This window comes from Rhinopithecus roxellana, chromosome 7 (assembly GCF_007565055.1).
Source record: "Rhinopithecus roxellana isolate Shanxi Qingling chromosome 7, ASM756505v1, whole genome shotgun sequence".
NCBI classification, from domain to species: Eukaryota; Metazoa; Chordata; class Mammalia; order Primates; family Cercopithecidae; genus Rhinopithecus; species Rhinopithecus roxellana.
The window spans coordinates 8,826,711-8,970,889 of record NC_044555.1 but is presented as its reverse complement, the minus strand read 5'-3'; the positions used below and the strand labels follow the sequence as shown (position 1 = coordinate 8,970,889).

The 144,179-nt window shown below is 43.3% G+C and overlaps 1 protein-coding gene across 2 annotated transcripts; it reads left to right on the top strand.

Annotated features, from left to right (window-relative positions):
• The first annotated feature begins 27,397 nt into the window (after window positions 1–27,397).
• Window positions 27,398–105,926, top strand: MSN (moesin). Of its 2 annotated transcripts, XM_030934787.1 has the most exons (14): window positions 27,450–27,659; window positions 28,151–28,186; window positions 79,769–79,852; window positions 91,301–91,396; window positions 92,917–93,191; window positions 94,578–94,661; window positions 95,374–95,520; window positions 96,723–96,819; window positions 99,262–99,425; window positions 100,784–100,914; window positions 101,167–101,327; window positions 102,502–102,594; window positions 102,947–103,171; window positions 103,709–103,873. In XM_030934787.1, the coding sequence occupies exons 3-14, from the start codon at window positions 79,790–79,792 to the stop codon at window positions 103,871–103,873; spliced, it is 1,701 nt and encodes a 566-aa protein (XP_030790647.1). In that variant the 5' UTR covers window positions 27,450–27,659; window positions 28,151–28,186; window positions 79,769–79,789. The 2 variants fall into 2 exon arrangements, with proteins under 2 accessions (XP_010377679.1, XP_030790647.1); XM_010379377.1 differs by lacking the exon at window positions 28,151–28,186 and having other exon boundaries at window positions 27,398–27,659; window positions 103,709–105,926.
• Window positions 105,927–144,179: the final 38,253 nt, after the last annotated feature.

Here is a 144,179-nt window from a genome sequence, read left to right as displayed (position 1 = left end):
TAGGTGGTGTGATTCCCAAGGGCACTAGACCTATTCCCTTGTTTCAAGATACCTCCCCAATGTCTGATTTTTCATTAGTGCTTTGTACTTTGAATCTTGAATGCTTTCCAAAATTCCTTTGCAAAAAGGCCAATAATTCCGGGAAGAGGATCACCTTAAGCTGCCAGGAAAGGGGAGGGGTGGGGAAGGGCTTCTGTATTCTGCACAGGACTGCTTCTGAGTGTCTAGAGGAAGTTTTGTATGCTGGGAGACTGGGCAAGGCAAGAGTAGGAGGACACGTTTGGGGAGGGGTTTTTCTATTCAAGGCCCCAAGTACTCTGTGGTTAAAGCTTAGAACCAGCTAGGCTCCATAGTTCCTAGGCCCAGCACACATTCGAATCACCCAGAGAACTTTTAAAAATATTGATGCTAGAAAGTTCTAGCAACTGTACTCAAGCCAGAAATTTCTAATTTAATTGGCCTGGGGTGATGTCCAGACAGTTGTTTTTATAAAACTTCCCAAGTGATTCTAATGTGCAGCCAGGGCTATGAATGACTAAACCAAGAGAAGCCTAGTTAGATGTAATCTAGTTTGAGGAAGAAGAAAAAGGGGCTGGATTAGCTTCTTGGTCCTCTGTCAGGTGGGACCCACTGGGAATGTATGGTACTACTCCATTGCTCCCCGGCTACAACCTATTGTCTCAAGGGTGATTGAGGGCTGGAAAGCTGATTACCTATATATGTGACCCAACTTTCTGGTTTGCCTGGGACTTTCCTGGTTTTGAAACGGAAAGTTCTGCATTCCCAGCAAACTGGAAATGTTTGTCACCCTACACAGGGTGACTGCAAGTATTTAGACCTTAAGTTATTTGAGCACTGATTCGGACAACCACTTTTTTCTCTCCCTCAGTTTTCTCTTCTGTAAAACAAGGCCAGCCTTTAAATGCTTGTTCTGCCTCTCTCACTGGCTGCTGCAAAATGGAATAACATTAGCAAAAGGGCTCAGTGATCTGTATAACACTTCTGGATGGAATGGTATAAATAATAAGCAGTACCTGCCAGGCTGGAAAGGTCGCAGGATGCTCGCCAATTAAATCTGTAACACCCATTGTGGTGGTAGGCTGGCTTTCATATATTCTTTCCTTCTCTCCCATGAGTTCCTTTACCTTTTCCCCTAAATCCTAGGATATCAGAGCTGGAAGGGACCATAGACACTTCTTAGTCCTATTCCACCATCAAACAGATGGAAAGATGGAGGCCTAGAGAGGTAACATAACTGATTCAAGATCATATAGCTCATTAGTGGCAGAGCTGGGTTTCAAACTTAGCACATCATTATGCCCAGCTCCTTCATCTCAGAACTGCATATCACTGCCCAACCACCTCTCTGACCCCCATAATCCCATAAAAAGGACATTGTGTTTTATTTCTCCCACAAATACTTTTTGAGTACAAAGAGAAAAGGAAGGTCAAGGGACTGTGGCAGCTCAGGGCAGGGGGAATCAAATTCAGACTGGGGAAGCAGCTATGGTCAGGGACTTCTTAGATGAGGTGAGCTGAGACTAGAATAAAAGTAATAGTTCTCCAGGTAAGTGGGGGAAGCCATTAGGGGAATGACATTCTAGGCAGTGGAAACATGTCCAGTGACCCAGAGGAGGCAGACAACATGGCTTTTCAGTCCAATCCAGGGCTTGGGATGACGGGAGAGCAGGGTGATGGGACAAGAGATGCCCTGCTAAGGAATTTGGACTTTCCCCTGTAGGTGTCACAACACTATGAAGGGATTTAAATAGCCAATCATAACTCCAGGACAAACAGAGGGGGATTTTAAAAACAATGGAAAAGTTAGAGTTACCCCCAATCTCAGAACAGAGTTAACACTCACTCTTCTAGCACCAACTGCCAAGTACTGGAGCTAACGCCAAGCCCTGAGTCATCCTTGGGCTACTGGGCTGGGAGGAGGCCCAGCCCCACCCTCCCCTGTCTGGGCTTGGTTTAGGCTGAGCCATGTAGACTCCAGGCCTAGGCTGGCCGGCCTTCAGGCCATCCTTCCCCAAGTGTGCTTCCCAGGCTGCTCTGAGCCTGGAGCTATCAGGACCCTCCTGGCTTCTGATAGCTGATAGCTAGCCTCTGAGGATGCATCCCTCAAGGTCTCTGCTTTGATTCTTGGGCTCATTTGTATCAGTAGAGTTTTTCCTACCTCTCTTCTGGGCTTCGTGTAATGACCCCTCCTACTCCAAGGTCTCAGTAGCACAGAGTTTTCTTTCGTTCTGCCCCCATGGATTTTCCCTAAAGCATGTTTGTCAGGGAGTTGAATGTCCAAAGCATTGCGAGGACACAGAGAAGAAAGGGAGTTTCTGTGGGGGGTGGGAGTGAGGGGGACAGCTTTTCACAGAAAATGACATTTGACTTGTATTGTGAAGGGTGAGTATGAGTTGGTCAGGTGAAAAAAGATTATAAAACTGAGGAGCAGAAAGCTCAAAGGCACAGAACTTTGAACCTATGTGGAAATGCTTAGGTGTGGCTCCAACATAGAGGAAATGCTTGGTGAGGTGATGAAGACCTGGGATGGAAGAGGAAACATTGAGATAAAACTGCTCAGCTGCCTCCACCTTGATGGTTCATGGGTACCTCAAATTCACCATGTCCAAAAACTTCATCCTCTTCCTTCTGCTCTGCAAGTTGGTACTGTTATAGGGCTTCTAATCATTAATTCCTATCTGTTCTGTAATACCTCTTTAATCCCTCAAATTTATCCTCTTCTCTCCATTTATAATATAGATCTAGTATCCCTAATCCGAAAAGTTGGCACTCAAAAAGTTTCAGATTTTGGAGCATTTTGAATTCCGGATTTTTGGATTAGAGATGTTCAACTGGAATAATGCAAATATTCCAAAGTTTGGAAAAATCATAGTTTCAAAACACTTCTGGTTCCAAGCATATTGGATAATGGATATTCAACCTCTACTACCATCCAAGTCCATAACTGAAGCATGAGTATGTCTTTTCCTTTTCTGCAATAAAAACTGGGTGTCCCTTTTCACAGCTCAGTTGCATGTGACCTGTGGCTTCCATTCTGTACTCTATTCTTAATAATTTAGAATGCTCAGAACCAAATTCACAGCTCAATTGCATGTAAGCGGTGGCTTCCATGTCTGTACTCTATTGTTAATAATTTCTCCTCTTTCCTTTCCCCACTCAACAGGGTTCCTCAATTTTAACTTCCTGATCTTCACTTCTCTCATTCTGATTTTAAAGTTGTATTTATTTAATTTTATAATTTTATTGCTTTCTTTTGGTGAATTACCTCAAATCATTTGTGGAATGAATTGAGAGATGAATGAGTTGAAAGATGGCTGGCCCACAGGAGATAACATAGCTCACATCCTCTTTACTTTTTGCCTGAACTATTACAATGGCTTCCAAACTGAGTTCTATATCCCCCATCTCATCTCATCCCATCCCCTCAATTCTGTCTTCCTTTGGCATGTGACATTATCTTTTCTAAAAACGAAAACCTGATCAAGTCACTTCCCTGCTTTAAAACTATAAGCAGTTTCTCATTATCCTGAGGATAACATTCAAGACCCCTAGTATGGCCGGGCACGGTGGCTCATGCTTGTAATCCCAGCACTTTGGGAGGCCGAGGCGGGAGGATCACCTGAGGTTGGGAGTTCAAGACCAGCCTGACCAACATGGAGAAATCCCATCTCTACTAAAAATACAAGAAATTAGTTGGGTGTGGTGGTGCATGCCTGTAATCCCAGCTACTCGGGAGTCTGAGGTAGGAGAATCACTTGAACCCAGGAGGCAGAGGTTGCAGTGAGCCAAGATCGCAACACTGCACTCCAACCTGGGCAACAAGAGTGAAGCTTCGTCTCAAAACAAAACAAAACAAAACAAAAACAAAACCCTAGTATGAGGTACAAGGCCCTGTGTGAATTCACCACCTCTCATTCACTCTTATTATAGACACTGGTGTTCAATAGTGATAAAAAGCAAACACTGTTCCTGCCTTCATGGAACTTATGGTTTACTTGGGGAGACAGACATTAATCAACTCAAGACTCAAATAATTGTATATTCGCAAACTGTAGTAAGTTAGTAAGTTCTCTGGACGAAAGGTGGTTAGTTCTCTTTCTCTCTCTCTCTCTTTTTTTTTTTTTTTTTTTTTTTTTTGAGATGGAGTCTTGTACTGTCATCCAGGCTGGAGTGAGGTGGCGTCATCTGGGCTCATTTCAACCTCCGCCTTCCAGGTTCAAGTGATTCTCCTGCCTTAATCTCCCAAGCAGCTGGGATTACAGGTGATTGCCACCACATCTAGCTAATTTTTTTTGGATTTTTAGTAGAGGCGGGGTTTCGCCATGTTGGCCAGGCTGGTCTCGAACTCCTGACCTCATGATCCGCCTGCCTCGGCCTCCCAAAGGGCTGGGATTACAGGCGTGAGCCACTGTGCCCAGCCAGGTGGTTAGTTCTTTAAGGACATATGGTAGGGATCCTGACATATGGTGGGTTTTAGAAAGTTCCACAAGCAGTGATATTTGATCTAAAGGAAGGATTGAGTTGGTGTTAACTAGGTAAATGGTGAAGGTGGGGAAATATGTGCTCCCCTGCAGAATAAATAGTATGCAAAGACCTTCATGGAGGATGGACTGGAGGAAGCATAACACATTTTAGAGATGGAAAAATAGCTAGTGTGGCTGGAATGCAAGCAGTGACAGGGAGAGTTGGTGGAGAGTTGGTAGAGAGAGGCTAGAGAAATAGATAGGAGCCATACCATAAATGCCTTTTAAAGGCCACGACAAAGATTATTTTCATCATAAAAGCACAGGGGAGAAGCCATTGAAGGTTTTTAAGCTGGAGAATGACATGATTTTGCATATTGAAAGTATTTCTCTGACTTCTTCGTGGACAAATGGATGGAGGAGAGCCAAAAAGGATGTGGGGAAATCAGTTAGGAACCTGCTGCAGTTGTCCATTTGACTGGGCTGGGACCAGGGTAGTGGCAGTGGACATAGAGAGAAGCAGACAGATTTGAAAGTTTTTAGAATGGCTCATTGATAGAACTTGGCAATGGGTTGAAATGGTGGGGGTGGGGCGGAGTGAGGAAAAAGAAGATTTTAAAGATGACTCTTAGATCTCTGGAAGGGGACACGTTTGAAGAGAGGAATGATCAGAAGGGTTTTTGAGGCCTGGAGTGGTCGCTCATGCATGTAATTCCAACACTTTGGAAGGCTGAGGCAGGAAGATCTCTTGAGCTCAGGAGTTTGAGACAAGCCTGGGCACCATAGAAAGACCTCCAACTCTACAAAAAATAAAATTAGCCAAGTGTGGTGATACGCACCTGTAGTCCCAGCTATTCTGGAGGCTGAACCCAGGAGTTGAAGGCTGCAGTGAGCTGTGATTGTACCACTATACTCCAGCCTGGGTGAGAGACACCCTGTTTCTATTCCTTTTTTTTTTTCTTTTTGTGGGGCAGCCTCCTGAATCATAGTAGACTCAGAGAGACTCCCCCATTTTTTTTTTTTTTTTTTTGATATAGAGTCGCACTGTGTTGCCCAGATTGAAGTGCAGTGGCGCAATCTCAGCTCGCTGCAACCTCTGCCTCCCAGGTTCAAGCGATTCTTCTGCCTCAGCCTCCCGAGTAGCTGGGACTTTTTGTATTTTTAGTAGAGACAGGATTTCACCATATTGTCCAGGCTGGTCTCAAACTCCTGACCTCATAATTCCCCTGCCTTGGCCTCCCAATGTGCTGGGAGTACAGGTGTGAGCCACCGTGCCTGGCCCCCCATTTCTAAAAGAAAGAAAAAAAAAGAAAAAAGGAAGAAAGAAAGAGAGAGAGAGAAAGAAAAAGAAAGAAAAAGAGAAAAAGGAAGAAAGAAATGAAAGAGAGAGAGAGAAAAAAAGAAAGAAAGAAAGAAACAGAGAGAGAGAAGGAGGGAGGAAGGAAGGAAAGAAGGGAGAGTTTTTGGAAATGTTGAAGTGGAGGCATCTGTGAGTTGATACCTATTTGCCGCAGAAACCTACTGCTCCAGCCTCATCAATCTATTTGCAGATCTCTACATTTCCAGGATCTCTCTTGCTTCCTAGACTTTATAGATCTTGTTCTTTCTGCTTGAGGCACTATCTTCATTACTCTCTCTCCCCCCCAACCTTCCAACTCCACTTTCCAGGAAGAAGATGTCTTAGTCCATTTCTACTGCTATAACAAAATATGTGACACTGAGTAATTTATAAATAATAGAAATTTATCCCCTCACAGTTCTGGAGGCCAGGAAGTTCAAGATCAAGGCTCTGGCAGGTTCTGTGTCTGGTGAGGGGCTGATTTCTGCTTCTAAGATGGCACCTTGAACACTATGTCCTCACATGGCAGAAGAGACAGAAAAGCAAAAAGGGCCTAGTTAGTTCCCTCCAGCCCTTTTATAAAGTTACTAATCTCATTCATGAGGGCAGAGACTTTATGGCCTAATCACAACTTAATACTGTTGTATTGGGGGTTAAGTTTCAACATAAATTTTGGAAGGGACACACACATTCAAACCATAGCAAAAGGAATTGCTAGAGGAAAGTCTCCAAGGTGTGAATGAGTACAGTGCGTGAGTGTGTGTGTTTGTGAAAACAGAATAGCCAAAGGAGCAGAGTGGTTACAAGTGTGAGCCCTGTGTCAGAGCATCTTGGCTCATAGTCTGCCATCCTTAGGTATCAATGACCTTGGGCAAGTTATTCTCTCAGCTTCAGCTTCCTCATCTATAACATGGGGATAATAATCACACCTATGATTTGAGGTTGTTATGAGGATTAAATTACCTAGTAATGCATATCAAGTACTCAGCAAGATGCCTGGCACAAAATAAGCACTCAATAAATACTGATCATAGTTATTGCAGAGCGTTTGGGTGTGTGTGTGTGTGCGTGTGTGTGTGTGGAGTGGAGTGGACATGGGCAATGAAGACACCAGTCTGAGTAGAGAAATCCAGCTGCATTTAAAAGAAAAGACGTGGGCCGGGCGTGGTGGCTCACATGTATAATTCCAGCACTTTGGGAGGCCGAGGTGGGTGGATCACCTGAGGTCAAGAGTTCAAGATCAGCCTGGCCAACAAGGCAAAATCCCGTCTCTACTAAAAATACAAAAATTAGCCAGGCGTGGTGGGGCACACCTGTAGTCCCAGCTACTTAGGATGCTGAGGCAAAAGAATTGCTTAAACCTGGGAGGCAGCAGCTGCAGTGAGCAAAGATCATGCCATTGCACCTCCAGCTTGGGCGACAGAGCGAGACTCCATCTCAAAAAATAAAAATAAAAATAAAAGTAAAAAAAGGCCGGGCGCAGTGGCTCATGCCTGTAATCCCAGCACTTTGGGAGGCCGAGACAGGCAGATCACCTGAGGTCAGGAGTTCAAGACCAGCCTGGCCAATGTGGTGAAACCCCATCTCTACTAAAAATACAAAAGTTAGCCACGCATGGTTGTGGGGGCCTGTTATCTCAGCTACTTGGGAGGCTGAGACAGAAGAATTGCTTGAACCCGGGAGGCAGAGGTTGCACTGAGCCAAGATCACACCACGGCACTCCAGCCTGGGCGACAGAGAGAGACTTCATCTCAAAAATAAAAGTAAAAATAAAAAATAAATAGAAGAATATATGTGGCTGGAAATGAGAAGTGAGGCCTGGGTATGGATGAGAAGAAAATGGGAAAGATCACACTGCCCATAAGTGGCCAAGTGAACACCTGAATCTAGGCTGGGATGCCAAATCCTGTGACCTTTCTACTCAAGTTACTGCTTCTTTTTACTAGGGGGAAAAATGGTTGCCGAAAGGCAGAGTGTATTACTTCAGCAGGGAGAAGGTAGAATGCTCACGATATGGCCTAAGGGAAGAGACAACATAGGCCCAATGTGTACAACCTTGTGTGTAAGGGAGAAGTGTTGGTAGGTGGTAGCTTAAAAAAAAAGAAAAAAAAAAAATATATATATATATATGTGTGTGTGTGTGTGTGTGTGTGTGTGTGTGTGGCCGGGAGAGCCTGTAATCCCAGCACTTTAGGAGGCAGGGGCAGGCGGATCACAAGGTCAGGAGTTTGAGATCAGCCTGCCAATATGATGAAACCCCATCTCTACTTAAAAGGAAAAAGAAATTAGCCAGGAGTGGTGGCGGGTTCCTGTAGTCCCAGCTACTTGGGAGGCTGAGGCAGGAGATTCGCTTGAACCCGGGAGGTGGAGGTTGCAGTGAGCTGAGATCATGCCACTACACTCCAGTCTAGGTGACAGAGCAAAATTCTATCTCAAAAAAAAAAATATATATATATATATATATATGTGTGTGTGTGTGTGTGTGTGTGTGTGTGTGTGTGTGTGTGTGTGTATGTGTATGGATACATATGTGTGTGTGTATATGTGTGTATATATATGTATATAAAATTGGGTATAGTGTGTGTATGTGTGTGTATGTATACATATGTGTGTGTATATGTGTGTATATATATATATGTACATAAAATTGAGTATAGTGTCTGTCTGGAGAGCTGGATTCCAGCTCACTGGCTGTGTGGCCTTGAGCTGGGCTCATACTTTGTCTTTGCCTTTTCATGGTAGGACTAGTAATCCCTACCCCACCAAAGCAAGGAGCAAATGAGATAACAAAAAAATAACATGTGAAACAGACCATTACCACCACCATCCACAAATAACATATGCACAAGCTCCTGGCACTGCATATGACACACACTAGGTGCTCCAGAAAAGGTTCCGGAATGAGAATCATCATTTCTCTCTATATATAGGTATGAAAAAAAGAACATGTGCACATTGTTGTGTGGATAGACAGGTGGTTAATATAGACTCCACAGGCCTCCTTTTTTCTCTTTTTATTTATTTATTTATTTATTTTTGAGGCAGAGTGAGACTCTGTCACCCAGGCTGGAGTGCAGCTGTGCGATCTTGGTCCACTGCAACCTCCCGCTCCTAGGTTCAAGCGATTCTTGCACCTCAGCCTCTCGGATAGCTGAGACCACAGGTGCGTGCCACTATGCCTGGCTAATTTTTGTTATTTTTAGTAGAGACAGGGTTTTGCCATGTTGGCCAGGCTGGTCTTGAACTCTTGTCTTCAAGTGATCCACCCGCCTTGGCCTCCCAAAGTGCTGGGATTACAGGCATGAGCCACTGCTACCAGCCAACAGGGCTCCTTTTCTGAGAAATACAAGATGTAGGTGTTCTCAGGCTTCCAGCTTCTCTCCTACCAGGTTCTGGCTGGGGAGGTGTCAGCCTCCTTTGGACTCAGCCCCTTGGATGAAATGGCACCCCACATTAAGGGGCATTATGGAGGCAGGATCCGTAAGGCATGCCCAGGCTTCATTCATTTATTTAACCTAATATTAATTGAGGTCTTACTCCATGCTGGGTGCTACACTGTATGCTGGGGCTATGATGGTGAGCAGAACAGACCTATTTCCTGCCCTCATCAAAATCATGATCTAATGGGGGAGTGTAATAGTTTTCCATGTGTTCAGTAACAAATTACGAGTGGCTTAAAACAATAATTAATTTTCTTACAGTTCTGGAGGTCAGAAGTTTAAAATGGGTCAGTAGGCCTGAGTTCCTTCTGAAGGCTCTAGAGAAGAATAAATTTCCTTGTCTTTTCCAGCTTATTGAGATTGCCTGCACTCCTTGGCTTGTGGTCCCTTCTCTCTTCAAAGTCAGCAATAGCAGGTCAAATCCGCACACTGCATCACTCTTATATCCTCTCATGCCTCCCTCTTCCACTCTTCCACTTATAAAGACCGTTGTGATTACACTGGGCCCACGTGGGTAATCTAGGATAATCTTCCCATCTCAAGGTCAGCTGATTAGTTACCTTAATTCCATCTGCAACCTTAATTCCTCTTTGCAACGTAGCGTAACATAGTAATAGGTTTTGAAAATTGGAGGCTGGGTGCAGTGGCTCATGCCTATAATTCCAGCACTTTGGGAGGCTGAGGTGGGCAGATCACTTGAGTTCAAGAGTTTGAGACCAGCCTTGCCAACATGGTGAAATCCTGTCTCTACCAAAAATATAAGATCACACCTGCACTCCAGCCTGGGCAACAGAGTGAGACTCTATCTTAAAAAAAAAAAAAAAAAAAAAAAAAAAAAAAAAAAAAAAAGAAGAGGAAGAAGAAGAAAGAAAGAAAAGAAAATTAAGTTGTGGATATGTTCAGGGTGCCATTATTCTGTCTACTACAGGGAGGTAGATATTAAACAAGTAAATACATAGATAAAATACATTATTTCAAACTATAAGTGCTCTGAAGTAAACAAATCTCTGAGATTGAGAATATAGTGTTTTTTTTGGGGGGGATGGATTTTATTTTAGTGAAAATAGATAAGGAAAGAAGAAATATTTTATTATTATTATTATTATTATTATTATTATTATTATTATTACTATTACTATTTTGCGATGGATTTTTGCTCTTGTTGTCCAGGCTGGAGTGCAATGGCACGATCTCAGCTCACTGCAACCTCCACCTCCTGGGTTCAAGCAATTCTCCTGCTTCAGCCTCCTGAGTAGCTGGGATTACAGGCACCAGCCATCACACCCAGCTAATTTTTTGTATTTTCAGTAGAGACGGAGTTTCATCACATTGGCCACGTTGGCCAGGCTGGTCTTGAACTCCTGACCTCAGGTGATCCACCCACCTCAGCCTCCCAAAGTGCTGGGATTACAGGCGTGGGTCACCACACATGGACTTTCAGTTGCTCTTTACTTGCTGTGTTTTCCTTCTATCAGACATCCCTCTAGTCATATTAACACCATTCCAGGCTAGGCGTGGTGGCTCACTTTGAGGAGGCAAAGGTGGGTGGATCACTTGAGGCCAGGAGTTCAAGACCAGCCTCTACTTTCATCCCCTGTGCAGTCTATGAGGTCAGAGCCCTGAGGATGGGAAGCAACCTCCCTACGCCAGCAGGCAAGCCCATGACCCTTGGGATGCGCTGTGCTAATCCAGCCCCCTGGAAGATGGGGGCAACTAGAATGTGGAGCACTGAAAGGCTGGTGTACTTGCAGTTTAGTGATGCAGCCAGTCAGAGGGTTAATCAAGATAGAGACCTTTGCCCACAGAGCCAGGATGATTTCATCTCTATGGCAAGCATCATCAATCAACCAGGAGGCCTGGAGCTCGGCAAGTTTTTGGGAGATGAAAAGAGAATGCAAGCCACAATCCTTGCCTTCAGGAGCTTTTGTTGGAGATCTAGAACCCATGTCACAGGACGAGTAAGACCTCTCCAGTTTCCACGTCAGCTTCTAAACAAGAGAAGCTCTCATTTCTCCTGAGTCTCAGATCTGGCCCCGAGCCATGGTAGGTACTTGGTCCAGGTCTGCTCTCAGCAGAGAGATCCACCAGCAAGCCCCTGTAATTTTTTCTCTCTCCCTAAAAACTTCTCAGCTTCTATTTTCAGATGTCCCCAAAGCAACAGGAGCATGGGATCATTAATCTTTTGTATTAACTTGCTTGATTCTTATTGCTCTTGAGTCTGGAGACCCAGTGGAAATAACCCTAGCCTGGGAGTCAGGAAAACTAGTCTTTTCCCTGACCAAGTCCATTCACTTCCCTTGGACTTAGTTTTCTCACTTGTAAAATTGGGACACGGAGCCTAGATGATGTTAAAGGTGTAATATTTTAAGATTCTGATTTCTGTTTTTGCTCTTTCACAAGGATGTGGGAGAGATGGATTTAGGCAGTGATGAAGGACCATGCTCTAAGATTCAGAGGTTCTATGAGTTCAACATGGGGCTCTCTCTTCTCCCTAACATTCTGATTCTCAGAATAAATGGCTGGATGTCTTTGGAACCAGTCATCTGGCAGTATATTTAGGACTTTGTTGGCCTGCAGAAAGTAGAACCAGACCTCTTGGCCCCCAATCCCAAAGTCTTAGAGAAGTGGAGGCTGGGGAGTTGGGAGTGGTGTGTATGTGACAGGAAACTGGAGAATGGCTTCTCCTCTTCCCCTGTGGCGTTATTTTGCCAACACCACATTCTCTGGAGCCACTGGAGAGGCACATGATGTGGCTGGTTTGAAGGGGCACTTCAAACCCAGGGGAGGGCCCTGTATTTTCCCCACTGAGACACAGCCACATATGGGCTCACATCTTCATGTAAACACATGACTAGGCTGAATATAAACCAATGTCTTTGGTACAGTGTGAAGTAGGGGGAAGTCTCTTAAAAATAGTTAGGAATTTTTGAGGCCTATACTTCTCAGAAAAAAATAATGTTAAAATGTGTTCTGGTCTGAGACTAGGGACTAAAGAATGAGAAAAAGTGTTTTAGGAAGGTAAGTGGTGGGAGGAAGGGGCTACTATATATTAGGCTGACTTGGAAATAGAGATTAGGCCCAACAACACACATACAAGCAAATGGGCACATAAACAGGCAGGCATGGGAGCCTGTTTGCTCCATGTTTATGTTATCCATGTGTATGGATAACATACATATGGCCAAACAAAGGCACATCTGGGCCCAGGAGGACTCTGGAACCTACATTTATATACCACATACACACAGCTATGATCACCCTTTTTCTATGTGCAAGTATTTTTTTGTTTGTTTTTTTTGAGACGGAGTTTTGCTCTTGTTGCCCAGGCTGGAGTGCAGTGGCACGACCTCGGCTGACTGCAACCTCTGCCTCCCAGATTCAAGTGATTCTCCTGCCTCAGCCTGCTGAGTAGCTGGGATTACAGACGCCTGCCACCACATCCAGCTAATTTTTTGTATTTTTTGGTAGAGACGGGGTTTCACAACATTGGCCAGACTGGTCTTGAACTCCTGAACTCAGGTGTTCAAGACACACGTGAGTCACTGCACCTGGCCCTAAGCAATCATTTTATGGTTTGCAAAGACCCTTTTTTTTTTTTTTTTTTTTTTTGAGACAGAGTCTCTCTGTCACCCAGGCTGGAGTGCAGTGCAGTGGTGCGATCTCGGCTCACTGCAAGCTCTGCCTCCCAGGCTCATGCCATTCTCCTGCCCCAGCCTCCCGAGTAGCTGGGACTACAGGCGCCCGCCAGCATGGCTGGCTAATTTTTTTTTTTTTTTTTTTGTATTTTTTAGTAGAGACGGAGTTTCACCGTGTTAGCCAGCATGGTCTTGATCTCCTAACTTCGTGATCCGCCTGCCCTCGGCCTCCCAAAGTGCTGGGATTACAGGTGTAAGACACCGCGCCCGGCCTTGCAAAGACCCTTCTTATAGCCAACCTTACATATCCTCCTGATAAATAATCTTGGGAGATAGCTATTATTATTACCTCAATTTTTATAGGAAACTGAGGCTTGGGTTAATCAATTGATTTACCTAAAGTTGCTGAACTATTTATTGGAAAAGCAGACTAAAACCAGGTCTTCTGTTTCCAAAATTTACTGCTTTCAAGGTGGCACTTTCTCTCTCTCTCTTTCCCTCATACATATACGAAAGAAAAAAAATGTGCCATTATTTTGCTATATATACATAAAGGCATATACGTACGAATAAAGCATATATACCACCAGTGGCCAGCAGGAGTTTTTGGGTTGTGCTCTCATGGAGGCCTTAGTAAGAGGAGAAGGGTCTGCTCAAAGCCCTGAGCCATCCTCCTTTCTGTTCCTTGTCCAGTCACCTACGACTGTTTTTTCAGAGCATTGTAGGTGGGAGCTTTTTATGCTGGGGTAATAGTTTTTATTGGCCCTGCTGAGATGAAGTCTTTGATCCCCCTACCTCAACACTTAGGATGTGGGGAGTGGTGAAAAAATATATTATATTACTGTTTCTTTGTCTGACTCCCTTACTAGGTTGTGAGCCCTGTAAGGGTAGAAACTTTTGTTTTTTTCATGTCTGTATACACAGAGCCTAGCACAGTGCCTTTTGTATAGTAAGCATACACACAAAAAATTGTTGAATGAATGAATGAATGGATGAATAATAAAGTCAGATAGGTTTGTTTCAAGACCTTACTTATAGTGAGATCATGGCCAAGCGACCTTACTTCCTTGAGCCTCAGTTACCTTATCTGTCAAATATGGATTGACACTCTGACTACCTAAGATGTTCTTGGTAGTGAATGACATAATGATTTGAAAATGACTCTGTTTTTATTTAAGGGCCTCTAACATATTGATTTTATAGACCCTTAGGGCATAGAAATTTTCTCTTCAACCTCCCAGAGTATGGGGTCATCTAACCTTTGTTAACAAACTTTCAATTATGAGGACCTCAGTACTTTTTGAATGACTCTCTCCAGTTTTGGACAGCTGTGACTATACAAACCTTCTCCCTCCTGTCCCCCCGTGGCTTTCTCCCACTGGTTCCAGCTCTGTCTCTTGGCATTCAGAAGTCTGATTCAGAAGAAGACATAGACATCTCCCTGAATCTTCTCAAAGTCGAACAAGCTCAGATGCTTCAACTGTTCCTCATGTGTCCTGTGTGCCAGCCCCCTCTCCTGCCAGCTTGCTCCCACATGGAGAGACCCTAGTGTGTATGTGTCCTACTTAAAGTGGGGGCCACAGCAGGATACAGTTCTTCAAATGAGGTGTCACTAGGGAAGAAGAAAGTAGCACTGTTCCCTTCCTCCTGGACACTAGACTTCTGGGTTTGAACGAACTCTTCTGGCAGCCACAACTTCTTGCTAACTTTTATGGGGTTTATTATCAAGTAAAACTTCAGAGATCTTTTTAGCTATGCTGCTACTAAGTCACATCTTTCCTATCTTTTCCTCCACGAGGTTGGCTATTTGGACTCAAGTACAATTCTTCCATTTGTTCTACTTTTAAGCTTTACTATTATTTGGGCTTGTCATAAATTTGGGTCCAGATTCTGTTGCCCAAATGATTTACATTCTCTTTGAGATCCGTCTTATTTTTCTCTTTTCTTCTCTTCTTCTTCCTTTTCTTCCTCTTCTCTTTCCTCCTCCTCCTCTTTCTTTTTTTACTGTTTTATATAATTACAAAAGTAATTCATGCTCATTAAAAAATCAAAGAATACAAAAATACACAAAAATATTTACATTACATAAAAATTATCTCTTTACTCTTTTCTCTGATCCCCATCTTCTCTTCAGAGATAAACACTGTCATCAGTTTGCTGTGCACCTTTCCCCTTTTCTAGGGTCCTATAAAAACATGTGTGTAAAAGTATGGATATTTTAATTCATAAATGGGGTCATACTATACATATTGATATTGTTCTGTGACTCTTAGTAATAGAGCTAATAGATCAAAACTGTTTTTTCATGATAGCTCATGGTTTTTGTTTTGTTTTGTTTTGTTTTTTGAGACAGAGTCTTGCTTTTGTCGTCCAGGCTGGAGTGCAGTGGCATGACCTCGGCTCACTGCAACATCCGCTTCCCAAGTTCAAGTTTTTCTCCTGCCTTAACCTCCCAAGTAGCTGGAACTACAAGTGCCCACCATCATGCCTGGCTAATTTTTGTATTTTTAGTAGAGACAGGGTGTCACTATATTGTCCAGGCTGGTCTCGAACTCCTGACCTCAGGTGATCCACCCGCCTCAGCCTCCCAAAGTGCAGGGATTTACAGTCGTGAGCCACCACGCCTGGTTGATAGCTTGTGTTTTCAAAAGGTTGAATTACTGTATGGATATACCATAATGTATTTAATTAGTGCTCTAATGATGGACATTTATGTTGTTTCCCTTGATTATTATAGCATTGCAGTGAATGTCTTTGTAAATGCCTCTCTGTACACAGTAGAGTGTTTATCTAAGGCAGACTGGGAACAGAGCTGAAACGATCTATACCTGTGTGTGAGTGTGTGTGTTGTTTTTGTTGTTGTGAGTTGGGAGAGAGGAAGTGATGACATAGGATACTCTGTTCCATTAGTCTTGTCTCGTAACAGGATAACTTGAGGCAATGTGAAGGGGAATGTGTGCCCTTAGAGAAACGGAACATAATACAAGTTGATAGGCCTGCAAGGCTGGAAATGAGCAGATCCCTCTCTTCTGTGGCCTAGCTGAGCAACCTGTCATGAGCTCCAAGGATGTGCCTAGAAGTGTTCTGGATTCCTTCTGCGTGGAACACAAACTGTGATCCCTTTATGGGAACAGCTACAGCCCAGCCTGGAATGGAAAATTAAAATAAAAAAAGCAGCGGCTGACAAGACAAAGCAGGATGTGGGAGGGAGACCAGATGAGCTCTGTGAACCTACTGCAGGCACTGTAGGGCTGAGGGAGACAGAGAGCACGAGGAGGGCAGGAAAGACCAAGGGAGGGCTTCGTGTAAGAGGTAGGGCCCAGGAAGCCCAGAGATAAGAGCAAGCACAGGGTGCTGCTGCGTGCAGTGAGTAGCCCAGCTAGAGGGCACGGCCTGTGCTGAGGAGCCGTGGGAGGAAGAGAGGGCTGGGAAGGTAAGTGTGTGCATTGGTGTGTGTGTGAGGGGTCACCTGCCAATTCTGAGTACACATGAAGGCCATGTTTCTGAAGATCACCATGGTGACCATGTGGAAGCTGGCCTGGACAGGCAGCCTGGAGGCAGGGAGACCAGGGAGGAGCCTGTTCCGACAGTTGAGGCCAGAGTCGGGGAGGGCTGACCTGGGGCACTGGCAGTGGAGATGGAATGGAGTGAAGCTGTGAAGGACACACAGACAGACAGAGAGCAGGGCTTGGTGACTGATGGCAGGGATCAGGCAGAGTTAAAGATGATGACACTGTGCACACAAAAGACGGCGCCAACAGCAAAACCACCAACAGATACAGAGCTGCTGGGAAGGGGAGCTTGAGGGGAGAAGAGTGTGAGCACCCCTCACAGAGCCTCTCATAGAACCTGGCACTTAACGGGCACTTGGTCATAGATGGATGCGGATGGTTTGCAGGCGGGCCATGAGCTCAGCAGGTTGTTTTCTCTCTGGGCACATGCAGACTGGTCACATATGCGGAGTGACTGGTCAGTGGGGGCAGGGCTGGGGGGCTGATGACTTGACTGGGAGATCCTGTCTATGGAGCCAATTTCATATTCCAAGAGGATGATGGCTCAAATTAAATTGATATTGGCTGGCTGGGGAAAGTGCTTGAAAAGCTTCCAGCCCTATCAGATGAAAAGCCAGAGAGAAACTTTGTCCTCTCATGGTGGTCCATTAGTGTGATTAATAATAAATATTCCCAGACACTTGATACTGACAAAACGCCTCATCAGACTGCTTATGATTTTCCACCTGCTATCTTGAGCCATTAGTCTGACCACTAAGGTGCAGGAGTGATGCGAATCTTAAAATACACCCCCTTCCTCAAGTATGTCTGGTCATAGCTCAGGACTGAGAAGGTCACAGATTCAGGCTGATAGAATGAAGGTGGACTTTGGGCTGACACTACCTGGGCCCAGATCCCTGTGCCACCATCCAGAAATCAACAAACATGTGACTTTTGGATAAGTCACATCACTCCTCAGATCCTCAATGTCCTCATTTCTACCAATGTAACTGTCATTTCTCGTGAGGGTTACATTGAGGTTAGATATTGAAATGGCCTCCTTAGTGCTCAGCACATAATAAGTGCCTTGTTTAATATTATCTTCTCTCCTTTTACCCAAATAAGCTTTTTTTCTTAAGAAGTAGCTACAGAACTGAGGATGGTTAAAAGCATGATTTTCCTACTACTGGAGTTTGTACTCTCAGCCACATTATGCTGTGAGAGGGTCTTTTTCCTTAGGGGAGACAACAGTATCTAAAGAATAAGCTAAAGAATACTTTAGTTTATTCTCTTTTTTGTGTAAGGGGCACAGTCAAGTGTTTGCACTACTGACCCAGGGGAAGAAAAAGAGAGAGAGAGAGAGTGTGGGGCCCCAAGCTGATATTTTTTCTCATCTGTCTCTAACACATTTTTCTTCTATGAATGAAGCTAGAACAGCAATCTCAGGGGCTTAGTTAATTCTTCCTGCAGGAAAAACCCAAGAGCAAATGTGCTGAGTGAAGCAGAAGGACTTTCCAACAATGATGAAAATGAAAAACAGCCCTCAGAAAGTTTTGAGTGACGGGGAACTTTCAGTTGCTACCATTCAATGAATTGTTCGGGTGGAGGAATTCTTTTTGCAAAGTATCCCTAGGATTCAAGACTGTTCCCCAACCAGTTTGTCTCTGATATTGCCTCTTCTGCACTGCACTGCATCCCCTGAAGGAGGAATGCCACTTGAAATGCAGAAGCTTCTTTATTGCAGTGAACTTAGATCTAGGATGGGAACAATATATGCGCAGATAATTAAAAGTCCAATTTCATTTCTCTGTTGAGCTTGGACATAGACTTTCTTTTTCTTTTTCTTTTTCTTTTTTTTTTTTTTTTGAGACAGAGTCTCGCTCTGTCCCCCAGGCCAGAGTGCAGTGGCGCAATCTGGGCTCACTGCAAGCTCCGCCTCCCGGATTCACGCCATTCTCCTGCCTCAGCCTTCTGAGTAGCTGGGACTACAGGCGCCCGCCACCACACCTGACAAAGGGTTTTTGTATTTTTAGTAGAGACGGGGTTTCACTGTGTTAGCCAGGATGGGCTCCATCTCCTGACCTCATGATCTGCCCACCTTGGTCTCCCAAAATGCTGGGATTACAGGCATGAGCCACCACACCTGGCTGAGCTTGGACATAGACTTTCATATAAATCAGCTTGATTTTTCTTTTTTTCTTTTCTTTCTTTCTTTTTTTTTTTTTTTTTTTTAGATGAAGTCTTGCTCTGTCGCTCAGGCTGGAGTGCAATGGCACAACCTCGGCTCACTGCAACCTACACCTCCCGGGCTCAAGCGATTCTCCTGCCTCAGCCTTCCGAGTAGCCGGGATTACAGGCATGTGCCACTGTGCCTAGCTAATTTTTGTATTTTTAGTAGAGAGATGGTTTCACCATGTTGCGCAGGCTGATCTTGGACTTCTGACCTCAGGTGATCCACCTGCCTCAGCCTCCCAAAGTGTTGGGATTACAGGTGTGAGCCACCGTGTCTGGCCACCTTTTTTCTTTTCTCTTTTCTTTTTTTTTTTTTTTTTTTTTTGAGATGGAGTCTCATTCTGTTGCCAAGGCTGGAGTGCAGTGGCGTGATCTTGGCTTACTGCAACCTCTGCCTCCCGTGTTCAAGTGATCCTCCTACCTCAGCCTCCCAAGTAGCTGGGACCATAGGTACCCACCACCATGTCCGGCTAATTTTTTTGTATTTTTAGTAGAGATAAGGTTCACCATTTTGGCCAGGCTGGTCTCAAACTACTGGCCTCAAGTGATCCACCAGCCTTGGTCTCCCAAAGTGTTGGGATTACAGGCATGTGCCATCACTCCCGGCATCACATAAATCAGCTTCATGCAGTTCTTGCTTGCCGTTCCCTTGACTTTGATGCCCAGACTCGCTGCAGTTCCAGAATCTTCCCAGTCCCCAAGGAATCCTGAGCCTTTCCAACTGGACCCCAACTCTGGCACTAAAGCCCTGATCAAACATTCCTTTGCACCTCCTGCCCACTAACTCAGATGCCCCTAGCTTCCTTGGACTCCAGCTCCAGAGTGTCCCTGTACCACTTCTGCTCATATTGGCCCTCATTAGCTGTACTGCTTGAAAAAGACTTGCCTGTCTCCCTTAGAACTTTCTGAATTTAGCTTGTCTGAAAACGCAAATGTCTTCATACTCCTTACGTTCCTCTCACAGAGTAACCAACCTATGTATAGATGTATGGCTCCTATTTCTATGTCTTCTCTCTAGAAACACTGACAAACCTCATCAGATCTAAATAGTTTTACTCATGGGTATTACTCTGGCCCCAGGATGATTGATCTAACTCTCAGTTCAAATAGGATCACAGTAGGGGGTAAGGTGGGAGGACTATCAGAAGTTTGGGCAATATAGGCATGAAGTGGTTTACAAGGAGGTAGGAAACAAAGCTGTTTCACTGCCATCTTGAAGAACAAGATAGCACCTCAGCTGCCTCTGCTCTGCTCTGGCGTAACTGAGATGAGTACCTCCTAGCCAAAGTGTTTAATGTCTAGCCCCTAAACAATGTCTAGCTATTGACCATAATCACTATAACCAGCTTCTGTTTGGTGAAGTGGGGAGGAAGGCACTACTTCTCTGGTTCTAGCCCTCAAAATGTATTGCTTTATTTATTGACTCTCAGCCTGAACATTATTGGTGTGTAGAAATGTTACTGATTTTTGTACATTGACTTTGTATTTTACAACTTTGCTGAAGCTGTTTATCAAATCTAGGAGCCTTTGGGTAGAGATTATGTGGTTTTCTAGGTATAGAATCATATCATCTGCAAAGAGAGATAGTTTGACTTCTTCTTTTCCTATTTGGACACCTTTTATTTCTTTCACTTGCCTGATTGCTCTGGCCAGGACTTCCAGTATTATGTTGAATAGGAGGGGTGAGAATGGGCATCCTTGTCTTATTCCAGTCCAGTTCTTTTTTTTGAGACGGAGTCTCACTCTTTTGCCAGACTGGAGTGCAGTGGCGCAGTCTCGGCTCACTGCAACCTCCGCCTCCTGGGTTTAAGCAATTCTCCTGCCTAAGCCTCCCAAGTAGCTGGGATTACAGGCACGCACCACCACGCCCGGCTAATTTTTGTATTTTCAGTAGAGATGGGGTTTCACCATGTTGACCAGGCTGATCTTGAACTCCTGACCTTGTGATCTGCCCACCTTGGCCTCCCAAAGGGTTGGGATTACAGGCGTGAGCCACTGTGCCCAACCAAGTCTTGTTCCAGTTCTTTAGGGAAAAGGCTTTCAGCTTTCCCCATTCAGTATGACGTTGGCTGTGGGTTTGTGATAGATGGCTCTTTCATTTGTTTGTTTTGTTTTATTTTTTTGAGATGGAGTCTTCCTCTGTCACCCAGGCTGGAGTGCAGTGGCGTGATCTCAGCTCACTGCAACCTCCACCTCCCGAGTTCAAGTGATTCTCCTGCCTTAACCTTCCAAGTAGCTGGGATTGCAGGTGTCTGCCATAATGCCTGGCTAATTTTTATATTTTTAGTAGAGACAAGGTTTCACCATGTTGACCAGGCTGGTGTCGAACTCCTGACCTCAAGTGATCTGACCACCTCGGTCTCTCAGACTGTTGGGATTACAGGTGTGAACCACCTATAGATGGCTCTTATTATTTTGTGGTATGTTCTTTTGATGCTTAGTTTGTTGAGGGTTTTTTTTTTTTTTTTTTTTTTTTGAGACTGAGTCTTGCTCTGTCACCCAGGCTGGAGAGTGCAGCGGCGCGATCTTGACTCACTGCAAGCTCCGCCTCCCAGGTTCATGCCATTCTCCTGCCTCAGCCTCCCGAGTAGCTGGGACTACAGGTGCCCGCCACCACATCTGGCAATTTTTTATTTTTTATTTTTAGTAGAGATAGGGTTTCACTGTATTAGCCAGGATGGTCTTGATCCCTGACCTCGTGATCCACCCACCTCGGCCTCCCAAAGTGCTGGGATTACAGGCATGACCCACCGTGCCCGGCTGAGTGTTTTTTTTTATCATAAAGGGAAGTTGAATTGTATTGGAACCTTTTTCTGTACTATTGAAATGATCATATGATTTTTGTTTTTAATTGTGTGTATGTGGCAAATCACATTTATTGATTTGTATACGTTGAACCAGGTTTGCACTCCAGGAATGAAGCCTATTGATCGTGGCATATTAACTTTTTGACGTGCTGCTGGATTCATTTGCTAGTATTTTGTTAAGGACTTTTGCATCTATGCTCATTAGGGATATTGGCCTGAAGTTTTCTTTTTTCATTGTGTCTCTGCCAGATTTTGGTATTAGGCTGATGCTGACTTCACAGAATGCGTTAGTGAGGAGCCCCACCTCCTCAATTTATTTTTAGAATAGTTTCAGTAGGACTGGTACCAGTTTTTCTCAAGAACACATCCCCATTTACAATAGCCACAAAGAGACTTGGCGCTGTGGCTCACATCTGTAATCCCAGCACTTTGGAAGGTTGAGGTGGGCAGATCACCTGAGGTCAGGAGTTTGAGGCCAGCCTGGCCAACATGGTGATGCCCTGTCTCTAGTAAAAATACAAAAAGTAGCCAGGCAAGGTGGCATATGCCTGTAGTCCCCATTACTCGGAGGCCAAGGCAGGAGAATTGCTTGAACTCAGGAAGCGGAGGTTGCAATGAGCCGAGATTGTGCCATTGCACTATAGCCTGTGTGACAGAGCAATACTCCGTCTCGAAACCAAACAAAACAATAGCCACAAAGAAAATGAAATATCTAGGAGTATAGTAGCTAACCAAGGAGGTGAAAGATCTCTCCAAGGAGAAGTAAAAATCACTGCTCAAAGAAATCAGAGATGACACAAATAAATGAAAAAATATCCCGTGCTCATGGATCGGAAGAAGCAATATGGTTAAAATGGCCATACTGCCCAAAGCAATTTACAGATTCAATGTTATTCTCATCAAACTACCAATGTCATTCTTTACAGAATTAGAAAAAACTGTTCTAAAATTCACAGGGAACCAAAAAAGAGCCCAAATAGTCAAAACAATCTTAAGCAAAAAGAACAAAGCTGGAGGCATCACACTACCCAACTTCAAACTGTACTATAAGGCCATCATAACCAAAACAGCATGGTACTGGTATAAAAACAGACACATAGACCAATGGAACAGAATATATAGAAAGCTCAGAAATCAGGCCTCACACTTATAACCATCTGATCTTCAATGAGGTCGACAAAAACAAACAATAGGAAAGAACTCCCTATGTAATAAAAGGTGCTGAGATACTTGGCTAGCTATATGCAGAAGCATGAAACTAGACCCTTACCTTTCACCATATACAGAAATTAACTCAATATGGATTAAATATTTAAATTTAAGATCTCAAACTATAAAAATCACAGAAGAAAACCTAGGAAACACCCTTCTTGACATAGGCCTTGGTGAAGAATTTTTGTCTAAGTCTCAAAAAGAATTACAACAAAAGCAAAAATTGGCAAGTGACACCTAATTAAACTAAAGAGCTTCTGCACAGCAAAAGAAACTATCAACAGAGTAAACAGACAACCTACAGAATGAGGAAGACATTTCTAAACTATTCAACTGACAAAGGTTTAACATCTAGAATCTATACGGCACTTAAATCAATAATCTAAAAATAAATAACCCCATTAAAAAATGAACAAAAGGCTGGGTGTGGTGGCTCATGCCTGTAATCCCAGCACTTTGGGAGGCTGAGGTGGGTGGATCGCCTGAGGCCAGGAGTTCGAGACCAGCCTGGACAACATGGGGAAACCCTGTCTCTACTAAAAATACAAAAATTAGCCAGGTGTGGTGGTATGCACCTATAATTCCAGCTACTCGGGAGGCTGAGGCAGGAGAATCACTTGAACCCAGGAGGTGGAGGTTGCAGTGAGCTGAGATCTTGCAATTGCACTCTAGCCTGGGCAACAAGAGTGAAACTTTGTCTCAAAAAACAAAACAAAACAACCCAAAACAAAAAAAACTAATGAGCAAAGGACATGAACAGACCCTTCTCAGAAAAAGACATACAAGTGGCCAACAAATATATGAAAAAAAAAAAAAAAGCCTGTCATCACACATCATCAGAGAAATGCAAATCTAACCCACAATGAAATACCACCTCACATCAGTCAGAATGACTAGTATTAAAAAGTCAAAAAAACAACAAATGCTGGCAAGGCTGTGGAGAAAAGGGAATGCTTATACACTATTGGTGGGAATGTGAATTACTTCAGCCACAGTGGAAAGCAGTTTGAAGATTTGTTAAAGAACTTAAAACACAGCTACATTTGTTCCAGCATTCTTATTGCTAGGTATATACCCAAAGGAAAATAGATCATTATACCAAAAAGACACATGGACTTGCATGTTCATCGCGGCATTATTCACAATAACGAAGACATGGAATCAATGTAGGTGCCCATGATCAGTGGTCAATTGGATAAAGAAAATGGTTGACTGGATAAAGAAATGGTTGACTGGACAAAGAAAATGTGGTACATATACACCATGGAATACTGTGCAGCCATAGAAAAGAATAAAATTTTCCTTAGTAGCAACATGGATGGAACAGGAGGCCGTAATCCTAAGTGAATTAGTGCAGGAACAGAAAGCCAAATACCGCATGTTGTCACTTATAAGTGGGAGCTTAACATTGAGCACCTACAGACGTAAACATGGGCACAACAGACATTGAAAACTACTAGAGGTGGGAGGGAGGAGGACATGGGTTGAAAAGCTTCCTAATGAGTACTATGCTCACTGCCTGAGTGCAATATGTTCATGTAACAAACAAGCACATGTACCCCTTGTATCTAAAATAAAACATGAGAAAATAATATTTAAAAAATTTCTTGCTTGTACTATCGCCAGAACTTCTTAACTGAGCTCTTTGTCTTCTGTACATTAGCTGTCTGGCCTTGAGTAAGTCCTTTCCTCTTTCTGATCCCCAGTTCTCCTGACCTGGAGTGAGACTGGACTAACTAGTCTCTGATAGTTTATGCTCTCCCTCTATTTCCCATCCTCTCCTCTCCAGAGGTCCAACCTCATCTTTCTCCCTCAGCCCCTCTTTCCTCCTATTTCTTAGCTCCCCCAGCCTCTGACACCCCCTGCCCCTGCTTGGACTTCTATGTCCCTTTTCTTTTCTTTTCTTTTTATTAAGACGGAGTCTCACTCTGTCACTCTGGCTAGAGTACAGTGGCGTGATCTTTGCTCACTGCAGCCTCTGCCTCCTGGGTTCAAGCAATTCTCCTGCCTCAGCCTCTCAAGTAGCTGGGATTATAAGCACATGCCACCACACCCAGCTAATTTTTGTATTTTTAGTAGAGATGGAGTTTTGCCATGTTGGCCAGGCTGGTCTTGAACTCTTGACCTCAAGTGATCTGTCTGCCTCAGCCTCCAAAAGTGCTGGGATTACAGGTGTGATCCACCACATCTGGTCCCTGTTTCCCTTTTAGTAGTGTGTTCAGCTGCTTGACACTCTCCACCCAACTCTCCCCTGTGCATGTGTGTTGTGGGGAGTGGTTGGCATGGGAGGTAGGGAATGACACAGAGGAAGTTTCCACTTTCCAGAAAGTTGGAGACTCCAAGTAAATTCTTTGTCTTTAGGCATTTGGCTTCATGCCAGGCCCCTGTGGGTTCTAGGTGAACATGAGTGAAGAAATCAGTTGAGTTCCTTGAACTTCTGGTGAAAAAGGGCCTATGGCAGTATTAAGGAGTGTGATGAGCTGCCATTGCTACTCCTGCTGCTGAGGCTTTCTGGTGAGTGCTGCTCTTCCTTGGGGACGACTGCTCATGAAGACTGTTTGGACTTTCCGATGAGTGCTGCTCTTTGAACAAATGCTTAGCTCAAGGAAATGATCTTGGCAGGGAACTTTGTTTACCCTAGCACACATCAATCTTGTCAGCAGTGAGAGAAACCGAGGCAAATTGAATTGTGGACACTGTTGGACTGGGAAGGCAGAGGAGGATGGAATAAGACTACTGGTTCCTGAATGCAAATGCAAGACCAGCCCATATGCAATCCTCTTAGGCTCATCTATTGTCCTAGGGAGTATATTTCCTTTCTCATCCCTTTATAATGTCAGAGTGGGAAAAGACCTTGGAAGTCCAGGAGTCCAGTCCTTTCTTGCTACAGAAATGGAAACTCAAGCCCAGAGAGGGGAAGGGAATTACCCAAGGCCACATAGTGGTCACAGGATGAGTTAATGGCAGAGCTATGAGTAGAAGCCAGGTGTCCTGACCTCTCAAATATCCTTTCCATTGTCTCAAACCGGCTTACCATCTGTACTGCCTTACCTCACAAAGCATACTCAGACCATGCCTTCACACGGTTGCCAGTGGAGAGGAGGAATAACGGACTATTGCCAGCCACTTTCAAACTAAAACTCAGACTTATTTTATTTTACTTTTTTTGGAAACTGAGTCTCGAGCTATTGCCCAGGCTGGAGTGCAGTGGCCCAGTCTTGGCTCACTGCAGCCTCTGCCTCCCGGAAGTGATTCTCCTGCCTCATCCTCCCGAGTGCCTGGAACTACAGGCGTGTGCCATCACGCCCGGCTAATTTTTTTGTTTTGTTTTGTTTTGTTTTGTTTTGTATTTTTAGTAGAGATGGGGTTTTGCCATGTTGAGCAGGCTGGTCTCGAACTCTTGACCTCAAGCGATCTGCAGACCTCGGCCTCCCAAAGTGGTGGGATTACAGGTGTAAGCCACTATGCATGGTCTCACTTATTTATTATTATTATTATTTTTGAGACAGAGTCTTGCTGTGTCACCCTGGCTGGAGTACACTGGCGCAGCCTTGGCTCACTGTAACCTCCGCCTCCTGGGTTCAAGCGATTCTCCCGCCTCAGCCTCCTGAATAGCTCGGATTACAGGCACATGCCCGGCTAATTTTTGTAATTTTAGTAGAGACGGGGTTTCACCATGTTGGCCAGGCTGGTCTTGAACTCCTGACCTCAGGTGATCCACCTGCCTCAGCCTCCCAAAGTGCTGGGATTACAGGAGTGAGCTACCGTCCCTGGCCCTCACTTATTTTTTTATATAGATATGGGAGGGGGTCTTGATATGTCCCCCAGGCTGGTCTCAAATTCCTGGGCTCAAGCAATCCTCCTGCATCAGCCTCTCAAAGTGTTAAGATTACAGTCATGAGCCACCACACTAAGCCTAAAATTCAGACTTGACCAGACGACTTCAACAGTCTAGAACACTGCCATCCTGGGATTCTGTGACCTTGACAAGAAGCAGAAAGGGAGCTTGCAGACAAACCCCAAGGGTGTGGACTAGGGAGGTCACATCTAACCTGAGGGAATTATAGCCAGCCTCATCAGGGAATCAGAAAGTGAATGTACTGGGGGAGGGGCTAAAGGATCAGGGCACTGATTTGAGGAAGGTGAAGACTGGCATTTAGAGGAAGGAAAGATAAATGAGGACTGAGCAAGGATGGGTAGGAAATATAATGGGGAGAGTCCTACGGAAGAGAATGGATGAAGTGTTGGAAGAGGTGAGGCAGTTTAGTCAAAAGAAGAGAAGTTTCCTGTGGACCTGAGATCTTCAGGCCTTTGAGGAGCTGTTAGGGACAACAGGGGATTTGTGTGGCCTCAGGGAGCAGAACTGAGATCCATGGATGGAAGCCATAGAGAAAAGGAGTTCAGATACGGCAAGAACTTTCTAAGAGCCAGAGTTGTCTAGAGAAGGAAAAGATAGCTGTGATAGGTAGTGAGCTCCCCATCAGTGGAAAGTTGCAGTCAGGGGCTGAGTAAGCATCTGTCAGGGCCCAGGGTCTGGGGCCTGAGTGGGGGTGGGGCTGGAAGGCCAGGACGTGCAAGGCTAGGGGCTGTGATGGGGGTGGGAGAGGAGCGGGGTGGGTCTGGGTCGGGAGTGGTAGCTACCCTAGGTCCGCCTGGGCCCAGCCGGGCCCCCCACGTGGGCGCTGTGGTCTGGCTGCGCCGGGCCGGGCCAGGCGGGGCTGGGCGGGGCAAGGCCAGCGGTCGGCTGGGAGGCGGGCGCGAGGGCGGGGAGCGGCGCGGAAGCCGGGCCACATAAAGGAGCGGGCGGCGCGACAGGGGCGGCTCTTTCCTGGGTGGGGTTTGTGAAGTCGTGGCCCGTTAGCAGGAAGCCTAACAGTCGCCCCGACGCTAGTGAGGGACCCAATCTGAGTCCCCGGCCAACCGAATCCGAGCTGTGTGTACTGCGTGCTCAGCACTGCCCGACAGTCCTAGCTAAACTTCGCCAACTCCGCTGCCTTTGCCGCCACCATGCCCAAAACGGTGAGTGCCGGGGGTGGGCGCTGTCGACCCCAATGGCTCTGGCTGAGCCTCATAGCCCTTTGCTAATGGCTGAGGGCTTGGCCAGCCACCGGCCCGCCTGGGACGCCGCGCCCTCCGCCATAGCCAAGGGTAGGGAGGGGACCGGAGTGGGATCCTGGTCTGGTGCGCCCTCAGGGGTTGAGGGGGTGTCCAGGCTGGAAGTTTGGACAGGGCGAGGCCTGCCACTTTCTCAGGTTCCAGTTCCCTGTGTCTGAGATGCAACAGTGAGGACGGCTTCGTTGGGGCCTGGGGTTTCCCCTTTTCTCTGACGGGCCATGGGCACAGAGGAGAGGATTCTGGTCCAGAAGACTACACTTTCCCCAACTCAGGAATTGATACATTTCTGGGGCAAGGCTGCCAATGTCCAAGAGGGGCCATGGGAACAGAGAAGCAGGGAGGAAGGAGGGAGCCGCTCGGGGCGGATCCGGCACCCCCACTCATCTTTCCCACAGCCTCACCGGGTGGCTCCAGCTGTTTTCCACTAGGAGGTGAGGAGAGAGATGTGAGGAAATCGTCATCGAGGATGCACCCGAGAGCACCAACACTTATTTAGGCACCAGTCTGAGGAGAGGCCTACCTCATCTCCTGGGAGAGAGGACCGATTTCTCCCTCCCCTCCACCCCCAAATCCCTGCCCCTCCTATTGCCTAATGCCTCTCTATCTCCTCCTATCCCCTCCGGACTATTTTGTGTGGTGTGGGTTCTCTCGTGGGGCCACACCTTTCTAGAGTGGTGGTTGATTTGGGGATGCGTCTCCACCCCACTGGCTGTTATGAGAGGAACAGAAGCCTCCTGGGAGTGGGGATAGGGGGGCCGGATGCCCAGGAGGGAGAGGGGAGGAGGGGTGTGCCTGACTAATGAGCTCTGCTTGCTTTTGTGCAAGTCATGCCAAATGGCTGCTGAGGCCCTTCCCTTGCTCAGAAAGGCCTGGTGACCACCCTGACTTGAGTCCCTTAGGCCAAACATGTTGGGCTGGCCTAGGCAATGCAGTGCTCCCAGATATGTCTCCCCAGGACTGCTTGAGACTTGTAGAGGTGAGATAGTGACTAGTAGCCTTCAAAAGGGCTGAAGGCCCCTGGGATGAGAGGAGGCAAGTTGGGGGACCAGCCTTTTGGGTTTGTGATGAGCTTTGGTTGCCACGTTACTGTATACCAGCTTCACTGCCAAGTCGTTCTTGCCTTTCCAGAACGTTGTCCTTCAGAAACACCAAGTTTTCAAAAAGCATGTGCTTTCACTGTCTGTCTCCTTTAAATTGCTTGTGGTTTTAGGACATGAGACTTTTACACACTTTCTTCCCTAACCCCTGCCCCCAAAGAGAGAGAGTAATGGTTTTGGAGAGAGGGGAAAATACCCCATTGTCTGCCAAAACAGGATTATAAAGATCCTGTCAGGAGTGGCTCTTTGGGTCTCTTTCTGCGGTTGAGTCCTGACTCCTCTTAAGGTGCGGCTTTGCCTGAACAGTTGGGTGGATCCCTGGGAATAGACATTGCTCCATGGCCTTTCTTCTGTAGTGGCATATCTCATCCTCAATTCTGAGATAGCCCACTTTGAAACACAACTTCATGGGCCTGGAAGTTGCCTCAAACTTACATTAACATCTCATCTGAGTCAAAGTGGAAAAGAAGACAAGACGGCGTGTTTATTGTTTTCCTGGGAACGGAGAGAGATTGAAGTATAAGCTGTTTGTAGTCAGTCCTGGAGTAATGAAGGTACCTAAATACTGAAGGCATTTTTATGCAGATTGACTGAAACCTGAATCAAATTGGAGGGAGAGGGTTGAGTTTTGATAGACTGGAAGCATTAGATAATTTTCTATGCTTCGACTCAAGGAATGGTCAACTTTTAGGAAAAGCAACTATATTATGTCTGTTAAGACCGTAGAATCTTAACCTGAAAGGGACTTTGGAGACTATCTATTTAATAAAACTCTCTTAAAACAAAAACAAAAACAAAAAACTAATGAGGATATTGAGACCTACAGGGAAAGACCTACCTAAGGGCACATGGTGACTGAGCCAAGATTGGGGTCCAGGCTTTCCGATGCTCCTCTCATTGACCCTCTATTCTGACCCAATGATTGAGTTCTTGACATTTGAGTTCCCTTTCTTGCTCCAAACAAATTGCCCCCTGTTCTCAGAACTTTATGGGCCTCAGATAAAGGGAAATGAGTAATTTGAGCAAAGTGGCCAAGGTTGGCATTTGTGTGTCTCCTGGTAAGGTTCAGTAGTGTCACCACGTGCCTCCTGTTACTTTTCTTATTCCTCATACCAAGGTCGAGGTGTTCAGGGGCACACCCTAGTTCACTGAATACCAACCAGTAATGTTAATTAAAAGGGGAAAAAATTTCCCTTTCTCTGCTCCATTTTCATTTATGTGCTTTAGGCTATTTCTAGCGTATGACAGATAGAGAAAGGTAGTGGAAAATCAAACTCCTTCATTCATATGCAGCATGTCTACAGCCTATCTAGGGTTGGTTTCACTTTTATAGCTAATTGTCCCTCCTAATCAGCCCAACCACCCCTACATCTGTTAAAACATGCCGGCCGAGCGCAGTGGCTCAAGCCTGTAATCCCAGCACTTTGGAAGGGTGAGGCGGGTGGATCACGAGGTCAGGAGTTTGAGACCAGCCTGACCAACATGGTGAAACCCCGTCTCTACTAAAATTACAAAAATTAGCCAGGCGTGGTGGTGTGCACCTGTAATCCCAGCTATTCGGGAGGCTGAGGCAGGAGAATCCCTTGAACCCGGGAGGCGGAGGTTGCAGTGGGCCAAGATAGCATCACTGCACTCCGGCCTGGGCAACAGAGCAAGACTCCGTTTCAAAAGCAAAAAAAGCAAAAAAAAACAAAAAAAAACATGCCTCACTACCCACCGCCACCCTTGCCTTCTTGCCATTCCTTGGACTCTGCTTCTGGTTGCCAGTTTCCTGAGTCTGCTTTAGTAGCCGGAATGGAAAAGCTTATTAATTGCCATCTACATTTTTTGGTGATGATGACAGTCATATATATATATATATATATATATATATATATATATATATATATTTTTTTTTTTTTTTTTTTTTTTTTTTTTTTGAGATGGAGTCTCGCTCTGTCGCCCAGGCTGGAGTGCAGTGGCGCGATCTCGGCTCACTGCAAGCTTCGCCTCCCGGGTTCACGCCATTCTCCTGCCTCAGCCTCCCGAGTAGCTGGGACTACAGGCGCCCACCACCACGCCCGGCTAGTTTTTTTCTTTTTGTATTTTTTCTAGTAGAGATGGGGTTTCACCGTGTTAGCCAGGATGGTCTCAATCTCCTGACCTCGTGATCCGTCCGTCTCGGCCTCCCAAAGTGCTGGGATTACAGGCTTGAGCCACCGCGCCCGGCCCAGTTATATATATATATTTGAAAAGGCCTTTCCCCTTCCCTACCTTCTTTAATTTTTTTCTTTTAAGATCACAAAGGACTTGAGGCTTTCTTGGATTTCCTAAAAAAAGAGTGTTCTGAATTTTTGAGATGTTCTTGAGTTTCTGGTTTCCTTCCTTGGGATTTATTAAATGCTAGTATTGAAAAGGCTCTCCACAACTACAAAGTCCAATTCCTCTCATTGTATAGATGATGAAACTGAAACCATGTTAGGGGGAGACTAACCTAGAGTGATGCAGTATGCCAGTTGCAAAGCTAGGACTTGAATCCAGGTCTTAGTTAGAGGGTCAGTCTTGGTGAAACACCTCTTTGATCTGCTGGGGTTTTAGCCATAGATCAACAGATCAAGGGAAAGGCAATCAAGTGGTCATTTGATGGGACCATCAATGTGAGCAGACATAGAGCCTAGATCCTTGAAGTATTTGAAGGTGTCTGGGTCAGCATTCAGCTAAACTTTAACAGGGGCTATGTGAACTGTTTATTCTCCTGCCATTCCTAGCATTACTTGAGCCACTCGAGTGGCACTAAAGTGGTACTTGGTAAATAGGAGCCAGAATCTCAGTCTTTTAACCCTTGAACCAGCCCTGCCTACAGACTTAAGTGTGGGGAAAAGGATCAGGAAGAGAGGTTGTATGAGAGAGGATCCTGCATCTCTCGACTTTGGTTCTTCAGTTCACTTGGCCCTTTGTGAAAGTGTAGATGATAGAGATAGAGCAGGAACCATCTTGGGAATTTCCTTTACACATTTCTTTTAACAGCCCTCTGGGTAGGGAGGGGGCTGGTGGGGCAGGAAGGCCTTTGTGGGACCCACACTAACTAATCTGTACTCTGGTGTTAGGCTTGGAGAGGGAAAGGTTGCTCTGTGAGTCAGTGATAGAAGTAGTATTGACCACTAATCTTCTAACTTTCCGTTCTCTAGCTGCATGCAACAGTAGCTTGTTTTAGGGTGTTGTTCTTACTTTTCTCTTACCTCCTGCTCCCATGAAACTGCTTTACCGAATGATGGAGCTGGAAAGGACATTTGGAAGTCATCTAGTCTATTCCCCTGCCTCCAAATCTAATTCTCTCTGGATGAGATAATATGACAGCTACAATTATTCTGAACTCTGTTCTAGTGTTGCATGGCAACAGCCTGTCTTAGGTCCCTTTGTATCTTTCTGGGAGTTTCCCCCACTGGAATTTCTAGATTCTGGGTCCCCAGAGGGGAGAAGATCTGGCTACCAACACTACCAGAGTTAGGCCTTTCATAACCATAGCTGCTGGAAATTTGGCATTGTTACAGATTGCGAACAGTCTGTCTCTAATCTTTCAAAGATAGAATTGAATTTATCCTATGCCTCTTTCCTAACTCACAATCTTCTTTCCCTGCCACCTGCTCTATTATTTTGCTTGCAAAGGGGAAAAAACAGGTACAAATGTGGTCTCCTTTGGGGTAGTCTGTTGGTTCAAGTGAAGGGAGTGGTATTTTCACGATTGACTGGCTTTGCTGTCCATCCCTCCTTCCATTTCATGCTTAGAGCTGAAAAACTTTTCAATTCCAGGTTCTAATTTGTGGTATAGAAGTTGTCACTTTGGAGGGTTAGCTCAGGATTCCATGAATTTGGAAGGTGGGTGCTGGGAAATGGAAAGCAACACTGAACTGAGAAATTTTCTTCTCTTTCCATGTAAGAAGAACTTCTCTCCTGTCCTCAGTAAAGTGAGCCAAATGAAGTGGGACTTTAGGCAAGTCCTTTCTTAAGGCCCTCTGTCTCTCCAGCTTGTCATGAGGGAGCTGTACCAGTGATGGGTAAACTCTAGGAATCCCTCCAGTACTGATGCTTTTGAGAATCTTGATGGTATAGCATTGAGTCTCTTATTTGTGTGTTCATTTCTTCAGACATTCTTTCTTCAACGTTTGGGCACCTATGTGCCAGGCAGTATTGGAAATACAAAATTGAGCAGTGCTTATTAAAATGTTTCCTCTTGTCCCATTATACTTCTGGAGTGCTGTTTCTTCTTGAGTGCTGAGTTCAGAAAGGACTGTTTCTCACATGGGAGTTAGTTTGTTTCATTAGTAGATCCAAGAAGAATACTGGCTTGAGTACTCTTGGCCGTTTCTTCCTGAGTCTATGGGAGAGAAAGGGCTGTGTCTTTCCTTACTGTGGAAAGAAATAAAAAGTGAGAGTATATTATGAAGGCTGTGGGTTGACTGAAAAGCTCTGGACAAACACCAGAAGCTTCATAGATTTTCCTGCCATTCTTCCCACATTTTTCAATGACTGCCTGCCTGATAGTAGAATAGTCCCTTTTATTTCTGCTGAAAGGAAGGCCTGGAAGCTACTAGATTATGTTTCAGATTTTCTTCTAACATGGTTAGTGTGGTAGTTAGATATATTGGTAGATATTGAGGCCTTCCTAAGGGCTCTGAAACAAGCCTCCTAAAGTATCTACCACCAGTGAACTGAGGACTGGCTATTGTGGGGTACAGCTTTTTTTTTTTTTTTTTTTTTTTTTTTTTTTTTTTTTTTTTTTTTTTTTTTGATACGGTGTTTTGCTCTTGTTGCTCAGGCTGGAGTGCAATGGCGCGATCTCGGCTCACCACAACCTCTGCCTCCTGGGTTCAAGCGATTCTCCTGCCTCAGGCTCCTGAGTAGCTGGGATTACAGGCATGCGCCTGTAATTTTGTAACCACGCCCGGCTAATTTTGTATGGGGTACAGCATTTCAAAGGCATTTGCATCTAGGGCAACCCAGAGCTTCCCTAGCCTTAAGCTTTCCTTTAGCTGGTTGTTCTGGATGGGCAGGGTTTCTCACAGGAGTGTTTTGAACCACGGAACAACTGAGCTGGCCTTAAATCTTCTGCCTCAGCCTTTATCTTCTTGATGGGGGCACTAAAGTCCAGAAAAGGGAAAGGATTTGAGTGAACTGGTTATAGTACCAGGAATAAAACCTAACTGGCTTGGCTCCAGTGTAGGGTAGGGACGTTGAATGCCTACCTTCTAAATGGCACTACTGCGAGGTGCTCAGTGTCTTCTCCCTCTGTGCTGGTGGTGACATGACTATGGAGTTATGGTCATAGAAAGAGCAAGTTCTTCTGAGAATGTAGAGCTGACCTCATGGGTTTCTTTATTTGGAAATGGTTCAGGCTCTGACCTTATCTCAGGAACTCTTTGTAGCACTTCCCAGGAAGGTAAGTGTTTTGCTTTGGCTTGTGAAGGGTGGTGGAAGGCATATGTATAGGCTGAAGGGAGGTAGAGAGAGGACACTAGTTACATTTTCCTGCTTGAGACTAGGCCTTGCTGTCCTAAGAAACTTTAGGGAGTAATTTCTTCATCGTATTCATAGCCAGAGGGGTTAGGCAGCTTGTTTGAGGTCACAAAGTTGGTAATAGTATTGAAAGGAGAACTTGGATTTCCTAATTCCCAAGTTAGTGGTCTCCCACTGGACTTGGCTGTCTTAGAAGGATGACTCCATCCAGAGAGCACAGACTTCCAGAGAATTGGCTCTGTGGTGATTACATTAACAATATGGCTACAATGGAGTTCCCCTAAAATGCTTTTGCTATAGCAGGTTTTTCTGGGATCTCCGATGACTGTCTTCTCTTCCTGCCCACCCCTCACCCCAGTTCCCTGCTTTCTCTTTGCCCTCTTTAATTCTGAGCTCTGACCTCTTTGAATTCTGAATTCTGACTCAGTGCTCCAGCTTGATCTGTCCCTTGAGTTAGGAGAACAGTATGGCACTTTTTCAATTTAGTGACAATATTTGCTGCTGCAGCAAATTGTTTGAATGCAGACTGGAATCTCCTGGCCTCAAACTTCACCACTCACCTCTAGGTGCTTATAGGCCAAGTCTGGGGCAGGAAGCTAAAAAAAGACCTTTCAAGCCTCCATGGAAAGGAAGCATAGTGTTGCAAAACAGACTCTGAAAGTAGACTGTGCTTGGAGTCACATCTGAGCTCTGCGACAAACTAGTTATATAGCCTTGGACAAGTTATTTAACTTCTACACCTCATTTTCCTCAACCATAAATAATAATAGTACTTACAGGGTTGTTGTGAGGATTACATGAGGTAATTTATGTAAAGGGCTTAGAACTGTGCCTAGAATCTGACAAGTGATATACAGATGTTATGATTATTTGTTGAATTAGTATATGCCTAACTTTGTGCTAGATGGGATGGACAAGAAAGAAGACAGGTAGTTGAATTTTCACCATTTAATGAGTGGTTACTATGTACTATTTACCGTAAGGGATAGAAATAAATGAAGGGATGATGTAATTGCTGCCTTCAAAGATCTCCTATCTCCTATTTAATTGGGGATTTAGGGCTAACTCACTTAAAAACGACTTGAGAAAAATATATACTTTGCATGGCATTTTCTACAAGTTTTTGAGGAGAAAGGGTTTACTGGGACATGAACAGGGCCTTAAAGGGTGTGTGCACTTGGGAGCAGTGGCCGTTCTGGGTGGGAAAGTGATGTGTTTTGGGTATGTGGGTGTAAACCAGGTGCCCCTAGGCTGATGCTCTCTTGACAGTGACTTTCTCTGAAGTGAAGGGAGGCTTGAGGTGCTGACTGATTCAAGGGGAGCCACAGATAAAAGCATAGATGATGCTGCTCTTTCTAGGGTCATATGGATCCAACAGTCCTTTCTTAATTGGCAAACAAGGGTCTGTGGGGGAGACTATACCTTTGGTTTTCCAGAATTGGGCAAATTAATTTTTTTTTTTTGAGATGGAGTCTTGCTCTGTTGCCCAGGCTGGAGTGCAATGGCGTAATCTTGGTTCACTGTAACTTCCGCCTCCTGGGTTCAAGCGATTCTTGTGCCTCAGCCTCCCAAATAACTGGGATTACAGGCATGAGCCACCATGCCCAGCTAATTTTTGTATTTTTGGTAGAGACGGGGTTTCACCATGTTGGCCAGGCTGGTCTTGAACTCCTGACCTCAAGTGATCCACCTGCCTCGGCCTCCCAAAGTGGTGGGATTACAGGTGTGAGCTACCACGCCCCGCCTGGGCAAATTAATTTTTAAAAATGTTGCTTTTGTTGCCTAAGTAGGTATGTGAGAGGGTCTTTTCTTCATGCTTATACATGAACTAAACCAAAGAATAGAGCTTGGCAATAACTTTTTATGTCAGCAGCCTAGAAACAGCTTTTAATTCTCCCATTGACTGTGCTATAAAATCAGGTATTTGGGAAAGGGTGGAGATACAGGGAGGATTTCTCAGTGTGTGGTTGTTAGAGGTGGAGGAATATGACGTTTTCTGGCCAGGGCACAGCTGCAGCATCCGTGTCTTGAATTTGGAGAAAAGGCCTTTTGGGCAACTTTCAAAGCATAGCCCTTTGTGCCTAATGACACAGATATGAGATCTGATGCTTCTTTCAATCGGCTTGTTGTGGCATAAGGTAAGTGTTGATATATCTCCTAGGCCACTAGTATGGCAAATGGCTCTGTGCTTGCTTAATAGAACTTTTTTGCCAGTTATCTTCTGTGATTGGCGACTTCGAAGATTTGAAGTTTCTTCCCATTCCTGGCAACCCTTCTACCTTGTGGGAATTTGACAGATACATTGTACATCTGGGGTGTTGGTCAGGGCCTAATGAGAGAAGAGTTGAGATGTGACAAATTGGTTGTACAAAACAAGATATAATCCTGAACTTTTCCTGGGTATATATTTGGGAAGTGACTGGGGCCAAGGCCTAGGAGGGGGAACAAGGCATAACTATCAGGCTTGATCAGTATTTCTTTCCCTCTCTTTAGCCTTGGCCTCCATTAAATACCTGAGAAGGATCAAGTCTTATTTTTCTCAAGTTGCGTGTTTAGATAAGGTTCCTGATCTCACTTTCTTGATCTAATCTGCCCTCCCTCCACCCATGATCCATTTCTTTTTTTTCTTTTTTTTTTTTCTTGAGACGGAGTCTTGCTCTGTTGGCCAGGTTGGAGTGCAGTGGCACGATTTCAGCTCACTGCAACCTCTGTCTCCTGGGTTCGAGAGATTCTCCTGCCTCAGCCACCCAAGTAGCTGAGACTACAGGCGTGCGCCCCCAAGCCCGGCTAATTTTTGTATTTTTTTAGTAGAGACGAGGTTTCACCATGTTGGCCAGGCTGGTCTTGAACTCCTGACCTCAGATGATCCACCTGCTTCAGCCTCCCAAAGTGCTGGGATTACAGGTGTGCGGCATCGCGCCTGGCCGATCCATTTAGTTTTTCAGAATCTCAACCTGGATGTTTGATGAAGCTCACCAAGAGCCTCTTTTTTATCTGTTGTAATTTTTAACTGAGGTTGACTAATCTATGGTATGGAGTTGGAGGGTGAGGGTCAAGGTAACAGTCAATCTGGGTATCATTAGTTAAGTCGTACAAATCTTTGCTGTTTTCAAGGGTTTTAAGTGAGCTAAACTCCTCTCCAAACATCCTTGTAGATACTTGTGGGAGACTAATTCCTTTACAAAGAAGAAAAGTCACATAACTTCTTTGTCTTTTAATTTTCCTTTTCTCCAACATGAAAATATCAGCAATATTAGAAATAGGCAAATGGAATTTGAGCGTGGTGGCTCACACCTGTAATCCCAGCATTTTGAGAGGCCGAGGCAGGTGGATCATTTGAGGTCAGGAATTTGAGACCAGCCTGGCCAATATGGTGAAACCTTGTCTCTACTAAAAATAGACAAAATAGCCGGGCGTGTTGGTGGGCGCCTGTAATCCCAGCTACTGGTGAGGCTGAGGCAGGAGAATCACTTGAACCTGGGAGATGGAGGTTGGAGTGAGCTGAGATCACGCCATTGCACTCCAGCCTGGGTGACAAAGCAAGACTCTGTCTTAAAAAAAAAGAAAAAAGAAAAAAGAAATATGTAAATGGAAAAGAACAAAACCCCCTCCCAGGTTCCTTATTTCCCTTGGTGCCTGGGCCATTGTAGATCTAGCATATGCCTGGTGGGAACATCTACCATTTGCTTTAGGGTTACACTACATCTTTCTACTTTGAGTGCTTGAAGAGCTGCTCCAGCAGGGCCTGTTGTTGGCCTGGTGAAAATCTAGCCTAGTTGCCTTTCTGTCTGCCATAGCCTGGGCATTTTCCTAAGGTTGGGAGTTTTTTTCCTTCTGGCCTTAGGCCAGTTGCCAGAGGAAACCGATGACTAAAGGCTTCCTCCCTGCGACGTCAACTTCTGGAACCTTTCCTGATGATTCCTACCAGTCAAGTCTGCCTTATTTGGCTATTTTCTCCCCCCTCAAGTTACTCCCTCTCCTTGCCACCCCACCTCAACTAGTCCTCTTTAGTTCCCCTTTAGTACAGGGATTGCCTTCTTCGAGTTTATACAATACCACCTGAAAACTTCTTTTCTTCTTGTTTAGAGTCCTAATATGGGGGAGGAGTGGGGAAGGAGAGAGGAAGATGAGAGAGCTCTGGAATGACTGTGATTTCTCCACCCTGCTTTCTTATCTCCCCTTATCCTCTTGGCACTGCCTGGTCACTCCTCTCCAGCTTCTTACCTAGATCTTTGACAGCCTAGGAGTGGTCTCGATTGGCCTAAAGAGGTTCAGAGTGTGGAGGTGGGATGGGGCTAGGGCTTTCAGCATTTGAAACTATTTCTTTGGAGCAGGTAAAGCCTTCCAGTTGGTAAGTCTAGTTCTTTAAGTATGCCTGCTATATGCCGAGCCTTCTCACTTGGCTTTCCTGGGTGGGCTGAGTCTAAGTTCCCTCTACCTCCCCTTCCCAGTCCTGAGCTATCTAACTTTAGGTTAGAAGAGCTGAGCTTTTGATACTTACAGCTTGGGGCAGTTGTCTAGGTGTCTTTTTAAAAATATCTTTTGAGAAGCTTCCTTTACCCATTTAGAAAGGCATTGAGTGTGTCATTTTCTCCTCCGGCTATCAATATATAAGCAGCCCCCTCTATTTCAGTGAGCTCTGCTTTGGATATACTGGATCTACCTACCAGAGAGCTCACTGTGGAGATCCTGGCTTGGAGACACAACTGTTGACTACATGCCTTGGGTGGGGTCTTGGAGTCCAGCCTCCAGACTACAGTTGCTGGCTATTTTTGGTTATCTGTGACTCAGGAAGAATAGAAGACCCTTGGATTGGTCATTGTTCCATCAGGGAAAGGGAAGACAAAGAAACAAACTAAAACTGAGCGCTTATGAGATTTGACTTCCTTTACTCCCTCCCCCACAACATCCCTCTTTGTAGGGCTATGAAATTGCTTTTGACTGAGTCTTAAATTGCTAAGCTCCCTTTCCCCTTCCTCTATCTGAGTCATTGTTGACTATGTTGCCCTTGGACGGGGAGAGTTGGTGATGTGGGCTTGGGTGGAGCAAAAGGGAGAATTTCTAGTCAGGAAGATTGCCACACACCTAGTGTTGGGCTTTCAACTGATCCTGTATTTTGTAAATATGATTTCCTTTGGTATTAGTCCTGGAGATCAAAGGAGAGGGACTTCTGAATTTTCTGTGAGGGCCTACAAGGCTGATAGAGAATAAGCAAGTTTCTGGGAGAGGTGTACCCTTCACTGGATCTGTTTTTGCCCATCCTCTACTTCTTCCTCCTTTTCTTCCTTCTCACTGACATTATATCCAGTGCTTGCTTGTGAAACAAGGATCCCACATTGGATCTCTAGCCACCTAAGAGTTGGCCATGAACATAAAACTTAACTGCTCTGAGCCCCCTGGAGAAAGCGCAAGAAGAAGTCTTGACATCTGTTTTCCTTCCTTTAGAAATGGCCATGTAAAATTTCTAATGGCCATGTAAAATTCTATTCAATGGCTATGCCATAATTTAAAATCATTCTCCTTTAGGGGAGCATTTAGATTACTCCCAGCATTTGCTAGTATAGATAACATTCCCATGAATGTGAAAAGAGAAAATTGAAACCTCTTAGCATGGCATGTAGGGAGATCCCTTTGGTACCTCACCCCATTCTAGCTTCCTCTCCCAACTCAGCTCCCATTTATTCCCACATGTATGCTATGTGGTAGCTTTGTGGGCCCAAGGTTTCCCAAGTCCAGGTAAGCCATACCCATCCTTTTTCTTTTTATCATCCAGCTTTCTCAGGTTGAATTTTTGTTGTTGTTGTTGTTGTTTTGTTTTTTTGAGACAGAGTCTCACTCTGTTACCCAGGCTGGAGTGCAGTTGTACAAACTTGGCTCACTGCAACCTCCACCTCCTGGGTTCAAGCGATTCTTGTGCCTCAGCCTCCCCAGTAGCTGAAATTACAGGCATGTGTCACCACACCTGGCTAATTTTTGTATTTTTTTAGTAGAGTCAGGGTTTTACCATGTTGGCCAGGCTGGTCTTGAACTCCTGGCCTAAAGTGATCCACCCACCTCAGCCTCCCAAAGTGCTGGGATTACAAGCAAGAGCCACAGTGCCTGGCCATGATTTTTTTTTTTTTTAACTGTGGAAAGCAATGGCATACTTCTTCTTTCTGCTTTAGACTATGTTCTTTCCTTCAGCTCGAAATTTCAGGTGCCTCTTCTTCACCTCCCCCCGCCCCCACTCCATGTCACTTCCACTGGAAATTTTCTTTATTACTCCCAGATAGTATTGTACTATCTTCGGTGTGCCCATTGTACTTTGTAAGAACTTCTATTATGTTATTTACCATGCGGAATTGCAGCCATCTGGGCTCCTAGGGTTGCTCTTTCGTTAAACTTGTGCATTTGGAAATTTCTAGCTCTTCCTGCCTCAAGAAGGGGCCATTCTCCAGGTGGAGGTGGTTAGGAATGGACAAACCTTTGAGGAGCATTTGGTCAGTAATATACATGGTAAGGGAGAAGCAGTAGCAATGAATGCAGGGGATCCAACAGTGTTAGATGAGCACCTGGTAGGGCATACTAACCACTAGTAATAGAAAAAATACACCTTGGAGAAGGGACAGGTGTATTAGCACCTATAGGGAAGAGAGGCCTGAGGGTAAGTACAGAGAAAGCCTAGCTGGCCTTGAGTCACTAGTGCAAATTCTGAAACCATTCCAGATTTTAGTTCCCCATCTGTGGAATGGAGAGAGTAATAGCACCCTACTTTTTAGGGTTATGCTGAGGATTCATTCAGTGCACTAATGCATCTGCAAGTGCTCTGTGAGGTGTGAGGCACAAAGGAAGGAAGGTAGGCCCAGGACATTCCAGTGTTTGTTCCAGTTGGCCTTTTAAAGTTCTGTCCTATGTATGATTCCAATCAGAAGGCTAGATGCTACAGTTTCTCTGAACCCCACATAGGTGCCCCTACAGCCTGTTTTTTTAAGTAGGAGGTATGCAGGAAAGTACCATCTCCTCTCTGATTTGAGCAACATGACTCCAACTACCCTAGCACAACCCTACTCAAGAATGACCACAAGTGCCTGGGGAGGGAGGTGCCACCTTCACCTTAGCTCTTTAGTATAAAATAAGTGGTTTAGAGTAGAGGGTTTCCTAACATCCTTTTAGCTGTAGGTAGAAGTATAGAAGCTGCAGTGCAACTGAGCACCTTTCAGGTCTTCTGGTCTGAAGCCTGCCATGCACTGTGGGAAGAACAGATCTTCATGTCTGTCACTAACTGTATACTCTTCAGAGGCCTGCCCATCTCATCTGTCTTAGGAAAACAGTTCATGAAGAACCATCTAAGCCAAATTCAATGTATTTGAGTGGAGAATCCCAATTAATTGCTTTCTGTTTTCACCACATACTACCCATGGCTTCTTTTGTTGTTTTTGTTGTTGTTGTTGGGACCCTTGGCTTCTTGCTGCTGCCTTGGCCATTTGCATACCCCCAGTCCACCCCAGGATTTTATGTTTTGTAAGGAAGCAAATTACCTGAGCCAGTGGAAGATCTACTCGTATACTATACATCAACACAAAGAAGGGACTTGCTCAAGGTCACGAATTGAGGCAGAAGCAGAAACTGGTATTGAAGGCAAGACTCTCAGGAGTGTGGTCTTTCCATTATATCAGTCTAGCCCACTAGTATGTAAGCTTCATGAGAACAGAGATGGTTTCCCACCACCCATTGTATCCCCAGTACCTAACACAATGATGCCTGGCATAAAGTAGATTCTCAACAAATATATATTGAATAGGTATGTTAATAGCTACTATTTTCATGTTGGAACTGTATTCTTTAGATTCCTTTAGCTAGATCTACCAGACAGCCAAACAACAATTCCATTGATCCACTGGAAGCTACCTAATGTGGACCCAGCTGGGCCCTGGCAGAATGGAGCAGGGTAGCACCAGGGAATGGGAAGGCATTGTCTCTCTTGTGCATCTTGGAGACACTGTTTATCTGTGAGTGGCCAGCATGTTCATAGCCATTTCTGCTCCCCTTTCCCATATCTTCACATAATACTGTAGTGTTCATGTCAAGTGAGAATATTCAAATCAAAGCTTTTTGTGGATTCTAACAGGCAGCCATGCAAACATTTCTGTCCACCTTTGTGAAGTAGCCCAAAGTTTGGCTGTAGAGTACATATTTGAGACATTACTCAATTTTTTATTTTTTGTATTTGTGCTACTCATCATAGCATGGCCAGCAGGCAGGGCTGCATTGTGTAATTTAATCCTGAGAGGTTTGTGTACCTGAGGTTTAGGGATTCCGTTGGCCCCTGTGCTGAGGCCTACGAAGAGACAGGCACAGATCAGGGAGGATAGCAAGGAAGTCCTGGAGATCATAATGTTGGAGCATCCAGTGGATATCCACTCTTGCTATTGCTACTGTTGCCACCACCACCACCACCACCCAGGCTGCTTTAGGGCCCAGAGCTGCATATCTTTGCAGACTGGGTATGCTTTGTCCAAGGTAGGCTAATTTTGGGGGCAATAGGAGGTATTTTCCTACCATCCACTCCTGAGAGAGGGGTAGGGCCAGCATTTGAGAGGTGTAGGTTTATGCTTACTAGGTAAGGTTGGCTGTCCTAAAATAGAGAGAGCTTCTGAAGGTCACTTCGTCTTTAAAGGACTTTTCCCATCTGTTTTTTAAGTCCTGAGCTAGACGGCGTATAAGGAAAGTTAACAGACACAATTTCTGCTGTGTGGCAGGACAGATTTAAATAAAGACAGGCTTTGTTTTACAATTTTGGATTAATTTTTCATTATGAAACTAAACATATTTGTTGTAAGAAGTGAAACAGCATTGAAAAATATAAAACCTCCTGTCTTCTGCCCCGACTGTATTCTCCAGAGACAACCATCATTAACCAGTTAGTTATGTGAACATAGACTCTTTTTATTTATTTATTTATTTATTTATTTATTTATTTATTTATTTATTTTTTATTATACTTTAAGTTCTAGGGTACATGTGCATAACGTGCAGGTTTGTTACATATGTATAGTTATGCCGTGTTGGTGTGCTGCACCCATCAACTCGTCAGCACCCATCAATTCATCATTTATATCATGTATAACTCCCCACTGCAATCCCTCCCTCCTCCCCCCTCCCCATGATAGGCCCCAGTGTGTGATGTTCCCCTTCCCGAGTCCAAGTGATCTCATTGTTCAGTTCCCACCTATGAGTGAGAACATGCGGTGTTTGGTTTTCTCTTCTTGTGATAGTTTGCTAAGAATGATGGTTTCCAGCTGCATCCATGTCCCTACAAAGGACGCAAACTCATCCTTTTTTATGACTGCATAGTATTCCATGGTGTATATGTGCCACATTTTCTTAATCCAGTCTGTCACAGATGGACATTTGGGTTGATTCCAAGTCTTTGCTATTGTGAATAGTGCTGCAATAAACATACGTGTGCATGTGTCTTTGTAGTAGAATAATTTATAATCCTTTGGGTATATACCCAATAGTGGGATGGCTGGGTCATAAGGTACATTTAGTTCTAGATCCTTGAGGAATTGCCATACTGTTTTCCATAATGGTTGAACTAGTTTACAATCCCACCAACAGTGTAAAAGTGTTCCTATTTCTCCACATCCTCTCCAACACCTGTTGTTTCCTGACTTCTTAATGATTGCCATTCTAACTGGTGTGAGATGGTATCTCATTGTGGTTTTGATTTGCATTTCTCTGATGGCGAGTGATGATGAGCATTTTTTCATGTGTCTGTTGGCTGTATGAATGTCTTCTTTTGAGAAATGTCTGTTCATATCCTTTGCCCACTTTTTGATGGGGTTGTTTGTTTTTTTCTTGTATATTTGTTTGAGTTCTTTGCAGATTCTGGATATTAGCCCTTTGTCAGATGAGTAGGTTGCAAAAATTTTCTCCCATTCTGTAGGTTGCCTGTTCACTCTGATGGTAGTTTCTTTTGCTGTGCAGAAGCTCTTTAGTTTAATTAGATCCCATTTGTCAATTTTGGCTTTTGTTGCCATTGCTTTTGGTGTTTTAGACATGAAGTCCTTGCCCATGCCTATGTCCTGAATGGTACTACCTAGATTTTCTTCTAGGGTTTTTATGGTATTAGGTCTAACATTTAAGTCTCTAATCCATCTTGAATTAATCTTCGTATAAGGGGTAAGGAAAGGATCCAGTTTCAGCTTTCTACTTATGGCTAGCCAATTTTCCCAGCACCATTTATTAAATAGGGAATCCTTTCCCCATTTCTTGTTTCTCTCAGGTTTGTCAAAGATCAGATGGCTGTAGATGTGTGGTATTATTTCTGAGGACTCTGTTCTGTTCCATTGGTCTATATCTCTGTTTTGGTACCAGTACCATGCTGTTTTGGTTACTATAGCCTTGTAGTATAGTTTGAAGTCAGGTAGCATGACACCTCCAGCTTTGTCCTTTTGACTTAGGATTGTCTTGGCAATGCGGGCTCTTTTTTGGTTCCATATGAACTTTAAAGCAGTTTTTTCCAATTCTGTGAAGAAACTCATTGGTAGCTTGATGGGGATGGCATTGAATCTATAAATAACCTTGGGCAGTATGGCCATTTTCACGATATTGATTCTTCCTATCCATGAGCATGGTATCTTCTTCCATTTGTTTGTGTTGTCTTTTATTTCACTGAGCAGTGGTTTGTAGTTCTCCTTGAAGAGATCCTTGACATCCCTTGTAAGTTGGATTCCTAGGTATTTTATTCTCTTTGAAGCAATTGTGAATGGAAGCTCATTCCTGATTTGGCTCTCTGCTTGTCTGTTACTGGTGTATAAGAATGCTTGTGATTTTTGCACATTAATTTTGTATCCTGAGACTTTGCTGAAGTTGCTTATCAGCTTAAGGAGATTTTGGGCTGAGACAATGGGGTTTTCTAAATATACAGAAAACTGGCACAAGACAGGGCTGCCCTCTCTCACCACCCCTATTCAACATAGTGTTGGAAGTTCTGGCTAGGGCAATCAGGCAAGAGAAAGAAATCAAGGGTATCCAGTTAGGAAAAGAAGAAGTCAAATTGTCCCTGTTTGCAGATGACTCTTTTTTTCTGTTTTTTTTTTTTTTTTCTTTCTTTCTTTTTTGAGATGGAGTCTTGCTCTGTTGCCCAGCCTGGAGTTCAGTGGTACGATATTGGCTCACTGCAATCTCTGCCTCCCAGGTTCAAGTGATTCTTAGGCCTCAGCTTCCTGAGTAGCTGGGATTACAGGCGCCTGCCACCATGTCTGGCTAATTTTTTCTATTTTTAGTGGAAATGTGGTCTCGTCATGTTGGCCGGCCTGGTCCTGAACTCCTGACCTCAGGTGATCCACCCGCCTTGGCCTCCCAAAGTGCTGGGATTATAGGCATGAGCCACTGTGCCAGCCCATAGACTTTTTTCGTGCATTTGTACATATATGTCTTTAAACGCACAGATAGTACAAATCCATATTGTTTGGCTTTTTTAACTTAGTATGTGCTGGCCGTCTTTTAATGTCAAATCTGACTTCAAAGTCTACAGGGGCTCATTAATAAGCAAATTAACAAATAGGTAGAACACTTTTTAAACATTATTTTTATTTTTGTTTTTTGAGACGGAGTTTTGCTCTTTTTGCCCAGGCTGGAGTGCAATGGTGTGATCTTGGCTCACTGAAACCTCCGCCTCCTGGATTCAAGCTATTTTCCTGCCTCAGCCTCCCGAGTAGCTGGGATTACAGGCGCATGCCACCACAGCAGACTAATTTTGTATTTTTAGTAGAAACGGGGTTTCACCATGTTGGTCAGGCTGGTCTCGAACCCCTGACCTCCACTAATCCATCCACCTCGGTCTCCCAAAGTGCTGGGATTACAAGCGTAAGCCACTGTGCCTGGCCAAAATTTTTTTTGTATAGAGACAGGGTCTCACTCTGTTACCCAGGCTGGAGTGCAGTGGTGTGGTCGTAGCACACTATAACCTCCAACTCCTGGGCTTAAGCAATCCTCCTGTCTCAGCCCCCTGAGTGGCTAAGACTACAGGTGCATTCTTCCATGCCCATTTTTATTTTTTTTTAATTTTTTTGTATGGGCAGGGTGCTAGCCATGTTGCCCAGGCTAGTCTTGAGCTCCTGGGCTCAAGATATCCTGTCACCTCAGCTTCCCAAAGTGTTGGGATTAAAGGTGTGAGCCACCAACGCCCAGATAAATTGGCGGAACACTTAAAATCTACACAAATATAGGGGCCATACTCTTCATTAAGTGGAAAATAAAGAAGATGTAGTAAGGATTTGTCTGTTTGAGAGGGAAGACTTTTTGAAGATGTGATATGTGAATCCTTCTGCTGGGATGAAAGATGATGGTAGCTGCTCCCCTTTCCAAGCTCAGTAGGCCCCACCTATAGAGATTGCTTTAGATCCTGTGTCTAAATTATCTCAGTGGAGTGATTAGTGGTAGGATAAACTTATTTTCTATGCTTAGCATGGTCTCCTTCCTGTTCTGTGGTTTTGCCAACTTGGGGTGGTTTGATTCCAGACAGTACCTGACTGAGAATCCTGCACCTCAGAAGACCTCTGGCTGTTGGAGCTGTCTGAGGTGAAGGAAAGAAACTTTGTGAGTGTACATATGTGTGTGTTTGTGGTAGGCACATGCTTTTCCAATGTTCTCCAAAGAAGAGCAGTGGAGACTGGTCCGATGGTAGTGGGTTACTGATGGTACTGGGTTATCAGAACTTATTAACATTAACGTCACCAAATGTTTTGTTTTTGTTTTTGTTTTTCTGTTTTTTTGAGACAGAGTCTTGCTCTGTCACTCAGGTTGGAGTGCAGTGGCATGATCTTGGCTCACAGCAGCCTCCACCTTCCAGGTTCAAGCAGTTCTCATGCCTCAGCCTCCCAAGTATAGGCATGCACCACTGTGCCTGGCCAATTCTAATATTTTTAGTAGAGACAGGGTTTTGCCATGTTGGTCAGGCTGGTCTCGAACTCCTGGCTTCAAGCAATCTGCCTGCCTTGGCCTTCCAAAGTGTTGGGATTGCAGGTGTGAGCCACCATGCCTCAGCCACCGAAGTTGGTATACAAACCCCCACTGCTAAATTTGACTGGCTTAAAAAAAAAAAAAAAAAAAAAAAAAAAAAAAAAAAAAAACAAAGAAGAGCTTTGGAAGGGCCTGTCAATTATCAGAGAAGCTGGATTAGAATCCCCTTCCTAACAACATACACATCAGGAATCTTGTCCACGTGGTAGGAAAGTGGAATTTTGCAGGGTACTCAGCTGTAACTGAGCCACCAGTTGAATAATTGAGGAAGATAGTGATTTGTGAAATACAAATATTTTGAAAGAAAAATTCTAGCCTAGTGGTTGCTGGTTCTGGTCTCAGAAGCTTTCTAGCTTGAGGGTATTGATTATGTTGAAGGAACCAGGCCAGTAGAGGAGAAGCAGAATTACCAGAAATGCTGGCTCTATTCTGCCCACTCATGGCAGGCCGCACCTTTCTCTTGCCTTTTTATTCCCATACTTCCACAGTGGGTGGGGCGGAGTTCTGCTTGCCCAGCCTGGAGCCTCTGCTACCAGAGGTTGACCCTGACTGGGCTAGGCCCACAGGCCACTGCAGGCATGATTCCCTTCCCTTTCAGACAAACAGGAAGCTGCCTGCAAACTCTGAGTGACTGACACTTTCAGAAGCTTTGTGGGGCAGGGCATTTGAGATGAGGCTGCAAAAGGAAAAGGAAATGACATTTTAAACAATTTTTTGGGTTACTTGAGAAGGTGTGGATCCAGAGTATCTCCAGGCATTTATTGTAGGCCAGGCTTGTAGGAATATCTGTGTTTCCATACTTACTTGCTGTTTGACCTTGGGGAAGTTTGTTAACCTCCCTGAGCCTCCCCTTCTGCCATTGGTAAAGTGGGAAGGATTATGTGTTAACCTCAGAATTGGTGGGAAACTTGGATAAGTTAACAGTGGAAGGCTCTGAAATGTTAGCTCTGTAGAAAATCAAGTGTACAGGATTCAGGTGCCCAGAGAAGTTTAAATCTTGTTTTAATAGTCTCTGTTGACAAAAGTAGTAGAGTATGTCAGTAGATGAAAGACTTTCAGCTCACCACTAAGAATAGTTATGATCCTTAAAAGGGTGAGCCTCAGTTACCAGAAAATGTTCAGTTCTGTGGTACAGCTTATTTATAGACCATTTAGGACCAATGAGGCATTGCCATATAATCATCTCTCAACCATCCATAATAAAACTCTCTTCTCAGCCGGGCATGGTAGCTCATGCCTGTAATCCCAGCACTTTGGGAGGCTGAGGCGGGCGAATCATGAGGTCAGGAGTTTGAGACCAGCCTGACCAAAATGGTGAAACCCCGTCTCTACTAAAAATACAAAAAAAATAGCTGGGTGTGGTGGCGAGTGCCTATAATCCCAGTTACTCAGGAGGCTGAGGCAGGAGAATCACTTGAATCCAGGAGGCAGAGGGTGCAGTGAGCTCAGATTGAGCCACTGCACTCCAGCCTGGGTGACAGAGCGAGACTCTGTCTCAAAAAACAAACAAACAAACAAATCCCCTCTCTTCTCAGCTACCTGTGGACTGCCTATTCTAAATAATGTGAGTTCAGGGAATATAAGCTCTTATGATAGTCCAAATAACACATAATTAGTTATTCAAACATGTCCCAAAAGTTTCCAGGCTGAAGTGGTTAGGTTGCTATTGCTGAGTAATCCATGGAGTATTACTCTTATGTTGATGTGGATAACTGATCTTAACTATAAGGAAAATGGTGAACTTTGCACTCTGGAGCAAGGAAAGTGATAGGCTTCTACTTCTCAGATCATTTGTGCCCTCACTGACCATCCCTCCAGCTGTGAACTCAGGTAGAGGCAGCATATTTATGAGAATCGGATTGGAAAGGAGGCAATTCTTCAAAGATTGGAGGTTGAGAAGACATGTTTGAGTGTGTCCTGCGTAGACTTTTATTCCAGGGAGAGTCGAGTAGTTCTCCCTTCACCACACTCTGCTGAGATTGTCCTTTGGCAAGAAGAACCAAGCTTAAAGAAAATCTTAAAAGAACCATTAGGAACCTCTTGGGGCAAGTTCTTCTGGAACCTCTAGCTGTTTAACAACCCAGAAAAGGAAATTCTAGGGTTAGGAAGCTGGAAAGGATTTATAATTTTAGGGGATAGCTGCCCATTTTACAAATAGTTTTCTGTTCAAAATAGCCAAGTCAGATGCGAATTGAAGGAATCTCTTGATAGGTTGGCTGGCATTGCCCTGTAATTTTCTTCCAGTGTCCATGTAATGATAATTCTCTATATTTGTAATAAGTTTCATAGTTATAAAACTCTTTTTTATTGTTATTACTGTGTCATTTGATATTCATCAACTCTCTACAGTTATGGATTATTATAGTTATCCATAGGTTAGGAATTATTATCTTTTTTTTTTTTTATTTTTTAAAATAGAGACGGGATTGCACTGTGTTGGCCAGCCTAGTCTTGAACTCCTGGGCTCAAGAGATCTGCCCACTTCAGCCTCTCAAAGTGCTGGGGTTACAGGTGTGAGTCACCACACCCAGCCAGGAATTATTATCTTTACTTAAACATAAGGTAAAACTGGGGGTCAAAGACTTTAAGTGGCTGCAAAAATTACTCAGCTAATGAGTAATGGAGACAAGGCTTGATTGGGAGACAGAAGACTTTGGTTTTCGACTATGCACAGGGTGGAGTGTGGGAAGGGAAGGCAGTGTTGTTTCATAAATGCCTGGACTTAAGCTCTGGTCATGTTTAGGTCAGAGTTCTGAAGTTAGAAAGGAAGTTTCAGCTTTAAACATTTGGCCCTTCCCCCGTTCCAGTGGTTGCCCAACCTCTTTTCAGTCTCTCTTCTAAAAGATCGTAAGTCAAGACTAATGTTTAGAGAGAGAGCACTTGGGGGCTGTGTGGGGATGGCCACCTGTTATGTTTGTGTCCTGCCTGCTTGGGGCCTGGCCTGACTCTGGTTTTGCAGCTGGCTTCCTGTGTAACCCATTCTTGGTAGTGTCAGACCACTACCTTCAAGGCTAGTTGTGCTTTCCACCTGGTTGAGCCAATAACTTATTTTGTTTTGCCATGCTCCTGGATGTATAGGAGTTGCTTGTTAGTAAGTGAAAATTGTTTGGGAGCTGCTTAGACCTAGCTAATGTAGGGTCTTGTTTGTACCTTGGTGGGAGCAAGAGCATTGATCCAACTTTTTGTTGAGAGGAAGAGGTATTGGAGAATCATGGAAAGGGCACTCTTTTTCAGTTGAAGAGCTGTTGTTTATTCTGGGCCCTGCTGTTAGCTTTCCAGAGCAATCTTGACAAAGCCCTTGCTCCTTTTTGAGCCATAGCCTGTTCCACAGGAGGTTGGTTTGGCTAATCTCTGAGGGCTATTTCCTGCTCTGAAGCTCTGGTTTATTCAGAAATGTTATACTCCCCTAACAATGGAGGCTGGTCTGCCCCATCATGGGTACGGGAATGGTGGCACACATCTCAGAAATGGTTTTGTTCTGTGGGGAACTGAGCCAAATGGACAACTCTACCAGCTCTGAAAAGTTGGAAGTGGTCAGCTGTGTCTGAATTTTGTAAGGAAGCATAACTGGGCCGAGGGGTGGGCAGGCAAGGGTGGTAGGCATCATTAGAGGCTGGATGTGGATGAAGAGGGAAGAGGTGCCCCGGAGAGGTAGTTCATAGATAACCCACCAGAAACAGGTGATAAACTGACATCATAAGGTAGATGGTTTATCCCAGTCTGTGGCCAGGTAGTTCCTAGTCACAGGCAGTTGGTACTCCCTCAGGAATGTGATACCATCACATGGGAATGTGTCACTAGAGCAGCCAAAAGGCTGTGGATGCAGGAAGAGCAGCTCTCTCTTGCCACCATTCCCTCTGTGTAGGGTGGGAGGTTCTTAAAATTGGGCCATAGAGACCATATATGGCAAATGAAAAAAACAATTCATAATGGCAGATAGGACTGGTCCTTTAGAGAAAGGAAAAGTTGTAATGCTTGCTTGATGTCAAAGCATGTGGGGTTGGATTTGCTAGTTCAAATACATTTTAATTTTTTTTTTCTTGTAGACTTGAAGCAAGGTTTGGAAAAAGGGGGAAATTTAAACTCATGACCCTGGGTGAACAGAATGAAGCTGAATGTTGACTGTTAGAGCTGCCCTTCTTATAATAGGGGGCTGAGTTTTGCATGGAGCCATCTAGGCTCCCTGACTTCTCATCTACCTTGGCCAGGGTGTACCTGGGGAAGTCCAGCTTGCCTGTGTAATTGATCTTGACCAGTTGGTAGGAGCACATGTAGACTCTGATTAATTGGTTTGGGTTAAGGCTTTGGGAATCAATATTTTCTAAGCACTCCCACAGGGACTTCCAACATTGGGCAAAGGTTGATTACTACATCTCTAATAGAAGCCTCTCCTTGCTACATGTGACAAAACTGAACCAGAGAAAGGGGAGGGAGGCCTGTGCCCATGCCAACATGGCATGGATACAGCTGATCTGAGCTCTGAGCTAATGCTTTTTCCCTGGCTCTTTGGACTCTTCTAACAGTTCAACTGGGCATCCTCTAAACTTGGTCAGAGGTCCAGGAGGAGATAGTAGTTATGGCGCCCAACCCACAAGTGCTGGAGGAAGGGGTGGGTTTAACTAATTGCACCCAAGGGAGGTGAGCAGCCCTTTTTAGAGAGTGAGTTCACTGTCTAGGCATGAGCAGACCAGTGGTTGGGGGAAAGGGGAAGGATAGAATAGGGTAGGAGGTGAGTAATGCTGTGAACATCAAGACATTCAGTTAGTGAGAACTTTATAGGGAGCTGGTGAGCTCCAAGGACCTGGTGACTTCACTCCTCAGATCCATGTGGACTTGCAGGGCTGGGACCCTGTCTCAGTGTCCAAGACTTGTGTCCTGTGCTTGGGAACTGAGGACTGCTTGTTCTCTGCTTCCTGCTTCAGCTGGATGGCCTTTACACTTGATTAGGGAGTGAGCCCAGCAATAGAGCAGCCTCTCCTTGGCCCCAGCCCCTACTGCTACTATCCTTTCAGAGTGCATCAAGCTCTCCCACATGTTGGGGCACACCATACCATAGTGTGGTCTTTGATTATTTTTCCACTGTTTTACATGTAGTATCCCGATTAGAGAATAAGCTCCTTCTATGGTAGGAAAGGGGTCTTTGTTCCAAATCCTTCCTGGGAGTATGGGAAGGTGCTTAATGGAGAGAAGCAAGTAGTATGAGTAGGACACTTTGGGTTTCTTTTCTCTCATCAGTATCAAAAGGAACTTTTCTTAGGAGAGAAAGGTGACTTGGAGCTTTAGGGTGGATATAGTACACACTTCATTCTGTGGGGTGCAAGAATTATGTCTTTTTCCTACTAGATGGGGAACCCCTTGAAGTAGTACTTGTCATAGTGTCTGTATTCCCAGTGCAGAGTAAAATACCCCACATTTTGCAGGGATTCAATAGCTGCTGAATTGGTTTAAGGACATTTTTTGTCTTACCCTCTCCCTTGAGTCAGATTAGATTCCCTAGAAGCCCCCTATCTCCTGGCTGAAGACTATAGAAGCTAACGGGGGAGGAAAAGAAGGGCTGTATCCATGGTTGGCTGTCTATGGCACCTCTTGTATCCAGAAATCCACCTATAATTCTTAGCAGTAGTTAACTTTTCAGGTGTATATACTTTCACATGTAGATGTTTTTTATTTCTTTTCTTTCCTTTTCCTTTTTTTTTTTTTTTTTTTTTTGAGATGGAGTTTTGCTCTTGTTGCCCAGGCTGGAGTGCAATGGTGCAATCTCTACTCAATGCAACCTTCGCCTCCCAGGTTCAAGTGATTCTCCTGCCTCAGCCTCTCAAGTAGCTGGGATTACAGGTGCCCGCCACCACGCCTGGTTAATTTTTTGTATTTTTGGTAGAGATGAGGTTTCACCATGTTGGCCAGGCTGGTCTTGAATGCCTGGCCTTAGGTTATCTACCCACCTCGGCCTCCTGGGATTACAGGCATGAGCCACTGTTCCCGACTCTTTTCTTTTTCTATTGGAGGAACAAGTGTGAAGAGCCAGGGTGGGAGGTTAGAAGGTAGGCACTCCTGAATGGTTGTTTCTTCCCACCACTTTTGAGAGAAGGGCCAAGCAGATCATGAACATCCTATACTTAGTCCAGAGGAGAAAAACCTTAGTGTAGTGTTGGCCACTAATGGAAGTCATTGGCCATGGATCTCTGTGGTGGCCTTCTTTCATTCTTAGCCTCTCACTTCCATTGAGTTTGGCATCTTTAGCTTGATTTCCTTTTATTCTCCAATCCTTTTCTGAGGGAATAGGGAGAGAAGCAAGGCACACATGTTCCTTTGCTTCTTGAGCCCTTAATTGGCCAACTGGGAGGGATCCCCTTCTTGCTTCTTTCAGCTTCATGCATGCGGAGCCAGAGGCCTGGGAGTCAGGTACTTTATGGGTCAGCTTCTGGCCTGGGGCCTCCTATCGTGGGGATCAGCTTGGCCCAGGGCCTTCCTAGTATGAGAATGAACTTTTGGGGAAGATGATTAGTGGTCTAAGCTTATTATCTATTATTTCTGCCAGTGCCTTTGCATAGGAAGGGAGTAGGCTGCTATGTATGATTAACTGGTATGTGGGCCAGTTATCTTTGGCTAACTTTCAGATAAAATCTTTGCTATCCATCTCTTTTGGAAAGTAGAATGTGAAAAGAGATATTTATCCAGGTTTGAGGCCTTGCAGATAGTCAGTGGAGTTATCAGACTACTAATATTTGGTTTAGTCTAGGAATTGGTGAACTTGCCTGTTGGACCAGTTTTTGTATGTATCGTAAGAATAAGTTTTACAATTTTAAAAGCATTTTTTGTTTTTTTTGTTTTAATTTTTTTGTTTTGTTTTGTTTTGTTTTGCTTTGAGACGCAGTTTTGCTGTTGTTGCCCAGGCTGGAGTGCAGTGGCATGATCTCGGCTCACTGCAACTTCTGCCTCCTGGGTTCAAGCGATTCTCCTGCCTCAGCCTCCTGAGTAGCTGGGATTATAGGTGCCCATCACCATTCCCAGCTAATTTTTGTAGTTTTAGTAGATACAAGGTTTCGCCATGTTGGCCAGGCTGGTCTCAAACTCCTGGCCTCAGGTGATCCTTCTGCCTCGGCCAGCATTGTTTTTTTAAAAAAGAAAAAAGTGAAGGGGAACATCACACACTGGGGCCTATCATGGGGAGGGGGGAGGGGGGAGGGATTGCATTGGGAGTTATACATGATATAAATGATGAATTGATGGGTGCTGACGAGTTGATGGGTGCAGCACACCAACATGGCACAAGTATACATATGTAACAAACCTGCACGTTATGCACACGTACCCTAGAACTTAAAGTATAATAAAAAAAAAAGAAAAAAAAAAATAAAAAAAGAAAAAAGAAAAAAGAAAAAAGAATATGCAACAGAGACCATATGTGGCTTACAGAGACAGTTTGCCAATCTCTGCTAGTCTATGCTTTAGACTGCCAATTTATTGTATACCTATTTCTTATATACTCATGACTTCTTTATAGTCACCTCTTTCCTGAGCCAGACACACTGCAGGCCTTCGAATCCTGCTTCTTGTAGCCAATCATAAATACCTTCCATGTTGGTTACTAACTAACCAAACCACTGTGTCTCCTTCCATGTATACATGGGGTCTGTGGTCACCTAGGGTTAGAATTAAAATTGTATCCTTGGAATGGAAATAACTTGGTAGATGATGCTTTCCTCCAGGTCAGTGTTCCTTTGTAAAACTTTGCTTTTCATTGCAGATAGCCCTAAATCTAGAAAGTACACAGCTCCTGTTGATAGTAATTAGGGAGATTTGAAAACACAAACACAGAAGTCCAAAGCTGTACTCAACAGGAGATTCCAGAGCTGGGGCCAGCTCTGTTACTTCCCTCACACTTAATTCCTGGTTTTGTTGAGCCTCCTAAAATCAAATCTGGCTTTTTGAGAATGTGCCTTTGTGTTCTTTTGGGGCCACGCCTGGACAGAGAATCTTGGCTACTTTGGAGCAAGACACTGAAACTGTTTGGAGTTGTGAGGGTGATACTAGTGTAGTTCTAGTGATAGGCTTATCCAGCCAGGGAGGCATTCCTGGCTTCATCTGTAGCCCTTATGCCCTTTATACTATGTTAGATTTTGCATATTTATGGGGGTTCATGCCTATTTGAGCACCCATACCCATTTGTGCCAGGTCTTTGGGAATCCTGGAGTGGAAGGAGTATGGTGCTAAGGCTAAGTCACTCTCCTGGAAAGGTCAGGATTCTAATAGGAGGTGCCTCACGTCTGCTCTGGAATGCCTTTTCATCTCCCTGCTGCTGTGCCTGCCTTCCTCAAACACACCTAGGATTGTAGATATCCACCCAGCTCTAGGCTACTAGGCCTGGGAGACTCAACCACTGGGCTTACTGACCGCTGGGCTCAAAGAGTTGAGCAGCACTTACCAGGGCTGCTCCTTTTCTCCCCTTTTCTACTGCTCCCCAAACCCTGCACCTCTACCCACAGTAGCATAATAGATACAAGGAATATGAAATGACGCTTCTGCCCTTTAAAGACTAAAGAGTATTTATGAGTAGTTAATGAGTGAGGTTGGCTTAAATGGTTTTCAGGTGATAATTAATGGTGAGCATCCTAAGTAGAGTTGCCTCAGGTCTTCCTGTGATTTTTTTTGGAGGGCCTAGAGTCTGATCAACATTGCTCAAGCTGATTCAAGAGAAAGGAGGTAAATGAGATAAATAATAAATAAATAAATAAATAAATAAATAAATAAATAAATAAATAAAAGATAAATGAGCAACCAAATATTAGAATCATTTTAACCATTATTTATTGCTGCATGACTTTGGGTAATGTATTTAATGTCTCTGAACCTTAGTTTCCCCATTTTTAAAATGGAGGATAGTAGGCTGGGTGCAGTGGCTCACACCTGTAATCCCAGCACTTTGGGAGGCCGAGGTGGGCAGATCATGGGGTCAGGAGATCCAGACCATCCTGGCTAACACGGTGAAACCCCATCTCTACTAAAAATACAAAAAATTAGCTGGACGTGGTGGCATGTGCCTGTAGTCCCAGCTATTCGGGAGGCTGAGGCAGGAGAATTGCTTGAACCCGGGAGGCGGAGGTTGCAGTGAACCGAGATCTCACCACTGCACTACAACCTGGGTGACAGAGCGAGACTCCAACTCAAAAAAAAAAAAAAAAAAAAAAAAAACAGAAAACCAAACCCAAAATGCAGGATAGTAATGATACCTACTTCACTGAGATTTATGAGAGTTAAAAGAACTCAAGAGTATGAATATATCTAGGAGAGTACCTGGCATATTGAAAGTGCTTGATAAATGGCTGGATTCCCTAAATCTTTTCCATCATATTTTGCCCTCTTTAAGGATTTGAGATCGAATAATTTTAGAACCCTAAAGTCTGCTTTTAATTTGTTAGTGTGCCTCCTGTACTGCACTATCTCTTTATGATTTTTTTTCCAAAAATCATGAAAGTGCTGGGATTTTCCAAAAATCCCAAAGTGCTGGGATTGCAGGCATGAGCCACCACGCCCGGCACTCTTTATGATTTTGTTTTAATAGATGAGGAAACTGATACTTCAAACAGTGATACCAATGACTGGCCTAGTTTGTGGTGAAACCCACTGAGCCTTCTGCAGCAATCTGTTGGAGGGAATGGTTGTCTGAGAATCCATGTGGGTGTGTCTATCGCTTTGTAAAGAGGAACTCCAGCTCTGGGGGGCCTTGAAAGTCCCAGGATGAGGGAGTAGTAGAAAAGGAGAAGAGGCACATGAGACCCAGGGTAGAAAGGATGGTTATGGGGTGGGAAGAATGGAGGATGTATGGAGGAGAAAATGATGAGAGGAATTCTTACTTAAGAAGGCAAAACAGTTTGTGAAATCAGTGGATCTCCGCCCCTTTGCAGAAGCCAGGCAGCCTTGGCTGAGGCCCACCTCAGACCCTTGTTATGCTGGTAGCTTTCACTTCCTCTGTGTGTGTGTGTGTGTGTGTGTGTGTGTGTGTGTGTGTGTGTGTGTGTATGTATGTATGTGTGTGTGGTGGAGTATAGATGCAGAGGGATCTTAGTTTGGTTGCCTTTCCAGGTCTATCTGTAGGTAGGCAGGTTATCCATGTGTATTGAAAGTATGTTGTTGGGCCGGGCGTGTTGGCTCACACCTGTAATCCCAGAACATTGGGAGGCTGAGATGTGTGGATAACCAGAGGTCAGGAGTTCAAGACCAACCTGATCAACATGGTGAAACCCCGGCTCTACTAAAAATACAAAATTAGCCATACGTGGTGGCACATGCCTGTGATCCCAGCTACTTGGGTTGCTGAGGCATGAGAATTGCTTGAACCTGGGAGGTGGAGGTGTTGCAGTTAGCCGAGATCGTGAGATCGTGCCATTGCACTCCAGGCTGGGCTGCAAGACAAAACTCCATCTCAAAAAAAAAAAAAAAAAAAAAAAAAAAAAAGAAAGAAAAGAAAAGAAAAAGAAAAAAGGAAGTATGTTGTCATGGGCTCCCTCAAGTCCTGAAGAGTGATTCCTCTGAGGTCTGTGTGAACTAGGGTGCGGAGTGCTCATTAAGCTAAGCTGGTGCCTCAGTGGGGCTGTGGGAACATAATTAGCTTCTTACCTTTATTTTATACATTAGTCCACCTTGCCTGGCTTTGTCTTCAGGGATTTCTGTCTCTGATTGTGGCCCATCTACCCCAAATCTTATGAGCTGGCACCTAATGCCAAAGTGGTGGGAAGATCTTTAATTCATTTTCTTCTGATAAATTCTGGGAAGAGGGTCAGGAAGCTGGGAAAGGAGACATTGATATTTAACTTCATGCCTTTGAGAGAGTTTTTGCTTATATATTTCTCTGTGTCATTTGAAAGGAATACTTTGTGTTTCTTACCTCTGTATCCCTGTACATGCTGTCTCTACCCAGAACACCGTGAGGCTCCTTTTCCCTTTAATCTTTTTCCTGTGATAGTCTCCTTTATCCTTCAGGAGAGGTCAGCTCTATCTCAAGAAACCTTCTACCTTCTCACCTCCCCTTGTCTCCTCACCTTCCCCATTATGGCCCGGATGCCTCTTGCTTGTGTTTCCACAGTCTACTTTAATTACCTCTATCTCTGCCCTTGCTGTAGAGAATGGTAATTTCTCATCCATTTATCTGCATATTTCCTCCATCTGACAAAAAATGCCCTCACGTGCTTGCTCATTCACACACACACTCACATGAATTATTTCAAAGCCTGATCTGATCCACATTGGGTGTCTGATAAAGTGGTGGTATGTGGAACCTGTATGTGTATACATATGTCTGTGTCGATAATGTGGGTTCTTTCTGAAACACCTGAGGTAGGTAAGATGTAGTTTTACTTGTTTTTCCAGATCTTACTAGAATGTAGATTTTTAGGGTTTGCTTTGGATTATGGAACAATGTATGTTGCCTTGACCATTAGGGAGCCTTCTGGGTAATTTCCGTAGAGATTCTGGCTGGCCTCTTTACTGTTGTCTGAAAAAACTAGACCAAACATTCGGGTCTGAGGGTAGGATTCTTATTCTCTCCAAAGAACTGATATGAATATGTGTGTGGGGGGCTAGGTGGGTTCATGCTTACTCACCTCAGCATTGAGGGGTGTGAAGGTTATGTGTTTGTGGTGGTAGGGGTGCTAAAAACCCTTTTATTATTGCAGGATAGGTTAAATAGCTTTTACTAGTCTCAGTAAATTGTTAGCTGAGCTTGTGGTTTGGAGGGAAAGATGTGGCTTTATCAACTCGAAAAAACAAAGCCAGCTTTTGGAGAAGTTATCTCAAGCTACAGAGGGACCAAAACTAATAAGCTGGATGCCATGTGGTCTCTTCTCTTATCCTTGCCACCAAGGGACTTTTCCAAAACAATCATAGATCCATCGAGCCCAAGAGCATTCTTTGGGCTCTCTATACCTCTGCTTCTAGGAAGGTGGTCATGACAGAAATGAAGGCTGTGAGCTATTGGCTTTAAACAAATACACCTGCAGCAGGTTATGAAGCCACCTTTCAACCTTCATTACATCCACTGGAGGTAGGTATTTTTGAGAGTAGGTATTTTCTTAAGGTCTACATGGTAAACCTTGTTCCCTCATGAGGATGAGAATTGGATTAGGCTGTAAGATTAGGTGTAGGGGAACAGCAGGCTGGGTGGGGGGTTGGGGACATCCTGCTTAGGGGTAGCCAGCCAAAGTCCCCCATACAAGCCCAACCAAGGATCATGCCACATTGAAGGTCTGCACTTAGTAGTGAGGCATCTGCCTTCCAACTTCTCACGTGAGTAAGGAGGCCCTCCCTAAATATTCAGATGGATGTTCAGCCACATTCTTTGCTATATTTATAGGGTGGGAAGGGAAGACATGGGGGAGCCAGGGAGTCCGAGCTGTTTAGAGAGGAGAGAAGGAAGTTTCAACAATGAGTAGGTTCAGGCTGTGGTTTACCCTGGCTGCCCCTTCCTCTTTGAGTTTGTCAGGGGACCTTCCTATGGCCTGAGATCATTTTCTTTTTCAAATGGGCCAAAGCCACTGTAGGCACATTTAAATCAGGGTGCTTTAACAGAAATACCAATGCTGGCATCTAAAACCCATGTGTAATGAGACTTGAGTGACACTTGGGACCTTTTTAAAAATATAATTTTCTTGTGTTTTTGCATTTCCTGGTTTGTTAATCAAGGAAGAACACTGGCATGTCAACTTCCAGTCTCCAAATGTAAGTTAAATTGTCAATTTGGGGTTTTCCAGAAAATTTATTTTTCCAGAAGTGCTTTGAATCATCATCATCTATCTGTAGGCATGGATCCTCCAATTTAGAAGGTGCTCCTAGTGTTACCTAGTTACCCTTCCTGTTCTATTCTGTGAAACTGGGAGATTTACTGTAGATTATTCAGTCTGGTCAGATAGAGAACTGCAGCTCCCTCCCCAGTCAACCAAAGCCACCTCTATGGAGGGGGGGAGGTATGGTAATGACATTATCTTTCCTTAGGCAGCCACGTGTTCTCTGAGAACAGGATGTGGGGAGGGCTGGACCCCAGTCACAGGGTATGGGGGTGGGCACCGGAAAATGGGCTGGTGGTAAGGCAGTGAGGATTAGTGCCTGCCTCCTTGGCTTTGAGAGGCATGAAGAGCTCCTGTATTCTTGATTGTTCACTCATGTGTACATCTCACCCTCGCACATGGCATGTCTTTGTTCTTACCCTAAGAAAGACTGTACCTGACAAACACCTTGTGTAAGAGCCCCAGCTCTTTGGCCTGCAGAAACTCAGTGAGGCAGAGTGAGTGGGTCCAGGCTGCTCACTGTACCAACCCATGCCTTGTGATTCTTTATGACAGCCTGTGGCTTTAGGTCACTTTGGCTAAGCTTTGTTGGGGAGCTGGGCCCCAGTAGATAATGGGCAGTTTTGCTGCTCTTTCTCAGGGCCCCAGTTGTTTCCCTCCCCACAAATGGCTCCTTAGCTGAGGTGATTTGCATGTTCAGCTTCCTTTCAGGCCCCATCCTTCTCTTCTCCCTGCCCCCCACTGCTTCTGCTGGGGACCTTTGGTGATGTGCTGCCTGGGGTGGGGAAAAGAGGATGTAGCTAGCTTCCTGTGCAAAAGAGGGTGGGGCGCCGGCCTTCCTGCCTGTCTGCCCACCCACCCAGTGCTTGAGGAATTGCCTGAAGAGTTCAGTTCAGAGTCACCAGAGGCTGAAGGGCTGTCTTCAGAGTGGAGATTGACCTTTGCTCATGCTGGTCTTTCTCCACAGTTTTCTACTGTGGAAATAGCTGAACACTTTTTTCCTGAAATTGCAATGCTGAAAGGGCCTTTAGAGGCCAACTAGTCCAACCACTTCACATTACAGATGGGGAAACTGAAGCCCAGAAAGTCATATAAGTGCTATAAGGAATCAGTGGCAAAGCCAGGGATGAGTAGAATTCTAAAAGGTCAGACCTAGAGCTCTCTCCCTCCCCGCAAGCTGTTAATCCAGTGGGTTACAAACTGTTTGGCTGGGCTACCTGGTGAGCTACAGCCTCCCTTCAACCAGAACAGCTCTACTTTTACATACTTCGTATTTTGAAGTTTTGTGTGATTTTCAGTTTGGGAGATTGAGGAGGCAGGGAGCTGTTAAAAATGTAATAAAGCCAAAACCACTGAGTAAAACCCAGACATTACAGTTGGGAACACTCAGACCTACAGTGGGAAGGGAGTATCCCAAGTTTACTGGGATTGGATTCAGACCCAATCTCTGAACCACCATTCGTTGCTGGTTGCTCTGAGATAATGATGTGACTCCTTCTACCAAAAGGACTGTTCCCACCCTGTGTTACCAATGCTTTTCTCCTGTCCCAAAGACAGCCTCTTTTGTAGCATCCTAAGACAGACCTGAAGTCCATAATAATGTGACTCCTTCTACCACAAGGACTGTTCCCACCCTGTGTTACCAATGCTCTTCTCCTGTCCCAAAGACAGCCTCTTTTGTAGCATCCTAAGACAGACCTGAAGTCCAGAGGCTGCTCAGTTTCTTGGATGAAACAAATGGTAATAGACAAGCCTTTGCAAGGACCTTTGTGTAGCCTTAAATAAGAGAAACTTGGAAAGGTAAAGAACAGAATACTAGTAGTTAGGGAGATCCGGGTTCTAGTTCTATTTCTTTCACACTTGAGCATGTTGTTCTTTACCTCACTGAACCTCCATTTCTCCCTTCTTTAGAATGGTACTTGTCTCGGTCCTGTCTTTTTCTTACAGGGTTTAATTCAGTGAGAAAATGCATATGGGCAAGTATCTTTTAAATTGTAGAGCACTGCACACATGGTGCTAGGATTATTGTTGTATACAAGTGAGCCAGAGGCCCTGGAAGAATCTGGGTTGGATAACGGGATTGCAAGAGAAAGGAACTAAAATTTATGAAACATCTACTACATGCCAGGTACCAAGCCAGGTGCTTTTCTATTTGTAAAGGATAAAATGTTATCCTTGCAACACTCCGATGAGGTGGGCATTATTACTCCCATTTTACCTGTAGGAAAACTGAGGCTTTAAGAGGTCTAGGGACTTGTAATGTTCCACAGACTACCTCTACAGCCCAGGGTTTCTATCAGGTATTTGTGAAGAGACCTTAAGAATGTCGTGTGGTTTCTACTGGGGCTTTCTAGCCCACTCCCTGCCTCATTCCAGCCTGTCTCCTCTGGTGGGGATGAGACTGTCTCTTGTTGGCTTCATGTCTCAGTTCTGAACTCTTTATCCTCAGATTTCCTTGGTGGTGCACTGGGCACAATTAAGTGCCCTTGTTTGACCTTTAGCTGATGGGGAGCCCTTTGGGTCAGCCACCTTTTGCCTGATAGTGAGGATGTCCTGCTACCCTGGAGTACTGGTAAGGAGAGCCAGGGATTTGTAGCTAGCCAGACAGACTTGGCTCTTGGTCAAGGTCATGCAGCTAGAAAATAGCAGTTGGTTCCTTTCTTTGAGACTCAGTTTCCTCATTCATAAAATGGGTTTAATAATGCTTAACTTGCATGTATCTCTTGTCCAGTGTGCTGGTAAATGTTTAACAATCAACTCTTTGGCAAATCCGTGATTTTTACCGTTTGCCAATTCCCATGGTATAAATACTCCCACCATGGCTGATTTCAGGCTACCAATATGCAGTCCTTGGTGGAGGAGTTGGGAAGAGATGTGCATGATCAGCTCTACTGCAAGCTGGTTCTAGTGCACCATTGCTAGTCACACCTATTTTAGACTTCTACCCTCACCCTCCAACCTACTCACATCTGTATGCAAATGCAGCATCCTCTCAACCATGCCTCTTCTTTTCCTCAAGTTCCAAGAACATCAAGGAAAGGAAGAGCTTCATTTAAGGTCTGCTCCTTGCCTGAAAGTTCTTCCAGAAAGAGTGAATGTGGAGTGTTTAAGAGGCAGAGAACTCAAGAGGGCTTTGAGTGGGGCCCTAATTATAGCATCATGTTTTGACTGCTGAAGTATCTGAACTGTCTGTTTTCTCCCACTGTTTGATTCTTAGCTAGATGGGACGATGGTTGAAGATCCTGGACAATGGCCTGAGGGTGTGGTGCACTTAGCGTTCTGATTGTGATTTCAAAGTCTCCTCCTCTTCCTGCCATCTGACCATACTTTGCTGGATGCTAACCTCAAGGTCCCTGTCATGGGGATCTCTGGGCCAGAAAGCATTTTGGATGACCAGACGCCTGGTCCTGTTCTCTCATTTCAACAGCATCAGGGCCATATGTTGTTTCTTTGAACTTTTCAGATGGAAAGAATCACCTGAGGCATTTGTTAAAAATGCTAATTCCCCAGCGTCTCCTCTGGAGAGTCCAATTCAGTAAGCTTAGGGTGGTGTCTAGAAGTCTGGACTTTTTGACCAGTGCCAAATTCTTATAGTAAGCTAAGTTTGGGATATACCTCATTAAGCACTGCACAACACTCCTGCCATGGTGGCATCATTATGCCCATGTAACAAGTTGAAATTTAAGAGTTCATGGCTTATTATTGGTAGACCTGGATCTTGAGATCAGGTTTTCAGAACACAAAACTATGTTGCTCTTACTATAGAGACATTTCTTTAGTGCACAGTGGTGTATGTGGTGGTGTGTAGTGATGATTCTAGGTAGGGAGGAGCAGGGATAATCCCTGTACTACTTTACAAATAGGGAGGCCAAGGTGCAGAGGGATTTGAGGGCAGTTGCAGAACTGACCACATCCTTGCATCCTTTATCTTTTGTGGATGTGGACTGTATTCAATCCTGGAGAGCCATTTACCAGGTCCAGCAGCCCAGATGTCTCTATAGTTGGCTTTTTTTTTTTTTTTTGACAGAGTCTTGCTCTGTCACTCATGCTGCAGGACAGTGATGTGATCTCGGCTCACTGCAACCTCCGCCTCCTGGGTTCAAGCGATTCTCCTGCCTCAGCCTCCCAAGTAGCTGGGACTACAGGAACGCGCTGCTACACCTGGCTAATTTTTGTACTTTTAGTGGAGATGGAGTTTCACCATGTTGGCCAGGCTGGTCTTGAACTTCTGGCCTCAAGTGATCTGCCCGCCTTGGCTTCCCAAAGTGCTGGGATTACAGGCGTGATCCACCACACTCAGTCTTTCAGTTGTTCTTTACTTGTTGTGTTTCCCTTCTATCAGACATCCCTCTAGTCCTATTAACACCATCCCGGGCCAGGCGTGGTGGCTCATGCCTGTAATTCCAGCACTTTGAGAGGCAAAGGCGGGCGGATCACTTAAGGCCAGGAGTTCAAGACCAGCCTGGACAACATGGTGAAACCCCTTCTCTACTAAAAATACAAAACTTAGCCAGACATAGTGGCGGGTGCCTGTAAGCTACTTAGGAGGCTGGGGCAGGGGAATTGCTTGAACCTGGGAGATGGACGTTGCAGTGAGCCAAGATCACGCCATTGCACTCCAGCCTGGGCAACAGAGTGAGACTCTGTCTAAAACAAAAAACAAAACAAAACAAAACAAAACAAAACAAAACAAAAAAACAAAAACAAAAAACCCCATAAAACACCATTCCATGAGAAGCTGGTTGGCTTGGGGGGAATAATCTATGCCACGGGTTCCCAAATCTGGCTGGGTCTTGGAATTACCTGAGTTGCTTAACTTCTGATGCATGGTCCCTACTTCTGACCTAGTAAATCAGAATCTCTGTGGACAAGGTTGGGAAATCTATATTTTAAAAATTGACCTCAGGTGATTCTGATAAGCTAGTTTGCAAACCCAGTTTGTGATCTTCTGGATACCATCTGAGGGAGTTTGGAGGTCCCAGTGGGTTGTGTTGAGGGTTGCAGACTTGTGTGTGTTACTGGGACATAACTGGAGAAAATGGCAAGGCAGCATTGGGGAGTTATACATGATATAAGTGATGAATTGATGGGTGCTGACGAGTTGATGGGTGCAGCACACCAACATGGCACAAATATACATATGTAACAAACCTGCACGTTATGCACATGTACCCTAGAACTTAAAGTATAATAAAAAAAACGAAAAAAAAAAAAACACTAAAAAAAAAAAAAAAAAAAAAGAAGGGAAGATCAGGCAGCCTTTGAAAATAATAAGGTAGCATAAGTGCTGTGTTGTGCTCTGCCTCGCCATAGGATTCTGCTTCTTGGGGAGGAAATCCCCATCCCTCTCAAGAGATAAAATATTTAAAATAATGCTGGAATATGTGTGTATTTAACTGTTGTGCATGGTTTCACATTGTCTTGCCAACTAGAAGTGTAATCACCTTTTAGTTTTCCCTGAAAGTGAGAGTCCTTCATGCTCGACCTTTATGCTAGGTCTTCTTGGGCAGCCCCTAGCCCTCTGTAGTGGAACAGGTTTTTGTTTTAAATTATTCCTGACAGGTAGGATATTCGTCATAATATGGCTAAAAGGGGAGGGGTTAGTAATCATCACATTCTACTTATGATGTGTCAAGTACTTTCATGTCTGTTATTATTATTATTTTATGTTTTTATTACTATTAAATTATTTTCTTCCTCCAGTGTCAAACATGTCTATTATTTTAACTTAAATCTCCCAATAGCCCTGTAGTGAGGTCGATATTATTAGACCCGTTTTATAGATTAGGAAACTGAATTTTAGAAAGAGGAAGGTCAAAAATGCTCCAAAGCTCAAAATGCTGATACCATTATTTCCAGAACAAGGGCTCCAGTTTTGTGGGTTCCACAGATACTAGGTTTGGTTCTTAGCTTACCAGCAAGGTAGGTAGGAAGCCAACCTTAGCCTACCCCTGGTGTTGAAACTAGAGCTTTGATTTGCTTTTTTTTTTTTTTTTTTTTTTTTTTTTTTTTTGACAGGATCTCTCTCTGTTGCACAGGATAGAGGGCAGTGGCGAGATTTGGGCTCACTACAACCTCTGCCTCCTGTTTTCAAGCAAGCAATTCTCATGCCTCAGCCTCCTGAGTATCAGTAGCTGGGACTACAGGCGTGCGCCACCATGCCCAACTAATTTTTATACTTTTTGTAGAGACAGAATTTCGCCATTTTGCCCAGGCTGGTCTTCAACTGGGCTCAAGCGGTCTGCTCACCTCACCCTCCCAAAGTGCTGGGATTACAGGCATAAGCCACGACACTCAGCTGGAAACACAGCTTTTTGATTAGGGCCAGAAGCATCCCCCTGCAACTGCATATTTGACTAATCCTGGCTTCAGCAGTTTTAACATTCCCATGAGCAATAGATGGAACCCAAGTTTGGGTTTGGATCAGCTCCAGTGTGCTTCAGAAGTATGATGCTGGAGGTTGCTGGAGTCTGTTCCTAAGCAGAGGGAATAGAGCCCTCTTCTGGCACCCGGGGCAGAGCTGGCATATTCAGGCAGCCAAAAATGGTCAGTTTCCAGTCTACAAATACTTCCTGTGAAACTTGCTGGCAAGAAGCTGGGTCAAGCAGGAAACTGACGCTAAAGAGTGAAGCCCAGCTAGGTGTGGCCCCGGATAGGGGCTTTGCCCATTTGGAGACTTACTTTATTAATGATGGACCTGCACTCCTTTTATTTCAGCAGCTTTGAAGTTTTATGGGAGTTGAACAAATCTGTTGTTCTTGGCTGCCTGGATATGAACCCATTACTCAAATTCCCTTCCTCTTTCTCTGCTCTGTGCCCTCCTCAATCCCCAGCTTGAGTCTTGGCTATGCCTGTTACTGGGGGCCTTCCCAACCAGTTGCTATTTAAGTTTTTCCAAAGGAAACAGTTCTAGAAACAAGGCTGTCTGAGTTTTCCTTCCATGGTGTTATAAAACATTTAGTCTCCCTAGAATGGGTGATGGTGATTGTCTCACAGCCTGAAAGTTAGGCCTGCCCTCTGTTGAAAGCTAAACTTCCAAGCAGTGCCAGCTTGGAGTTTTTCACAGAAAGAAATTGATCCAGCCTCCTCCATATAGTTTTTTTACATCAATAATAGTATGCTTGAAGTATCTACTCTTTTCTAAATGCCAGGCTGGCACTATGGCTTACTAAATAGGCTAGTGGATCAAAAGCCAGGTTTTTTTTTTTTTTGGTTGAGACGAAGTCTTGTGCTGTCACCCAGGCTGGAGTGCAGTGGCACAATCTCGGTTCACTGCAATCTCCGCCTCCCGGGTTCAAGCAATTCTCCTGTCTCAGTCTCCCTAGTAGCTGGGACTACAGGCACATGCCACCATGCCTGGCTAATTTTTTGTGTTTTTAGTAGAGACAGGATTTCACCGTATTGGTCAGACTGGTCTCGAACTCCTGACCTCAGGTGATCCACCCACCTGGGCCTCCCAAAGTGCTGGGATTACAAGCGTGAGCCACCGCGCCCAGCCTCAAAAGCCAGGTTTTTAACCCTTCCTCCCACACTGCCTAGCAGCTGTGTGGCTCTGGGCCAATGCCTCCATTTCTTTGAACCTCAGTTTCCCCAACTGTATGTTGCAAGGTTATAATCGAGTGATCTCTGAGGTCTTTTTCAGGTCTGACCATCTGGCATTCTGGACTGTTTATTTTCTTAGAGGACAAGTTGAAGTTCAGAAGGGAGAAGCCATATGAGATTCTAGGATGCATGGGTTGAAATAATGAGAAAATGTAAAAAGAGGAATGGCCATGCTAAGGAGCTGGTGGGACAACCCATGTGCCTAAGAAGGAGAGATGAGTTGGGGCTGGAGAGTATTTGCCCTGGGGGTATGGTTTGGCTAAGGTGATTTTGAAAGTAAGAACTGAAGTTAGGTTCAGACACTAAGGAGATGGTTTTCTTCCTGACTTTCACGTGTGGAGAGAAAAACAAGAGGGCTCTACCTGGGCCTGAGGTTGAACAAAAGGCCATGCAATTAAGGCTGGATTAACAAAGAAACTAACTTGCTAAAGTGATATCACTGTCTCTGATTTTTTTTCCTTCAGTTTTCACCTTTGATCTGAGCTCTGCTCCCACAGGGACGAGGTGGTTGTATTTCCATTGCTAACCATCACACATATGGTAATTGGAGGAGTAACTGCCAGTCTCCAGTATGCCCTTGTCTTCCAGTTGAAATGCTTTTTGAGGAGCTTTGGATGACAGGGCTGGGTCAAAACAAATGAAAGGGGACCCTTGTCTCCCATGCCCTCTGGAGCTGTTGGAGTGGTTGAAGAACTACTGCTAACCCATTAAGCTGTGAGTGAGGTTGGGTATTGTTCTCCTTTCTGGAAGCTACTGGGAAAAGGCATGGGCATACAAAAGGTTAATGCCAGGCAGGTCTTATGGGCCGTATTGAGACTGGAAGAGGTCCTAGCAGATAACTGTACCAGTTACCACTTCCAAGTCAACAGGGAAGAGGCTGGCTTGCTGGGAAGTGAGTAAGTCAGAGGAGGAGGAGGAGGAGGAGGAGCAGAATAGCCCCTAGGCTAAAGATTTCAAAGCAAACCTTGTTTTCCCCCTTATGGAAAATAGCTGCTTGAGACAGTGCTGTCATCCAGAGAGGCAAAACAGACCAGGACCTGCCCTGCCCTGCCTTGTCCCCACTCTTAGTAGCAGGAAATGGTGGGAACTGGAGCCTAAACAATGGAGTTTAGCCTCTGACCTGATGAAGGCAGTGTGAGTGACGCTGTGATGACTATTCTCTGGCCAGGGAAGATACTAGAACTCTGGGATTGCGTTCGTAGGGCTCATCCTTCCTCTGGCTTCCCTGCCCCACTTATACTTGCCTTCTTTTCTACACCAGCAGCCCCACTGAAAGCCCAGCGGGGGTGGCCCATGGGGGAGGTGGCAGGTGGGAAATGAGGTCATGGAGCTCAGACCCAACTGAGCTGACTCACAAGCTCTGCCCCAGTGAGACAAGGGGACCTTCCCAAGCAGTGCTTCCCAGATGTGCCCAGGCTTCCTATGCCAGAATGTTTGAGTCTTAGCCAAAATAGTTGCCAAGGCAGTGTCTGAAGACAACATGACAGGAGAGGTGGGTGGAGTTGTGGAAGGAGCTCCAGGAATGTCCAGAAGACCCGCCTCCACTACTTGTTGGCTTAATAAATGTGACCTCAGTGATGTTAAGTGAGACTGTGTGTGATGAGGCCGACACATTGTTGGCATTCAGTAAGTGTTCATTTCCAACCTTCTGTCACCTGCCTCTATGCACTTCAGTTTTCTCATCTATGAATTGGGGATGGTAATGTTCATCCCCTCGGCTCGGAGGTCCATGCTCCAGGCAAGTTACTTGTAATTATTTGACTTACTCTCTGCTTTTCTCTCTGACTCTTCCAAACTTCTCTCCAGGAAAGAGCCATCTTATAGTTCAGTGACATGGGGTAGGTGAGGGGAAACCATTGACAATCCTTTTTGCTGTAGCTGGGCTACTGCTCACCTGGGTGCTCCTGACAATAGGCAAAGAGAGAGTTGCTTATTTGAAACTGGCAGGCCCGGAGACCAAAGTACCTCAGCTGCTGGTGCCAAGACAGAGGTAGTATCTGGCCTGGTTACTTCTGTGTCTCAGCCCAGCTAACTGGGGACATGAGAGAGATCCCAGTTTGTTGAAGGCTTTGGACAGTGGACCACCGAGATGAATTTGTTTGTGCTTAGCGAAGTGCTTGGTGTGGGAAGTGTCTATGTTGAATTGCTCAGTAAATAACAGTGGGCTTATTGTTCTTGGGCAACGGGTGGGAGGGCCAGGGCATGTGAGAGGATGACACTCCCCCTTCCCCAAACACACATGCAGACATTTTGTTATTGTTCCTTCAACCCTTAATGTTCTCCTGAGACACAGTCTTTGACCTCATGCTGTGCCTAGATCCTCAGGGCCTGGCTTAGTCAGGGATCTAGCCTTATAAACAGTTCTCTACTGGGGACTACATCTTGAAATGCTACCCCACCCAGGTCAGCTCCTTTATTCCTGTCAAACTGAAGGGCTGACTGGGAATTTTCTGCCAACTTTGGAAACTTCCTTTTTAGGTTCTTTCCTCCCAAACAAGACCACTGTCTTCTCTTTGGGGAGAGAGCAACATCTAGGCCCGAAAAGAAGACCGTGGGTGCTCACTAAGGGTGAGCATCCAGTGGGCCCTCTGTGGCAGTGGGTCTGGATCTGCAGCCCATCTTGCATTTTTGGATCCCAGATGAATCTAAGAGAGAACAAAGGGACCTTTTTTGATCAGGACTTCTATCGATCACCTTCAGGCCCCAGCTGTTACTACCCTTACTCCTTGCTACCTCTGACACGTACACAGAAAACAGGAGAGCATAGACCCATGGCCTTGTCCTCATGACTTAACAATTTTTTTAATTTAAATTTTAAAATTTTTATTATTTTTTAACCTTTTTTTTTTTTTTTTTTTTTTTTTTTTGATAGAGATGGTCTTGCTATATTGCCCGGGCTGATCTCTAGCTCCTGGCTTCAAGCTGTCCTCCCACCTTGGTTTCCGAAAGCGTTGGGATTTACAGGTGTGAGCTGCCGTACCCAGCCTAATTTTGATTTTTTTAACCTGATACATAATAATAAATGCGTACATAAATTGTACATATTTATGGGGTACATAGCAGTGTTTCGATATATACAATATATAGTGATCAGATCAGGGTAATTAGCATACCATCATCTCAAACATTTATCATTTTTTTTTTTGAGACAGGGTCTCACTCTGTCGCCCAGGCTGGAGTGCAGTGGTGTGATCTTGGCTCACTGCAACCTCTGCCTCCCAGATTTAAGCGATTCTCCTGCCTCAGCCTCCTGAGTAGCTGGGATTGTAGGTGTGTGCCACCATGCCCAGCTAATTTTTGTATTTTTAGTAGAGGTGGGGTTTTGCCATGTTGGCCAGGCTGGTCTTGAACTCCTGACCTCAGGTGATCCGCCCGCCTTGGCCTCTCAAAGTGCGGGGATTACAGGTGTGAGACACCATGCTTGGCCGGGTGTTTAACTTTCTGTGCCTGGCTTATTTCACTTAACGTAATGTCCTTCAGGCCTATCCCTGTTGCTGCAAATGACAGGATTTTATTTATTTATTTATTTTGAGATGGAGTCTTGCTCTGTTGCCCAGGCTGGAGTGCAGTGGCATGATCTTGGCTCACTGCAACTTCTGCCTCTCAGGTTCAAGCGATTCTCCTGCCTCAGCCTCCTGAATAGCTGGGATTATAGGCACACGCCATCACACCTGGCTAATTTTTGTATTTTTAGTAGAGACGGGGTTTCACTGTGTTGGCTAGGCTGGTCTTGAACTCCTGACTTCAGGTGATCCACCCATCTCGGCCACCCAAAGTGCTGGGATTATAGGCATGAGCCACTGTGCTTGGCCAGGATTTCATTTTTTATGGCTGAATAATATTCCATTATGTATATATGCCACATTTTCTTTTCTTTTCTTTCTTTCTTTCTTTTTTTTTTTTTTTTTTTTTTTTTTTTTGAGACAGAGTCTTACTCTTTTGGCCAGGCTGGAGTGCAGTGGCACAGTCTCGGCTCACTGAAACCTCCGCCTCCCAGGCTCAAGTGATTCTCCTGCCTCAGCCTCCTGAGTAGCTGGGATTACAAGCATATGCCACCACGCCCAGCTAATTTGCCACATTTTCTTTATCCATTCATCTGGTTTTGCACACTTGGGTTGATTCCATATCTTGGCTATTGTGATGTGGTGATGCAGTAAACACGAGGATGCAGATATCTCTTCAATATACTGATTTTTTTTTTTCCTTTGGATAAATGCCTAGTTGTGGGATTGCTGGATCATATGGTAGTCCTATTTTTAGTTTTCTGAGAAACCTCCATACTGTTGTCCATAGTGGTTGTACTGGTTTACATTCCTGCTAACAGGACTCTCATTTGCTTCTGAGTTAAGTGGAGACAGGAATGGGAATTCTTTTGTGTTTGTTTTTCTTTCCAATTTTTTAAAAACCTAAAATTATTTATCTCCACAATGAAGTTCAGGAAACCTCAGACTGTTGTCCCTGGGGAAGAAGCCACAGTGGAATGGCAGAAACCCTGAGTAGGGATTCAGAAAAAAAGTAGGTTCTGGTTGGGTTTCAGCTCACACTTTCAGATTTTGGTAGAGCCCTTGTACTAGGGTGATCCACTAGGAGGGAGGAAGCATGGGCAACCCTAGCCTCTCTGACATGCTTATTCATCATTCAGGATGGGCCCTTCCTTACCAACTGATTTATTTAAGAAATATTTGTTTAATGAATATTTGATTACATACTTTGGGCCAGCACTGGGCTCCACCCTTGATTGGTGCCCTGAAGATGCTGGATTGGCATGATCTACAATTGACATGATCTGTACGAGACACTGGCTTGCTTCCTTTGAAAATTATTTCCAATATTGTGAATTAAAGGGAACTTGTGGGTTTTGGAATATGTCCCCGGAATCCCACCCCTTCCCCTTTCCTTAATTTCCTTCCTGGGTGTTTTCTTCCAAAAAGCCCAGCTCTGATTGTGCCCCACCCTGCCTGGAACTTCTAGACTGGCTGACCACTGCCAACAGGATTAAGGCCCAGCCTTCTAGCATAGCCTTCAATGCCCTCCACCTACCTTCCTAGACTCTGCCCTCTCTTCACTTTGCAGGCCTCATTCACCCTGGAGTAGGTGTACATACTGACTTCTAAAGGGGCCATCTGCATCCTTGCCTCCCTCTGGGCCATCATACATGTTGTTTTCTCTATCTGGGACATTTGAGTGCTCTTATCCCTACCCACACAGTCTTTCTTTTCCACAATCCAACTTATTCTTTGGAATCAGTGGAAACACCACTCTGAACTGTGGTTCCTAATTTCCATGAAAGGTTTCCTCTGTTCTTCTATTATGGCACTTCTCAGGGTCTTCCTTGTACATTTTAGTTTTTGTGTTTTTCAGTAAGTACCTTGAGATCAGGGACTGGTTCTACTGCTCTGTTCTAACCATAGTTTCTTAAACATTGTGTTCCATTAATATTGGGTGAATTGAAATGAATTTATAGGAAGCTCCTTAACCTGGAGTCTTCAGACCTCTATGGGGTCCATGGATAGAATTTGAAGTGGGAAGGATATATGAACTTGGATGGAGGAAAATAACTTTTTTTTTTTTTTTTTTTTTTTTTTACCAACCTCTCCTTTGTAATTTAGCCATTTGTTCAATTATGAATATAGGCAAATAAAAATAAAATTAAAAATAAAATAAAGGCAGCAGTAATAGCAGCACCCATGACCTTGTTACCAACTCTTAGGTTGGGGAGTGTTTTCCTGGATTCTACCCTTTTTTTTTTTTAGTTTGCTTAGTAATAGAAGTTTATATAGAAACTATCTAATATACTTCTTTTTTTTCTTTAGATGAAGTCTTGCTCTGTCACCCAGGCTGGAGTGCAGTGATGTGATCTCGGCTCACTGCAGCCTCTGCCTCCTGGGTTCAAGCGATTTTCCTGCCTCAGCTTCCGGAGTAGCTAGGACTACAGGCGTGCACCACCATGCCCGGCTAATTTTTGTATTATTATTTTTTTTTTGAGATGGAGTTTTGCTCTTTTTGCCCAGGCTGGAGTGCAATGGCGTGATCTCAGTTCACTGCAACCTCCGCCTCCCAGGTTCAAGTGATTCTCCTACCTCAGCCTCCCAAGTAGCTGGGATTATAGTCATGCCCTACTATGCCCAGCTAATTTTTTGTATTTTTAGTAGAGGTGGGGTTTCACCATGTTTGTCAGCTGGTCTTGAACTCCAGACATCAGGTGATCAACCTGCCTTGGCCTCCCAAAGTGCTGGGATTATAGGTGTGAGCCACCGTGCCTGGCCTAATTTTTGTATTTTTAGTAGAGATGGGGTTTCACCATGTTGGCCACGCTGGTTTCGAACTCCTGACCTCAAGTAATTCGCCCGTCTTGGCCTCCCAAAGTCCTGGGGTTACAGGCGTGAGACACCACACCTGGCCCCTAACGTACATATTTTTATATCACAATTAGTTATTGTATATTTGTCAAAATATTATTTATGCTCAATACATGTTTGAAATTACAGTAGCAATAACTAACTAATAAGACCTAGTGCTAGGTAATTACTTAATGTGGTAATAAGCACATATTATTAGATTTTGATTTACATTTCAACTATTTCAATATAATTTTGTTTTATTGTGTCTACTTTATTTCATGCATTTACAAATATTCTGAGAAGGGGTCCATAGGCTTCACTAGACAGGCAAGAATGATTCATGGCACAAAAAAGTCAAGATGTCAAATATCCCCATCTCGGTGTGTGTATATTATGCTGTATTTATCTCCAATATCCCCTTGTTTAGTACCCTTTCATTTAGCCAACATCGTGTGTGAGTACCCATTGAATCTTGAGTACTGGAAAGGTAATTCTAAGTAAGACGTAAACTTTGAGGTGAGAATGAAGCCTATTGTTCTAAAAGCCCACTGCTCCCTTTCTATTCTCTCCTGTCCCTTCAGTCATTGGTGTTTTGAGGTCACCCCTGACCCGGCTCAAGGGTAATTTGTGGCTGGATATAGCATGGTGCCCTTCAAATTCCAGTCCAATGGCCCCATCCTACTTTATGAGGGCCCATTCTATAGGGGTCACTGACTTGGCAGGAAGCCTAGGGTAGTACCAAATCAAAGTGGCTAACCTTGCCTTACTCCCACTGGGGTACTTGCCTTACTTGTTGCTGCCTTCAGGGCCTTTCCTGTCCCATTGTCAATCCTAAAATAGATTTCCTCCTTGGCTCCCTAGTGAGATTTATTTACAAAGTTGTTTTCTGGGCCTGATCCTCATAGTAATTGTTTATCTGACAAAATGGCTGCCTGGCCCCCTCTTCCCTGCTCCTGACCCGTGTGTCCAAGAAAGTCCTAGGGGTTCAAAGACTGATAAGGCTTAATGTCTTACTCACTCCATGGAAATTTGCATCTTTGGCAATACTATAGTGCTTTCCCTCAATACTATTAGTAGTATGTGACCACCTTAGAAAATGTAGAATTTGGCCGGGCGCGGTGGCTCAAGCCTGTAATCCCAGCACTTTGGGAGGCCGAGACGGGTGGATCACGAGGTCAGGAGATCGAGACCATCCTGGCTAACATGGTGAAACCCCGTCTCTACTAAAAATACAAAAAACTAGCCGGGCGAGGTGGCGGGCGCCTGTAGTCCCAGCTACTTCGGAGGCTGAGGCAGGAGAATGGCGTAAACCCAGGAGGCGGAGCTTGCAGTGAGCTGAGGTCCGGCCACTGCACTCCAGCCTGGGTGACAGAGCGAGACTCCGTCTCAAAAAAAAAAAAAAAAAGAAAGTGTAGAATTTTTTTTTTTTTTAGTTTAAAGAAGGGAGAAAGCACCCATAAGATCACCACCCCAAAACCAAGCCTGACTATTACTTGGACAAGATTCCAATCATCCCTCTATGTATACATTTTACAAAGTTGAGCTCATGGACTCTATGAAATACTGTTCACACTTCCTCATTCAATATTACTAAAGTGTCTTCCCTGAGCATGAAATTGTCTTCATAAAGGTTTTGTATGACCATATAACAAGTCATCTCGTGACTGTACTATATACATTATTTAAGCAAAATGTCTAACAACTAAAAATCAATCTTTTATTTCTTTTAATGGTAGACTTTTGCACTCTGTAAGAGGAATTTAGCATATTGGTTTACATTGTGAGGTTTGGATTTAGACCTGGATTCAAACCCTGTCTCCCCTGCTTAATAGCATTGTGACTTTAGACAAATACCTATTTCTTTATCTCCAATGTGGAGGTAATACTCTACTTCACAGGGTGATTATTGATATTAAATGGGGTAGTACATATGAAGTGCCTGGTGAGTAGCAAGTCTTGATACAGGAAAGCTGCTGCCTGTTACTATTACTACTGCTACCATTACTACTGAGTTTCAGCCAAAGGAATAAATCTCTAATTATGAAATTTCAGCTATCATTGACCTTGGTTTGGGGATCTATTTGTAAAGGTGGTGAATATTTTTTCTAGTGACCGTGAAGTCATATATGTGTGGCTGTCTCTTATTTTGGTCTGGGCCTGTTTCTGGACCTTTGTCTCCCTACTGACTTGGCTTTGGTAGCACCTCTATGCTGCTCATACTCACCTCTACTGAGGCCCCCTTCCCGTCTTGAGCCTAAGAAAGCCAATGAGACATAAATATAGGAAGCATTAACAATGCAAGGCAGTATATAGAACCACAGACATCAGCACTGAAATGGTCTTTGGACCATTTATCTTGTTTAATTGGCTGCCCTCCATCTCATTCCTGCCTTTGCACAGGTGAGGGAAACTAAGGCCCAGGAAAAGGACAGGAGTTATCTAAGGTTGTAGATTTGACCAGTTACATGCTAGGCTTGGAATCCAGTGTTCTTCTTTGTTTTTAATTTTTATTTTAAGTTCGGGGTACATGTGCAGGTTTGTCATATAGGTAAACTCGTGTCATGGGGATTCATTGTACAGATCATTTTATCACCCAGGTATTAAGCCTAGTACCCATTAGTTATTAATATTTTTTCCTGATCATCTCCCTTCTTCCACCCTCCACCTTCTGTGTGTCCATGTGTTCTCATCATTTAATTCCCACTTATAAGTGAGAACATGTGGTATTCTGTAATCTCTGCCTCTCGGGTTAAAGTGATTCTCATGCCTCAACCACCAAAGTAGCTGGGATTACAGGTGTGCACCACCTTGCCTGGCTAATTTTTGTATTTTTAGTAGAGGTGGGGTTTTGCTATATTGCCCAGGCTGGTCTAGAACTCCTGGCCTCAAGGAATGTGTCCACCTTGGCCTCCTAAAGTGCTGGGATTACAGGTGTGAGCCACCACGCCCAGCCTGGCATTTGATTTTCTGTTCCTGCATTAGTTTGCTAAGGATAATGACCTCCACTTCATTCATGTTCCTGCAAAGGACATGATCTTGTTGTTTTTTATGGCTGCATAGTATCATACATTTCCTTTATCCAGTCTACCATTGATTGGCATTTAGGTTGATTCCATGTCATTGCTATTGTGAATAGTGCTTCAATGCACATGTGCGTGCATGCATCTTTATGATAGAATGATTTATATTCCTTTGGGTATATACCCAGTAATGAGATTGCTGGGTTGAATGGTAGTTTTGTTTTCAGGTCTTTGAGAAATTGCCACACTGTTTTCTACCATGGTTGAACTAATTTACACTCCCACCAACAGTGTATAAGGGTTCCCTTTTCTTTGCAATCTCACCAGCACCTGTTTTTTTATTATTATTTTTTAATAATAGCCATTCTGACTTGTGTGAGATGGTATCTCATTGTGGTTTTGATTTGCATTTCTCTAATGATGTTAGTTTGTTATATATGCTGCTTGGCCACATGTATGTCTTCTTTTGAAAAGTGTCTCTTCATATCCTTTGCCCACATTTTAATGGGGTGTTTGTTTTTTTTCTTGTAAATTTGTTAAAGTTCCCTATAGATGCTGGATATTAGAACTTTGTAAGTTGCATAGTTTGCAAATATTTTATCTGATTCCATAAGTTGCCTATTTACTCTGCTGATGGTTTCTTTTGCTGTGCAGAAGCTCTTTAGTTTAGTTAGATCCCATTTGTCAATTTTTGCTTTTGCTTCAATTGCTTTTGGCATCTTCGTTATGAAATCTTTGTCTATTCCTATGTCCAGAACGATATTGCCTAGGTTTTCTTTCAGGATTTTTTCAATTTTTGAGTTTTACATTACTTTTACATTTAAGGCTTTAATACATCTAGAGTTGATTTTTAAATGTGGCATAAGGATGGGGTCCAGTTTCAATCTTCTGCATGTGGCTAACCAGTTATCCCAGCACCGTTTATTGAATTGGGAGTCTTTTTTCCATTGCTTGTTTTTGTGGACTTTGTCAAATATCAGATGGTTGTAGGTGCGTGGCCTTATTTCTGGGCTATTCTGCTCCATTGGTTTCTGTCTGTTTTTGTACCAGCACAATGCTGTTTTGGTTACTGTAGCCCTCTAGTATCATTTGAAGTTGGGTAGCATGATGCCTCCAGCTTTGTTCTTTTTGCTTAGGATTGCCATGGTTATTCAGGCTGCTTTTTTTTTTTTGTTTCCATATGAATTTTAAAATAGTTTTTCCTAGTTCTGTGAAGAATGTCGTTGGTAGTTTGATAGGAATAGCATTGAGACTATTCTATAAATTGCTTTGGACAGTATCACCATTTTAATGATATTGATTCTTCCTATTCATGAGCATGGACTGTTTCTTCATTTGTTTGTGTCATCTCTGATTTCTTTGAGCAGTGGTTTGTAGTTCTCCTTGTAGAGATCTTTCACTTACCTAGTTAGCTGTATTCCTAGGCATTTATTCCTTTGTGGCAGTTCTGAATGGGATTGCCTTCCTGATTTGGCTCTTGGCTTGACTGTTGTTGGTGTATATGAATGCTAGTGACTTTTGTATGTTGATTTTTGTATACTGAGACTTTGCCGAAGTTGTTTATCAGATTAAGGAGCTTTTTGGCTGAGACTGTTGGAGTTTCTAGATATAGGATCATGCCGTCTGCAAATAAGGATAGTTTGACTTCCTCTCCTCTTGCTTGGATGCTCTCTATTTCTTTCTCTGGTCTGATTGCTGTGGCCAGGTCTTCTAATACTATGTTGAATATGAGTGGGTGAGAGAGGGCATTCTTGTCTTGTGTCGGTTTTAAAAGGAAATGCTTCCAGCTTTGGCCCATTCAGTATGATGTTGGTTGTGGGTTTGTCAGATGGCTGTTATTATTTTGAGGTATGCTCCTACAATACCTAGTTTATTGAGAACTTTTAACATGAAGGGGTGTTGGATATTACTGAAACCTTTTTAGCCCTTAAGATTATCATGTGGAACCCAGTGCTCTTTATCCTGCTATTAATTTGCCTCTGCAAGTGTTTACCAGTGCTGTAGATAATCCAGGTAGATCAGAGGTGAGAAGAGAACCCTGTGAGCTGAAGCTGGCTAGTATAGATGGAAAGGCCTTCCTGGAAGAAGTACAGTTATCATTTGTCTGCTCTTAGTTGTAGGATGATTTGTATTATTTTTTAAAAAATTTTTAGACAAAGTCTTACTCTGTTGCCCAGGTTGGAGTGCAGTGGTGTGATCTCGGCTCACTGCAACCTCTACCTTCTGGGTTCCAGCAATTCTCATACCCCAGCCTCCCAAGTAGCTTTAACTAAGGTGTGCACCACCATGCCTGGCTAATTTTTGTATTTTTAGTAGAGATGGGGTTTTGCCATGTTGCCCAGGCTGGTTTCAAACTCCTGGCCTCAAGCAATCTACCCACCTCAGCCTCCCGAAGTGCTGGGATTACAGGCATGAGGCACTGCACCCAGCCTACATTCTTGTCTGTTCTTTGGTAAGTATTGCTCTGTGGCTGTGTTGTTTGTCTTAAGTAAGCTGCTTGGGAGCAGGGGTTGTGTTTGGGTCAATATTCTCCCTTCATCCCTGTCAATATCCAAGTTGCTCAGGCTCTTAGCATCCTTGCTCTCTCCTTTGTGGTTGAGCAAAGACACTTATCTCAGGCTCTGCTGAACACAGAGCCAGATGACTAACCTGCTTCCTTTGATCTCATCCTAGATCAGTGTGCGTGTGACCACCATGGATGCAGAGCTGGAGTTTGCCATCCAGCCCAACACCACTGGGAAGCAGCTATTTGACCAGGTAAAGTGGAGATTCCTTAGCCTCCTCTCCTTCTCCCAATAGCGTCCACCACAATGCCAACAATCCATGCCTTTTGCCTCTTGTCAAAGAATCTCTCTTCCTGTTCACTCCAGGATAGGTCAAAATGAAGGCTGATTCCAGCCTTAATATAAAAGGAGGCAAAGTTTAACTTTGGCAACCTGCACCCTATGGTCCTGATTAATTTTATCTTTGGTCCTGAATAAGGGAGAAAAGAAAAGGGTGTATATTCTATGCTAGATGCTTTAAAAATCTTAGCATATGGGGCCTTCCTTTCAACTCTGAAACATGTAAGTGATGTCTTCTCCATTTTAATGATGAGGCTTAGAAGTTAAATAAATTAATAGCACCCAAATGATATTTGACTGGAATTTGCACCCCATATTCTTGCCCACTGCACCACACTGCCTCTGTCTCATATTTTTGCTTCCTAGTAGAAGGAAACTAACTTACTCTCCTCGAAGTAGTAAGCTCTATGTACATTTCTCTCAAAAGAATGTTGGGACTTAGGACAACATGGGAGGTGATAGATGCAGTAGGAGGCTGCTTCATCTCCTGCAGGCATGCCATGAAGATAATTGCTTACTCGCCATAGTGAAGTGGTCATTCCCATCTCCAACCCAAGGGATGTCCCTTTGTGGTGAATCATTATTGTCAAAAAGGATGTACTGTATACTATAATAAACAGATGGGAGCTACAGACATTTTTAGCATTCAAGGGAATGTGCCATCTGTGGCCAGACTTCTAGGAGCAGAAATGAGGCTCCCATTTCCAGAGGCTGGGACCTCACCAGACAGGCCATTATCCCATTTCTCCACCAGCCTCCGATGAGGTAGAGGTCTGAGTTATTGTCTGGGATGTTAGGCTGCATATCACCCTGATGGATTCTCCAGGCCCTCTTGCTTCCCTTTCTTCCTTGCTCTCTGTGTCCTTCTACCATATGAGAACTTCCCCAGGGTTGGGGAGAGGAAGAAAGAAAGAAGGAGGTTGTGTTCAAATAAGCTGATTCTATTCCTGTGAATACTCCTGACTGGTGAGAGAAAAGACAAGAGTAGAATGGAGACAGGGGTAGGAGAGGGCTAGAAATTTGAGAACAGCTTGGGTACGCCTTCTGAGTTCTTTTTTTTTTTTTTTTTTGAGGCAGAGTCTCACTCTGTCACCAGGGCTGGAGTGCAGTGGCCGGATCTCAGCTCACTGCAAGCTCTGCCTCCCGGGTTTACGCCATTCTCCTGCCTCAGCCTCCCGAGTAGCTGGGACTACAGGCGCCCGCCACTTCGCCCGGCTAGTTTTTGTATTTTTAGTAGAGACGGGGTTTCACCGTGTTAGCCAGGATGGTCTCGATCTCATGACCTCGTGATCCGCCCGTCTCGGCCTCCCAAAGTGCTGGGATTACAGGCTTGAGCCACCGCGCCCGGCCAGCCTTCTGAGTTCTTATTACATAGAGTGGGAAAATTATTGTCTGTGTCTAATACAGATGAGAGTTAACATTTATCCAGGACTCAGTATATGCTAAATATTATGATAAGCATTTGACTATAACAAAGCTCTGTGAGTGCATGAATTAGTACTGGCACATTTTACAGATGAGGATGCAAAATCCTCATTTTCCTAGTTAGACTCTGGGAAAATTATTGGGTTGGTATCCTCATCCCCCCAACTGCCGCCCGCAAAAAAAAAAAAAAAAAAAAAAAAAAAATCTAATACTTACCTCACAGGATTTTTGTGAGTGTATTATGTTTTGTATCTTACCTGTTACTCAAAAAACTGATTATAGTGGCATATGAGGATGTCTAATCCAAAAAGATAAATTAGAAATCGGTGAGAAAGGTAAGAAAACATAAATAGGGAAGAAAGTGTTAGCTGGAAGAAAGCATCCAGCTAGAGAAGTAATGAATGATAGTTCCCTTTCTAATACCATTGTGCTTCTTGTATTATTAATTGAACTGGAGTTGACATGATGTGGTGGCTCCTGTCTGTAATCCTAACACTGAGATGGGAGAATTGCTTGAGCCCAGGGGTTCGAGACCAGCCTGGGTAATATAGTGAGACCCTGTCTCTACAAAAAATTTAAAAATTAGCCTGGCATGGTGGTGCACACCTATAGTCCCAGCTACTCAGGAGATTGTGCCAGGAGGGTTGCTCAAGCCCAGGAGTTCGAGGTTACAGTGAGCTGTGATCATGCCACTGTACTCCAGCCTAGGTGACAGAGCAAGACTCTCTCTCTACAAAAAAAAAAAAAAAAAAAAAAAAAAAAAAAGGTGAAGAAAGATAATCTAGAATTGGGAAAGTTGGGAGATGGGCTTAATGATCCTCAAAATATCTAACTTTAGATTTAGGTGGAATTTACTTCTCTGGACTTTGTTTTGTGTTTGTTTTACTTTGAATGGCAAAGTGTAATCATTGATACTTAATTTGTGAAAATACAAATTAGTCTGAGGAATATTTAAATATAAGTTTACAACAATTCAAGTGATGTGCTTACATTCACATAGCTCACAAGTGATTACGGTGCTAGTCTGGAATGACTAAATGCATTCAAATTATAATTGTGCTTTTCATTCTCCCTTTGCAAGGAGGTTATATTGGAGAACTTTTAAAGGGACAGCCTAGTGAAGTCAAAAGGGCCTGGATAGATAGCCATGAATCTTGGGCTCTAGGGCTGGCTCTGTCACTAACTCCCTGTGATACAAGCATTTCCCTTCTTTGGGCCTCAGTTTCTCATCTGTACAGTGCCTAACTTGTTTCTCAAATCTGGTTATCTCTCAAAAAATTTATCTGGCATTTATTTGTGCATTCAATCTCTCTGTCTCTCCCATTTCTGTTCCTAGTATTGGAATTTCAGACAATCCTTTTCTGTAAAAAGGAGGCAAATGTGTCACCTGAGTATGATCAGCTGCTGGCATATGTGAGGAGGTAGGGCTAGCTGGCAAGGGATCATCTCTTCCTTGACAGGCTTCTTACTATCTCTAAGACAAAAGGGAGGAGGTGTCCATAGAATACATAGGCTTTTGGGCCCTTTGTTTTAGATAGATGTTTTGCTATCATTCTGGGTAGCAGCTATTAGAGAGGGAGGAGGTTAGTCAGTGCAGATTTTACAGACCAGCTGGGAGCCAGAGGCTCCTTTGACATTTACCTATACTCCTTCCAAGAGCCCGGATTCTACTAATTCCCCCTCCCAAACCAGATGATGCCATCCCCTACCCTCAACACTGGGGGCTTTGTGTATGTGCATTGCAGGGGGATGGCCGTGGAGGGTGAGGAAGGCATGATTTGGAGCCTGTGGGGGGCAGAAAAATTCTTGAACAAAGAGGTTTATTAACTTCAAAAAACCTCAATGCCTGGTAGTTTTTGTTAGTGTTGGTTTGGTTTGTGTGCTGTGGGTGTGGATTTGAGGGAAGCCCAGGTAGTAGGGAACCCTGACCAGATTGGTATGCTAGTTCTGAATGCTACTGCTTCCTAAACAAAGCCTTTGAGAGACTTGGAAACCAAGAAGTCCATGACTTCCCATCATTGTTATCTTGAGAAGTATTATTTATTCAACACATACTATGGACTATCCCTGGCTAGGCACTTTAATCCTCACAGTGATCCTGCCTCTGCGAGGTGAAAGAACATACCCTAGGTCATGTAGTTGGTAAGTTGTGATATGAATTTTGAATACAACTCTGATCACAAAACTATACTTTTCCTGCACTGCACTACTCTGTTTGGGGTGATTGAGAGTATTTAACTTAGAGAAGACTCAAGGAAGATATGCTTTCTGTCTTCAGACCTCTGAAGGACTGCCATAAGAAGGAGAGGAGTAGTCACATTCTGTAAGTCAGAGGGACAGAGGTGAACCCCACAGGTGAAAAAATACAGGGAAAAAGATTTGAACTCAAGGAATTGAGCATTTGGCCCTCTTGAGGCCAAGGCAGGTCAGGTCAGGAATCAGTAGAGGTATGTGTTCATATGCAGTTGGGGGATGTGAGCTCTTCTCTCTCTAACTTGATGAGGCATAAGGGAAGAAGTCCGTTCTCTCTGACCTTTGGGACCCATCATTCAAGGAGGCCCTCCTGGTGGAGCCGGGGCCTGGGAGGAAGGAGCTAGACTCCTTGGCAGGAATTGGCAAAAGCTCTATGGCCATCCTGGAACGCAGCAGTCATCTGGCTGATGACCAGAGAGGAAGCCAACCAAAGAGGAAGTACTCCTTGGCACCAGCAATAAATAATAGGCAACAATGGGATGCCATAGCTTGAGGAGGTCTAGGGCCTGGTGGGAAAGGGAAGTAGGGCTCGTAGTTTCTCTCATTTACCTCTCTCCTTGTGAGTGTGCTTATAGCTAGAGGGGAGAGAGAACATGTTTTGCTATAGTGATTCTGTTGCTCGCTTCAACTTCTAAAGCTTTTTTTTTTTTTTTTTTTTTTTTTTTTTTTTTTTTTTTTTGAGACGGAGTCTTGCTCTGTCACCCAGGCTGGAGTGCAGTGGCCGGATCTCAGCTCACTGCAAGCTCCGCCTCCCGGGTTCCCGCCATTCTCCTGCCTCAGCCTCCCGAGTAGCTGGGACTACAGGCGCCACCACCTCGCCCGGCTAGTTTTTTGTATTTTTTTAGTAGAGACGGGGTTTCACCGTGTTAGCCAGGATGGTCTCGATCTCCTGACCTCATGATCCGCCCGTCTCGGCCTCCCAAAGTGCTGGGATTACAGGCTTGAGCCACCGCGCCCGGCCTTCTAAAGCTTTTGATCTTGGATTACCTAGGTGCCACTAAAGGGCAGTGCTCAAAGACAGAGGTGAAATCTCACAGCATCGATTCATTCATCTATTTACTGATTCATTCAATATTGACTGAAGGTCTACACTGTCAAACACCATCTCTGTTCTTCAGGAACTTTGAGTTCCTTACCTATAAAGGCATAGAAAGGCACATGCAACTCTCTACCCACAAAGAATGAAATAAATGCCCTTGAGGCTCAGGTTCCATGAGGTAGTATATAAAGCATAGGATTTAGAATCAGCCCTGAGTTCGAGTTCTGTCCTGTTACTTTGCTGTGTGACCTTGGATGGCTCATTTAGCCTCTCAGTACTTAACTTTCCTTAGTAAAATGATAATCACTCTAATCTCAGAGATTTTGTGATTTAATCCTCAAATAAGTAAAATGCCTGGCACATGCCAAGCATTCTAATATTGGTGGTTCTTATTAAGGACTAAAGTAGGTGGCTTTGCCCTGAGAGTTCAGATGAGGGAGCTACGAAATCAGGAAGTTCTTCTGGCTCAGTAAAGTACTTAGGACTTTAATACTCTGCAATAAGGACAGTAAACCTTTTTATCTTTCATTTTATAGAATAACTAACATCTATTATTGTAGTAGGAGGATCTCCATCTTACAGATGAGGAACTGAGGCTTACAGAGGTGAAATTATCTGTTTAAGGTCATATAGCTAGGAAGTGGTATAGCTGGGGCTTAAACCAGGGCACATAGCATTTCCAGTTTTTCTTATGCTTTTGGTCAACTGTCCTCTGGAACCTTCTTCCACTTTACCTGCTTCCAAAACTTAGAACCCTAGCTAGGTTGGGCATGGTGGCTCATGCCTGTATTCCTAGTGCTTTGGGAGTCCAAGGTGAGAGGATCACTTGAGGCTAGGATTTTCAGACCAGCCTGGGCAACATAGCAAGACCCCATCTCTACAAAAACTTAAAAATTAGCTGGGCATGGTGGTGTATGCCTGGAGTCCTAGCTACTTGAGTGGTTGAGGCTGGAGAATCACTTGAGTCCAGGAGTTCAAGGTTACAGTGAGCTGTGATTGCACCACTGCACTCCAGCTTGGGTAACAGCAAGACCCTATCTCCAAACAAACAAACAAAAAACGATAAAAGAAATAAACTTAGAACCTCAGCTGAGTATGTTCTCTGTTATAGAGCAAGTGACCACTTGACCACAGGCAATGTGGTCAAGAAACAGCAGTAGTGGTAGCCCATCTTGGTACTTTCCAGTGGTGCAATAATTTGCTTTCAGGTGGGTGGCTGATGCAGATGCTGCCAGATCTATAATGGTATCTTGAGGGTCTCAGGTGTTTGGGCATTGATGCAATTTTGCACATTGTTTCTCGCACAGTTCTCTTGTGGCTCCAGCATTACTCCCTCGCTCTGTCACCCAGGCTGGAGTGCAGTGGTGTAATCTCACTGCAACCTTCGCACCCCACAGTCTCAAGTAATCCTCCTACTTCAGCCTCCCAAGTAGCTGGGACCACAGGTGCCCACACCAGCTATCTTTTTGTATGTTTAGTAGAGATGGGGTCTCACCATGTTGCCTAGGCTGGTCTCGAACTCCTGAGCTCAAACAATCTGCCCACCTCAGCCTCCCAAAATGCTGGGATTACAGGCATGAGCCACTGTGCCCGGCCATGCTCTGGGCTTTTGAAGTGGCTGATGTCATCACTAGTTTGTTTACTCAGATGAATGCATGGGGGATTCAAGAAGAGAATCTCTGGTCTCCTAAGCTGACCTGATCTCCCCTCCCCTTTACAGATCTCAGATGTAGGTTGCCTCCACATGACAAAAGGAGATAAAGGTTCTTTTTTTTTGTTTGTTTGTTTTTTCTTACTTCTAGAAGCTCCTGATAATTAATGATGATTTATTCCGAGGCAGATCTTTTCTTTTCACTGGACATCAGTTTTCCAGTTTTTGTTGCTTGAGCACTGTAACTCTCCACAGTCATGGAGCTGAGTAGAATACACAGCCTCCAGTTTCTTAAGCTAGTGTCTTAACTGAAGTCTTAGTTTCTTTAGGTGTATGTGGCAGGTTCCAAGAGGTACACGAAGCCATGAGATGAATGTGATTTAGTATTCTAGAGCATTAATTTTACTTGCAATAATTTTTAAAATTCATCCTTTATAGAGTAGAATATAAAATTTGCACAAATAATTAAAACTAAACCTGAGGCTTCAAAGAAATTACAGCTGGCTTACAGCCATCTACCTATTATCTCCCCCTACCCCATCCTACCACACCCACTGTGTCCCTTGGTATATGCATTCATTATTTTCTGTTGCTTAAGGATTTTTTCCATGGGAGCTTTGAGAAATACTGGCTCAGATCAGATAAGCTGGCTGTCGGGTCAAAGGGAGCCAATAAAAAATTTTCTTTTTCCTCAGGGATAGAACCATTTCTCAGAGTGGAATGATAAGGACCCTAGTCACTGGAGCCACAGAGGTTATTCCTGGAACTGGAAGCTATATGCTAAGCTCTCACTTGAAAATAAGGTTTCTCTTTCTTCTGGAATGGAGGTCTCAACTGGAAGCAAAGCTGGAAGCAAGAAAAACTTGGCTTGGAAAAGGGGTTTAGAGTTGCGTGATAAAATGGTTCATAGCACCCGCATGGACCTTAGAGATTTCCTTGTAGCCTGGGGTCAGGAGTCATCCATTTTTGTTCTTTGTTCTTTTTCAGTTTCAATTCTGATTTCAGACCATATTTCCTTCCCGCCACGTCCTCAATTTCTCACTTTGGGACTTCAGTGCAGGCTGAGAAATATTACTCATCTCTTTAAGCCCTAGATCCTAAGGAAGTGGAAAATTTATGTTTCTGATTTCTTTATGTTCACGAAGGAAGAGGCAGTGCTCAGAGAGATCACTCCCCCTCCCCCCACCACTGAGCCTGAATTCTTTTTTTTTTTTTTTTTTTTTTTTTTTGATACCGCTTTAGGTATTACTTTGTCCAACTTCTCCTCAGTTACTATGGATCTCAGAACTACTTTAGTCACCATGATCCTCCTTCTCTCTCTCTCTTTTTTCTTTTCTTTTTTTTTTTTTTTTTGAGACAGAGTTTCACTCTTGTTGCCCAGGCTGGAATGCAATAGCATGATCTTGGCTCACTGCAACCTCCACCTCCTGGGTTCAAGCGATTCTCCTATCTCAGCCTCCCAAGTAGCTGGGATTACAGGCATGTGCCACCACATCCAGCTACTTTTCTATTTTTCAGTAAAGATGAGGTTTCTCCATGTTGTTCAGTCTGGTCTTGAACTCCTGACCTCAGGTGATCCACCTGTCTTGGCCTCCCAAAGTGCTGGGATTACAGACATAAGCCACCACGCCTGGACAATCCGCCTTGTCTTATCACACCCCTACTCCCACCAAATAGTGAAACAGACAATGTGGTGCAAAAAGAGGCTAAGGGGCTCACTCCTGGGATTTCTGGGACTGGCTGCATAGTCTGTGCCTACCTCACTTCCTTTCAGTCGTGGAGTCTCTGAGCCTGTACAATTAGTACAAAACTGTACTAACTACAAGTTAGTACAGGCAAAGATCAGTTGCTGCTTGTCTGAGTCCATTTTATGTTTTTTTTTTTTTTTTTTTTTTTTTTTGATGGTGTCTTGTTCTGTCACCCACACTGGAGTGCAGTGGTGCAATCTCAGCTCACAGCAACCTCTACCTCCCAGGTTCAAGTGATTCTCCTGCCTCAACCTCTCAAGTAGCTGGGACTATAGGCATGCACCACCATGCCCGGCTAATTTTTTGTATTTTTAGTAGAGACCGGGTTTCACTGTGTTAGTCAGGATGGTCTCAATCTCCTGACCCTGTGATCTGCCCATCTTGGCCTCCCAAAGTGCTGAGATTATAGGCATGAGCCAACACTCCTGGCCCATTTTATGTTCTTATAATAAAATACCTGAGGCTAGGTACTTTATAAAGAAAAGAGGTTTATTTGTCTCGTAATTGTAGTGGCTGGAAAGTCCAAGAGCATGGCACCAGCACCTGCTCAGCCTCTGGTGAGGGCCTTTGTGCTGCTTCATAATTTGACAAAAGGTCAAGTAATTCACAGGGACAGGGGTCCCCATGACTGAAACACCTCTCATTACACACTACCTCTTAATGATTCTACCTCCCAGCACTGCCACATTGGCAATGAAGCATCAACATGAGTTTTAATGGGGACAAACCACATCCAAACCATGGCACTGCTCTACTACTTCTGTTCCAAGTCTGTTCTCTCCCCATGACCTAATATCCTGGCCCTCATGGTCCATCTTCTCTTCAGCATCTTTAGTGGGCATTTCTCTCTCTGTCTCTCTTTTTTTTGTCTCTCTCTCAGCTGGATTGTTTCTTGGATCTTGCCTCTTCCCACCAACTGCATCTGGACACACTATTCTTCTGCAACCCTGTGGAAAATAATTAGAAATGTTCATTGGGCCTTGGGCCCTGTTTAGATCTAGGATGATATAAGAGGTGCTTTAAATTTTTTTTTTCTGTTCATGCCCCCCACTACCTTCATCCTCTGCAAAAAGCCAATATTACATTTCAACATAAGCATTCACATTTCTGCATCTGAAACTTTCTGGCAGTTCCAGCTGTCTATTGCCTTAGAGTCAGGGACTCACCTGGCCATTGAATTCTGGAAGCCTTTTGAACTCTCCTCATTACCTCCCAACCCCATTGATCTTTTCTAAACATGTTTCTAATTATCCACATCAGCAAGAGGTAGTTGGGAAATGGGATTGTTTTTATTAACTATTTGCAAAATAACCTTGTAATGTAATTAGTACAGTGATAGAACTTAAGAGAAGAAGGAGATCATTGAAGCCATACTCCCCAATTTGGATAGATAAGGAAGGTGAGGCCCAGAGAGGAAAGGTGCCATCTTAATATCATACAGCTAGTTGGAGACAGACATGAACATTTTCTCAGGTTTCCTGATACTTGATCCAAGCTATGAAAGGGAAGGGTGACCTGGTAAGCAATGGAAGTTGATGACTAGGGGGACATAGCTTCTCCCCAAAGTGGTTGTTGCTTGGGTCTGTATGCTTGCCAGGAAGCATATCTCGATGCAGAAGTAATCAAAGTTTATTATCTGGATGGGATATTTAGGCTAAAAGAGAGACAAGACAATTAATCACTTGAGAAGCTCAGGAGTCCTAAGCTCATATGAGTACTTGGCATTAGGAGATAGCATGCTAGAGAAGAAAAGATACAAGCTTTATTTAGTCAGACACATCATGGTTCTGTATGGCTCTGTAATTTTAGATGCATTACCTCTCTAAGCCTTAGTTCCTCATCTATAATATGTTGCTATCTCACAGGATTGTTTACTGTTCAGTGCCTGACACATGATTGGTGCTTAATATACATGAGCTACTTTTTTCCTTGGGGCCTCTGAAGCTCTAGATTATAAACTCTGGGTGTGACTGTGGGACCTGACTTTGGATCCATAAAAGAAACTTTGTGGATACAGTGTTGGTGTGTATATATGTGTCTTTGTGAGTGAGTGTGTGTGCGTGTGTGTGTGTGTGTGTGTGTATTTTGAAGGGAGATATTAATTTGTTCATAAGGGAAGGACATCAGCAACACTGGGTCCTTGTTCCCTGCTTCCATCTCTAGGTATATTTCTGTGATTCTTTCTCACCTTACCCTTACCCTCCACTTGCATTCTTCCCCCAAAAAAACAAAATAAAGAAGACTGCCCAAGGCCAGCCTGACCTCATTAGGATGTGGCTCAGCTTCACTGCTGCCATCGACAGGGGTGGGTATGCTGGGGTTGAGCTGACAGCCAGACTATTAACATGCTAATGTCAGGGACTAGAGAACAGAGCTCATCTGTGTTCTCTTGGCAAGCCTCCCTTTCCTGCCCACTGTTCAGCCAGGAGGCTCAGGACAACAGGGAGCACCTCAGCTACTACACTGAGGTACTTACCCCATTTCTACCCTCAGGTCCACCTTAAACCTGTGTAAGAGGAATCATGATTGGGCTCTGATCAGGGTTGGAAAAAATCCTCTCAGAACCCAGGCACAGCATGGCTTCAGAGTCCTTCACAGTCCCTGTTTTATCTTCTCAAACATTCTTTATTTGGGGTATTGTAAATGGAACTCAGTCTTGAGGGTGTGGGTATTACCCCCAGTTGCTAAGGATAAAGGACAATGTATGGGAGCAACCCAAGAGAACAAGATGCAGGAGTTAATCCAACAATCTCCACATTCAGTCTTTAATCCATCATGGAAGTGGAAAGTGGCATGACATTGTAGAGGGAGGGAGAAGGTGGCAGAAATCACTGGATATGCATGGATTTGGAGTCAAACAGACATGGTTTGAACCCTAATTCTGTCACTCATGACCTGAACCTTGGGCATTTCTTTGAACCTCATTTTTGATATCTATAAAATGGGTCTAATTATAAGTCTAGCATAGGGATATTATGAAAATTAAAGGAGATGATGGATGTAAGGTTCTTGGTATGTGTCAGTGCTCATAAGTAATAGATTCCTTTCCTACCCCAGCAGTACTTTGTGCAGAGAGATGCTGACGTCAGTTCTTGATTGCTGCCCAAGTGTATTTTCTTGCCAGACCCTGAGCACCTTAAAACCTTTAAGGGCAGATATCATATTGACTTCAAACTTTGTGTCCTCTGTGCCTCACATAGAGGAGGTATTCAATCAATGGTTGGTTGTTTTGGTTTTCTCTTCTAGGTGGTGAAAACTATTGGCTTGAGGGAAGTTTGGTTCTTTGGTCTGCAGTACCAGGACACTAAAGGTTTCTCCACCTGGCTGAAACTCAATAAGAAGGTAACTGCTTATTCCTCAGTTGGGTTTAGAATTCTTTTCTTTTCCAGAACATTCCTGGGAGGGTACCATGTGCTAATTGGCAAATCCTGTATACCTAGGGCTGTGTTTGTGACTGGGTAGTCTGTTGACCACCTGGATCAGAATAAGGACAGAGGACTCAGGCAAGTAAAAGCTTTTGCTCTGTCTCCACTTTGACTTCTAACAGCGACAATGGCCAGCATTCAAAGAAGAAGAGACTCTTTTCTTTCTACTGGGAACACTAGCTTAAACTTTGACTTGTTTTGGATCAAATCCATTAGTGGCTCTTCAAGAGAGGATTGGTATCCCCTTCATCTCTCCAAAGTCAATGGCTTTAGGGGATTTTTTTTTTTTTTTTTTTTTTTTTTTTTTTTTTTTGAGAAGGAGTCTTGCACTCTCGCCCAGGCTGGAGTGCAGTGATGCCATCTCAGCTCACTGCAAATTCCGCCTCCCAGGTTCACGCCATTTTCCTGCCTCAGCCTCCCAAGTAGCTGGGATTACGGGCACCCGCCACCACGCCCGACTAATTTTTTGTATTTTTAGTAGAGACAGGGTTTCACCATGTTAGCCAGGATGGTCTCGATCTCCTGACCTTGTGATCCGCCTGCCTCGGTCTCCCAAAGTACTGGGATTACAGGCATGAGCCACTGTGCTCGGCCGGGGATTTGTTAAAAAGAGCCACAGATTTTTGAACTAGAAAAAAAAAATCTGAAAGATCTCACAGTCTTATGCTGCACCTTCTCCAGCAGTCAACCGATATCTGAACCCCATATAGATGTTTCCCTCTTTCTTGACCTTTTACCTCAGTTGGACCCCAAATGGAATGGTTTGAGTCCATGCAAGCTCTCCACCCCAAGCAGCATCTCCACGAGAACCTGGTAGCCTTCCATCTTCGTATCCTCAAACTGGCTGTTCTTGTCCTTAGAAGTCTCCATACTGTCCTGCAGTTTGCTTCTCTGATTGTGTCTAGGGAGTAGGTACCCCACTTTCTGCTGGTAAAGTCTTGTTTTCCTAAAAAGTTGAGTCTTTTGCTGGACAAGTGTGGAGCCACTAGTATTCCATTTCAGGCTTTAAAAAATGGTCTAATTTGTGCTCTTGTCTAGCCAATTCTCAATCCTTAGTCATATATCCTAGTCCTTACTTTGCTAACTTATGAAATTGGAGGAGACTTATAAGACAAGCTGAAAAGAAGAGCTTATGCCTACTCTCAGAATTTGGGGATAGTTGGATATAGTCAGACAAAAGTGGTTTGAAGACTTCTGATCATCAGTCAGTATTAAGGTAATTTCAGGAAGAAATTCCCAACAGAAAGTGATTACAGACATGGGATTCAGTCCCCAGTGAAAGTAATGTATTGTTTTTCTTAATTACCAGGGGGTTGCCACCCAGCTCTCTAAGATTATGCAAATTGATGATCTTTCAGTGTTTTTCCCCCACCCCACAGCCACTCTGTCACCCTTAAAACCTACTTTTTGAGAGTCCATAACCCTTACTGCTCCCAGGTGACTGCCCAGGACGTGCGGAAGGAAAGCCCCCTGCTCTTTAAGTTCCGTGCCAAGTTCTATCCTGAGGATGTATCCGAGGAATTGATTCAGGACATCACTCAGCGCCTGTTCTTTCTGCAAGTGAAAGAGGGCATTCTCAATGATGATATTTACTGCCCGCCTGAGACTGCTGTGCTGCTGGCCTCGTATGCTGTCCAGTCTAAGTATGGCGACTTCAATAAGGAGGTGCATAAGTCTGGCTACCTGGCCGGAGACAAGTTGCTCCCACAGAGGTGAGGTGATTCCCTGCCCTCCTTTGCCTTGGCCATAAGGGGCTGCAGCCCATAGCTGACCAATCCCTGCCCCACAGGGGATGCCAGATCTGTTCCTCTCCATTGGGGTCTGTCTGAAGACTGTGTTATACTGCTCAAGAGACATTTGCATATAGTGTCATACTCTGTTGTTGTTTTTCTGGCTTTCCAAATTAAAAGCCTTTTTTTTCCCCTCTGTCTACCTGATTACAGAACTTTATTAACCTGGAGGCAAGTGCTTATGTAGAACCAGAGATTGAGTAATTTCTTTCACCCCTCCCTGGTTCCATTTTCTCAGTTCTTTTTACTGATTTAGATCTCTTATATCAGAAGTTCACAGGGGAGAGAGAGAAATAAGCAAACCAGGGACATGGGGAACTCAAATAGTCTTTTAATATTGACAACTAGTGTACAGAGCTTTCTCCTTTTGTAAACTTCAAAGTCAAAAGCTCTAAAACCCTCATTATTTTTGTTTTTGCATCACAATAACACACAAAAGAACAAAGCAGGCATTATCCTTATTTCCTGGCCGAGGAAATAGAGGTGCAGAGGTACTCACACTGACTTTCCCCATCTGCTGCAGCTCATCTGAGGCAGAGCCAGACCTGGAAGCTTAGCACCTTAATATTTTAACACTAAATTTTTTCTAACTATACATAATGGCCATTTCCATAGTCTTTTGGATTAGAAGGAAAAGCTTTGCTTCATTCTGGGAGCCTCAGTCCCACTGGAGTTATGACATATATGTACAACACACCTATAAGATATTAGGGATAGTGCTTGTACCCTGGGGACTCTCCCTGAGTCATTGCCATGATATCTGAGATGGCATGTTTAAAGCTAACCTTGTTTATAATCTAGTAGGTCTTGGAGGTTGGGCCTGTTGGTTTTTCTCAAAGCCATTAGGACTCAGTTCATTGCTCTGTAGCCAAAGGCCAGTCTTTCATTTCTGAGCAGTATTCTTATAAACATAGACTGTTGGTCCCAAGAGGATCTAGGAGAGAGTATACCTGGCTCCATGAGGTCCATCCCTACTGTTAGCCCCTCAAGTCAGCACAAACTCCTGACAATTTATTGCTATACTTAGGGACCACAGCACATCATTTGATTTGTGGATAAAGGTACAAAGGAAGGTGTTCCCCTTGTTTTTGATCATCCATTCTTGTAGCTCTCTTACCTTTCAGGCAATTCCTTGTGTCTAATTTAATACCTTCTTAGCTATAATTTCAGTCTGCTTCCAGTGTGACCTCAGTTGGCTGACTCTACATCCTCTTTGCATCAGCCTCTTAGAAAGCTAAATGGGCTTCCCTTCTCTCCTGCACAGGGACTTTTGTGCTTTAAACTACTCATCACCCATTGTCTTTCCAGAGTCCTGGAACAGCATAAACTCAACAAGGACCAGTGGGAGGAGCGGATCCAGGTGTGGCATGAGGAACACCGTGGCATGCTCAGGTAAGCTTGCCCAAGCAGTGGTGGGCCCCACTTCCCTTATAGGGTGAATGAGAATGCATTCTGGGGAGAAGAGACAGATGACAAGGGACATCAGTAGATGTTGGAGAAAGAGGGAACAGGGACGATAGAAGGCAAACTAGGACGATTATGAGGCTGTTTTTTGTTTGCTTGTTTGTTTGTTTTGCTGAATGGTAGTAACTGATAGCACAAACAGTTTTGACTATCAAGAAATGGAGGGGACCTCAGGATGTCCAGGGAGCTACTGGGCCACCAAGGACTCCCCGCCCCCTACCAGAAGGAAATAAGGAAGGAGCTCTTAAACATGGCAAAGCATTTTTGAGGGTTGTCTAGTTGAAGGACAAATATCATCATTTTGCCATCACCACATTCTGAGCCCTGCTAAGAGTGTGTAAGAGGCTGTCACAATGAATGAGAGAAAGAAAATTGCTTCTGTGGCAGTCAACATGCCAGAGGCCAGCAAGGGTCAGCCCATCTTTATTCCCTTTGGGAGCATAGACCCTAGGTTTTTGTTAGGAGATTTTGCTTTGCAAAAGTCATGCTATGCTCTGTTCTCCATCATCTGCTTGCCTTTTGTCCCCTTTCCCACTCCTGATAGCAAGATCCTTGTCAGAAGTACAGAGTAAGCAGGCTTTCTCTCTCCTTGGGTCTGACTCAAAAGCCCCACTTTGTGACCCCCAACTGTGTCATTTAGGGAGGATGCTGTCCTGGAATATCTGAAGATTGCTCAAGATCTGGAGATGTATGGTGTGAACTACTTCAGCATCAAGAACAAGAAAGGCTCAGAGCTGTGGCTGGGGGTGGATGCACTGGGTCTCAACATCTATGAGCAGAATGACAGGTATATCTCAGATCTCTTTTAGTTTATTTAGGTTATGTTAACATCTAGGGCTCACTTTTCACCAAGGAGCAAGGCCATAGCTCTTGGGTCCCACCTCAGTTATTTTTCTACCTAATTTAGTCCAGCCCAGATGATTTCACAACTTTCCTTAGGCCTCTAAATCCTGTATTGACTAGACTCACACTGTCAACTGTGGTAGCCACCAGCCACATGGGGCTATTGAACACTTGAAACGTGGCTACTTTGAATTGAGATGTGCTGTAAGTGTAAACTACACACTGGACTTTGAAGATTAGTGTGAAAAACAGAATGTAAAAATGTCTTAATGTTTTAAAAAATATTTATTTACATGTTCAAATGATAATATTTTAGATATATTGGGCTAATTAAACTTATTAAAATTTTATTACATCCATTACTTTTTACTTATTTTCATGTAGCTACTAGAAAACTTAAAATTATATATGTGACAGTCATTATGTTTTTATTGGTTTGTGGAGGCCTAGACTATCTTATCGGGATATATTATAATTAGTCTCCTGTGATAATTAAATGGCTTTTGGCCTATAATCCTCTCACCGTAGCCTTATCTCACTTGCTTATATTTTTCACTTAGTGTGCTCTTGGTGAGAATGGAGATCAATAGATTATTGTTCCATATAACTGCTGAATCTTGGAGTTCATTATTTACTTTTTCTCTAACTTTTGTAAGCTTGGATAGAAGAAACTCAGTTAAATAGGGCTGGGGATTCCCTTGAGGAATTGTTACAAGTTCCATTCCTCAAACAAAAACATAACAAAATGAACTCGAGACAAGGAATCATATGTTAGTTGTAGTATCAGGAGATCCTTTAGTGAACTCAATGCTGGCAACTGACCTGGTGGCATGTGATGACACTAGCTGAGCTGGCACCGAGTCTGCCTCCTCCAGAGAGAAGTGTTTGTTTGACCAAGCTTGGTGGCTCACGCCTGTAATCCCAGCACTTTGGGAGGCTGAGGAAGGAGGATCGCTTGAGCCCAAGAGTTCAAGACCAGCCTGGGTAACATAGTGAGACCTCGTCTCTATTTATTTTAAAAAAGAGAGAGAGAGAGAGAGAGAGAGAGACATAGAAGCTTGGGGGTGATGTGAGGGCAAGCCACCAGTTCTCTATGCCCTTCTTGTCTTGCCCTTGTCCTGATATTATTGGTTTCCATTTCTACAGACTAACTCCCAAGATAGGCTTCCCCTGGAGTGAAATCAGGAACATCTCTTTCAATGATAAGAAATTTGTCATCAAGCCCATTGACAAAAAAGCCCCGGTGAGTGATTCCTCCCTCTGAGCAAGACGGGTACTTGCCAAGGCCTGCAGTAATGAGCAATCATGCTATTCTATTTTTCTCTTCCTTTGCTGGTGTGTGTGTGTGTGTGTGTGCGTGTCTGTGTGTGTGCACATGTGTGTGCACACGTGCACGAACAGGAAGCACAGATAGAGATTGGGAATGGAGGGAGATGTTGATGCTAAAAATGGCCAGCAGACATCCTGTACCTGGTTCTACTCTGCTACCTGTCTCCCTCACTGTGGATGAGGGAGAGCCACAGGCAGTGTTAAGTACTGCTTCTTAGCCATTGTCTCTGCCACCTTGAGGTTCTGGGGTGGAAACCAAATGCATCTTGTATTTCCAAGCCCCTGGGGTCCTGGAAAGTGGACACTGTTCACATATTTGATTCCTTCCTTTCTTTTCCTTTTTCCTTTTTCCTCTTTCCTCTTTCCCCTTTCCTCTCCTTTCCTTTCCTCTCCTCTCCTCTCCTCTCCTCTCCTCTCCTCTTCTCTTTTCTTTTCCCCTCCCCTCCCTTCCTCTCCCTCCCTTCCCCTTCCCTTCCCTTCCTTCCTTTTTTGACAGAGTCTCGCTCTGTCGCCCAGGCTGGAGTGCAGTGGCACAATCTTGGCTTACTACAACCTCAGCCTCCCGAGTAGCTGGGATTACAGGTGCATGGCACCACGCCCGGCTAATTTTTTTTTTTTTTTTTTTTTTTTTTTTTTTGAGGCGGAGTCTCGCTCTGTCACCCGGACTGGAGTGCAGTGGCCGGATCTCAGCTCACTGCAAGCTCTGCCTCCCGGGTTTACGCCATTCTCCTGCCTCAGCCTCCCGAGTAGCTGGGACTACAGGCGCCCGCCACCTCGCCCGGCTAGTTTTTGTATTTTTGGTAGAGACGGGGTTTCACCGTGTTAGCCAGGATGGTTTCGATCTCCTGACCTCGTGATCCGCCCGTCTCGGCCTCCCAAAGTGCTGGGATTACAGGCTTGAGCCACCGCGCCCGGCCAATTTTTGTAGTTTTAGTAGAGACAGGGCTTCGCCATGTTGACCAGGCTGGTCTTGAACTCCTGACCTCAGGTGATTTGCCTGCCTTGGCCTCCCAAAGTGCTGGGATTACAGGTGTGAGCCACCATGCCCAGCCCTTGATTTCTTTTTTTTATTATGGAGAAATGGCTGTGACCAGAGAAGTCCAAATCCCAAGATGATCCTACAAACTTCTTGGTAGAACTTGACTGCTGCCCTCTCAGACTTTTCTCCAGAGCATTCCAAGACCAAAAAAGTGCTTTAAGTTCACTCATTTCTCTAACACACTCGCCACACTTCTTACCCACTCAAGACCAGACAGCTGGTGATTGTGGTAGGGTAGGAAACTGAGCTGAGTATCTCCTTTTCTGGGATACCTCATGTCCAACAAGGCCCAGTGACAATACTGTGCCTGACCTTTTTTCATGAAGGCTCAACCATTCTTCTCCAGCCCTGAGGTGTCTGAACTTTCCCTGCTAGGGACTTTACACATGTTGTCTCCTTAAACCCTCAGCAACATGGTCAGGTAGGTAGTAAGTAGCATACTAATTTTATGGTTGACAAAACTGAGGTTAGAGAGATGGAGTGATTTGTTCAAGATAACATAGCTAAAAATGGTAGAACTGGGATTTAGACCTAGGTGATTTGACTTTGAGAGCCTGTGCTCCCTCCACTGCACCCCAAGCTATATGAGACAGTAGCAGTGTGTGGTCAGTGGCAGAGGAGATGGCGGCTAGCCCATCAGCTGGTGACTTTGGTCCAGTGGTATTTGTAGTAGCAAACTGAAACTCACTGAATTTTCTTGTGTGTTTTCTTTTATTGCTGCTGTGCTCAACTTTTATCAGAAAAAGTTAAGTAACAAAGCCAGCTGAGATCAAGGGCTCATTTTAAAAACAACAACCAGGACAAGCAGTGATCAGGAGATTTATGTATTTATATATGTATTTACAGCCTGCCTTGTTCCAAAAAGGATTTAAGGGGCTGGCTCTAGGATTTGCTTTCAGGAGATTGTAGAAACAGTCCAGTCACCCATATTGCACCCACCAGCATATTGTCAGGGGTCATTTGGCTTCCAAAAGAGGTCACCTGAGACCTAGCATGTTCCCTAATTAGCAGAGAAAGTTTGAATCCTTCAACTTGATTAAGAGTAATTTAGGATGCTTTCATAAGCAAAGATTGAAAGAAATTATGGGAAGAACACGGGTTTCAGAGTCAAGAAACCTGGGTTTCTAGTCTTTGGTCTGCCTGCTATCTGACCCTGGGCAAGTCACTTTACCACTCTGATAATTAGTCTTCCCATCTGTAGTGCAGGAGGTTAGATTAAACATTCTTTTCAGTGCTTTTGGATTTAGCTTTTCAGAAGGCAGAAGATCACCTTCACCTGGCCCTCCAAATTCTTTCTGATTGCTGATTTCCCACCAGGACTTCGTCTTCTATGCTCCCCGGCTGCGGATTAACAAGCGTATCTTGGCCTTGTGCATGGGGAACCATGAACTATACATGCGCCGTCGCAAGCCTGACACCATTGAGGTGCAGCAGATGAAGGCACAGGCCCGGGAGGAGAAGCACCAGAAGCAGATGGAGCGGTAGGTGCTGCACACTGATGTGAGGGGCCAGGGCTGGGGCAAGGAAGCTTCTCAAAGGTGCCCAGCCTGCTAATTCAGGACATGAGGCCAACCTAGGACTTCATAGATGAGAGGTTAGACACCAATATTTACCTTTATTCAGAAAACATTTACCAAGTTTGAGGGGCAGTTTTTACAGAGCTGGATCTAGCAGGAACCTGCCCTGTAGGACCTCACAGTCTACTCAGTCTGGTAGCAGAGAGAGGGAAAACAACATATACATAACTCAAGGTACAAACACCATGCCATTCATTCACTTAATAAATATTTATTGAGCAATGAATAAGAAAAGACCAAAAATGTCTGATTTTGTGAAGCTAGCATTCAAGTGGGGAGAAGACAAACATAATAAATAAGCAAATTATGTGGTACATAAGATGGTTAACAATTGCTATGGAGAAAAAAACATAGAAGAGGGGTGGGGAGAAGGGTAAGCCAAGTATTCTGAGGGCTCAGATGGAGAATACCTAGCCAAGGGAGATAAGAAGGTTCCTGGAAGAGATGGTAGGGCAAGAAAAAGCAAATACCTATTCCAGATTTGTAACAAACTCTGGGGAAAAGAAGCCTAGAGCTGGGCTTTAGGGCAGGCAGATTTGGACCTGAGGACTGATGCACTAGCCATAGAGATTACTGGACTTGAAGCACTTCATCCCAGCAGAGAGCCAAAACTTGTCTCCCTACAAGGTAGATAGGGCAGGTCTTATTGGACCATTTTCAAGATAGGGGAACAAGAGCAAAGCAGTGACATAGCTAAGGTCACCCAGTGGGTTGGTGGGAGAGCTAGGATTCCTGACTCAGGGGCACATTGACAGGGCCCCGTGTACACTGGCCTATGTGGGGCTGTGATATGAGGACAAGGGTATGGAGGTAAGGGAGGGTGGCCCAAACTCACAATCCCTGAGTGTGTTGGGAAGGTTGGGCTGAGAGACCCAGAGGCAGCAAGCCTTGCAATTCCCCAGGCTTTTTTTTTTTTTTTTTGAAAATGGGGTCTTGTTCTGTTGTCCACGCTGGAGTGCAGTGGCGCAATCTCAGCTCACTGCAACCTCCACCTCCCAGGTTCAAGCTATTCTCCTGCCTCAGCCTCCCGAATAGCTAGGGCTACAGGCGCATGCCACTACGCCCAGCTAATTTTTTGTATTTTTAGTAGAGATGGGGTTTCATCGTGTTAGCCAGGATGGTCTCGATTTCCTGACCTCATGATCTGCCCGCCTCAGCCTCCCAAAGTGCTGGGATTATAGGCGTGAGCCACCACGCCTGGCCTCCCCAGGCTTTTATGGAGCTTTACTATCCTGTTTTATCCATTTTATCTCCTTCCCTAGTGCTATGCTGGAAAATGAGAAGAAGAAACGTGAAATGGCAGAAAAAGAGAAAGAGAAGATTGAACGGGAGAAGGAGGAACTGATGGAGAGGCTGAAGCAGATTGAGGAACAGACTAAGAAGGCTCAACAAGGTGAGGCTTGGAGTCACCTTGGAGATTGGGTTTTTCCAGACCTGACTCTGAGCTGGAGAACCTTCTTCCTGAGCTGTAGACACAGACAATGTAGTTCAGGTGTGGCTACAGACTAGAAAAAGAATGGGCAAGAAGAGAACTCAGAACTTTCTGCCAGCTTTGTCCTGGGGTGGATCATTTCCAGGAAGGAAGCTAGTGTATCATCTTTATCTCGGTGCTCTTCACTGCCTTCTCCCCTCCTTTTCTGCCCAGAACTGGAAGAACAGACCCGTAGGGCTCTGGAACTTGAGCAGGAACGGAAGCGTGCCCAGAGCGAGGCTGAAAAGCTTGCCAAGGAGCGTCAAGAAGCTGAAGAGGCCAAGGAGGCCTTGCTGCAGGCCTCCCGGGACCAGAAAAAGACTCAGGAACAGCTGGTAAAGCTGTAGGATGGACTGGGGTTTTGGGAACTGAGCTTTCTTCCTTGTCTGCCTACTTACTTATAGATACTTTTGCTTACATTCTGGCTCTTTAGAGCAGACTACCACTCCATGGACCTCCAGCAAATAACTAGTTCGGAAGCAAGTTGAGAAGTCACTAGTGTGGCCCAGGAATTTTTGCAATCTTCCCTAACCCTTAGTTTCTGTTCACTTTCTTTACCCTTGGGTATCTGAGCTGATTGGCCTAGCAAAGGAAAGGGAAGGAGAAAGGAACAAAAGGAACTCATACTTGAGTTCCTGCTGTATGTTGCTGTGTTGGAAATATTTCCCTTTTCCTTACTTATTTCTTCTTCCCAGTAACCCTATGGGATTAACCTCATATGAGATAATATGCCCAGATAAGGAAATTAGAGCTCAGAGAAGAGATTCACCAAAGGTCACACAGCTGTGGCTAAATAAGGATTAGAACCCATTTCTGCCTCTGTTTGAAAGCTTTGCTCCCTGAAATGACATGCAACTGTGTCTATGCATTTTGGGGACATTTGGCATCAATACTTTCATCACAGTTTCCAAGGGTTCTGTGACACAGAAGTGAAGAACCTATGGTCCAAACTCCTTGACATATACTCTTCCCCTCTACTGTTGGAGGTGGGAATATAGGGAACCAAGACCTGTCTCTCATGAGGAAGCTGTCATGGGAGATTTACCCAAGGTGTGCATAAGCTTTTTTCCTCGTTCAGATCACCTTGTGACACTTGAGTGTCTTTCCTGTACTTGTCCTGGGAAGAGTCTTAGTGGAATCCTGAGCATTCTAGGATATCAGGAAAGGATCTGCCACTTCAGGAAGTGACCCAGTGATGGCCAAAGCTTTACTGAGGCCCCAGCTGCATACTTGCCAAGAGGGGCATGGGGAGAGATAATGAGGAAGGGACAGAGATGGCATATTGTCTGTCTTCAGGAGGCCTACAGTCTAGGTGGGGGAACTCTGACTTGAAGTGGTGGTCAGGGAAGATGGGACTGGAATGAAGTGGTGTGGTAAAAGAGTCTCTGAGGCAGCAAGCAAGTGGAGCAGTAGGTCCCTTACTAGTCCCCCAGGGGAACTTGGGTTGAAGACACCTGGGTCCTGAGGACCAGAAGGCCCAGCTCTCACAGGCTTCCAATTTTTCCGTAGGCCTTGGAAATGGCAGAGCTGACAGCTCGAATCTCCCAGCTGGAGATGGCCCGACAGAAGAAGGAGAGTGAGGCTGTGGAGTGGCAGCAGAAGGTAAGACACAGGGCCTAAAGCAAAGCATTGAGGGAGTGGGTACCATATGCATAGGTTACAGCTCCTTAGATTCCTTACGTTTTGGCTCCCTCCCTCTTTCATACTTCCTACAGCAGGCATCATGAGAGAAGGCACTCATGGTTTCCTCAAATACTTACTGGAGTTCTCCAATACCTTTAGGAAGTTGGAACAATTGCTCTTGTTTTATGGCTGAAGAAACTAAGGATCAGGCAGATGAAGTGTCTTGTCCTACCTGGTGCCTGCCTCTTGCCAGACCATTCTAGGCATATACAGGATGCCACAGTTTAACTGGTCTCACTGAAAGTCTTTCTCTCCTTCTGTCGCTGGACAGGCCCAGATGGTACAGGAAGACCTGGAGAAGACCCGTGCTGAGCTGAAGACTGCCATGAGTACACCTCATGTGGCTGAGCCTGCTGAGAATGAGCAGGATGAGCAAGATGAGAATGGGGCAGAGGCTAGTGCTGACCTACGGGCTGATGCTATGGCCAAGGACCGCAGTGAGGAGGAACGTACCACTGAGGCGGAGAAGAATGAGCGTGTGCAGAAGCACCTGAAGGTATCCAAGTAGGGCCAAGAGTCAAGGAGACTATGCATTGATTTAGTAGCCCATGGTATTCCCTAACCATCATGGGAGATAGGTATAAGATCCTGTCCCAGTGCTGTGTGGGAGCCCAAGCCTTTCTTAAGTGACAGCTTTAAGGATAGGTACCTCTCCCTTATTAATCAGACCTTGGGCTATCTCTTCCCTTTTTGAGATTTTCTCTCTGCCCCACCTCCCACTCACTACATTCACCTCTTACATTAAGAAAATATCTAGCTGACAAAATTCCCACCTGAATCTTTGGTATGTTGTTCTACTCTCAGAGAATACCCATTATCAGCTGGTCCCCTAAGTCTGTTTTATTTTTATTTTTTTTAAAATATTCTTGCCCCACTGCAGTTCTAACAGAGTTGGAAATGACTCAATATTTATATATAGAGAGAAAGGGTGAGGAAGAAAGAGGGAAACAGAAGAGAAGAGAAGTCTGGTCAAATAACAGGAGGTAAAATGAGAAAAAGCCATTGACCTCTGTGTTCCTGTGCACCCTCGCAGGCCCTCACTTCGGAGCTGGCCAATGCGCGAGATGAGTCCAAGAAGACTGCCAATGACATGATCCATGCTGAGAACATGCGACTGGGCCGAGACAAATACAAGACCCTGCGCCAGATCCGGCAGGGCAACACCAAGCAGCGCATTGACGAATTTGAGTCCATGTAATGGGCACCCAGCCTCTAGGGACCCCTCCTCCCTTTTTCCTTGTCCCCACACTCCTACACCTAACTCACCTAACTCATACTATGCTGGAGCCACTAACCAGAGCAGCCCTGGAGTCATGCCAAGCATTTAGTGTAGCCATGGGACCAAACCTAGCCCCTTAGCCCCCACCCACTTCCCTGGGCAAATGAATGGCTCATTATGGTGCCAATGGAACCTCCTTTCTCTTCTCTGTTCCATTTAATCTGTATTGCTAGAATATCCTACTTGCCCAGCCCAGAGGTACTTTCCACTTGATTTTGCAAATACCCTTACAGTTACTGTTGTCCAATGGGAGTCAAGTGTGGAGTAGGTTGGAAGCTAGCTCCCCTCCCCTCCCCTACCACTGCCTTCTTCTTCAGGGTCCTGAGATTTACAGGGTTAGAGTATTACGTGGTTTAGGGAATGAGACAGGACCTTGGATATCTGCTCCAGGATGTCAACTGACCTAAAATTTGTCCTCCCAGTGCCCATCCCGTTTAGAGTTATTTAGGCTTTGTAATGACTGAGGGATAAAAAGATGTTCAGTCATTTTTGTTTCTACCTCCCAGATTGGATCTGTTACAAACTCAGCCTCAATAAGCCTTGTCGTTGACTTTAGGGACTCAATTTCTCCCCAGGGTGGATGGGGGAAACAGTGCCTTCAAGAGGCTTCACCAAACGTACTAGAAGGCCATTGACCATTCTGTTCTGGCAAGGCTGAGTAGAAGATCCTACCCCAATTCCTTATAGGAGTATAGGCCTGTCTAAAGTGAGCTCTGTGGGCAGAGCTACTCCTTACTTATTATTCCAGATCTGCAGTCACTTCGTGGGATCTGCCCCTCCCTGCTTCAATCCCCAAATCCTCTCCAGCTATAACAGTAGGGATGAGTACCCAAAAGCTCAGTCAGCCCCATCAGGACTCTTGTGAAAAGAGAGGATATGTTCACACCTAGCTTCAGTATTTTCCCTGCCAGGGGTTTTAGGTCTCTTCCCCTCTCAGAGCTACTTGGGCCATAGCTCCTGCTCCACAGCCATCCCGGGCTTGGCATCTAGAGCTTGATGCCAGTAGCCTCAACTAGGGAGTGAGTGCAAGAAGCTAAATGTGGTGAGAGAAGTCTGTGCCCTGATCCCAGTTTACTCAACCCTCTCACGTGACCAAAATCCCCTTCTCATCACTCCCCTCCAAAGTGGTGACTGGGCCCTGCCTCTGTTTGACAAACCTCTAACCCAGGTCTTGACACCAGCTGTTCTGTCCCTTGGAGCTGTAAACCAGAGAGCTGCTGGGGATTCTGGCCTAGTTCCTTCCACACCCCCACCCATTGCTCTCAACCCAGGAGCATCCACCTCCTTCTCTGTCTCATATGTGCTCTTCTTCTTTCTATAGTATAATGTATTTTACTGATATCTAAATACTGATTTCTGCCTTCCTTGCTAATGCACCATTGGAAGATATTAGTCTTGGGGCAGGATCATTTTGGCCTCATTCCTTTACCACCCCCACACTTGGAAAGCATATACTATATTACAAAATGACATTTTGCCAAAAATATTAATATAAGAAGCTTTCAGTATTAGTGATGTCATCTGTCACTATAGGTCATACAATCCATTCTTAAAGTACTTGTTATTTGTTTTTATTATTCCTGTTTGTCTTCTCCCCAGGGTTCAGTCCTCAAGGGGCCATCCTGTCCCACCATGCAATGCCCCTAGCTTAGAGCCTCTTTCAGTTCCCCTGTCCACCACCCCCAACTCTTTGCCTGACCTTGAGGAGTCTTGTGTGCATTGCTGTGAATTATTGACACTCACTTGGTGATATGTCCTATATTGGCTAAATTCAAACCTGGAATTGTGGGGCAATCTATTAATAGCTGCCTTAGAGTCAGTAACTTACCCTTAGGGAGGCTGGGGAGAAAGGTTAGATTTTGTATTCAGGGGTTTTTTGTGTACTTTTTGGGTTTTTTAAAAATTGTTTTTGGAGGGGTTTATGCTCAATCCATGTTCTGTTTCAGTGCCAATAAAATTTAGGAAGACTTCACAGTGACTCAATATTTCTTTGTAGTATGAGTGGGTAGCTCTAAGATATTTCACTGCAATTTCTATTTACTCTATATATTACCATCTTATCTTTGGTCTCATTTCATCTATACCTCAGGTCTATGGAGAGGGGTGATATGACTATCCCCATTTTATACAGGAGAGAATGGACTCAAAGAAGTATAATAACTTCCCAAGGTCACAGGACTGTCTAACTTAATAGTTTGTGCCCTTTCTGTAGTTCCAGACCAACTTTTCTACTGTGGGTGTGGATCCTGCATTGACCATGTGATGCTCCTGGACTTGCCTGGCATTGGGACTTGCCTGGCATTGGGACTTGCCTGGCATTGGGACAATACTTATTTGTATTTCTTGATTTCTCTTGGGGTGGTCAGGCCTTGTCCTACCTCCTTGTCAGGAAGGCCTTCAGGCTTTCCCCACCTACTACTCTCACATATTGTAGTGCCAATAAAGGTCAGGAAAACTACCTTGGGTCCTGTTTCTGAAGGCAGTGGGGAATGGAGTGTGAAGTGAGGATGGAAAGTGTGTGTATGTACAAAAGCTATTGGGTAGTACTTTATAGTTTATAAAACATGTATAAAACATTTTGTAGCCTAGATATGGTTATCCTCATTTTGCATATGAGGAAACTGAGGCCAGACAAACCTTCTAAACTGTCCTGGACCTGGCACTCTCACTTACCAGTTTCCTTCCTGGTAAGCCAACGCTTGCAAGGAAAAGTAAGTTATCATATGTTCCCTTTCCTTCCTTCCTTCCTTCCTTCCTTCCTTCCTTCCTTCCTTCCTTCCTTCCTTCCTTCCTTCCTTCCTTCCTTCCTTCCTTTTTCTCTTTCTTTCTTTCTTTCTTTCTTTCTTTTTCTTTCTTTCTTTCTTCTTTCTTCTTTCTTTCTTTCTTCTTATCTTTCTCTTCTTTCTTTCTTTCTTTCTTTCCTTCTTTACTTCTTTCTTCCTTTCTTTCTTTCTTTCTTTTCTTTCTTTCTTTCTTTACTAGTTCTTTCTTTCTGTTTCTCTTTCTATGCTTTCTTCTTTCTTTCTTTCTTTCCTTCTTTCTTTCTTTCTTTCTTTCTTTCTTCTTATCTTTCTTTCTTTCTTGCTCTTCTCTCTTTCCTCTCTCTCTCTTTCGTCTCATCTCTCTTTCTCTCTGCCTCTCTTTCTTTCTCCCCTCCCCTTGTCCTCCCCTCCCCTTCCCCTTTCCCTTCCCTTCCCTTCCTTTCCATTCATCTCACTCTGTTGCCCAGTCTGGAGTGGAGTGGTGCAATCCTGGCTCATTGCAACCTTCAAGCGGTTCTCCTCCTGCCTCAGCCTCCCTAGGAGGTGGGACTACAGGCACACACCATCATGCCTGGCTAATTTTTGTATTTTTAGTAGAGATGGGGTTTCACCATGTTGGCCAGGCTGGTCTTGAACTCCTGGCCTCAAGTGATCTGCCTGCCTCGGCCTCCCAAAGTGCTGGGATTACAGGTGGGAGTCCATGAGGCCTGTCCCAGTTGTCGTATGTTTTGTGAGCTTTAAATCCTTACAACAACCCTTTGAGGCAGTGGCTCGAAAACTTGTCTGCACATAAGAACCCTTTAAAGATTTCAAAGCCCAGACCATATCCTCAAATCAAATTATAATCTCTAGTATTGGGATCCAGGCACCAGTGTATTTGATGATTCCAGTGTGTCCTCCTGGGAGTGGGCAGACATATACTAGGAAGAGGAGACATTTGCACAGCTTCAAGTCTAAGGTAGCAGATATAGTTCTAAGTCCCTGGACCATCAGTGTAGGAGGAGGCCTTAGGAATCTCTGCTAATGATTATCCCAACTGTTGTTGCCTTGGGAAGTGAAGGAGTTTTAGATCCCTTCCAACCACAACCAGAGGATGTCTGTTTTTGGATATTGGGTTGGATGTGTGGTAGTTATTTATTTATTTATTTTAAATGGAAAACAGGTAGACTTCTTCCAGAAAGATGGATGTGGCAGGCAAGATAATGGCCCTCTAAAGACATCCATGTTCTAATCCATGGGACCTATAAATATGTTACCTTACATGGCAAAAGGGACTTGGGTTGTCATTGGGTTAAGGGTTTTAAGATAGGGAAAGGGTGCTGTATTATCCAGGTGGACCCAATATAATCACAAGAGTCATTAAGATGGAAGAGTGTCAGATTCAGAGAGATTTGAATATGCTGTGTTGCTGATATTAAAGATGGAGGAAGGGGCCATGAACCAATGAATGCAGGTGCCTTCTATAAAATGGGAGAGTCAAGGAAGTGAATTCTCCCCTAGAGCCTCAAGAAGAAATGCAGCTTTGTGGACACCTTAGTTTTAGCTCAGTTTTAGCCCATTTTCGACTTTCATCTTGTTACTGGAAAGGGGTTCGATCCAGACCCCAAGAGAGAGTTCTTGGACCTCGCACAAAAAAGAATTTGAGGTGAGTCCATAGAGTAAAGTGAAAGCAAGCTTATCAGGAAAGTAAAAGAATGGTTACTCCATAGGCAGAACAGCAGTATGGGCTGCTCGATTGAGTATATTTGTAGTTATTTCTTGATTATATGCTAAACAAGCAGTGGATTTTTCATGAGTTTTCTAGGAAAGGGGAGATATTTCCCCAGAACTTAGGGTCTCTCCCCTTTTTAGGCTATATAGAGTGACTTCCAAACGCTGCCATGGCATTTGTAAACTGTCGTAGTGCTGGTAGGAGTGTCTTTTAGCATGCTAATGCATTATAATTAGTGTATGATAAGCAGTGAGGACAACTAGAGGTCACTTTCATTGCCATTTTGGTTTTGGTGGGTTTTTGCTGGCTTCTTTACCACATCCTGTTTTATCAGCAGGGTCTTTGTGACCTGTATCTTCTGTTGACCTCCCATCTCATCCTGTGACTAAAAATGCCTGACCTCCTGGGAATGCAGCCCAGTAGGTCTCAGCCTTTTTTTTTTATCCAGCCCCTATTCTAGATTAAGTAGCTCTGGCTCAAATGCCTCTGACAATCTGACCTCCAGAACAACAAAGTAATCAATTTGTCCTGTTTTAAGCCACTATAGCATTATTCTCCATTTCCCTATTTCTTGAAAATCCTTATTCTTGAAATGACAATATTATAGAAATGGAGAAGGGAACAAATCAGTGGTTGCCTGCAGTTAAAGAACAAGGCAGGGGATGGAGAGCATGTGAGAAATGGATATGGCTATGAGAGAGAAACAGGAGGGGTCCTTGTAATAACTAGTGTCTTGACTATATCAGTGTTTAAATTTTGGTTGTGATATTGAAGGCTAATTTACAAGATGATACCACTGGGAGAACATGAGTAAATCGTACATGGGATCTCTCTGTATTATTTCTTACAACTGTATGTGAATCTACAAAGACTTCAAAAAAATTAATTTAAAAACTAAGGGGTAAAGGTGCTGGGTGTATATCCAACAGCAATGAGTGCTTATGTCCACCAAAAGACATAGCAATACTATTTGCAATAGTGCCCAATTTGGAAACTAGCCAGACTTTCATCAACAGGAGAATGAACAAAACAATTGTATATTCATAAATGGGGTATTGCTCAGCAATAAAAATAAATGGACTACTGTGATATTGTGAAATATATATATTTGGTCTTCTTCCCATTTCTTGGCATACCACTCCTAAAGTCCTTGGGATCTCCAAACTGCTGTCTTTTTGTATGCTAATGATTGACTAATAACTTCAGTGTGGGGCTGGTCACCAGAAAGACAAAGCATGAAAAGAAGGTTGGGACTTTAACCTCCAGGGAGGGAAGAGGGGCTTAAGGTCAAGTTGATAGCCAATGACCAATAGTTTAATCAACGATGCCTACATAATGAAGTCTCCATAAAAATCTATTAATTTGGTGCAAAAGTTATTGCTGTTTTTGCCATTAAAAGTAACGGCAAGAGGTGTGGTGGCGCATGCCTGTAGTCCCAGCTACTGTTCGAAAGGCTGAGGCACGAGAATCACTTGAACACAGGAAGTAAAGTTTGCAGTGAGTGGAGATGGCTCCACTGCACTCCAGCATGAGTGACAGAGCAAGACTCTGTCTTTAAAGAAAACAACAACAACAAAAACCCTCACTCTGGATCCTCCTTGAAGAAGAAGCCAAAATTCCTTATCCTAGTGGCTCTTCACTATTTGACTTGTCTTATCTTCCACTATCCGTCATCATCTATCTCCCCACAGCACTTTGCATTCCAGGGATGCTAGACCTGGCATCCCTCAAAATTCCAGACTTTCTCATAATGACGTTCCTTGTAATAATAATTGTAATTAGCATTTATTAAATACTTACTCTATGCTAGACACTGTTCAGCATGCTTTACAGTTATTATCACATATCTTCACAGTATCTCTGAGGCAAGGGCAATTTTTACACTTAAGGAAACTAAGGCACAGAAACGATAAGTAACTTGCCCAAAGTCACATAGCTTGGAGTGACAGAGGCAAGATTTAAATGTTTCCTGGAGCTTCAAATTCAGAATAACAAATACATTATTTTTATTCTTATTCCACTCAGCTCATCTTCTTATGTCTCTCTCTCACTCGGTGGCGCCACTATCCACACCTTTTTCCAGAATAAGAACTTGGATATTTTTTCTTGACAATTTTCTTTCCCTAGCCCGGTCCCTGTGCCCAATCTCCTTCCTTTCATTCTGCAAATAGTTTTTTAATGCCACATCTGCTTCTCTTCTGCTGCTGGGACTGTTGCCTCTAGTGAGTGGCCTCCTCACTAGATCTCCAGTCAACTTTCTATCCTCTGCTGCCAGTAACTTGTCAGAAACTTCTACTCTTCTCTCACCTTCTTTGCTCAGCTTTTCCATTCCTACGTGAGTTGGTCTCACATTCTCTGCAAGGTACAAGTGATTTCACCAGTTCAGTGACTAATTATGGTCTATGTACTCATGACTCCCATATGTATCCCTCTAGTCCCTAACTCTCTCCAAGTTCAATTTGGACAACTAACTGCTCTCTTGAAACCTCCACCTGCATATCTAATACAATTCTTAAAGTTTACTCAGTCGAAGCAGAACTCTTGATTTTCTTCCCAAATCCTTTCCTCCCTCAATCTTCCTCACCTCAGTAAATGATACCACCATTTACCCAGTTGCTCAGGCCCTCAAATCAGGCACCATCATTCCTCTTTTCTCACTCCTAGAACCAGTCCATCGGTAGTAAGACCTGTCCAATCTACTTTCTTTCTTTATTTTATTTTTATTTTTTTCCATACAGACTTTCACTCTGTTGCCCAGGCCGGTGTGCAGCAGCATGATCTCGGCTCACTGCAACCTCCACCTCCTGTCCTCAAGTGATTTTTCTGCCTCAGCCTTCCAAGTAGCCGGGACTACAGGCATGCACCATCACTCCTGGTTAATTTTTGTATTTTTAGTAGAGACGGGGTTTCGACATATTGACCAGCCTGGTTTTCAACTCCTGACATCAAGTGATGCGCCCACCTTGTCCTCCCAAAATGCTGGGATTACAGGTGTGAGCGAGCCACTGAGCCCAGTCTATCCAGTCTACTTTCATATATGACTCCAAACACAACTACTTTTTACTTCCTCCAATAAATCACCTAATCTGAGCCATTATTACCTCTGCTCAGGACAATTGAAATGACTTCCCAACAGGTCTCTCGGCCTCCAATTTTGCTCTCCTACAGTCCATTCTTCACACAGTAGCCAGAGAGACCTTTTACAAGTGTAAATTAGGTTACATCACTCCCTTACTTTAAACCTCCTGTGGGTTTTTTTCTTTAATCACACTCAGAATGAAATTCAAATCTGTGCTATTACCTTCCAGGCTCTAGGTAATCTGGCCCTTGCTCACCTCTGATTTCATTTCACCTCTTAGCACCCTTCCCTGGCTTACTATGCTTCAGCCGCATTATCCTTATTTCTTTTCTATTAAGATCTCAAGCTCATCCAAGTATCAGGCCTTTAACTGCCACATTGTCTGGAATGTTCTTGCCAGAGAATTTCCCATTACCGGCTCCTCATCATTCAGGTCCCAGCTCACAGAAGTAGTCCTTTATCACCCTATCTAAATTAGTCCCCACTTCCCAACTCACATACACACCTATAATAGCTAACGTATATGGCTTACAATGTGCCAGATACTGTTCTAAGCCCTTTTGCATAAATTAAATCACCCTTGCTATGCTCCTACAAGATAAATACTGTTATTGCACCATATTATAGATGAGGAAGTACACTAAGACACAAAAAAGTTAAACAGCATTCCTAAAGTTACACAGCTAAACGGGCAACCCATGATTTGAATTCATTCTCTATTTCATTATCCTGCTTTATTTTTTCGTAATATTTCTCACTAACTGAAATGATCTAATTTATCTATTTCTTATTGTTTATTACCCATCTGTCCATCTAGAATATAACCTTCACAAAGGCAGGGACTTTTTGCTCATAGCTGTATTCTCCAACATTACCTGGACACAGTAAGTACTCAATGTTTGTTGAATGAGTTAATGGCTCCTCCCTAGGAATGCGCGGCTTTCTCTAGTTGGGATGATCTTCCCCTTTCTTTCTGAATTCCAACATATAATCTTTTTAAAAATTTATTTTGTAATTGTTTTTAACTTCTTATTTCCATAGGTTTTTGGGGAACAGGTGGTGTTTGGTTACATGAGTAAGTTCTTTAGTGGTGATTTGTGAGATTTTGGTGCACTCATCTCCCGAGCACAGTATATACTGAACCCAATTTGTGGTCCTTTATCCCTCACCCCCTTCCCATTCTTTCCCCCTGAGTCCCCAAAGCCCCAACATCTAATCTTTTAGGACCAGCTTTAGTCTTGCTTTCCCTCAGAAACCTTCTGTCTAGCCTCCCCTCCTCACTAATGTACCATATTGTCTGCTCCTCTCCTGGCTTCAGCTCATGAATGAAATGACACTGAGTGGCACTCTTCATGTGTGAATCTACATTATGTCATCTCAACCTGATTATACAATCCCTCCGAAGAGGGACAATGTCTTTTTCATCACAAAATCTTCCACTGCCAGACCAAGCTTAGTACATAGGTTCCACATGAATACTTGCTGTATGAATTGGAAACTCAAATTTCACTAAATGTATTACCTGGCTCTTCAGATCATTTATAACCATGTGAAATTGCAGACCTGTCCTGTGGTACAATTTGCTGTCAAAAGACATTGTTATTTTAACCTCTTGTTTTCTGTGTCCCAGCCAGCTTGCCCACCCATAGCTGAAAGTCTTCCAATCCCAGAATAACTTAATTTTTCTCACAGCCCTTGGTTTGGATCTTGTCAGAGGGGTTTAGGAAGTGTCAGTTCCACCCATTGTTTTTACATATCCATTGACCTCTCCAGGAAAACTTCTAGTTTAGCTTGAGTCCCTTGTCTTGTCTTTCTCTGTCAGTACAACTTTCTTCCTCATCCTGGTTAGGGGTATTTTTGGTGAGTTTTGGGTCTATGTAAATAGAACAACTTGGCAGCAGGGTGGTTCAGATGCCACTTTTCTGGATAAGTGAAAAACTGTTCAATGGTCTATATTTCTGAGAAGGTAAGGTAAGGGTCTTATTACCAGTGGCAGAATTTAGTCTCACCCAAATAGAAATGGGCTTGTGGCAAAATATCCAAAATAAAGACAGCTCCATAAACTGCTCCTTACAAATGCAATATCTTTGCAAAGTAAAACCCTGCCCAAGTACTGTCTGTTAGGGATTTGCTGAGCTGTGTGTGTGTGTGTGTGTGTGTTTTTTTTTTTTTTTTTTTTTTTTTTTTTTTTTTTTTTTTTTTTTTTGCTATCAATGCAGGCCCAAAGGGTCTTTGCTAAAATCCACTCTTGAAACTTGAAAATCCAGAATTATTTCTTCTTCTGAATTATTTCTTCTGATCTTGGAGCCCATGTTTTGTTCCTCTATTCCTCCTTTATTGCTTTCTTTTGCAGTAAGTATTTCCTAATGCAACACTTTAATTTATTTAGTGTTTTCTGCTTTTTTTTTCTTTTTTTTTTTTGTTATTTTGTTAGTGGTTGCTCTAGGGCTTACCATATACATCTTAACTTGTGAAAATCACCTTCAACTTATACAAACTTAATTCTGGTGAGATAAAGAAACACTTACATGGCTCTATTATCTCCCCCTTTTGCGCTATTATTGTTATGTGTGTGTGTGTGTGTGTATATATATATATATATATATATACTGGGAGATATATACACACACACACACAAACATATATATATATAACATTTATATATGTCACAAATGCAATAATATATTGTTATAATTATTACTTTATACAATTTCAAGTCTATTAAAGAAATGAAGAAAAAGAGGAAAGCAAGTATATATTCATGGATTTCATTATATTTTGTTTCTTTAATATAAATTTGCTCTCATCTACCTCCTTTGAGCTATCACTGTCAAATATATTACATTTCTATATGGTATAGACCCAACAGTATACATATTGCTTTATACAATTGTCTTTTAAATCAGTTAAGGAGAACAGAGAAAAATATGAATTTATATTGTCTTTTATTCCGTAAATAACTTTACTACTGCTCTTTGTTTCTATATGTGGATTCGAATTGCTGTCTAGAATAACTTTATTTCAGCATGAAAAACTTTTCTTAATCCTAGAATTTCCATTTGGTTATTTTAAAAAACAATTTACATCTCTTTATTAATATTCTCTATTTGATAAATCTCATGGCATCTTTTACTTTCTTTTTTAATTGCAATTTTTTAACATTAAGATGAAATTCACATATTACAAATTCCACACTTTCAAAGTGTATAATTCAGTGAATTTTAGTCTATTCACGAAGTTATAGGCCGGGCCTGGTGGCTCACACCTGTAATCCCAACACTTTGGGAGGCCGAGATGGGCAGATCACCTGAGGTCAGGAGTTGGAGACCAGCCTGGCCAGCATAGTGAAACCTCATCCGTACTAAAACTGCAAAATTTAGTTGGATATGGTGGCAGGCACCTGTAATCCTAGCTACTCAGGAGGCTGAGACAAGATTGCTTGAACCTGGGAGGCAGAGGTAGCAGTGAGCCAAGATTGCACCATTGCACTCCAGCCTGGGTGACAAGAGTGAAACTATGTCAAACAATAACAACAACAACAACAACAGCAACAGAAAAAAAAAAAAAAAAAAAAAAAAAAAAAAAAAAAAACAAAGCTATACAAATACCACCAGTATCTATTTTCAGGGCATTTTTAACATCCCTAAAAGGAACTTCATATTCATTATCAGTCACTTTCTACTACCCTCCTCTCCTTACCACAAACCCCTGGTAACTTTGTGGCCCTAATAAATCAATAAGTTAACAGGAACCAGGGAGGAGCCAGGCTGGCAGAACAGGAACCTAATCCGGTTTGCAGGGCTCACCTCTTTGTGTGAAAAACCACAGTCAGTATCTTGCAACACCAGAAACGGAAAGCATGTGGGTTGCAAGACAGCTAAAAGTAGCATAGTGTTTCCCCTGGGCACCTGCATAGGAAAGACCTGGCAGTTAAAAATTACCCCAACATATTCTTAGCATACAGCACAAATTCACTTGCACATAGCCCCCACCAGCATGATCTTATAAAACTTTTGTCCATCCCCTGCTTCTTTGCAGGCAGTCTCTTCTCTGCTGTGCTGCCCATTGCTTTCTTGCAACATGTCTTTGTATCCTTTACTGCCCACAACATCGGCCCTAGCTAGTCACACCCACAACATTTTGGTGGCCCATATGGGGAGTGTGTGGGACTGATCAGGGAGACTCCGAGACTGCTCGAAGAATGCTTGGGAACTGCTCAGGGAGTGCTCGGGAACTGCTTAAGAATGTCTCTCCTTGTTTTGCCCTTTTCTCTTCCCCAACTCCAACCTCTTGGTGGACAGTGTCCAAGCCTGGAGACAATTGATGGTCCCAGTCGAGGCCAGAAGGTGGTCCCCAGAAAACCAGAAGATCCTGATAACATGTCTGACCACTGCCCAGTTGGATGGGAGTTTAGAGTTTTGCTTTTCTTTCCAGTCTTCCTGTGAAAAAATTTCAGTATCCTTCTGGCAACTGATGGTCGCTGACCAGGGCCACTCTCTGGTGTGGCCTGAAGGTCAGGGACTGAGCAGGTTTGTCTACCTTGCTCAGAAGAGAGGAAAACTCTCTCCAAAGTCCCCAATCCCTACACGTAGCATGATTGGCAGGTAAAGCTCGACTATAGCTAAGCTACACATGTTTTGGGGAACTCAGACCCCCTCTTTCTCATTCTAATTTTTCCTGTAAAGACAGTCAAATCTGCTCTGGATGTTGCCAAATCAGATGATCTCAAGCGGCCTCAGGTGAATTTCCCCATTGCCATTCCCTCTCCTGCGCTAGTTCCAGGCTGCGTTCTCCCTTCATCCTTATTCCTCCTACCTGGACTGGCCATTCAGCATAAAACCCCATGGCCATCAGCCTCAATGCTGGGAGATCCTTCCAATAGGTAGGATGTCCCTTTAGAAAGTGCATCTCGAAGTCCCTCAGTGGACATGAGTGGAACCCTTTTCCTCGGCGGGATTCCCTGAGACAAAGTGTGGTTCATGACCCCAGCGGACATTACCCCCCAGCGGCTTGTCATTTTCAGTCCCATCATGAGACAAATCTCATCTATTCCCTCAGACTCATCTCGGGGTTGCTTCCTAAAACACTGGGATAAATTTAACCCTCAGACTCTCAAAAATAAATGTATATTTTTGTGTGTGTGTAATACAGCATTCCCCCTATGCAGGAAATCCTCAAATTAGCCTCCTCATTCTTTTATAACTGAGAGCAGAATAAGGAGAACAAAGCTAATAAAAAAGAAAAACACAGGAACATTAGGCAGTCTCAACTGTTGGCTATTTTACAAGCCCCCAGCCCCCTCCAGGTAGCCCTAAGGACACTCCTACAGGTAACTGCCATCATGAAAAAGACCAGGCCACTGAAAGGCAAACTGCCCTAACGGGATAAATGTGAAAAAGCCCTGCATGGCTTGCCCCCTCTGCCACAAACTTGGCTACCGAAAATGAAACTGCCCTAAGGGTCAAAATGTTCCCCAGAACAGAATCCCAACCCCTGATGGCTTTGAGTTACAGGTACTCTCTTCTCCGACTGGCTTCTAAATCAGAGTCACCATCAACAAGACAAAGCCAAGGGCAACTCTGGAAGTGGCAAATAAAATAAATTTCTTTTTTAAGTTCCAGAACTGCCTACTCTGTACTAATCTTCTCTAAGCAACTCTCCTCCAAATCCTGTTGAGTAATAGGGCCAAATGGGACCCCTTCCTTCAGTAGAAAAATTCACACCACTTTATTCTACTTAAAGGGTAAATTACTATTCTCCCAAGAGATTCTGGTAACATCTAAATACCCCACCCCTCTTTGGGACAAAAATATACTTTCTATGATGGGTGTCTGCTTCATATTTACCCAACCTCTAAATTCCTCTTTCCCTCTAATAGCCCTGTTTCTCCCAGGAAAGCTACCCAGATCTACAACCAATAACTTCAAACTAAATATTCCTACCTCAGGGCTTTTAAAAATAGCCCACACTTATTCAAACAAGCAAGAAATCTAACTGAGCAATCACTTGATGGGAGATAACTTCTACATCATGTAGATAACCTCCTTATCTGCACCCTCTTCTCAGGACTCACACAACAGCATGTAATACAAACCATAACTTCTTAACAGAATAAAAGTACCTTGTCTAATTAAAAGATTATAAAGGGGAAGAGGTATTTTTGGTAAGAAATGTTACAAAGATTTAAGTCTCTAATCCATCTTGAATTAATTTTCGTATAAGGAGTAAGGAAAGGATCCAGTTTCAGCTTTCTACTTATGGCTAGCCAATTTTCCCAGCACCATTTATTAAATAGGGAATCCTTTCCCCATTTCTTGTTTCTCTCAGGTTTGTCAAATATCAGATGGCTGTAGATGTGTGGTATTATTTCTGAGGATTCTGTTCTGTTCCATTGGTCTATATCTCTGTTTTGGTACCAGTACCATGCTGTTTTGGTTACTGTAGCCTTGTAGTATAGTTTGAAGTCAGGTAGCGTGATGCCTCCAGTTTTGTTCTTTTGACTTAGGATTGTCTTGGCAATGAGGGCTCTTTTTTGGTTCCATATGAACTTTAAAGCAGTTTTTTCCAATTCTGTGAAGAAACTCATTGGTAGCTTGATGGGGATGGCATTGAATCTATAAATAACCTTGGGCAGTATGGCCATTTTCATGATATTGATTCTTCCTATCCATGAGCATGGTATGTTCTTCCATTTGTTTGTGTCCTCTTTTATTTCACTGAGCAGTGGTTTGTAGTTCTCCTTGAAGAGGTCCTTTACATCCCTTGTAGACCTAATACCATAAAAACCCTGGAAAAAAACCTAGGTAGTACCATTCAGGACATAGGCATGGGCAAGGACTTCATGTCTAAAACACCAAAAGCAATGGCAGCAAAAGCAAAAATTGACAAATGGGATCTAATTAAACTAAAGAGCTTCTGCACAGCAAAAGAAACTACCATGAGAGTGAACAGGCAACCTACAGTATGGGAGAAAATTTTTGCAATCTACTCATCTGACAAAAGGCTAATATCCAGAACCTACAAAGAACTCAAACAAATTTACAAGAAAACAAACAAACAACCCCATCAAAAAGTGGGCAAAGGATATGAACAGACATTTCTCAAAAGAAGACATTCATACAGCCAACAGACACATGAAAAAATGCTCATCATCACTGGCCATCAGAGAAATGCAAATCAAAACCACAATGAGATACCATCTCACACCAGTTAGAATGGCAATCATTAAGAAGTCAGGAAACAAAAGGTGTTGGAGAGGATGTGGAGAAATAGGAACACTTTTACACTGTTGGTGGCATTGTAAACTAGTTCAACCATTATGGAAAACAGTATGGCAATTCCTCAAGGATCTAGAACTAAATGTACCATATGACCCAGCCATCCCACTACTGGGTATATACCCAAAGGATTATAAATCATTCTACTACAAAGACACATGTACACGTATGTTTATTGTGGCACTATTCACAATAGCAAAGACTTGGAATCAACCCAAATGTCCATCTGTGACAGACTGGATTAAGAAAATGTGGCACATATACACCATGGAATACTATGCAGCCATAAAAAAGGATGAGTTTGCGTCCTTTGTAGGGACATGGATGCAGCTGGAAACCATCATTCTTAGCAAACTATCACAAGAACAGAAAACCAAACACCGCATGTTCTCACTCATAGGTGGGAACTGAACAATGAGATCACTTGGACTCAGGAAGGGGAACATCACACACTGGGGCCTACCATGGGGAGGGGGGAGGGGGGAGGGATTGCATTGGGAGTTATACATGATATAAATGATGAATTGATGGGTGCTGACGAGTTGATGAGTGCAGCACACCAACATGGCACAAGTATACATATGTAACAAACCTGCACGTTATGCACATGTACCCTAGAACTTAAAGTATATTAAAAAAAAAAAAAGAAGAAGAAGAAGTCAAATTGTCCCTGTTTGCAGATGACATGATTGTATATTTAGAAAACCCCATTGTCTCAGCCCAAAATCTCCTTAAGCTGATAGGAAACTTCAGCAAAGTCTCAGGATACAAAATGAATGTGCAGAAATCACAAGCATTCTTATACACCAGTAACAGACAAACAGAGAGCCAAATCATGAATGAACTTCCATTCACAATTGCTTCAAAGAGAATAAAATGCCTAGGAATTCAACTTACAAGGGATGTAAAGGACCTCTTCAAGGAGAACTACAAACCACTGCTCAGTGAAATCAAAGAGGACACAAACAAATGGAAGAATATGCCATGCTCATGGATAGGAAGAATCAATATCGTGAAAATGGCCATACTGCTCAAGGTAATTTATAGATTCAATGCCATCCCCATCAAGCTACCAATGAGTTTCTTCACAGAATTGGAAAAAAACTGCTTTAAAGTTCATATGGAACCAAAAAAGAGCCCACATTTCCAAGACAATCCTAAGTCAAAAGGACAAAGCGGTAGGCGTCACGCTATCTGACTTCAAACCATACTACAAGGCTACAGTAACCAAAACAGCATGGTACTGGTACCAAAACAGAGATATAGACCAATGGAACAGAACAGAGTCCTCAGAAATAATACCACACATCTACAGCCATCTGATCTTTGACCAACCTGAGAGAAACAAGAAATGGGGAAAGGATTCCCTATTTAATAAATGGTGCTGGGAAAATTGGCTAGCCATAAGTAGAAAGCTGAAACTGGATCCTTTCCTTACTCCTTATACAAAAATTAATTCAAGATGGATTAGAGACTTCAATGATAGACCTAATACCATAAAAACCCTAGAAGAAAACCTAGGTAATGCCATTCAGGACATAGGCATGGACAAGGACTTCATGTCTAAAACACCAAAAGCAACAGCAACAAAAGCCAAAATTGACAAATGGGATCTAATTAAACTAAAGAGCTTCTGCACAGCAAAAGAAACTACCATGAGAGTGAACAGGCAACCTACAGAATGGGAGAAAGTTTTTGCAATCTACTCATCAGACAGAGCGTTAATATCCAGAACCTACAAAGAACTCAAACAGATTTACAAGAAAAAAACAAACAACCCCATCAAAAAGTGGGCAAAGGATATGAACTTACATTTCTCCAAAGAAGACATTCATACAGCCAACAGACACATGAAAAAATGCTCATCATCACTCACCATCAGAGAAATGCAAATCAAAACCACAATGAGATACCATCTCACACCAGTTAGAATGGCAATCATTAAAAAGGCAGGAAACAACAGGTGCTGGAGAGGATGTGGAGAAATAGGAACACTTTTACACTGTTGGTGGGATTGTAAACTAGTTCAACCATTATGGAAAACTGTATGGCGATTCCTCAAAGATCTAGAACTAGAAGTCCCATATGACCCAGCCATCCCATTACTGGGTATATACCCAAAGGATTATAAATCATTCTGCTATAAAGACACATGCACACGTATGTTTATTGCGACACTATTCACAAGAGCAAAGACTTGGAATCAACCCAAATGCCCATCAGTGACAGACTGGATTAAGAAAATGTGGCACATATACACCATGGAATACTATGCAGCCATAAAAAAGGATGAGTTTTTTTACTTTGTAGGGACATGGATGCAGCTGGAAACCATCATTCTTAGCAAACTATCACAAGAACAGAAAACCAAACACCTCATGTTCTCACTCATAGGTGGGAACTGAACAATGAGATCACCTGGACTCAGGAAGGGGAACATCACACACTGGGGCCTATCACGGGGAGGGGGGAGGGGAAGAGATTACACTGGGAGTTATACCTGATGTGAATGACAAAAAAAAAAAAAAAAAAAAAAAAAAAGATTCCTATGAAAAAACAAAACAAAACAAAACAAAACGGCCTTCCTGAGGTGCAGAAGCCAGTTAGTGGCTATCCAGAAATCATAAGGAAGATTGCGCAAGTTGGGAAGCTGGGGCTCCAGGATGGACATGCCCAGGACTGGTATCAGGCAGAACACACTAGTATGTCCAAATCAGCTGTTAAAATATTAAAGCACTTTGATTCCATGGTCGTTAGTCTTCCTTCTCAACATTGCCCTGCCCACTATAGACCCCTTTCTAGGACTCCCTAGATTTTCCTACAATCAAGCATCTGCCTTAACTGAGGGTTTCTGAGACTCTGCTCCAGCTCTATGGCCAGCTTGCTTTAAGATAGGTTGGTGCCCTGTGCCTTTGCTATTTGCTGGTTATTTATAAAATCCCTCCTGAAGGCTGGGCAAGGTGGCTCACATCTGTAATCCCAGCACTTTGGGAGGCTGAGGCAGGCAGATCTCTTGAAGTCAGGATTTCAAGACCAGCCTGGTCAACATGGTGAAACCCTGTCTCTACTAAAAATACAAAAAAAAAAAAAAAAAAAAAAAAAAAAAAAAAAAAAAAAAAAAAAAATTAGCCAGGCTTGGTGACACATGCCTTTAATCCTAGCTACTCCAGAGGCTGAAATGTGAGGATTGCTTGAACCCAAGAGGCGGATGTTGCAGTGAGCAGAGATCACACCACTGTACTCCAGCTTGAGTGACCGAACAAAAAAAAAAAAATCCCCCCCCGGAGACATACTAAGCAAGGACACTGAGGGAGATGTTTAGTATATACCAAAGGAGGGAAGGTAGTTGTTACTCACACGGTTCTAAGTTGCTCAGAACTCACCCCAATAACATGTCTAAACTAAGTCACAGTCCTACTGTATGACGTCACTGACCTACCTTAAGGCAAGGTTGGGATTTGTTCAAGAATGGGACATGTTCACCAATGTTCATGGCAGCATTACTTACAATCACTAAAAGGTGAAAACAACCCATGAGTCCTTCAACAATTGAATAGATTTAAAAAATGTGGTACATACGTATAATGGAATATAATTCAACCTTAAGAATGAATGAAGTTCTGATACATGCTATAACATGGATGAGCCTTAAAAATACAGTATGCAAGACACAAATGAAAACATGGTATGAGTCCACTTATATGAAATAACTAGAATAGGTTAATTAATAGAGATAAAAAGTGGAAAAAATGTTATCAGAGGATGGGGAATGTGGATGGAAAGTTTTTGCTTAATTAGAATTTCCGTTTGAGATGATGAAAAAGTTCTGGAAATAGAGTGGTGATGGTTCCACAACATTGTGAATGCAGTTACTGTCACTGAATTGTACATTTAAAATGGTAAATTTTATGCTATGTAGAATTTACCACAATAAAAAAACATGCTTTTTTAAAAAAAGAATTGTCCGTGGTGGTTCAGTGGTTAGGATAATTTTGAACGAATGAGACAGCAGGTTGGGAAGGTGGATGGGCATCGGTGACTCAAAAAGAAAGGTAGCAGAAGCTGACACCAGACATACATGAAACAGACCCAAAGGCCTAGAATCTCCAAAGTCTCCAGTTATCCAGTCAGTCCCCAACCCCAACAATCTCTAATACTACTTTATTTTCTATAGATAACGTCAGATCCCTTCCATGTTCAATGCTTCTGAATTGAAGCTCTTATTTGGGGTGAAAACTACATGGCCTAAGTGCTTTCTGTTGTCTGGTATAAGATCCGGCAGCATCCAGGTGATTCCACTGTTTCCCGGTCCCTGGGGGCACAGTGGCACTTTTGCCTTTTCATTTATGCCCAACAACACAGATGTAAAAATTGGAACAGATGGTGAGGGGGTTTCAAATTTATTGGCTGGCACTCAACTCAGGAAAAGCAGCACAGGGAAAGATCTGCTCAACAAAACTAAACATGATCCCCAGCAGGTCTAAACAAATAAGTGTTCAAAATGTATTTAGTGGCACTGAACCACCAAAGGAGAGAAGGGACATCTGACAGCATGGGAGCAGGAAGATACATACTAAATAAAATTATCATTGTTATTATTATGAAGCAAGCCACTGACAAGCTGGACAATTTGGGGCTTGTGCATTTCTTTTATTACTTTTGTTAGGCAGATTGGCTGGAAAAATGATTTCTCTGGGTAGAATGGGACTACTATGGACTCTTTCTTTCTTTTTTTTTTTTTTATTTATACTTTAAGTTCTGGGATATATGTGCAGAAGGTGCAGATTTCTTACATTGGTATGCACTTGCCATGGTGGTTTGCTGCACCCATCAACCCGTCATCTACATCAGGTATTTCTCCTAATGCTATCCCTCCCCTAGCCCCCCACCTCTTGACAGGCCCCAGTGTGTGATATTCCCATCCCTGTGTCCATATGTTCTTATTGTTCCACTCCCACTTATAAGTGAGAACATGTGGTGTTTGCTTTGCTGTTCCCGTGTTAGTTTGCTGAGCTTCATCCATGTCCCTGCAAAGGACACGAACTCATCCTTTTTTATGGCTGCATAGTATTTCATGGTGTATATGTGCCACATTTTCTTTATCCAGTCTATCATTGATGGGCATTTGGGTTGGTTCCAAGTCTTTGCTCTTGTGAATAGTGCCGCAATAAACATACGTGTGCATGTGTCTTTATAGTAGAATGATTTATAATCCTTTGGGTATATACCCAGTAATGGGATTGCTGGGTCAAATGGTATTTCTGGTTCTGGATCTCTGAGGAATCGCCACACTGTCTTCCACAATGGTTGAGCTAATTTACACTCCCACCAACAGTGTAAAAGCATTCCTATTTCTCCACATCCTCTCCAGCATCTGTTGTTTCCTGCCTTTTTAATAATCGCCATTCTAACTGGTGTGAAATGGTATCTCGTTGTGGTTTTGGTTTGCATTTCACTAAAGACCAACGATGATGAGCTTTTTTTCATATGTTTCTTGGCTGCAAAAATGTCTTCTTTTGAGAAGTGTCTGTTCATATCCTTTGCCCACTTTTTGATGAGGTTGTTGGATTTTTTTTTTTTTTTTTTGTAAATTTAAGTTCTTTGTAGATTCTGGATATTAGCCCTTTGCCAGATGGATAGATTGCAAAAATTTTCTTCCATTCTGTAGGTTGCTGGTTCACTCTGATGATAGTTTTTTTGTTTTGTTTTTGTTTTTTTGCTGTGCAGAAACTCTTTAGTTCAATTAGATCTCATTTGTCAATTTTGGCTTTTGTTGCCATTGCTTTTTGTGTTTCAGTCATGAAGTCCTTGCCCATCCCTATGTCCTGAATGGTTTTGCCTAGGTTTTTCTCTAGGGTTTTCGTGGTTTAGGTCTTATGTTTACATCTTTAATTCATCGTGAATTAATTTTTGTATAAGGTGTAAGGAGGGGGTCCAGTTTCAGTTTTCTGTATATGGCTAGCCAGTTTTCCCAATACGATTTATTAAATAGAGAATCCTTTCCCCATTTCTTGTTTTTGTCAGGTTTGTCAAAGATCAGATGGTTGTAGATGTGTGGCATTATTTCTAAAGCCTCTGTTCTATTCCATTGGTCTATATATTTGTATTGGTACCAGTACCATGCTGTTTGGTTACTGTAGGCTTGTAGTATAGTTTGAAGTCAGGTAGCATGAGCCTCCAGCTTTGTCCCTTTTGCTTAGGATTGTCTTGGCTCTGTGAGCACTTTTTTGGTCCATATGAAATTTAAGGTGTATTTCTAATTCTGTGAAGAAAGTCAGTGGTGGCTTGATGGGTACAGCATTGAATCTATGAATTACTTTGGACAATATGGCCATTTTCACAATATTGACTCTTCCTATTCATGAGCCAGTCTTTCCACCTGTTTGTGTCCCCTCTTATTTCCTTGAGCAGTGGTTTGTAGTTCTCCTTGAAGAGGTCCTTCACATTCCTTGTAAGTTGGATTCCTAGGTATTTTATTCTCTTTTTAGCAATTGTGAATGGGAGTTCACTCATGATTTTGCTCTCTATTATTGGTGTATAGGAATGCTTGTGATTTTTGCACATTGATTTTCTATCCTGAGATTTTGCTGAAGTTGCTTATCAGCTTAAGGAGATTTTGGGCTGAGACAACAAGGTTTTCTAAAAATACAATCATGTCATCTGCAAACAGGGACAATTTGACTTCCTCATTTCCTAAATGAATACCCTTTATTTCTTTTTCTTGCCTGATTGCCCTGGACAGAATTTCCAATACTATTTTGAATGGGAGCAGTGAGAGAGGGCATCCTTGTCTCATGCTGGTTTTCAAAGGGAATGCTTTTAGTTTTGCCCATTCAGTATGATATTGGCTGTGGGTTTGTCAGAAATAGCTCTTACTATTTTGAGATACATTCCATCAATAGCTAGTTTATTGAGTTTTTAGCATGAATGTGTGTTGAATTTTATCAAAAGCCTTTTCTGCATCTATTAAGATAATCATGTGGAGTTTGTCATTGGTTTGTTTATGTGATGGATTATGTTTATTGATTTGCATATGTTGAGCCAGTCTTGCATCCCAGGGATGAAGCCAACTTGATCATGGTGGATAAGCTTTTTAATGTGTTGCTGGATTCACTTTTCCAGTGTTTTATTGAGGATTTTCGCATCGATGTTCATCTGGGATCGTGGCCTGAAATTTTCTTTGTGTGTGTGTGTGTGTGTGTGTGTGTGTGTGTGTGTGTGTGTCTGCTAGGTTTTGGTATCAGGATAATGCTGGTCTCATAAAATAAGTTAGGGAGCAGTCTCTCTTTTTCTATTGTTTGGAATAGTTTCGGAAGGAATGATACCAGCTCCTCTTTGTACCTCTGGTAGAATTTGGCTGTGAATCTGTCTGGTCCTGGACTTTTTCTGGTTGATAGGCTATTAATTACTGCCTCAATTTCAGAAGGTGTTATGGGTCTATTCAAGGATTTGACTTCTTCCTGGTTTAGTTTTGGGAGAGTGTATGTGTCCAGGAATTTATCCATTTCTTCTAGATTTTCTAGTTCATCTGCATAAGGGTGTTTATACACAGAGTTTAATACAAACTCTGATGGTAGTTAGTATTTCTGTGGGATCAGTGGTCATATTCCTTTTATCATTTTTTATTGCATCTATTTGATTCTTCTCTCCTTTCTTAGTTATTAGTCTGGATAGTGGTCTATTTTGTTGATCTTTTCAAAAATCCAGCTCCTGGATTCACTGATTTTTTTTGAAGGGTTTTTCGTGTCTCTATCTCCTTCAGTTCTGCTCTGATTTTAGTTATTTCTTCCTTCTGCTAGCTTTTGAATGTGTTTACTCTTGCTTCTCTAGTTCTTTTAATTGTGATGTTAGGGTGTCAATTTTAGATCTTTCCTGCTTTCTCTTGTGGGCATTTAGGGCTATAAATTTCCCTCTAGACACTGCTTTAATTGTGTCCCAGAGATTCTGGTACACTGTGTCTTTGTTCTCATGTATTTCAAAGAACTTATTTATAACTGCCTTAATTTTGTTATTTCCCCTGTAGTCATTCAGGGGCAGGTTGTTCAGTTTCCATGTAGTTGTCGTGTGGTTTTGAGTGAGTTTCTTAATCCTGAGTTCTAATTTGATTGCACTGTGATCTGAGAGACCATTATGATTTCTGTGTTTTTTTCATTTGCTAAAGAGTGCTTTATTTCCAAGTATATGGTCAATTTTAGAATAAGTGTGATGTGGGGCTGTGAAGGATGTATATTCTGTTGATTGGGGATAGAGAGTTCTGTAAATGTGTATTACTTCTGCTTGGTCCAGAGCTGAGTTCAAGTCCTGGATATCCTTGTTAATTTTATGTCTTGTTGATCTGTCTAATATTGACAACAGGGTATTAAAGTCTCCCAGTATCATTATGTGGAAGTCTAAGTCTCTTTGCAGGTCTCCAAGAACTTGCTGTATGAATCTGCATGCTCCTGTATTTGGTACATATATATTTAAGATAGCTCTTCTTGTATTGATCCCTTTACCTAATGTAATGCCTTTCTTTGTCTCTTTTTATCTTTGTTGGTTTCAAGTCTGTTTTATCAGAGACCAGGATTGCAACCCCTGCTATTTTTGCTTTCCATTTGCTTTGGAAATATTCCTCCATCTCTTTATTTTGAGCCTATATGTGTTTTTGCAAGTGAGATGAGTCTCCTGAATACAACACATCGATGGGTCTCATCTCTTTATCCAATTTGCCAGTCTGTGTCTTTCAATTGGGACATTTAGCCTGTTTACATTAAAGGTTAACATTGTTATGTGTGAAGTTGATCCTGTCATTATGATGCTGGCTGGTTATTTTGGCCATTAGTTGATGCAGTTTCTTCATAGTGTCGATGGTCTTTACAATTTGGCATGTTTTTGTGGTGGCTGGTAAGGGTTTTTCCTTTCCATGTTTAGTGCTACCTTCAGGAGTTCTTTTAAGGCAGGCCTGGTGGTGACAAAATCTCTCAGCATTTGCTTGTCTGTCAAGGGTTTTATTTCTCCTTCGCTTATGAAGCTTAGTTTGGCTGGATATGAAATTCTGGGTTGAAAATTATTTTCTTTAAGAATGTTGAATATTGACTCCCACTCTCTTCTGGCTTGCAGGGTTTCTGCAGAGAGATCCACTGTTACTCTGATGAGCTTCCCTTTGTGGGTAACCCAACCTTTCTCTCTGGCTGCCCTTAACATTTTTTACTTCATTTCAACTTTGGTGAATCTGATGATTATGTGTCTTGGGGTTGCTCTCTCGATGAGTATCATTGTGGTGCTCTGTATTTCCCGAATTTGAATGTTGGCCTGTCTTGATAGCATGCAGAAGTTCTTCTGGATAATATCCTGAATAGTGTTTTCCAACTTGTTTCCATTCTCCACATCATTTACATGTACATCAACCAAACATAGGTTTGGTCTTTTCACATAGTCGCATATTTCTTGGATGCTTTGTTCATGCCTTTTCATTTTCTTTTTCTCTAATCTTGTCTTCACGCTTTATTTCATTAAGCTGATTTCAATATGTGATATCTTTTTTTCCTGCTGGATCAATTCAGCTATTGATACTTGTGTATGCTCACAAAGATCTTGTGCTGTGTTTTCAGGTCCATCTGGTTATTTATGTTCTTCTTTAAATTGGTTATTCTAGTTAGCAATTCATCTAACATTTTTTCAAGGATCTTAGCTTCCTTGCACTGGGTTAGGCCATGCTCCTTTAGCTTTGAAGAGTTTGTTGTTACCCACCTTCTGAAGTCTACTTCTGTCAATTCATCAAACTCATTCTCCATCCGGTTTTGTTTCCTTGCTGGTAGGAGTTGTAATCCTTTGGAGGAGAAAAGGCATTTTTGGAATTTTCAGCCTTTTGCATGGATTTCTCCCCATCTTTGTGGATTTATCTAACTTTGGTCTTTGATGTTGGTGACTTTTGGATGGGGTTTCTGTGTGGATGTCCTTTTTGTTGATGTTGATGTTGATGCTGTTCCTTTCTGTTTGTTAGTTTTCCTTGTAATAGTTAGGCTCCTCTGCTGCAGGTCTGCTGGAGTTTCTTGGAGGTCCACTCCAGACCCTGTTTGCCTGGGTATCACAAGTGGAGGCTGCAGAAGAGCAAAGATTGCTGCCTTTTCCTTCTTCTGAAAGCGTCGTCCCAGAGGGGCACCTGCCAGACACCAGCCGGAGCTCTCCTGTATGTGGTGTCTGTCAACACCTGCTTGGAGGTGTCTCCCAGTCAGGAGGCACAGAGGTCAGGGATCCACTTAAGGAGGCAGTCTGTCCCTTAGCAGAGCTGGAGCACTGTGCTGGGAGATCCGCTGCTCTCTTCAGTGCTGGCATACAGAAATGTTTAAGTCTGCTGAAGCTGCACCCACAGCTGCCCCTTCCCCCAGGTGCTCTGTCCTAGGGAGTTGGATGTTTTATCTATAAGTCCCTGACTGGGGCTGTTGCCTTATTTTTCAGAGATGCCCTGCCCAGAGAAGAGGAATCTAGAGTGGCAGTCTGGCTTCAGAGGGTTTTCTGAGCTGTGGAGGACTCTGCCAGTTGGAACTTCTCTGTGGCTTCATTTACACTGTGAGGGGAAAACCACTGACACAAGCCTCAGTAACAGCACATTCCCCTCCCCCCACCAAGCTTGAGCCTCCCAGGTTGACTTCAGACTGCTGTGTTGGCAGCAAGAATTTCAAGCCAGTGGATCTTAGCTTGCTGGGCTAAACTGGATCCACTAAGCTGGATCACTTGGCTTCCTGGCCTCAGCCTCCTTTCCAGGGGAGTGAATGGTTCTATCTCACTGGTATTCCAGACACGACTGGGGTATGAAAAAAAACTCCTGCAGCTAGCTCGATGTCTGCCCAAATGGCCACCCAGTTTTGTGCTTGAAAACCAGTACCCTGGTGGCATAGGCACCAGAGGGAATCTCCTGGTCTGCCAGTTGCGATGACCATGGGAAAAGCGTAGTATCTGGGTCAGAGAGCATCGTTCCTCAAGTCACAGTCTTTCAAGGCTTCCCTTGTCTAGAGAGGGAGTTCACTGACTCCTTGTGCTTCTCGGGTGAGGTAATGCCCCATTCTGCTTCAGCTCACCCTTCATGTCTGCAACCATTGTCTAACCATTCCCTATGAGATGAGCTGAGTACCTTAGCTGGAAATGCAGATGTCACCCACCTTCTGCATTGATCTTGCTGGGAGCTGCAGACCGGAGATGTTCCTATTTGGCCATCTTGCTTGCAACCTACCTAAAGTTTTAATGTGTATGGCCAAACTGTTGTGTTAATTTATACATCAAAAAGTCATATTAATTTGTATTTCCATGTGGTTAATTCTAACAATCTTCTTTTATATTATTAGGTGCTAAATGAACAGGTTAAATATTTAAATTAAAAAAAATTTTTAAAAATATAAATGACTTTTTCTCATGGGTACTGATTATTCTTGTTTGTTCTCATTTGAATTGCCTTTCCATGTTCCTTATCATTTTTTAAATTGAGGAATTGATTTTTTTTATGATTTAAAATAATTATTTATATAATTCATGAAATATATCCTTTGATAAAGATAATTTAAATATACCCTCCATCCCATTTGTCAACTTTGTTTATAGTGTATGTGTATGCACACAGATGCATGGGTTTAACCATTCAGAATATATTCTTTTTTTTTAGTCATATATTTGATTTCTTCCTTAATTTGAGTTTAATTTTAGCTTTTGCAACTGCTTGTGCCTTAAGAATAGAAACTAGTTTTTTTCTTTTTTTTATTTTTATTTTTATTTTTTATTATTATACTTTAAGTTCTAGGGTACATGTGCATAACGTGCAGGTTTGTTACATATGTATACTTGTGCCATGTAGGTGTGCTGCACCCATCAACTCATCAGCACCCATCAATTCATCATTTATATCAGGTATAACTCCCAATGCAATCCCTCCCCCCTTTCCCCTCCCCATGATAGGCCCCAGTGTGTGATGTTCCCCTTCCCGAGTCCAAGTGATCTCATTGTTCAGTTCCCACCTATGAGTGAGAACAGGCTGTGTTTGGTTTTCTGTTCTTGTGATAGTTTGCTAAGAATGATGGTTTCCAGCTGCATCCATGTCCCTACAAAGGACGCAAACTCATCCTTTTTTATGGCTGCATAATATTCCATGGTGTATATGTGCCACATTTTCTTAATCCAGTCTGTCACAGATGGACATTTGGGTTGATTCCAAGTCTTTGCTATTGTGAATAGTGCCGCAATAAACATACGTGTGCATGTGTCTTTATAGCAGAATGATTTATAATCCTTTGGGTATATACCCAGTAGTGGGATGGCTGGGTCATATGGTACATGTAGTTCTAGATCATTGAGGAATTGCCATACTGTTTTCTATAATGGTTGAACTAGTTTACAATCCCACCAACAGTGTAAAAGTGTTCCTATTGCTCCACATCCTCTTCAGCACCTGTTGTTTCCTGACTTTTTAATGATTGTCATTCTAACTGGTGTGAGATGATATCTCATTGTGGTTTTGATTTGCATTTCTCTGATGGCGAGTGATGATGAGCATTTTTTCATGTGTCTGTTGGCTGTATGAATGTCTTCTTTTGAGAAATGTCTGTTCATATCCTTTGCCCACATTTTGATGGGGTTGTTTGTTTTTTTCTTGTATATTTGTTTGAGTTCTTTGTACATTCTGGATATTAGCCCTTTGTCAGATGAGTAGATTGCAAAAATTTTCTCCCATTCTGTAGGTTGCCTGTTCACTCTGATGGTAGTTTCTTTTGCTGTGCAGAAGCTCTTTAGTTTAATTAGATCCCATTTGTCAATTTTGGCTTTTGCTACCGTTGCTTTTGGTGTTTTAGACATGAAGTCCTTGCCCATGCCCATGTCCTGAATGGTATTACCTAGGTTTTCTTCTAGGGTTTTTATGGTATTAGGTCTAACATTTAAGTCTCTAATCCATCTTGAATTAATCTTCGTATAAGGAGTAAGGAAAGGATCCAGTTTCAGCTTTCTACTTATGGCTAGCCAATTTTCCCAGCACCATTTATTAAATAGGGAATCCTTTCCCCATTTCTTGTTTCTCTCAGGTTTGTCAAATATCAGATGGCTGTAGATGTGTGGTATTATTTCTGAGGATTCTGTTCTGTTCCATTGGTCTATATCTCTGTTTTGGTACCAGTACCATGCTGTTTTGGTTACTGTAGCCTTGTAGTATAGTTTGAAGTCAGGAAGCATGACGCCTCCAGCTTTGTCCTTTTGACTTAGGATTGTCTTGGCAATGCGGGCTCTTTTTTGGTTCCATACGAACTTTAAAGCAGTTTTTTCCAGTTCTGTGAAGAAACTCATTGGTAGCTTGATGGGGATGGCATTGAATCTATAAATAACCTTGGGCAGTATGGCCATTTTCATGATATTGATTCTTCCTATCCATGAGCATGGTATGTTCTTCCATTTGTTTGTGTCCTCTTTGATTTCACTGAGCAGTGGTTTGTAGTTCTCCTTGAAGAGGTCCTTTACATCCCTTGTAATTTGGATTCCTAGGTATTTTATTCTCTTTGAAGCAATTGTGAATGGAAGTTCATTCATGATTTGGCTCTCTGTTTGTCTGTTACTGATGTATAAGAATGCTTGTGATTTTTGCACATTAATTTTGTATCCTGAGTCTTTGCTGAAGTTGCTTATCAGCTTTCGGAGATTTTGGGCTGAGACAATGGGGTTTTCTAAATATACAATCATGTCATCTGCAAACAGGGACAATTTGACTTCTTCTTTTCCTAACTGAATACCCTTGATTTCTTTCTCTTGCCTGATTGCCCTAGCCAGAACTTCCAACACTATGTTGAATAGGAGTGGTGAGAGAGGCCATCCTTGTCTTGTGCTAGTTTTCAAGGGGAATTTTTCCAGTTTTTGCCCATTCAGTATGATATTAGCTGTGGGTTTGTCATAAATAGCTCTTATTATTTTGAGGTACTTTCCATAAATACCGAATTTATTGAGCGTTTTTAGCATGAAGGGCTGTTAAATTTTGTCAAAAGCCTTTTCTGCCTCTATTGAGATAATTATGTGGTTCTTGTCTTTGGATCTGTTTATATGCTGGATTACATTTATTGATTTGCCAATGTTGAACCAGCCTTGCATGCCAGGGATGAAGCCTACTTGATCATGGTGAATAAGCTTTTTGATGTGCTGCTGAATCTGATTTGCCAGTATTTTATTGAGGATTTTTGCATCAATGTTCATCAGGGATATTGGTCTAAAATTCTCTTTTTTTGTTGTGCCTCTGCCAGGCTTTGGTATCAGGATGATATTGGCCTCATAAAATGAGTTAGGGAGGATTCCCTCTTTTTCTATTGATTGGAATAGTTTTAGAAGGAATGGTAGCAGCTCCTCCTTGTACCTCTGGTAGAATTCAGCTGTGAATCCATCTGGTCCTGGACTTTTTTTGGTTGGTAGGTTATTAATTATTGCCTCAATTTCAGAGCCTGCTATTGGTCTATTCAGGGATTCAAATTCTTCCAGGTTTAGTCTTGGAAGAGTGTAAGTGTCCAGGAAATTATCCATTTCTTTAAGATTTTCTAGTTGATTTGCGTAGAGGTGTTTATAGTATTCTCTGATGGTAGTTTGTATGTCTGTGGGGTCGGTGGTGATATCCCCTTTATCATTTTTTATTGCGTCTATTTGATTCCTCTCTCTTCTCTTCTTTATTAGTCCTGCTAGCAGTCTGTCAATTTTGTTGATCGTTTCAAGAAACCAACTCCTGGATTCAATGATTTTTTGGAGGGTTTTTTGTCTCTATCTCCTTCAGTTCTGCTCTGATCTTAGTTATTTCTTGCCTTCTGCTAGCTTTTGAATATGTTTGCTCTTGCCTCTCTAGTTTTTCTAATTGTGATGTTAGAGTGTCCATTTTAGATCTTTCCTGCTTTCTCTTGTGGGCATTTAGTGCTATAAATTTCCCTCTACACACTGCTTTAAATGTGTCCCAGAGATTCTGGTATGTTGTATCTTTGTTCTCATTGGTTTCAAAGAACATCTTTATTTCTGCCTTCATTTCGTTATGTACCCAGTAGTCATTCAGGAGCAAGTTGTTCAGTTTCCATGTAGTTGAGCGGTTTTGATTGAGTTTCTTAGTCCTGAGTTCTAGTTTGATTGCACTGTGGTTTGAGAGACAGTTTGTTATAATTTCTGTTCTTGTACATTTGCTGAGGAGTGCTTTACTTTCAATTATGTGGTCAATTTTAGAATAAGTGTGATGTGGTGCTGAGAAGAATGTATATTCTGTTGATTTGGGGTGGAGAGTTATGTAGATGTCTATTATGTCTGCTTGGTGCAGAGATGAGTTCAATTCCTGGATATTCTTGTTAAATTTCTGTCTTGTTGATCTGTCTAATGTTGACAGTGGAGTGTTGAAGTCTCCCATTATTATTGTATGGGAGTCTAAGTCTCTTTGTAAGTCTCTAAAGACTTGCTTTATGAATCTGGGTGCTCCTGTATTGGGTGCATATATATTTAGGATAGTTAGCTCTTCCTGTTGAATTGATCCCTTTACCATTATGTAATGGCCTTCTTTGTCTCTTTTGATCTTTGATGGTTTAAAGTCTATTTTATCAGAGACTAGGATTGCAACCCCTGCTTTTTTTTGTTCTCCATTTGCTTGGTAGATCTTCCTCCATCCCTTTATTTTGAGCCTATGTATGTCTCTGCATGTGAGATGGGTCTCCTGAATACAGCAGACTGATGGGTATTGACTCTTTATCCAGTTTGCCAGTCTGTGTCTTTTAATTGGAGCATTTAGTCCATTTACATTTAGGGTTAATATTGTCATGTGTGAACTTGATCCTGCCATTATGATATTAACTGGTTATTTTGCTCGTTAGTTGATGCAGTTTCTTCCTAGCCTCGATGGTCTTTACATTTTGGCATGTTTTTGCAATGGCTGGTACCGGTTGTTCCTTTCCATGTTTAGGGCTTCCTTCAGGGTCTCTTGTAAGGCAGGCCCGGTAGTGACAAAATCTCTAAGCATTTGCTTATCTGTAAAGGATTTTATTTCTCCTTCACTTATGAAACTTAGTTTGGCTGGATATGAAATTCTGGGTTTAAAATTCTTTTCTTTAAGAACGTTGAATATTGGCCCCCACTCTCTTCTGGCTTGTAGAGTTTCTGCCGAGAGATCTACTGTTAGTCTGATGGGCTTCCCTTTGTGGGTAACCCGACCTTTCTCTCTGGCTGCCCTTAAGATTCTTTCCTTCATTTCAACTTTGATGAATCTGGCAATTATGTGCCTTGGAGATGCTCTTCTCGAGGAGTGTCTTTGTGGCATTCTCTGTATTTCCTGAATTTGAATGTTGGCCTGCCCTACTAGGTTGGGGAAGTTCTCCTGGATGATATCCTGAAGAGTGTTTTTCAACTTGGTTCCATTTTCCCCCTCACTTTCAGACACCCCAGTCAGACGTAGATTTGGTCTTTTTACATAATCCCATACTTCTTGCAGGCTTTGTTCATTTCTTTTTCTTCTTTTTTCTTTTGGTTTCTCTTCTCACTTCATTTCATTCATTTGGTCCTCAATCGCTGATACTCTTTCTTCCAGTTGATCGAGTCAGTCACTGAAGCTTGTGCATTTGTCACGTATTTCTCGTGTCATGGTTTTCATCTCTGTCATTTCGTTTATGACCTTCTCTGCATTAAATAGTCTAGCTGTCAATTCTTTCACTCTTCTTTCATGATTTTTAGTTTCTTTGCGCTGGGTACATAATTCCTCCTTTAGCTCTGAGAAGTTTGATGGAGTGAAGCCTTCTTCTCTCATCTCATCAAAGTCATTCTCTGACCAGTTTGATCCATTGCTGGCGATGGGCTGCACTCCTTTGCAGGGGGAGATACGCTCTTATTTTTTGAATTTCCAGCTTTTCTGCCCTGCTTTTTCCGCATCTTTGTGGTTTTATCTGCCTCTGGTCTTTGATGATGGTGACGTACTGATGGGGTTTTGGTATAGGTGTCCTTCCTGTTTGATAGTTTTCCTTCTGACAGTCAGGACCCTCAGCTGTAGGTCTGTTGGAGATTGCCTGAGGTCCACTCCAGACCCTGTTTGCCTGGGTATCAGCAACAGAAGTTGCAGAAGATAGAATATTGCTGAACAGCGAGTGTACCTGTCTGATTCTTCCTTTGGAAGTTTCCTCTCAGGGGTGTATTCCACCCTGTGAGGTGGGGGGTGTCAGACTGCCCCTAGTGGGGGATGTCTCCCAGTTAGGCTACTCAGGGGTCAGGGACCCACTTGAGCAGGCAGTCCGTCCCTTCTCGGATCTCAACCTCGGTGTTGGGAGATCCACTGCTCTCTTCAAAGCTGTCAGACATAGTCATTTGCATCTGCAGAGGTTCCTGCTGCTTTTGTTGTTGTTGTTGTTAACTGTGCCCTGTCCCCAGAGGTGGAGTCTACAGAGACAGGCAGGTTTCCTTGAGCTGCTGTGAGCTCCACCCAGTTCGAGCTTCCCAGCGGCTTTGTTTACCTACTTAAGCCTCAGCAATGGCGGGCGCCCCTCCCCCAGCCTCCCTGCTGCCTTGTGGTTAGATTGCAGACTGCTGTTTTAGCAATGAGGGAGGCTCCGTGGGTGTGGGACCCTCCCGGCCAGGTGTGGGATATATTCTCCTGGTGTGCCCATTTGCTTAAAGCACAGTATTGGGGTGGGAGTCACCCGATTTTCCAGGTGTTGTGTATCCCAGTTCCCCTGGCTAGGAAATGGGATTCCCTTCCCCCTTGCACTTCCCAGGTGAGGCGATGCCTCGCCCTGCTTCAGCTCTCGCTGGTCGGGCTGCAGTCGCTGACCAGCACTGATTGTCCGGCACTCCCTAGTGAGATAAACCCAGTACCTCAGTTGAAAATGCAGAAATCACCGGTCTTCTGTGTCACTCGCTCTGGGAGTTGGAGACTGGAGCTGTTCCTATTCGGCAATCTTGCTCCACCCCCGAAACTAGTTTTTTTCTTATCCTCCATTGTGTCTATGGCAGAACTTTGCAAATAGCAGTGGCCTAGTACATGTTTCATTAAAATTGAATCATTCTTTTGAGATATTTGAAGAATGCAGTGGAATTAGTCAAAGTACATGTTTTTCAGATGACCTTACCCTGAATGTGACTTATTGTATATAATTTTTTTCCATTCCTATTGAGGTAGTTGAGATTTGAGTATTGAGATACAAAATGTATCCAGCCATCTAAATGTTTTTGATGTTGTTGGCATTCATGTGGTCTGCCTTGGCCTGTATCAACACACATGGCCTTGTTGCCATCCAAGAACCATTCTGACTATCACTGAAGAGGAAGAGGAGGAAGAGAAGTAGACTTGGATAAGTAAATTCCCCTTGGGGACTCAGAAGGGTAAAGTGAGGTGGCTGACACAACCCGACGTACCTGAAGGTAGGGCATTGTGGATCCACTTTGGCTAACTCTTCTCTAAATGGAATTCCTTCCAAGAACACAGGCGGCAGTAGAGGAGCACGTACCAGGTAAGTATATGCAGAGCCATGAAAAGGATTTGGAAAATTATGCTCCCTACTGATTACTTGTAGAAGAGGGCAGGAAAAGCTGTCTGGTTGAGTAATTAAAAACATAAGGCAACTCATCCCTCAAAGGCTCCAGCTTCATCCCAGAGCTAAAGGCTGTGTTTACTTTCACCCAAGGATTCAAAGCCAAGAGGGTCAGTCAGCAGGGCCCATTGATGCCAGACAGGTACAACGTTCAAAACAATACATCTTCCATAACGAACAAACAAACAAACAACAAAGCACAAGAAAGCTATCTGATGCTCACCAGAGACACTCTTTTGACCTGCCCTCACCCCCTCTACACTGGCCCTTTAAGGAAGCATAAAGTCCCATAAATTAAGGAGATTTAATCAGTGGGCCAGGACTAGACATGACAGTGCTATCTCTCCAGAAATCAGACCCATTGCTGATACCAAAATATTGACATTGATACAATCCACAGATCTTATTCAGACTTCACCATTTTATTTAGCCTTATTTGTATGTGTGTACTTAGTGTTATAAAATTTTAGCACATATGTAAGTTTGTATGTGCACCCCCACAGTCAAGATACAGAACAGTTCTATAAGAAGAATTACTCATGTTACTCTTTAATAACCACACCCACCTCCCTCTGGTCTCTGTCCCAAACAACTGGCAACTATTAATATGTTCTCATTCTAAATATTTGTTTTAAAAATATTAAATAAATGGAATTATACAATATGTAACATTTTGGTTTTAATTTTTAAATTCAGTATAATTACCTGGAGATATATTATTAACAAATAGTACAGAAGCATTATTCATACAGCCAAAAGTAAAAACAAATGTAAATCAATTAATGAATGGAAAAGCAAAATGTGTTTTATATATATACAATGGAATATTATTTAGTCATAAAAAGAACAAAGCGCTGATATATGTTACAATACGGATGAGCCTTGAACATATGCTAAGTGAAAGAAGCCAGACAAAAAGGATTGCATATTGCATGTTTCTAGTTAAATAAAATGTCCAGGATAGGCAATTCATGTATCAGTCATTTGTTCATTTTTATTGCTGAGTAATATTATATGGTATGAATGTACCACAGTTTGTTTAACCATTCACCCATTGAAGGACCTGGGTTGAGTCTGATTCTTGGATATTACAAAGAAAGCTACTATTCACATTTGTGTCTAATTAATGTGTTCATTTTTTTTTGTGTGTGTGAACATGTTTCATTTCTCTAAATAAATGCCCAAGAGTGCAATTGCCGTGTCTATGGTAGTACCATGTTTAGTTTCTTTAAAACAACTTTATTGAAATATAATTTGTTTTACACATTCACCCATTTGACATGTGCAATTTTTTTTTTGGAGACACAGTTTTGCTCTTATCGCCCAGGATAGAGTGCAGTGGCATGATCCCAGCTCACTGCAACCTCTGCCTCCGGGGTCCAAGCGATTCTCCTGCCTCAGCCTCCTGAATAGCTGGGATTACAGGAGCATGCCACCATGCCTGGCTAATTTTTGTATTTTTAGTAGAAATGAAGTTTTGCCATGTTGGCCAGGCTAGTCAAGAACTCCTGACCTCAGGTGATCCACCCACCTTGGCATCCCAAAGAGCTGGGATTACAGGCATGAATCACAGCGCCCGGCCTGACATGTACAATTTAATAGCTTTTGGTACTTATTATGCATCATAACCAAAATCAATTTTAGAACATTTTTATTATTCCCAAAACAAACTATGAATCATTTGTGTGAGAAACCACAGCCAGTCCTACTCCTCCATATCACTTCACCCCAAGGAAACCACCAATCTCCTCTCTTCCTCTATAAATTTGCCATTTCTAGACATTTCATATAAATGGAATCATGCAATATTTAATGATTTTTGTCTGGCTTCTTTCACTTAGCATAGTATTTTCAAGTTTCATCCATATTGTAACACATGTCAGTATTTTGTTGTTTTTAAAGCTGAATAATATTCCATTATATGGATATACTACATTTTATTTAACTATTCATCAATTGGTAAATATCTGTTTCTCTTTTTGGCTGTATGAGCAATGCTGCTGTATTTTTCATGAAGAAGTTTTTGTGTAAACATGCATTCAAAATTACCTTGAGTAAATACTTAGAAATAGAACTATCTATATCTATATGATCTGTATGATAACTCTGTTTAATGTTTTGAGAAACTATCAGTCTTCAAAAGCAGCTGCACCATTTTACAATCTTGGAAGCAATGTTTTAGAATTTCAATTTGTATACATTCTTGCTAACATTTACTTTTATCATTTTAAAATTGTAGCCATCTGCTATTGTTTGGATATAGTTTGCTTGTCTCTAGTAAAGTTCATGCTGAAATTTGATTCCCAGTGTGGTGATGTTGGGAGGTGGGGCCTGGTGAGTGGTATTTGGGTAATTGAAACTGATTCCTCATGGATGGCTTGGTGATATTCTCGTAGCAGTGGGTTCTCACTCTTGCAAGACTGGATTAGTTCTTGTAGGAGTGGATTAGTTACTGTGAGAGTAGATTATTAGATTTTCCTGTCTTCACAGGTGCCTGCTTCCCCTTTGACCCTCTTTGCCATGTTGTGATGCAGCAAAAAAGCCCTCATCAGAAACCAGGGCTGTGCCCTTGAACTTCTCAGCCTGTAGAACTGTGAGCAAAATAAACCTCTTTTCTTCATAAATTACCCAGTCTCAGGTATTCTTTTATAGCAACACAAAATTGACTAAGATACTATTCTAGTGGGTGTAAAGTGTTATCTCACTGTGGTTTTAATTTATGATACCCTAATAAAAAATAATGTTGGGAAACTTTCCATATGTTTATTGGCCATTTAAACTTCTTCTTCAGAGAAATGTCTATATAGATCCTTTACCTACTTATGTTGTTTTTAATTGTTGATGTTAAAATTTTCTTTATATATTTTAGATTTAAGTCCCCTATTAGATGTATGTTTTACAAATGTATTTTTACATTCTATGGGTTGCCTTTCTACTTTCTTGATAGCATCCTTTGAAGCACAAAGCTTTTAACTTTGATGATGTCCACTTTACCTATTTTTTCTTTTGTTCCTTTTGCCTATAGTGTCATATCTAAGAAATCATTGCTTCATAGATGGTTACAAAGATTTACTCCTAATATTTTATTCTAAGAGTGTTGTAGTTTCAGCTCTTACATTTTACCAATTTTGAGTTAATTGTTATATATGGTGTGAAGTAGGGGGTTCAACTTTATTTTTTATGGGTGTTTATCCAATTGTCCTAGCACTGTTTTTTAAAGATTATTCTTTCCCAATTGAACTGTCTTGGCATTTTTGTTGAAAATCATTGACTGTAAATATGAAGGTTTATTTCAGAACTAAAAATTTTATATGTTTGTCCTTATGCAGGTAGCACACTGCACTGACTACAGTAGCTGTGTAGTAAAATTCGGAATTGAGAAGTACTAGTATTCCATTGTTACTCTTCTTTTTAAAAATTGTTTTGGCTATTTTGGTCTCTGAATTTACATATGAATTTTAGGATCAGCTTGTCAATTTCTACAAATAACTTAGCTGGGGTTATGTTAGGAATTGTGTTGAATTTCTAGCTCAATTTGAATAGTATTGCCATCTTAAGAATGTTTAGTCTTCCAATCCATGGACGTAGAATGCTGATATGGTTTGGATTTGTGTCCTTGCCCAAATCTCATGTTGGATTGTAATCCCCAGTGTTCGAGGAAGGGCCTGGTAAGAGGTGAGTAGATCATAAGAGTGCATTTCCCCCTTGCTGTTATCATGATAGTGAGTGAGTTCTCATGAGATCTTGTTGTTTAAAAGTATGTAACATCTCCCACTTCACCCTCTTTTCCTCCTGCTCTGGCCTTGTAAAACATGCTTCCTTTTTCTTTGCCTTCCACCATCATTGTAAATTTCCTGAGGCCTCCCCAGCCATGCTTCCTGTACAGTTTGAAGAACCATGAGCCAATTAAACTTCCTTTCTTTGCAAATTACCCAGTCTCAGGTATTTCTTTATAATAATGAGAGAATGGACTAATACAAAAAATTGGTACCTAGGAGTGGGGCATTGCTATAAAGATACCTGAAAATCTGTAAGTAACTTTAGAACTGGGCAATGGGCAGAGGTTGGAACAGTTTGTAGAGCTCAATAGAAGACAGCAAGTTGAGGGAAAGTTTGGAACTTCTTAGAGACTTGTTGAATGGTTGTGACCAAAATACTGATAGTGATATGGACAATAAACCCCAGGCTCAGGATGTTTCAGATGGAGATGAGGAACTTATTGGGGACTAGAAAAAAGGTCATTCTTGCTATGCTTTAGCAAAGAGACTGGCAACATTGTGCCCCTGCTCTAGGGATCTGTGGAACTTTGAACTTGAGAGTGATCATTTAGGGTATCTGATAGAAGAAATTTCTAAGCAGCAAAGTGTTCAGGATGTAGCCAGACTGCTTCTAACACCGTATGGTCATATGCATGAGCAAAGAGATGATCCGAAACTGGAACTTATATTTGAAAGGGAAGCAGAACATAAAAGTTTAGAAAATGTTCAGCCTGACCATGTGGTAGAAAAAAAATTTGATTTTCTTGGGAAAAATTCAAGCCAGCTGCAGAAATTTGCATAAATTAAGAGGAGCTGAATGTTAATAGCCAAGACAATGAGGAAAATGCCTTCAAGGCATTTCAGAGACCTTTGTGGTAGCCCCTCTCATCACAGGCCTGGCCTAGAAGGGAAGAATAGTTTCATGGCCAGGCCCAGAGCCCGCTGCCCTGCTCAACCTTGGGACACTGCACCCTGCATCTTAGTCACTCCAACTCCAGTTATGACTAAAAGTGGCCCAAGACATGTCTCAGACCACTGCTCCACAGTGTGCAAGCTGTAAGTCTTGACAGTTTCAACATGGTGTTAGGCCTCCAGGTGCACATAAGGACAGAGTTGAGGCTTGGGAGCCTCCACCTAGATTTTGGAGGATGTATGGAAACACCTAGATGTCCATTCAGAAGTCTGCTGCAGGAGCAGAGACCTCATGGAGAACCTCTAGTAGGGCAGTGAGGAGGAGGAATGTGGGGTGGATCCCCTACAGAAAGTCTCCACTGGGGCACTGCATAGTGGAGCTGTGAGAAGACAGCCACCATCCTCCAGACCCCAGAATGGTAGATCCACTGACAGCTTCCACCATGCACCTTAAAAAGCTGCAGGGACTCAATGCCAGCCCATGAAAGCCGCTGAGGGAGCTGTACCCTGCAGAGCCACAGGGGAACAGGTGCTCTGGGCCTTGGGAGTCCAACCCTTGCATCAGTGTGGCCTGGATTTGAGACATGGAGTCAAAAGAGGTTATTTTGGAGTTTTAAGATTTAATGACTGCCCTGCTGGGTTGTGGACTTGCATGGGGCCTGTAGTCTCTTTGTTTTGCCTGATTTCTCTGTTTTAGAATAATTGTATTTACCCAATGCCTGTACCTGACTGTATCTTGAAATAACTAACTTGTTTTTGATTTTACAGACTTTCATGTAGGTGAAAGGGATTTGCTTTGTCTCAAATGAGACTTTGCACTACGGACTTTTGAGTTAATCTTGAAATGAGTTAAGACTTGGGGGACTGTGGAGAAGGCATTATTGTATTTTACAATGTGAGAAGTATATGAGATTTGAGAGGATCCAGGGCAGAATGATATGGTTTGAATTTGTGTCCCCACCCAAATCTCATGTCAAATTGTAATCCCTAATGTTAGAGAAGAGGCCTTGTAGGGGGGTGATTGGATCCTGGGGGAAAACTTCCCCCTTGCTGTCCTTATCATAGTGAGTGAGTTCTCACAAGATCTAGTTGCTTAAAAGTGTGTAACACCTCCCCCTTCACCCTTTCTTCATCCTGCTTTGGCCTTGTAAGATGTGCTTCCTTCCTCTTCACCTTTTGCCATGATTGTCAATTTCCTGAGGCCTCCTCAGACATGCTTCCTGTACAGTCTGTGGAATCATGAGCCAATTAAACCTCTTTTTTAAAATAAATTATCCAGTCTCAGGTGGTTCTTTATAGCAATGCGAGTGTGGACTAACACAAATGGCTTTCTATTTATTCAGATCTTCATTGTTTTCTTTCATTAGCATTGGTAATTTTTAGCCTACAGAACTATACATGTTTTCTTGCATGTATAACTAAATATTTTCTTTGAGTGATTGTACATTATATTGTGTTTTAAATTTTGATTTCCACATGGTCAGTATTACTATATAAAAATGCAAATGATTTTTGTGTGTTGATGTTGTGTCCTGTGACCTTGATGAGTTCCCATATTAGTTCTAATAAGTTTTTTGTATATCTCTTGATATTTCCTACATAGATCATCATTTCACATATAAATAGGGACAATATTACTTCTTTCTTCACAATCTGTTTTCTTTTGTTTCCTCTTTTGCCTTATTGTGATGGCTAGAAACAAGAGTGATAAGGGCCAGGCGCGGTGGCTGAAGTGTGTAATCACAGCACTTTGGGAGGCCAAGGCAGGCAGGTCACGAGGTCAGGAGATCCAGACCACGCTGGCTAACATGGTGAAACCTCGTCTCTACTAAAAATACAAAAATTGGCTGGGTGTGGTGGTGCACGCCTGTAATCTCAGCTACTCAGGAGGCTGAGGCAGGATCACTTGAACCAGGGAGATGGAGGTTGCAGTGAGCTGAGATCACACCACTGCGCTCCAGCCAGAGTGACAAAGCAAGACTCTGTCTCAACAGCAACAACAACAACAACAACAACAACAACAACAAAAAGAGAGATGAGTAAACATTCTTTTTTATTTTATTTATATACATATATATATATATATATATATATATATATATATATATTTCTCTCTTTTTTTTTTTTTTTTTTTTTTTTTTTTTTTTTTTTTGAGACAGAGTCTCTCTCTGTTGCCCAGGCTGGGGTGCAGTGGTG

What these genes read in the sequence shown, in the direction of transcription:
- MSN (XM_010379377.1), top strand. An exon ending in GAACACCGTGGCATGCTCAG is followed by an intron (nt 94,662 to 95,373) that starts GTAAGCTTGCCC and finishes TGTGTCATTTAG; the next exon opens with GGAGGATGCTGTCCTGGAAT. An exon ending in ATCTATGAGCAGAATGACAG is followed by an intron (nt 95,521 to 96,722) that starts GTATATCTCAGA and finishes CCATTTCTACAG; the next exon opens with ACTAACTCCCAAGATAGGCT.